Source organism: Heloderma suspectum, chromosome 1 (genome assembly GCF_057233095.1).
Source record: "Heloderma suspectum isolate Gila_16-S chromosome 1, 16-S_ref, whole genome shotgun sequence".
Classification (NCBI taxonomy): Eukaryota; Metazoa; Chordata; class Lepidosauria; order Squamata; family Helodermatidae; genus Heloderma; species Heloderma suspectum.
This window is the reverse complement of record NC_139458.1, coordinates 241,019,175-241,163,353: the sequence shown is the minus strand read 5'-3', so window position 1 is coordinate 241,163,353 and position 144,179 is coordinate 241,019,175. Positions and strand designations below refer to the sequence as shown.

At 44.5% G+C, this 144,179-nt stretch overlaps 2 protein-coding genes and 1 pseudogene across 2 annotated transcripts; 1 reads left to right on the top strand and 2 right to left on the bottom strand.

Annotated features, from left to right (window-relative positions):
- The first annotated feature begins 24,210 nt into the window (after positions 1–24,210).
- On the top strand, positions 24,211–45,831 carry TDRD6 (tudor domain containing 6). Its single transcript, XM_084821756.1, has 5 exons — positions 24,211–30,794; positions 38,675–38,793; positions 38,926–39,015; positions 41,333–41,390; positions 45,404–45,831. Exons 1-5 carry the CDS (start codon positions 24,428–24,430, stop codon positions 45,454–45,456), a joined length of 6,687 nt encoding a protein of 2,228 aa, XP_084677882.1. The 5' UTR covers positions 24,211–24,427; the 3' UTR covers positions 45,457–45,831.
- Positions 45,832–49,521: 3,690 nt separating this feature from the next.
- LOC146358859 (protein FAM200C-like) lies at positions 49,522–61,737 on the bottom strand (annotated as a pseudogene).
- Positions 61,738–66,366: 4,629 nt separating this feature from the next.
- On the bottom strand, positions 66,367–122,607 carry LOC146358858 (dual specificity calcium/calmodulin-dependent 3',5'-cyclic nucleotide phosphodiesterase 1A-like). The gene is made up of 14 exons (XM_084830299.1): positions 122,431–122,607; positions 117,552–117,618; positions 111,453–111,569; positions 108,343–108,483; positions 105,512–105,612; positions 103,577–103,702; positions 102,040–102,150; positions 101,741–101,861; positions 99,269–99,350; positions 86,805–86,928; positions 84,074–84,273; positions 73,621–73,899; positions 71,775–72,059; positions 66,367–66,843 (listed from the first exon to the last, which is right to left on the bottom strand). The coding sequence occupies exons 1-14, from the start codon at positions 122,556–122,558 to the stop codon at positions 66,482–66,484; spliced, it is 2,244 nt and encodes a 747-aa protein (XP_084686425.1). The 5' UTR covers positions 122,559–122,607; the 3' UTR covers positions 66,367–66,481.
- Between the last annotated feature and the right edge of the window lie 21,572 nt (positions 122,608–144,179).

Here is a 144,179-nt window from a genome sequence, read left to right as displayed (position 1 = left end):
TCCCGCCTCTCTAGCATGACCTCCCAAGTGGCCTCTGGTGAGTGCTCCTGGGTCTGTGCTGCCTCCAGGGGGGCTGGGCGGGAGAGGCAGCAGCTTGGAGGATTCACAGTTATTACCAATATTTTTCCAGGAGTAACCTTCTACCTCCTTTTCATGGATCACTGCCTTGTTGTGGCGAAGGGGCTTGCGTAACTCAGTGAAGCCATAAGCTATGCCGTGCAGGGCCACCCAAGACGGACAGGTCATGGCAGAGAGTTCTGACAAAATGTGGTCCACTGGAGAAGGAAATGGCAACCCACTCCAGTATCCTTGCCAAGAAAACCCCATGGAACGTATCACAAGGCTAAAAGAGATGACGCCGGAAGATGAGCCCCTCAGGTCGGAAGGTGTCCAATATACTACTGGGGAAGAGCAGAGGGCATTTCCAAGTAGCGCCAGAAAGAGTGAAGCGGCTGGGCCAAAGCCGAAAGGACACTCAGCTGTGGATGTGCCTGGTGGTGAAAAGAAAATCCGATGCTGTAAAGAACAATATTGTTTAGGAGCCTGGAATGTCAGATCAATGAATCAAGGTAAGCTAGAGGTGGTCAAACATGAGAAGGCAAGATTGAACATCGACATCTTGGGAATCAGTGAACTCAAATGGACAGGCATGGGCGAATTTAATTCAGGTGACCATCATATCTACTACTGTGGGCAAGAAACCCTTAGAAGAAATGGAGTAGCACTCATAGTCAACAAAAGGGTGGGAAAAGCAGTACTGGGGTACAATCTTAAAAACGACAGAATGATCTCAGTACGAATCCAAGGCAAACCATTCAACATCACAGTAATTCAAGTCTATGCCCCAACTACTGAGGCCGAAAAAGCCGAGGTTGATCGGTTCTATGAAGACCTACAACACCTTCTAGAACTAACACCAAAAAAAGATGTCCTCTTCATCATAGGGGATTGGAATGCTAAAGTAGGAAGTCAAGAAATCACTGGGATAACAGGCAAGCATGGCCTTGGTGCACAAAATGAAGCAGGACAAAAGCTAATAGAGTTTTGCCAGGAGAACACGCTGATCGTAGCAAACACTCTTTTCCAACAGCACAAGAGACGACTCTACACATGGACATCACCAGATGGTCAATATCGAAATCAGATTGATTATGTCCTTTGCAGCCAAAGATGGAGAAGCTCTATACAGTCAGTAAAAACAAGACCTGGAGCTGACTGTGGCTCAGATCATGAGCTTCTTCTTGCAAAATTTCGGCTTAAATTGAAGAACGTCGGGAAAACCACTAAACCATGCAGGTATGACCTAAATCATATCCCTCATGAATATACAGTGGAGGTGAGGAATAGATTTAAGGGATTAGACCTGATAGACAGAGTGCCTGAGGAACTATGGACGGAGGTCCGTAACGTTGTTCAGGAGGCAGCAACTCAATCCATCCCAAAGAAAAAGACATGCAAGAAAGCCAAGTGGCTGTCTGATGAGGCTTTACAAGTAGCTGAAGAAAGAAGGGAAGCGAAAAGCAAGGGAGAAAGGGGAAGATATATCCAACTGAATGCAGAGTTCCAGAGAATAGCAAGGAGACACAAGAAGGCCTTCTTAAATGAACAATGCAAAGAAATCAAGGAAAACAACAGAATGGGAAAGACTAGAGATCTCTTCAAGAAACTTGGAGATCTCAAGGGAACGTTTTGCGCAAAGACGGGCATGATAAAGGACAAAGAAGGCAGGGACCTAACAGAAGCAGATGAGATTAAGAAGAGGTGGCAAGAATACACAGAAGAACTATACAGGAAAGATCTGAATGTCCCTGATAGCCATGATAGTGCGGCCACTGAACTTGAGCCGGACATCCTCGAGAGTGAAGTCAAGTGGGCCTTAGGAAGCATTAGTAACAACAAAGCTAGCGGAGATGACAGTATTCCAGCTGAGCTATTCAAAATCCTAAAAGATGATGCTGTTAAAGTGCTGCACTCAATATGCCAACAAATTTGGAACATTCAACAATGGCCGCAAGACTGGAAAAGGTCAGTTTACATTCCAATTCCAAAGAAGGGCAACGCCAAAGAGTGTTCAAACTACCGTACAATTGCACTCATTTCACATGCCAGCAAGGTGATGCTCAAAATCCTACAAGCTAGGCTTCAGCAGTATGCGAACCGAGAACTACCGGAAGTACAAGCTGGGTTTCGAAGAGGCAGAGGAAGTAGAGATCAAATCGCCAACGTTCGCTGGATCATGGAGAAAGCAAGAGAATTCCAGAAAAACGTCTATTTCTGCTTCATTGACTACGCTAAAGCCTTTGATTGTGTGGATCACAACAAACTGTGGCAAATTCATAAAGTGATGGGAGTGCCAGACCACCTTACCTGTCTCCTGAGAAACCTGTACGAGGGTCAAGAAGCAACAGTAAGAACCGGACATGGAACAACCGAGTGGTTCAAAATTGGGAAAGGAGTATGACAAGGCTGCATATTGTCACCCTTCTTATTTAACTTATATGCAGGGTACATCATGAGAAATGCCGGGTTGGATGAATCACATGTCGGAATTAAGATTGCCAGGAGAATTATCAACAACCTCCGATATGCAGACGATACCACCCTAATGGCAGAAAGCGAAGAGGATCTCAAGAGCCTCTTGTTGAGGGTGAAAGAGGAGAGTGCAAAAGCTGGTTTGAAACTCAACATTAAAAAAACAAAGATCATGGCATCTGGCCCCATCACTTCCTGGCATATAGAAGGGGAAGAAATGGAAGCAGTGACAGATTTTAGTTTCTTGGGCTCCAAGATCACCACAGACGGTGACTGTAGCCATGGAATTAAAAGACGCTTGCTCCTTGGGAGGAAAGCTATGGCAAACCTAGACAGCATAGTAAGAAGCAGAGACATCACCTTGCCGACAAAGGTCCGTCTAATCAAAGCTATGGTTTTCCCAGTAGTAATGTATGGCTGTGAGAGCTGGACTATAAGGAAGGCTGAGCGCCGAAGAATTGATGCTTTCGAACTGTGGTGCTGGAGAAGACTCTTACGAGTCCCCTGGACTGCAAGGAGGTCCAATCAGTCCATCCTAAAGGAAATCAACCTGGAGTACTCATTGGAAGGACAGATACTGAAGCTGAAGCTGAAATATTTTGGCCACCTAATTCGAAGAGAAAACTCTCTGGAAAAGACCCTGATGCTGGGAAAGACTGAAGGTAAAAGGAGAAGGGGACGACAGAGGATGAGATGGCTAGATAGCATCACCGATGCAATGAAGATGAACTTGAGCACACTCCGGGAGAGAGCGCAGGACAGGAAGGCCTGGCGTGCTATGGTCCATGGGGTTACGACTGAACAACAACAACAACCTTCTACCTGCAAATTAAATGTCCATTTTCTGTTGCAAGTATAGACAGTACTATACAGAATTACAGTAACATAGAGTTAGAAGTGTTAATCTGGTACTAAAAGGGCAAAATAACATTGCTAACAAAGAGTGAAGATAAAAGGTAGGAGGACCTTAGCTCCTTCAGAGATGATAGATGGGGGAGAGACTGAGGGGATCTCTACACCTCAAGTTTATTGTGCATTCATGGTTGCTCACTCACTGAATTGTGCGGGTCCATTACATGACGTCGTTGTCCAGTCATTATTCCACTATTTCCTCCCACCTATCCCATGTTTTCCTCAAATGGAAAAAAAATGGGTATTTTTCCAGATATGCGCAAATGGAGCGCCATGTCCTCCCCGTGTATTTCTCCCCTAGCGGGAATGAAGCACTGAGTGTGGATGTTGGGGGTGTGGTCATGATCTCGAAGGTGGTGACGAAGGTCTGATGGGCGTTCAGCCTTCCCGCTCCTGCGCCATTTTGTCTCCTCACCATTTTCAGCCTGCCTGTTCAAAACAGAGCGGCAGAATGGCAGAGCAGCAGCAAGGGGGGTGGCAGAGCGGAGGAGCAGCAGAGGGGCTGAGTGGCAGGGACTGGCCAAAAGCATGGAAGAGGGAAGCGGGGCCCAGGGGGATCGGTAGGGGGGCTGTCAGCATGTCAGTCCCCATCCACCAGTAATGTGCAAGGGGAGGGAAAGGGGAAGGAACCCAGTAGCAAGCATCGCTGAACCTGGAGCGTGTGTAATGCCTCTTCACGGAAACATAACGCTATGGGAATGGCCATCTACAGAGAAGGAAGCGCGTGTAAAGGGAATCAGTTGTGATCCTGCATTTAAAATGGAAGTGGAAAGCCCTGTTTTAAATGTAGGATTTTAGGCTGGTGTAGAAATCCCCTAAGCATGATAAAGATCAGCTCTTTACACAGACACGTTCTCTGCAGCCTCGAGGCAGAGAACAAGCGGTGAATCAGTGGTTCTCCCAAGGGATTCAAGTATCTCTCTCTCTCCCTCTCTTTCCAGCGCAGGGGTGGGTGGGGTGGCTTTGTTGGTATCAGCCATTTACACGGGGAGTCGCTGTCTTCTTCTTCCTCCCTTAGCTAGCTCCACGCCTGCTTTGAGCCTCTCCTAGCCCGTCCAAGAAAACTCTCCTCCCAGCCCAGGTCAACAGGCAGACACACTGGAGGAGGGGTGGAGTGGGGAAGGGCAACTGTGATTTTCCTGCTCTACAACTCAAGTTTATTGCGCATTCATGGTTGCTCACTCACTGAATTGTATGGGTCCATTACATGATGTCGTCGTTGTCCAGTCATTATTCCACTATTTCCTCCCACCTATCCCATGTTTTCCTCAAACGGAAAAAATGGGGTGTTTTTCCAGATATGTGCAAATGGAGCGCCATGTTCTCCCCGTGTATTTCTCCCCTAGCGGGAATGAAGCACTGAGTGTGGTTGTTGGGGGCGTGGTCATGATGTCAGTGACAAAGGTCTGATGGGCGTTCAGCCTTCCCGAGCCTGAGCCATTTTGTCTCCCCGCCATTTTCAGCCTGGCTGTTCAAAACAGGGCTGCAGAACAGCAGAGCAGCAGCGCATGGTGGCAGCAGAGCGGAGGAGCAGCAGACGGGCTGAGTGGCAGGGACTGGCCAAAAGCATGGAAGAGGGAGGTGGGGCCCGGGGAGATCGTGGGGGGGGGGGGCTGTCCGCGTGTCAGTCCCCATCTACCGCTAATGTGCAAGGGGAGGGAAAGGGGCAGGAACCCAGGAGCAAGTATCGCTGAACCTCAAGTGTGTGTAATGCCTCTTCACAGAAACATAACGCTATGGGAATGGCCATCTACAGAGAAGGACATGCATGCAAAGGGAATCAGTTGTAATCCTGCATTTAAAACGGAAGCGGAAAGCCCCGTTTTAAATGCAGGATTTTAGGCCTGTGTAAAAATTCCCTGAGATGGAAGAGATGGTCAAGGAAGAAGTCATTACTCCTCAGATCGTGGTACAAGTTCCTCCAGCTCCCACTAGGAGGAAAGTCACTGAGACAGTGTCTAGGCATCTTACGGAAACAGAGAAGCAGGCTTTGGCAAAAATGCTTGGTCCCTTAGATGCTGAAAATGCTGTATAAATGGGCTGCTATGGAAATACCCTGATGCTGGGAAAGACTGAAGGCAAAAGGAGAAGGGGACGGCAGAGGATGAGATGGCTAGATAGCATCACTGATGCAATGAATATGGACTTGAGCACGCTCCGGGAGACAGCGCAGGACAGGAAGGCCTGGCGTGCTATGGTCCATGGGGTCACGAAGAGTTGGACACGATTGAACGACTGAACAAATGGTTTGGTCCAAGACACAGCTGGATGGGCAGGATATTGTAGACATGATTCCAGTTTGTGCCCCAGGTATAGGAAAACTGATGCAGGTGGAATTGGAGGATAATAGAAAGAACTCGGAAAATAGGGAACGGTTTGGACTGCAGTACGTACTGAGCTATGTCGGTAATCAGTTCATGACTCTAGCTCAGATGGGAAGACATTTTCTGACATGTACTCAACAAGATAAGGAGACAGTAGCAGAGTACCTCTTGTGATTCCAGGTTGTAGGCATAGTTTCAGGACATAAACGACTGAACAAATGGTTTGGTCCAAGACACAGTTGGATGGGCAGGATATTGTAGACATGATTCCAGTTTGTGCCCCAGGTATCTAAATGGGGATGGGAAGACTCATATGTTACCGGCTAGGTATAAAGAGGTATGGTTTGAAGGACTGAAGTACAGCATAAGGTGTTGATGGGAACAGATGACCCAATGCAAGTTCCACTTGAATGGCTGGTGGAGGGAGCCAAAAGAGCAGAACAATTGTTGGGCATGAAAGACAGGGTTGCTGTAGCAACTTATTCAAATCGGGCAGGTTATGAAGATCATGTACCAAGTGAACAGAATGCTAAGGGAAGTCAGGATAGGCCCCAACAACAGAAAAATAGAAATAATGAAGGGGAAAGGGAAGAACAAGGCCTAAGTGGGAGTGGTCAAATCTGGCTACATTTGGTAAAGGCAGGTCTGGACATGAGATCACTAGATAAGGCTCCATTACAGCAGTTAGTTAATAAGTTGGCAAGCTTAACCCAAGACAAGAACAAAATGTCTCAGCCCCCAGAGGCATCTGGAGAGTGCCAGGAAGGCATTGCCTCATTCTAATTCCCCGCAAGTTGCGGTGACAACTAGACAAATGCCAACTTCTCCCTCCTATACTGACTTGCGAGCTGAGGTTCAATGCCTGGCTGTAATTCCCAGTATAGGGGAAGAAGATGAGGAATAGGGGAGTCCGATCCCTTGTGGCCCCTGTAAACAAAAATGGACTCCACTACAGCCTCACTATACTGGTAGACCTTATGTTTATGCTAAACAGAGGGGATCAAAGAAAAGTAAGCTGCTATTAACTTTATTAGATTCAGGAGCTGAATGTACCTTAGTTAAGGAGCAGCCGGGAAATATAATTTTGGAAATGCCTGCACCATTAACTGGATTTGTGGGGGTATCCCTCAAATGACTAGGGCAGTATGGAATTTGGAGTGGGAAACTGGTTTGATAAAAACTTGTATAGATGCTGTAGTATGTCCAGCTTTGACTGATCAGGCCATAATTGGGGCAGATTTGATGACAAGGGAAAGATTGGTTCTTGATTTAGCAGGACAACAGCTGTGGCAAATGGAGAAGGTGACAGGAGGGAGGAGGGTACCTAATTGTCCTTCCAGGTATTGTTAATAGAGAAGTATCTGGCGCAGATGTAACAGGCTCATTTGCTAATACAGGGAAACTAAAGTGGTGGAAGGCATTTAATTTGGTGAGCAGTGAGTTACTAGAAGCTTTGGCCAAACTTGGCACCACTCCTTCTCTTCCTGAAGATCTCTGGGATACTTTAGAAGCCTTTGTTTCCCAACTGTACATCCCCAAAACAACAATGACTGATATAAGAGCTGTAAGGTGGTAGTTATCCACCAAAACACAATGTCACGATGATAGCCTTCCTCCAACCAAAGGAGCACTACACCCAGCACTACTAAGAGCTCAACTTCAAGCTCTCTAATATTGCTCCACCCGCAGAACTAGGATGGAGAAAAGTTGGGAATACATACGAACCAGTTGTGTGTACAATGCCCTGTGCTCCGGAGCTTATACTCAAAGTTTGTCATTGCTCCTGCACACAAAGGAAGCGTTCTCCACGGACCTGTCAGGCTAATGGTCTCAAGTGTACAGAAATGTGCAGTTGTGAAAGAGATCCTGATCAGTGTGACAATTTGGGAGAGGTTGACGATGAAGAATTAGATGACTTGAAAGGTATTTCTGATGAGAGTGATGATGATTGTGGTGATAAAGGTGATGGTAAATAAAAGTTATTGTTTGACCTCATGTAATAAACAAAACTATTTTGGATCTTAACTTGACTCTTTTTCCAACCAGAAAAGCCTTGAAGATGATTTTAAGTATGTTGTTGAGATAGCTTTCTCAAACATCTGCGCAAACTATAGCTTGTTACTTTTATCGTTTTGAAATCCTTAAGGTGCTGGACTACGTTACGTAATTTGGGTAATTTAGCCACGATTATGTTTTTATATTTTGATGTCTGCACTGTTTTGACAATATATGCCTCAATAAACAATTTACAATGCAAATAATAACAAAAATAGGCTGCAATAACTATTTTCCAGTAATGATTAATGACTTTATAAAAAATTCTGACTACGATTTTGTTTTCTCCCTGTAACTTATAACTGAAGAGGTTCTGAGCCTGTCACCATTGAAAACTTGATTGCCCATGCTCTAATGAGAAGATTGGTACCTCACTCATACTTGTATCATAAAGGAACCCATGGGCCCCAATTTTTGTACATTTGAATGCAGACTATAGCCTACTCTTCATCCTGTGAGTTCCTTTTAAAGACCTAAGTACTGTCCAAACAGTAGATTCCTACAAAATTGTGGTGAATGAAAAGATGAGAAGTATAATAGGGAGTTCCTATTTGTGTATTTATGGCTGAATCTTCACAGAGCAGTTCTACCATTATCATGCTGCAATGATAACTCTTGGTGCACATGACACCAATGGGCACCAATAGTTTATCACTGCAGTATGAAAATGTTATAATTGCTATGTGTAGATTCAGCCTTTAAGAGAATTACATAATCTGTAGTTACTGATGTATGTGGCTTTAAGGGATGTATATATATAAAAGACCTTGAGGGTAAAATGAACACACCTACCTCGATAACTCACCGCCATTGAAGCTTACTGATTAAGTTGCCTGGGATTTGAGTTTGAATAATTTGGTGGTCTTTCAAAACTGTTAGGTTTGTGGTTTAACCATATCATTAAAACTTTGTATTTGTTTCTTAGTTAAGAACATAAGAAGAGCCACGTTGGATCAGACCAAGGGTCCATCTAGTCCAGCATTCTGTTCACACAGTGGCCAACCAGCTGTTGACCAGGGACCCACAAGCAGGGCATGAGCGCAACAGCACCTTCCCACCCATATTCCCCAGCAATTGGTGTACATAGGCTCACTGCCTCTGGTACTGGAGGTAGCACACAGCCATCAAGCCTAGTAGCCATTAATAGCCTTTTCCTCCAGGAATTTGTCTAACCGCTTTTAAAGCCATCCAAACTGGCGGCCATCACCACTTCCTGCGGCAGCGAATTCCATAGTCCAACTATGTGCTGTGTAAAGAAGTACTTCCTTTCATCTGTCCTGAATCTCCCACCAATCAGTTTCATAGGATGCCCCGGGTTCTAGTACTTTGAGAGAGGGAGAAAAATGTCTCCCTATCCACATTCTCCACACCATGCATAATTTTGTAGACCTCTATCATGTCTCCCCTTACCCTCCTTTTTTCCAAGCTAAACAACCCCAGCTGTTGTAACCTTCTCTCATAGGGGAGATGCTCCAGCCCCTTGATCATTGTAGTTGCACTTTTCGTCACCTTTTCCAGCTTTACAATATCTTTTTTTAGGTGTGGTGACCAGGACTGTACACAGTATTCCAAGTGTGATCACATAGATTTGTATAGGGGCAGTATAGGGATGGTGGAGCATTCTGCCACAGACTCCAATGAGGCCAGATTCTAAAGAATCCGCCCCCCCCCCGGAGTCCGTGGCGGAACGGAACACTTACCTCCGCCTCCCCGCGGAATCCTCTTCAGCCAGATCCTCCGGCTCCGTATTGCCAGCGATATGGCCGCCATGCAGTATCGCTGACTGAAGGGGACTGCGGACACGACTGCGGATGCAAATGGCGTCCAGGACGCCATTTGCAGCCGTAAAGGTCTTAATTTAAGGTAAATGCAGCCATTTACAGCTGCATTTACCCTAAACTAAGACCTTTACGGCCGCAAATGGCGTCTTGGGTGCCATTTGCATCCGCAGTCAATACCCCTCAGCCAGCGATACGGCATGGTGGCCGTATCACTGGCGCTTTGGAGCCAGCTGGTGGCTCCGTGGAATCACCGCGAAGTGGAGCCGGCCGAAGAGGATTCCGGGGGGAGGAACGGATCGCCTACCCCTGTGGGCGGATTCCCCACAGACCAGCAGGTAGGGAATCCGCCCATCCCTAGGGCAGTATGATGTTGGCAGTTTTATTCTCAATCCCTTTTCTAATTATGCCTAACATGCAGTTTGCCTTTTTTACAGTGGCTGCACACTGGGTTGACATCTTCATTGAGCTTTCCACCACAAGCCAAAGATCTCTTTCCTGGTCAGTCACCGCTAGCTCAGATCCCATCAGGCTATACTTGAAGTTGGGATTTTTTGCCCCAAGGTGCCTCATTTTACACTTGCTTACATTGAACTGCGTTTGCCATTTAGATGGCTATTCTCCCAGTTTGGAGAGATCCTTTTGGAGCTCTTCACAGTCCCTTTTTGTTTTAATCACCCTAAATGATTTGGTGTCATCCACAAACTTGGCCACTTCACTGCTCACTCCTAATTCCAGATCATTTATGAACAGGTTGAAAAGCATTGGTCCTGTCAAGGATAATAACTTGCTTTCCGCCATAAGATTGGGTCAGGCTGTCACATCAGATGTAACCACCTGGAATTGTTTGTAATCTAGAGGCTCCTCGGCCCTTTGCCCAAGGCCAGATGCAGTTCCTGCTAATTGGAAAGTGCCAACAGCTGGAGTTGATGGGGAGTTCCAGCATCTTGGAGGCTGGGGCAGTCCACCCATGGGCTGAGCCAGTGATTGGCTGAAGGAAAATCTGCCCTGGGTTGCCAGAGCTGGGCTTTAAAAGAGGGCTGAGGTCGAGGCATGGTGTCTAGGGAGATCAGTGGTCCTGGACCTGCAGACGGCTGGTTGCTATCCAGGCAGATCCATACTTAGGTATGCAAGGATAGGCCAGGTAGATTCATTATTTTGCTTGGGTGTGCATTCATGAAGCTCTGTGTATATAGTTAAGTGATTTAGCTTTGTATCCTCTGTGTAACTTGCTACTTTCATTCCTCCCTTTCCCTCTACCCCTTTATACTGATCTTAATAAACCTGTATCCAACCTTTAGTTAGTGTGGTCTCTCTGCATAACCTGAGTGCTAATTTCAGTGCCTCTTGGCTTAAGAGGGTGGCTACTAGGTATTTTGAGGGACTGAAAGGCCGGGTTTGGCCAGTCCTGCTGCAGCCTGAGATTGTTGGGGGCCACCAGTGTTGCCATGGATGCTGGGTGTGTGGCATTCCCCCCCTTCTGCGTTGTGCTGATGCCACTTGTGTCAATGGAGTATAGATTGCTCTACCAAAGTGGCAGCCCCAATGGCAATTGAAGCACACTGCACTTCAATTTTTATATGATTTCTTTGACTTCCATAGTACAGAAAAACTGATACAAATAAGGTCACAGCACATAGACATTGATGCAGTCCTCCATGCTTGTAGATGGAGCTATAATATCCAAATGGCTACTAGTCACGATGGCTATATACTATCTCCAGGATCAAAGGCAGCATGCCTCTGAATACCAGCTGCTGGGAACAACAGTGGAAGAAGGCTATTACCCTCATGTCCTGCTTGTGGGCTTTGTGCAGGCATCTAGTTGGCCACCGTGAGAACCGAAAACTGGACTAGATAGACATTTGGTCTGACCCAGCACGGCTCTTCTTAAATTGTTAATTTATAGCCAATCTTGTGAAATACTAGATTTGTTGTAGAAAGGCTGAATGCTCACCACAGCTGAACTGAATATCTTGTTTACCTAATCAAGGTATTGTGATAAAATATGGCCTTTGGCTTTATTTACATTACAGGTCATTTAATCATTAATGAGTATATGTTAAAGTCCTGCAACTACTACTATACCAAAATCTGTCCTCCAATTCCCTGCAAGTTTTCTTCCTCACAAAAGAAGCTTCTGTTTTTCTGACTCATTATCAGGGCACTTCAGAATGTCTTTTGGTGGTATTTTTGAGGTTACTTTTTGAGCAAGGTGGTTGGGGATGCTATGCATTTTTCTCCTTTCTATTATATTTCTCTCCATCACTCTGCAGCTTCCCTAGCTGCCTGCACTTCCTGATATGAAAAAGCCCATAGTCCATGAGCCAGAAGGGGTGGTCATTACCATCTGGAATAAATAATTAAGGTCACCTTTTTTAAAATAGCCTACAATGTTAGTAAAAGTATTAACCATGATGGCCATCAGCAATGAGTAGCTTTCATCAAAAGAAATGTCGTAATTTGAAAAAAATAGCTAAAAATACACAGTACATGTTTGGGGCTATGGGTTTGACACTTTTTCCTCAATTAGGCCCAAGAGGGCTCAAAGTGGCAAAAAGATCCATAATGTATTGAAATAATTTCATAGAATCATAGAATAGTAGGGTTGGAAGGGGCTTACAAGACCATCAAGTCCAACCCCCTGCTCAATGCAGGAATCCAAGTCAAAGAATCCCTGACAAGTGGCTGTCCAGCTTCATCTTGAATGCCTCCAGTGTGGGAGAGCCCACTACCTCCCTAGGTAATTGGTTCCATTGTCATATTGCTCATCACTGAAAAGATGCAGAACAGAACATACAAAGTCTGTAAATTATGCGTGGAAAAAATCTTGTTTTTTAAATTGCACTTATGGATAAAATTGTTCATAGAGGCTGAGGTGTGGTCTTTCTTCTGCATATTAAATAGCAAAAATTTCCTCATTTAGCCTGTTATCTGACAGTGATCCTTCCAAATACACAGGTGTTTAAATGGGGTAGTTGGTACCATCCTGAGGGATTCAACTAGGTACTATTTTTTAAAACAGTTTATGACTGTCATGACCTCTCTGGAGGACTACTCTTTGAAGGATGACCTGAAGCCCCCTCACCCCCAGCCAAACATTCCAGAGGGGTTACCCATGTTGAGTGATCTTAAGACTGATCAGGGGCATCCTGGGCCCTCAGGGGAGATGGCTGTTGACCCTTCCCCACAAGATGTAGTCAGCCCCTTCTTGGATTTGGAGGCAGACACTGAGCAGCCATCTAGCACCAGGGAGCATAGGTGCATAAAGATTCAAGCTCAGCCAGCTACCAGACGCAGAAGTGCTTACTTGAGAAACAGGGACTCCTCATGAGTAGAGCTATACTCATGAGCAAGGCTCTGGTTGTGAGTAGACTGTTTCTCAGGTGGCACTGATGGCCTGCAGCTGTGTTCTGGGTGAGAGTCTGAAGGCTCAGACTTAAAAGCCTCCTGTTGTAGGCACAGAGTGCTAAAATGTCTATGTGCTAGGACTTAAGACTCCTGCTTTGTATTTCCTTGAAAACCTAGCTCTTTCCTTGGACTACCTACTGACCTTGCCTTTGGAACAGCGCCTAACTAATTTCCCGGAGCTCTGTTTTTGCACCACTAGAAGTTGAACAATTACAGTAGTAAAATTATTAGCAACTTTTACTAAAAACAAACAAACAATACACACACTTCTGTTGTGTAGAAAAAAAAGATGGAAAAACTTAATTCAAATGTGAGCCCAAGATGACAAAAGAAGTTGATAAATACAACTTATTCTAGGTGAAATAAAAGCCAGATGATGAAAATGAAAGAACATTTTTCCATGACAATATTTTGTATTATGCCAATACCATACCTGCATTCACAAATACAAAAAAACAGCAAAATTGAAGTACAAAGTTTTCTCAAACATTTGAACTAATCATAAAAGTTATTTTCATCATTATCCTTCAGAAGACAGATTCAAAGTGGTCTTCATCAGCTTGGTTGCCACAGTGTTGTACATGGCATTTTGCCACATATATCAAGTGATGCTTTATAACAACAATCGTGTGAGTATTGTATTAAGGGAGCAATCCTATGGCTGCTAGACAGCGGCTAGATGGCCACAGGATATTTGGTTTTCCGGGAACTGACCTCCCCCGACTTCTGTGCTACCTCGGAGGCAGCGTGGAACAGCCCCGTCCTCTGTGCTCACACGAGAACTGCAGAGCAGCTGAAAAGGGGTGTTCCGGGGTAGGCAGAAACGCCTGTATGACACATCCAATGTGTCGTACAGCAGCCTCTTCCCCCACTCAGCCCTCCCACGGCTAGACAGCTGCAATCGGCTCTCTAGCCGAAAATGCAGGGCAGGAGAAGCGCGGAGGGAACGATCCCCTCTGTGCTTCTCCTTCCCTGCTTCGGACAGGCGGTCACCTCCGAGTTCGGAGGTGGACGCCTATCTAAATAGGATTGTGCCCTAAACTGCTTACACCTGCACAACTGAAGAACAGAAGAGCCACGATGGATCAGACCAAAGGCGTAACTAGTCTACCATTCTCTTCACATAGTAGCCAACCAGATGCCTGTGGGAAGCCTATAACAAGACATCCTAGAATCATAGAATAGTAGGCTTGGAAAGGGCCTACAAGGCCATCAAGTCCAACCCCCTGCTCAATGCAGGAATCCAAGTCAAAGTATCCCTGACAGATGGCTGTCCAGCCTCGTCTTGAACGCCTCCAGTGTGGGAGAGCCCACCACCTCCCTAGGTAATTGGTTCCATTGTCCTATTGCTCTAACAGTCAGGAGGTTTTTCCTGATGTTCAGCTGGAATCTGGCTTCCTGTCACTTGTGCCCATTATTCCATGTCCTGCACTCTGGGATGATCGAGAAGAGATCCTGGCCTTCCTCTCTGTGACAACCTTTCAAGTACTTGAAGAGCGCTATCATATCTCCCCTCAGTCTTCTGACTCATGTTTCATGAACTGCTTGTAAAGCTTTGTTGTTGTTGTTGTTGTTGTTCAGTCGTGTCCGACTCTTCGTGACCCCATGGACCATAGCACACCAGGCCTTCCTATCCTGTGCTCTCTCCCGGAGTGTGCTCAAGTCCATATTCATTGCATCAGTGATGCCATCTAGCCATCTCATCCTCTGCCGTCCCCTTCTCCTTTTGCTTTCAGTCTTTCCCAGCATCAGGGCCTTTTCCAGAGAGTTTTCTCTTCGCATTAGGTGGCCAAATATTTGAGCTTCAGCTTCAGTATCTGTCCTTCCAATGAGCACACAGGGTTGATTTCCTTTAGGATGGACTGATTTGTCCTCCTTGCAGTCCAAGGGACTCGTAAGAGTCTTCTCCAGCACCACAGTTCGAAAGCATCGATTCTTCAGCGCTCAGCCTTCCTTATAGTCCAGCTCTCACAGCCATACATTACTATTGGGAAAACCATAGCTTTGATTAGATGGACCTTTGTCGGCAAGGTGATGTCTCTGCTTCTTACTATGCTGTCTAGGTTTGCCATAGCTTTCCTCCCAAGGAGCAAGCGTCTTTTAATTTCATGGCTACAGTCACCGTCTGCGGTGATCATGGACCCCAAGAAAATAAAATCTGTCACTGCTTCCATTTCTTCCCCTTCGATATGCCAGGAAGTGATGGGGCCAGATGCCATGATCTTCATTTTTTTAATGCTGAGTTTCAACCCAGCTTTTGCACTCTCCTCTTTCACCCTCAACAAGAGCCTCTTTAGATCCTCTTTGCTTTCTGCCATTAGGGTGGTATCGTCTGCGTATCTGAGGGTGTTGATAATTCTCCCAGCAATCTTAATTCCAACCTGTGATTCATCCAACCTGGCATTTCTCATGATGTACTCTGCATATAAATTAAATAAGCAGGGCGACAATATGCAGCCTTGTCGTACTCCTTTCCCAATTTTGAACCACTCGGTTGTTCCATGTCCAGTTCTTACTGTTGCTTCTTGACCCTCGTACAGGTTTCTCAGGAGACAGGTAAGGTGGTCTGGTACTCCCATCTCTTTAAGAATTTGCCACAGTTTGTTGTGATCCACACAATCAAAGGCTTTAGCGTAGTCAATGAAGCAGAAATAGACGTTTTTCTGGAATTCTCTTGCTTTCTCCATGATCCAGCAAATGTTGGCGATTTGATCTCTAGTTCCTCTGCCTCTTCGAAACCCAGCTTGTACTTCCGGTAGTTCTCGGTTCGCATACTGCTGAAGCCTAGCTTGTAGGATTTTGAGCATAACCTTGCTGGCATGTGAAATGAGTGCAATTGTACGGTAGTTTGAACACTCTTTGGCATTGCCCTTCTTTGGAATTGGAATGTAAACTGAACTTTTCCAGTCTTGTGGCCACTGTTGAGTGTTCCAAATTTGTTGGCATATTGAGTGCAGCACTTTAACAGCATCATCTTTTTTTTAGGATTTTGAATAGCTCAGCTGGAATACTGTCATCTCCGCTAGCTTTGTTGTTACTAATACTTCCTAAGGCCCACTTGACTTCACCCTCTAGGATGTCCGGCTCAAGTTCAGTGAGTGCACGATCATGGCTATCAGGAACATTAAGATCTTTCCTGTATAGTTCTTCTGTGTATTCTTGCCACCTCTTCTTAATCTCATCTGCTTCTGTTAGGTCTTTCCCTGCCTTCTTTGTCCTTTATCATGCCCGTCTTTGCACAAAACGTTCCCTTGAGATCTCCAATTTTCTTGAAGAGATCTCTAGTCTTTCCCATTCTGTTGTTTTCCTCGATTTCTTTGCATTGTTCATTTAAGAAGGCCTTCTTGTCTCTCCCTGCTATTCTCTGAAACTCTGCATTCAGTTGGATATATCTTCCCCTTTCTCCCTTGCTTTTCGCTTCCCTTCTTACCTCAGCTGCTTGTAAAGCCTCATCAGACAGCCACTTGGCTTTCTTGCATGTCTTTTTCTTTGGGATGGATTTCGTTGCTGCCTCCTGAACAATGTTACTGACCTCCGTCCATAGTTCCTCAGGCACTCTGTCTATCAGGTCTAATCCCTGAAATCTATTCCTCACCTCCACTGTATATTCATCAGGGATATGATTTAGGTCATACCTGAATGGTTTAGTGGTTTTCCCTACGTTCTTCAATTTCAGCTGAAATTTTGCAGCAAGAAGCTCATGATCTGAGCCACAGTCAGCTCCAGGTCTTGTTTTTACTGACTGTAAAGAGCTTCTCCATCTTGGGCTGCAAAGGACATAATCAATCTGATTTCGATATTGACCATCTGGTGATGTCCATGTGTAGAGTCGCCTCTTGTGCTGTTGGAAAAGAGTGTTTGCTATGATCAGCGTGTTCTCTTGGCAAAACTCTATTAGCCTTTGTCCTGCTTCATTTTGTACACCAAGGCCATGCTTGCCTGTTATCCCAGTTATTTCTTGACTTCCTACTTTAGCATTCCAATCCCCTATGATGAAATCATTTTATCGTTTTTGAGATTGTACCCCAGTACTGCTTTTCCCACCCTTTTGTTGACTATGAGTGCTACTCCATTTCTTCTAAGGGATTCTTGCCCACAGTAGTAGATATGATGGTCACCTGAATTAAATTCGCCCATGCTTGTCCATTTTAGTTCGCTGATTCCCAAGATGTCGATGTTCAATCTTGCCATCTTATGTTTGACCACGTCCAGTTTACCTTGATTCATTGATCTTACATTCCAGGTTCCTAAGCAATATTGTTCTTTATAGCACTGGATTTTCTTTTCACCATCAGACACATCCACAGCTGAGTGTCCTTTAGGCTTTGGCCCAGCCGCTTCACGCTTTCTGGCGCTACTTGGAAATACCCTCTGCTCTTCCCCAGTAGTATATTGGACATCTTCCGACCTGAGGGGCTCATCTTCCGGCATCATATCTTTTAGCCTTGTGATACGTTCCATGGGGTTTTCTTGGCAAGAATACTGGAGTGGGTTGCCATTTCCTTCTCCAGTGGACCACATTTTGTCAGAACTCTCCGCCATGACCTGTCCATCTTGGGTGGCCCTACACAGCATAGCTTATGGCTTGAATGAGTTATGCAAGCCCCTTCGCCACAACAAGGCAGTGATCCATGAAGGGGAGAAAGCTTTGTTAACTGCTTGTATTTAGTCTACATGATCCAGGCTAGGTCAGAAGATAAATTGTATATATATTCATTTATTCTCTTTCATCTTTCTTTTTTTCTTGCTTTTCTTTATATTTTTTATTTCAAAATAGATATGGTATGCTGTATTTAAATTTATTGTTTGAGGGTAATTGTGTACATGCATTTATATATCTAGTATAAAATATATTACTGATTGTTGAAGGTTTATTTTAAGTTTTATTATTATATAACACTATATTTCTTTTAATTATTATTATTAATAAAATAGGCTACTGGGAATGAACTGTAGACCTGTTTCTTTGATATAAGATTGATGATATGATATTGAAATGTAAGGTTGTTTATTAAACTGTAAGATTGTTAAGGTTATAGATATAGTTTTTTTAAAAAATGGCATCGGAGGCCAGGGGGTATTGGAGTTTAAACTTAATTCTTTAAAGGGGAGGGAGAGGGGGAAACAACCTTCTTTTCTTTTTCTTTACTTCCTTTCCTCCTCTCTTTTCCTTTTTTTTCTTTTTCCTTTTCTTTTTGTTATTGTGGTATCCTCATCAGAATATTGTATTGCTGGGAAATTGTAGTATTGATCAGGTTGTTGGTATTTTTGGTATTATTTCATTTATAAAGATAAAATAAATAAAAATATATTTTAAAAAAAGTCTTCTGACTCATGTTTCCGGAAAATGGCACAGACATACTGCCTCTGATACAGGAGATAATAGATAACCATTATGACTCCTTTCAGACCTTTTCACAATCCTTTTTTGTTTTAACCACACTAAATGATTTGGCATTTGGCCACCTCCATGCTCACCACTAACATCAGATCATTTATGAAGAAATTAAAAAGCACCAGTCCCAATACAGATCCTTGGGGAACTCCGCTATTTATATCCCTCCATGTGAGAACTAACCATTTATTCCTACTCTCTACTTTCTATTCTTTAACCAGTTACTGATCCATGAGAGGTCCTCTCCTCTTATCCCATGACTGCTAAGTTTGCTCAGGAATCTTTGGGGAAGACTTTATCAAAAGCCTTTTGAAAGTCCAAGCAAACAATGACTCAAAGATTAGTGAGCCTTTGCAGAAGGCTTTTTAAAGGTAAGATCCGGCACTTTATATTTTGCTCAGAAACAATGTGGACTATTGCCAGGAACGAGTACCAAAACATGGTTTCTGTGGAAGTTTTATGGCTCATTACATCCCTCCCATACAGTCATGTGTGACTGGTGAATTTGGTTGGTTTGGCTCACTTGGAAGTTGCGGTTCTGGGTCATTCTGTTCTATTCCAGATGGGTTCTGGGGATTAAAGGGTTAATAATAATATTTATTTTTTAAATACACATTTATATCTCACTTTTTTTCCTTCTTAAGGACCCCAAGGCTGCATACATAGTCATCCTTCTCCTCCATTTTATCCTCACAACAACAACCCTGTAAGATGGGTTGGGCTAAGAGTCTGTGACTGGCCCAAAGTCACCCACTGAGCTTCCCTGGCCAAGTGGAGACTAGAACCCGGATCTCCTGACACTCAGTCCAACACTCTAGCCACTACACCACACTGGCTCTAATAATATAATATTGCAAGGGTTTCAATCCTAAAATATTGTTCTCAATTTTCTCTAACACATGCCATTATTAAAAAAAAAAAAAAAAAACATGCCAAAAACAAAGGGGCTATTCTGATCAGGCTTTTACACCATCCCCATCTGAAGTTATATTTATAAGTGAACCTTCAGCCTGCAATCCTATACACACCTACCTGGGAGAAAGCAATATTGAATTCAGTAGGACTTACTTCTGAATAGAAATGCATAGGATTGCAGTGTAAATCAATGTTTACATTTCCCAATATGGTAATCCTACATTGGCACAAATGTACATTCAATTTAAAAATGGCTCTATTTCATTTTATATCACATTAACATTCACAAATAACACATTCCAGTATTCTGAATTTCAGATTAATGACCAAACTACACATGATGGGCAAGATCCATAACTGGATCTCCTGACATAATTTTCTTTACTTGAAAGCAGCCACAGGGGGCTGCTAATTTGAGCAGGGAAGTACTGCCGGTGTAAGGAAGTTAACCCCTGCACCATTTCATCACAAACTCCTTCCACACCCGCCACTGGATAGGAGGAAAAGACAAGCACAATATAAGCACATATCTTTCTTCCCCCAGTAGGTGCAATATAAAGTTATGTGACTCCACAGCAATCAGAACGTCCTTTTTCTCCTACCGACGCATGCCACATAAATAAGATTACTCTCCTGAGCCCCATGTTAATTGTTGTTGTTGTTCAGTTGTTCAGTCGTGTCCGACTCTTCGTGACCCCATGGACCATAGCACGCCAGGCCCTCCTGTCCTGCACACTCTCCTGGAGTGTGCTCAGGTTCATATTCATTGCATCGGTGATGCTATCTAGCCATCTCATCCTCTGCCGTCCCCTTCTCCTTTTGCCTTCAGTCTTTCCCAGCATCAGGGTCTTTTCCAGAGAGTTTTCTCTTCGCATTAGGTGGCCAAAATATTTCAGCTTCAGCTTCAGTATCTGTCCTTCCAATGAGCACTCAGGGTTGATTTCCTTTAGGATTGACTGATTTGACCTCCTTGCAGTCCAGGGGACTCGTAAGAGCCTTCTCCAGCACCACAGTTCGAAAGCATCCATTCTTCGGCGCTCAGCCTTCCTTATAGTCCAGCTCTCACAGCCATACATTACTACTGGGAAAACCATAGCTTTGATTAGACGGACCTTTGTTGGCAAGGTGATGTCTCTGCTTCTTACTATGCTGTCTAGGTATGCCATAGCTTTCCTCCCAAGGAGCAAGCGTCTTTTCATTTCATGGCTACAGTCACCGTCTGCGGTGATCTTGGAGCCCAAGAAAGTAAAATCTGTCACTGCTTCCATTTCTTCCCCTTCTATATGCCAGGAAGTGATAGGGCCAGATGCCATGATCTTAGTTTTTTTAATGTTGAGTTTCAACCCAGCTTTTGCACTCTCCTCTTTCACCCTCAACAAGAGGCTCTTTAGATCCTCTTCACTTTCTGCCATTAGGGTGGTATCGTCTGCATATCGGAGGTTGTTGATAATTCTCCCAGCAATCTTAATTCCGACCTGTGATTCATCCAACCCGGCATTTCTCATGATGTACTCTGCATATAAGTTAAATAAGCAGGGTGACAATATGCAGCCTTGTCGTACTCCTTTCCCAATTTGGAACCACTCGGTTGTTCCATGTCCGGTTCTTACTGTTGCTTCTTGACCCTCGTACAGGTTTCTCAGGAGACAGGTAAGGTGGTCTGGTACTCCCATCACTTTAAGAATTTGCCACATTTTGTTGTGATCCACACAATCAAAGGCTTTAGCATAGTCAATGAAGCAGAAATAGACGTTTTTCTGGAATTCTCTTGCTTTCTCCATGATGCAGCGAATGTTGGCGATCTAATCTCTAGTTCCTCTGCCTCTTCGAAACCCAGCTTGTACTTCCGGTAGTTCTTGGTTCGCATACTGCTGAAGCCTAGCTTGTAGGATTTTGAGCATCACCTTGCTGGCATGTGAAATGAGCGCAATTGTGCGGTAGTTTGAACACTCTTTGGCCTTGCCCTTCTTGGGAATTGGAATGTAAACTGACCTTTTCCAGTCTTGCGGCCATTGCTGAGTGTTCCAAATTTGTTGGCATATTGAATGCAGCACTTTAACAGCATCATCTTTTAGGATTTTAAATAGCTCGGCTGGAATACTGTCATCTCCGCTAGCTTTGTTGTTACTAATGCTTCCTAAGGCCCACTTGACTTCACTCTCGAGGATGTCCGGCTCAAGTTCAGTGACCGCACTATCATGGCTATCAAGGACATTCAGATCTTTCCTGTATAGTTCTTCTGTGTATTCTTGCCACCTCTTCTTAATCTCATCTGCTTCTCTTAGGTCCCTGCCTTCTTTGTCCTTTATCATGCCCGTCTTTGCACAAAACGTTCGCTTGAGATCTCCAAGTTTCTTGAAGAGATCTCTAGTCTTTCCCATTCTGTTGTTTTCCTCGATTTCTTTGCACTGTTCATTTAAGAAGGCCTTCTTGTGTCTCCTTGCTATTCTCTGGAACTCTGCATTCAGTTGGATATATCTTGCCCTTTCTCCCTTGCTTTTCGCTTCCCTTCTTTCCTCAGCTACTTGTAAAGCCTCATCAGACAGCCACTTGGCTTTCTTGCATGTCTTTTTCTTTGGGATGGATTTCGTTGCTGCCTCCTGAACAATGTTACGGACCTCCGTCCATAGTTCCTCAGGCACTCTGTCTATCAGGTCTAATCCCTGAAATCTATTCCTCACCTCCACTGTATATTCATCAGGGATATGATTTAGGTCATACCTGCATGGTTTAGTGGTTTTCCCTACGTTCTTCAATTTAAGCTGAAATTTTGCAAGAAGCAGCTCATGATCTGAGCCACAGTCAGCTCCAGGTCTTTTTTTGACTGACTGTATGGAGCTTCTCCATCTTTGGCTGCAAAGGACATAATCAATCTGATTTCGATATTGACAATCTGGTGATGTCCATGTGTAGAGTCGTCTCTTGTGCTGCTGGAAAAGAGTGTTTGCTATGATCAGCGTGTTCTCTTGGCAAAACTCTATTAGCTTTTGTCCTGCTTCATTTTGTACACCAAGGCCATGCTTGCCTGTTATCCCGGTGATTTCTTGACTTCCCACTTTAGCATTCCAGTCCCCTATGATGAAGAGGACATCTTTTTTTGGTGTTAGTTCTAGAAGGTGTTGGAGGTCTTCAGAGAACCAATCAACCTCGGCTTCTTCGGCCTCAGTGGTTGGGGCATAGACTTGAATTACTGTGATGTTGAATGGTTTGCCTTGGATTCCTACTGAGATCATTCTATCATTTTTAAGATTGTACCCCAGTACTGCTTTTCCCACCCTTTTGTTGACTATGAGTGCTACTCCATTTCTTCTAAGGGATTCTTGCCCACAATAGTAGATATGATGGTCACCTGAATTAAATTCGCCCATGCCTGTCCATTTTAGTTCGCTGATTCCCAAGATGTCGATGTTCAATCTTGCCATCTCATGTTTGACCACCTCCAGCTTACCTTGATTCATTGATCTGACATTCCAGGCTCCTAAACAATATTGTTCTTTACAGCATCGGATTTTCTTTTCACCACCAGGCACATCCACAGCTGAGTGTCCTTTTGGCTTTGGCCCAGCCGCTTCACTCTTTCTGGTGCTACTTGGAAATACCCTCTGCTTTTCCCCAGTAGATACGTTCCATGGGGTTTTCTTGGCAAGAATACTGGAGTGGGTTGCCATTTCCTTCTCCAGTGGACCACATTTTGTCAGAACTCTCTGCCATGACCTGTCCGTCTTGGGTGGCCCTGCACGGCATAGCTTATGGCTTCACTGAGTTATGCAAGCCCCTTCGCCACAACAAGGCAGTGATCCATGAAGGGGCCATGTTAATTAAATTATTCTTATTCTTATTTATTGCATTTCTATATTGTCCCATAGTCAAAGCCACCCCTTTCTGTACTCACAAAACAGATTAAGGGTGCAATCTTATGGCCACTAGACGGTGCCTAGATGGCCATAGGATTTTTAGTTTTCTGGGAACTGAGCTTGGAGCTAGTGCTGCGAGCTTGGTTCCCAGAAAACCACCTCCCTGCCCCCTCCCCCTTGTAGGCATCTTGGTTCATCCCTGGCTCCACTCAGAAGAGCAGCAAGGAGCAGGGGGGAAAGGGGCATTCCTGGGGGTGGGAAGGGGCCAGTGGAAGCGCTGTTACAACACTTCCTATACGCCGCCCAGCCTCCCCCCTGCCCCTGCGGTGCCCTGGCTAGACAGCCAAAATCAGCTGTCTGGCCACAAATGCAGGGTGGCTGGAGTGCAGAGAAGATCCTCTCTGCGCTCTGCCCTCCCTGCATTGGATAGCTGGTTGCCTCAGAGTTCAGAGACACCCAACTATCCCCATAGGATTGCACCCTAAAAATGTCATTTTATCCTTCAACTGTCCCGAGTATACAACTGGGGAAGGCTGGTTAGAAAACTGCTAAGAGGTAACTTAGCTGTATTAAATGACCTTTATTACATGTCCTTTGTGTCACGTTCCCTGGCGGGATCCTGTGCCTTTAACACAACGGCAACAGAGAACGCTTTGATGGGAAAACCTGAATCTTTCCCACCATCGCGGGTCGTTTCACCAGTCGAATCTGTGTCTTTCGTGTAGCTGCTAGAGAGAGGAGCCTTGCCAGGAACCCCCGTGCATGGCGACCCTCCCCACGTCCCATGCAGCTCCTTTCCCACACAAGCTGCGCGCCCCCAATCCTTCCCTGGTGGCTACATTCACACCACCCGGGGGCTGCAGCGCGGGGCGGCTCAGCGACGGGGGACTCTCCTGATCCGGCGCATCCTCAGTAATCGCGGAGAGCGCCTGACTAACGGGGGCAACGAGCACGTGACCTTGCGAGCGTGGCGCTCCGCAGGAACGGCCGCTGCTCTCGCGCTCGCTCACCTCAACGGCTCGCCTTCGCACCCCGCGCCTCTCGCGCAGCTGCCGTGGCGAAGGGGAGCTGCGACGAACGCCGCTCGGCCGGACGCCTTGGCGCTGCCGACACAGGGGCCCTCCACAGCGCGGAGGGGTCCCTGCCCCTCTGTAACGCGGCCGGCGGCCGCTCTTTGCTTACCTCGCGTGAGAGCCGAAGCGCGACGCGAGCAGCGGCGAAGGCGGCGGCGGCCCCAACGCGGCCTCCGCCATGTGCTGCGTGTTGCCCAGCCCGGGCAGCTCGATAACGCTGCGCGTCTCCTTTGTGGAGCTCCACCCTGAGGCACCCCTGGTGAGGCTGTGGGGGCTGCCCGGGGAGCGGAGGGAGGAATACTTGCGGTTGGTGGAGGAAATCCAGGCCGAGGCCGGGCCCCGCCTGGCGAGCGCCCCCGGCGGAGGCCGAGAGGGTGGCGACGGAGACGCGCTGGCGCTGGGGGACCTGTGCCTGGTGGAGCTGGGCGGGCGGTGGCACCGCTGCCGCGTGGTGAGCCGCCAGCGGGGGCCGGGCCAAGACTACCGCGTCTTCTTGCTCGACGAGGGCCGCACGGTGAGCGCTGGCGCCTACTACCTGGCGCGCGGGCCCGGCGAGCTCTTCCACCTGCCTTCCGAAGTGCTGGGTTGCATCCTTGCCGACTTGGTGCCGCCCGGGAGGATCGGGGCGACCTTGAATGCCGCCGCCGGAGGGTCAAAGGGCTTTGCCCCGCTGGGATCCGGGATGCTGAGCTTTAGCTGGACGGCTGCTGCCGTGGAGTTCTTGGGCTACCTGCATGGCAAGGAGGTGTCCGGCCTCGTCCGAGAGGTGTTGATCCCGCAGTGCCTCATAGTGCTGGAGCTGCCATGGCTACTGGCACAGATGCACCATCTGGGACTTGCCAGCCAAATCTCCCCCAGTGCCTTCTGCACCTTGCTCAACAGCTCCCTTGGAGGTACTGGTGTTCCTTCTCTCTTGCCAGAGCCATCTTTTTCTCCACCCCAGACACCCATTCTCGCATCTGCTGCTCAGTCGCAGCAGGATCATGCCCCTTTGGATTACTTTTATCCCCAGCTGGAATTGAATGTGACTGAGCCTGTGTTAGTGACTCAGATCTCTAATCCCTATAGAGTATATTGTCAGCTGCACAGCCTTTCCAAAGAGATCCAGATACTGTCTGATGCCATGTACCAAGCTTTTGAAGCATCCAAAGGAAGAGACTTACAGGAATCTTTGCCCACCCCAGGTTCCCCCTGTGCAGCCCGGGGCATAGATGGATGCTGGTATCGAGCTCTGCTACTAGAGATATACCCTGGGGGTGGTCCAGAGGATCAGCCAGGGGCAGTGGCCCAGGTGATCTGCGTGGATTATGGCAGAAAAGAATTTGTGACAAAGAGAAACCTGCGGCATTTGCCAGCTGAGTGTTTTCGCATGCCAGTAGTAACCTACCCTTGTTCATTGCACGGTATTACAGATGGAGGGTGTGGCTGGGCCCGTTCACAAATCAGTCAGCTTAAAACATTGCTGTTGGGCAAGGTGATGCAAGCCCGCATTGAAGCTTATTGTCCCTTCGAGCATCTCTATTATGTGACCCTCTATGGGGAAGAGGGTTTCAACCTTAACTGCCTCTATGGGGTGCAGGAACATTGCCTGGCCCAGAGTCTCCTGCACAGCAGTCAAGAGTATACCTCTGACATGATGACTGAACTAGAGAGCATAGGTACTCCAGCCAAGAAGGAGCCTGGCTGTCTCTTGGGAGCATTGTCCACACTTACTGCCACCCCACTTCCTGTTGTGCGTCTGAAGGCAGGTGAATGCCACAGTGCTCAAGTGTCCTTTCTGCAAGACCCTACAGAATTCTGGGTGTACCTTCAGGAGCATCGCCAGCCCCTCTGTCACCTGAAGCGGAACTTAAGTGACTTCTACTCTCAGAGTAAGAAACTGGAGGGTATTCTTCTTGAACCCAAGCCAGGATCCCTGTGTTGTGTCATGTTGAAGGAGAACTCTTATCACCGTGGCCTTGTCACCAAAGTGCAGGGAGAAGGCATTGAAGTATATCTGGTAGACAGGGGAAACACTGAAATAGTTGACTTGTATAAAGTGAAGGAGCTGCTTCTCCAATTCAGAGAACTTCCTGCTGTAGCACTCAGGTGTGCATTGGCTAATCCTTTCCTGAATCAGTCATGGAGTCCAGATGCTGTAGATTATTTCAGGAAAGGTGTGCTAAATAAGGAACTGATGATGAAGGTCCTAGGCATGCAAGGGGATATTTACATAGTAGAACTTTTTGATCATTCCCTGGTAGGAGAAAAAAACATAGGCAAAATCATGTCCCAGGGAAAATATTCTGAGTATCAGGAGGATGAAGTACTGGAGACCTTCCAGAAAATGACAGATGAGCCATTGAGGAAGGGTCCTGAAGGAGAGGGCGTGGGGCAAAAGCTTGTGAGTATAACATCAACAAAAGAGGAAGCGGACCCCCCACAAAAACATGACTGTTCAGCTTCTAAGGAAGCTTTGACAGTCCAACACCAGTCTAGTGACGGCTCTTGCTATTTGCCATCCAAAGCAGTTGCAAAAGAGGAGTCTAGCACTATCCCAAACTCTTTATCCTGTATTATGCAAAACTACTCTGAAATAAAGCCAGGATTTTCTTGTGAAGGGCAGCTGGAAGTTGGAAGTACAGTAGATGTGGTAGTATCCTATACAGAAAATCCTAGTCTCTTCTGGTGTCAGTTAGCTAAAAGCTCCCAAGATCTGAAGGTACTTATGGCTAAAATTCAAGATTACTGTATTCATTCAGCACAGCCCCATGACTGGCCAAATCCTGTATGTCTGGCTAAGTTTTCAGAGGATGATAAATGGTACAGAGCTCTTATCATTAGTAAGGTGCATTCTACAGAAGAAGTTGAAGTTGCTTATGTTGACTATGGAAATAAAGAATGTGTTTCATTAAAGAATGTCCGTGCAACTAAGGCCGAGTTCTTGCAGTTGAAAGCCCAAGCTTTCAGATGTAGTCTTTACAATTTAATTCAGCCAAAGGGTCAGAATCCTTTTGTTTGGGATGAAAAAGCCACTGAAGTTTTTCATGAATTTGTGGATTCAGCAAGCAAATTGGAACTAAAATGTACCATATTTGCTTTAGCTGCATTAAATAATGCAGATCTCCTTAATATTGTGGACTTAATTACACCTTTTGAAAGTGTTTGCCATTATTTAACAAGAAAGGGTCTAGCCAGACTTGTACAGCCACAGAAGCCCCTGATACCATCTGTTCATCTTCTCTCATACTATTATTCAACACATGACATCAAAATAGGAAGTGAAGAGGTGGTTTATGTTACACATGTTAATGATCCCTGTGTCTTTTATTGTCAACTTGCTAGACGTGCAGATGTTCTTGGACAGTTAACTAGTAACATTGGTAAGCTCAGCAAAATATGGCACAGTTTGCAAACATCTCAGGTCCCTGGAAATTTGTATCTTGCAAAGTATACTGATGGCTGCTGGTACAGGGCAATCGTGACTTCAGCAAAAGCTACCAAAGAAGTTTTCTTTGTGGATTTTGGGAATACACAGTTGTTAAAGAATGAAGACCTGATTGTAGTACCAAATGATGCTTATGAGTTATTGCTTTTGCCAATGCAAGCCATAAAATGCTCTCTTTCTGATGTTGCTGATGTACCAAAAGATGCTGCTGTGTGGTTTGAAAAAGCAGTACTAAGTAAGCCCTTAAAGGCTTTGATTGTAGCAAAAGAACCTGATGGAAAACTGATCGTTGAACTATATGATGGTAAAATGCAGATCAATGCAAAATTGAAAAAGGCTTTAGGTTTGCAGTGCAGCAGAGGAGTGGCAGAAAATGAAGCTTTGTTTTCTAGAGACGCAAACACTGAAAAAAGGTTACCTTTGGCGGGCATTGTCAAACCTTTTCCTGAGAGCAAGAGGTGGTGCACTGAAAATCTGGAAATATTGGGCTGTAGCAAGCACAGTGCTGTGTTTAGAGAAGCAAAACAATTGCAGCAGAAAACAAAAAGAGAGATGGCAAGAAAGTTTCCAGGGACAGTGGAAAGGTTTAACAGAAGTGATTCTGAGGAAGGTAAGAAGGGCAGGGACTGTGCACCCCTTCTAAAGAGAGAGAAGATGGCGGATAAAAAAACCAGAAATCTAACTGAAACTAATAGATGCTCTTCACTTAAAAATATATATGATCTTCCTCAAAAAACAATAAACCCTGGTCTTAAAACTTTGGTGTATGTTTCTCATATAAATAATCCTTTTGATTTTTATGTTCAGCTAGTAGAAGATGAACCTCTGCTTGACAGTATTTCAGAAAAACTAAACAATTCTAAAACAGTTGAGAGCCTAAATGGGCAGCAGCTTCATACAGGAGACCTAATGTGTGCAACTTTTTCAGAAGATGGTTTATGGTATCGAGCTGTAGTCATCAAAGAGCCCTCTGGTGACTTGGTGAGTGTGCAGTATATTGATTATGGCAATACTGCAGTAGTTAGCATCTGCAAAACGCGCAGACTTCTTGAAGACTGTCCATCATTCCCAGTGATGTGCATTCGTTGTACGCTGGGTGGAGTTATAACTGCAGAGCTTCCAGAATGGACACAGGAAGCAGTGCTCTATTTCTCCCAAAGGACAAGTGAGATTCAGATGAACAGCGAATTTGTGAAGAAAATTGAAGACAAATGGGAAATTCTCCTCTGTGACGAAAATGGTAATGTAACAGTGGATTTGGCTAAAAGTTACCCTGTACACAAAAAATATCTCTTGGTGGAGACAACTGACAAAAAAGATAGCAAGGCTGACCTGATAAACCTGTGTGAAGCTGTTCTCTCTAATGAGTATAGCAACCCTTCAAGTATTCCAGTTACCAAATCATTTCTCTGGAAGATACCTAAGGTAGGTCAAACTGTGAAAACCTTTTCAGTCATTGCGAAGAGCCCAGGATATTTTTGGTGTCAGTTTGCTGAAACAGATGATACTGGTTTAATTGAAAGAAAGCTTCAAGAAGCTGGAGAGCTTCCAGGAGTCAGCGTGGATGATATTACAAGTGGGTATTGTTGTTTAGCAAAGAATAATGAAGATGACACATTTTACCGGGCAGTTGTTAGCAATGTAGAGGGGAACACTTTGACAGTGATTCATATTGATTATGGAACTGAGGCACTTATCAGTACAGAGATGATCAGGCAAATTTCAGATGAGCTATTATCAATACCACCTCAAGCATTTCTGTGTTGTCTGTTTGGCTTTAATTCTGCAGAAAGTTCATGGACTGAAGGAATAAATAAGATTTTCTGTGATATGGCAGCTGATTCTCCATTAGACATTACAATCATGGACAAACAAAACAATGGTCCTTCAGAAATTCCCTTATTTGGTGTTAAACTGGAATATCAGAAGATAAGTATCAATGAGGAAATGAACCCCTTTTGGAAACATAATGCTGAAGGCAGTGGTTCCACTTTGGCAAATATTCACATCCCTGAAGGACAGAACAAAAATGCAGAGGAAGAAAGTTCAAAGGCTGTGTTGTTTGAAACTGAAGCATCTGCTTGTTCACTCATGCCTCCCAAAGATACTGGTGCTTCAGAAGATTTATTATGTTGTTCTACAGAATTACAACCAATAGGTAAGTGCTTAGTTGATGAAAGGAGCAGAATTTCATTGGAAACAATTTCTCTAACTTCACCCATAAACCAAACCAGGCATCATCAAACCACCCTTGAAGCACTTGATATAGGGGACCAACAAATTATATTTAAAACATTTAATAATGAAATAGACCATTATATATCTCAAAAAGAAAGTGATATACCAAATTCTATAGATGCGTCTGAAAAGCAGGTTCCTGTTGCTAGTGAAACTGAGGTGTTAAAACGAGATCATTTTGAAACTCAGGAAGAGACTGAAGGCCAAGCAGAAATGTTAGCACCAGATTCACCTGCAGTACAGTTACCTTTGGATGACTCAGAGGGCTTGTCAGATTTGGTGCCCTTTGAGGTGCCTCCTGCATCAGATTATACCAAGCAGCTGCTGGTGGAACTGGAGATGTTAAGAACACATTCACTTGAAGAAATGTTGGAACTGGAGATAACTGAAGTGAACCCTTCCTTGTGTGATGAACCGAGAGAGAGATCAGAATTGGATTTGAGTGACGTACCACATGTGAAAGGGGAGTTAGAACAGAGCCCTTCACTAACAAATGCAAGTGATTGTTTGCTGCTGGAACTGGTAACACCCAAAAGGCATCCTTTGGAGGCTGGTGAAACGATGGAGGATATGTTACTGTTGGAACTGCATACTGTATCCCCTTCTGCAGATAATGAAATCCAATCATCATTTTCAGAAACTGAATTAAAACAAGACTTCTCTTGCAATGAAGGTGTTGTTGAAGTGTGTGAAACAGGACAAGATGGCAAAAAGACCAATTGTGTAGAATGGCAAACTCTGCTGGAGAAGAGTTGTGTAGAAACACAGAGGAGCCATGACATGTGTGAAAGATTTAAAGATGACAATTTTGTTAGAGAGGATTCTTTGAGAAGTATACTACTGGATGGAGAACAAGTCAAAATTTCAAGTCACAATATGGGTAAGACATTAATGCTTAACTTTCTGAGTGCAGGAGTTAACCTGTATGTGCATTACTCTGGCTGAAGATAATTACCTTCAGTTGACAAGTTTAGCTAAGCAAGATTACTGTTTAAGAAGTGGTTGTTGGGAGGAGGGATTGTGGACAAAGAAATGTGTGCAATGTTTATTTCTAGGGGAATTTGCATTTTTTCCTGCAATGGAGGAGGATATCCTTATATGGGTCGCTCCTCCCATTTGCTCCAATAGGCAGGCATATGCAAATTAACCAAATTGCCCTCTCACATGGGAAGGCAACCTAATTCCAGTTTCGTTTCCTGCCTCAGGTCCGAGCAGGTTGCTGGAGTAGCTCCTCTAGCACTCCAGCCCCTTATAGCTACGGTTTGCCTCACTTTTTTTTTTCTTATTTCTTCCTCTGTGTCCTTCTTTACCTTCTCCCTTAGTTTCCAAATCAAAAACTTCTCCCCTCTTTTAAGAGTTAGGAGCTTTTATAATTACAGTTGTGACCAGGCCTGCGCCTGCAATACCGGATTTCACCTTGGAGATAGAGGGGCCTGGAATTCCAGGGGACTCTTTTCTGGAACCTCAAGAAAGGGCCACGGGGGCTCCAGGAGCAAGTCTGTCCACCTGGATAAGACACCTCCCAGCACCATCCAGCTACAGGCTGAAGCAGGACCTGTCCTCCTCAGCGCAGGTGGGCCTAGTAGGAGCAAGGCAGGCCTGGCGCGGTATCATATCCTGACCCTACCCGGGGATTGGGAATGATCCAAGGAGTGCTCAGAACAGGTAAGTCTCCCAGCAAACTGCCTCCAGTTTGCCCCCACTGCCGATCATCAAGAGCCAAGCCCTTCACCTGAAGCTCTGCTGATGGATCCAGCAGATGGTTGCAAGGGAGGGAGTCCACCAGGCTATCCACTGTAGCAACTCAGCGCTTGGGATAAGTCCTCTGGCCTTCCCTCAGCCAACTGGGTGCAAGCATTGGAGAGATACCAGGCTAGGGGAGGGAATCATTTCTCCTCCCTCTTCCCCCCAGTCAGGCATTGAGGGTGTCCCTCTGCTGGCACCCTGCTGCCATTTGCATTCCCATCTTTTTCAGTGCAGCTGCCATTGTGGGCAGACCTCATGGAATGATCAGGCTGATTCCCTCTCTCCACATGTCTCCAAGGCCAGCCTATTCTGCAAAGGGCAGCAACCACAAGCTCGCAGAATGTGGGGATCCTTCTTCACCATATGTCTTGCCTCCAGATCACTGGATTCAGAGGCAGCTATTTCTTCGTTCCTGTCTGAGGGAGATCAGGGACACCTTTTCAGCAGAGGAAGTACCTACTGAAAGCCCAGACTCGCAAAGGCCCTGTCAGACTGAGGATTCCCTAGTCTTATTAAATAATGCTGCTAATACTGTGTACTAGGACTGGTCTGAAGGCCCATGATGCAGGCAGCTTGTTGAAGCTAAGTTGGTCTTGGCCTGGATTGTGTTTGGATGGGAGACTACCTGGAACTATGTAACTGGACATGAATTCTGAGGGGGTGAGGACAGGAAAAGAAGCAGAATTCTGATCATCCGGGAGGGGTAGCAGATGTTTTTTCCTAACCACATCCCCCCCCCCCCGTTGTTCCCTTCCACAGCACCTTTATGGAATGATAAAGGCAAAATGGGTTAAACCAGGCTCATCCTGACCAAATAGCTCATTTACCAAAAAAAAAAAGTTCTGTAACTTGCCAAAAAAGGGTGATGAACAAATGACAGGTGCCCTGGTGGATGCCCCTGCACCTGCCCCACTTTTTGGTGCAGTATATTCTAAGAATGAGGACAATACCCTCAAGAACCCAGAGGACTGAAAGGGGGAACTGGGCCTCCGTAAGGCTTGTGAGGCTGCCCGGAGGGCTTCATTCACAGAACTGGTTGCGGCTAGGTCCTCCTATCCCTACGTGAAGGACATTCTAAAAGATTTTATAGGGAAAAATATCAAGCTCCACCAGGGAGTTTATACACTGGTGAAGTCAGTAGCCTTCATGGCGAATGACAGTTTGGATGCTGTCCAATTCACTACCAGAGCCCCAAGCAGCAGCCATGTCAGTCAGACACCAAATATGGCTTAAAAATTGGAATATTTCTGTGTGTTCAAATTCAATTTGATCTTGGGTCCCCTTGGGGGCAATAAGCTGTTGGAGGACTCTTTGAAGAAGTCCTTGTAGAAACAAAAGGCAAAAAAGAAGCCATGCCCTCTACCTCTGAGAAAGAGGAGTGTAAGCCCTCTTGGGGGGATGTCTTCTTATAGGAATAAAAGATCCTGGGACAGCAGAGGGTCCAGGTCCACCTGGGGCAGATGGGGATCCATACCCAGGCACCAGCAGAGGTTTTGACACCCCCCCCACCAGTACTGCCCTTAATGGGCAGCAGAGATGGCAATAAGCATAACTATTCAGCTCCCCCAGTGGGAGGGAGTTTCCAGACTCTTTATCATCAGTGGAAAATCTCCAGCTCAGGTTAAAGTGTGCTATCCACAATCAAGGAGGGCCATATATATTTGATTTTCTTCAGCTTCTTCACAACTTTTTCATCTCCTTCCCAAGGTCCAGGAAATTGGAAAAGAACCACTTAGTCCTGCAGGCCATATCTCATCTCATCAGTGTCAGAGGGATCAAGCCAGTGCCATCATTGGAAGGATTGAAAGGCTGCTACTCAATATTTTTCATTGTCCTCCCAAAAGATCAGGGACTGGAGGATAATATTGACCTGAAATGGGTGGATTAAAAAAAAATCCAGAATGCTTTGGATGGAGACACTTCTACCATTCTTGAATCTCTCCAGACAGGAGATCTTCTGTCATCTCGGGATCTCACAGAAGCATACTTGCATGTCGTGATTCACCCGGCTCACAGACAATATTGTGGTTTACCTATCAGAGAAATATTATCAATGCAGAGCTCTCTCATTCATTCTCTCCTCTGCCCCCAGGGTAGAATTGGTAGTACCCCTGAGAAGGCAGCGATTTCACCCCTATCCTCACCTCAACAGCATTCTTGTCAAGTCTCTCTCACTCCAACAGGAAATTCTGGATGTCCACAGGATGTTAGCATGCCTTCAGTCACATGTTTTCCTGGTGAATGTCAGAAAAAGACAGTTTTGCTCTTCTAGGGAACTGCAGCACCTCAAGATGGTATTGAATACTCAATTAGGTATAGTTCTTCCTTCTGCTGGAGAGATCAGAACAGCTCCAGGCCAGAGTAAGACTGATCCTTCAGAATCCCATCCCAGACCTGATGGCCCTAGCACAATTGCAGGGGTTGTGATCGCTACCATAGATGTGTCCCATGGGCCAGAAAACACTCCAGGGCCCTTCAGTGGCTTATCCTTTTTTTCCAGAAGGATATAGCTGTCAGAGACACAAACCAAGCCAATTACCTCTGGAAGTCCTTGACTTGGTTGTTCTCCCCCTCAGTCCTTAGGGGGCAGTCCCTTAGAGAGAGCCCCGCAATCCAAATTAAAACAGATGCCAGCCTTCAGGGTTCGAGGTCCCACTGCAGATCCACTGTGGCCCAGTGCAGATGGAGCCCAGAGAAAGCATTGCACAGTATCAATCCATCTGGCTCTCCTTACCTTCAGCCACCTGATACAGCCCAAGGTGGTGCTTGTATGAACAGACAACATGATGGTCAGGCACATGTATGCCAGGGAGGGAGCAGGTTGTGCTCCCTCATGGCTGAGGCAGACTGCCTCCTGCAGTGGACAGAGTCAAACCTCATATCACTATCAGCCAAGTACCTTCAAGGGGATTTAAACTCCTTTGCAGACAGGCTGAGGTGACTGGAAGTCAACTAGACAAAATGGAGTCTCAACTCGGTCTTTCATGCCATAGTATATTGTAACTGGTGAGAATGGACACAGGTTGGCAGTCCGAGTCTGGGTTGTCGAAGAGCAGGCACAAGTGTCGGAGTTCCATGGCCATAACCATGGTGTAGCCTGTGTGGCATTTTCTCCCAGTATGAAGTACCTTGTGTCGGTGGGGTATCCTTATGACATGGTTGTTAATATATGGGACTGGAAGGTAAGAAACTGCACTGCAGGTTCCATAGGCAAATAACTACTGCCACATTTGAGGGCAGGAGTGTTGTCTGGAACGTGTCTTGCTGGGAGGAGATGTGCAAGGACCTGAAAAGTACAAACTCTTCAATGGGAGATCCCAAATACGAAGCACAGGATGACTTGCACATTTATGCTATTCCAAGGGGAGAAGATTGATATAAGACACTTTTATGGGTTCTGTTCAAGGTTACTCATGCCCTTTGTACACTTAAAAATATATATTTTGTAAAATTAGGGACCATCTTCTCCCCTGTGTCCCAGTCCGCCACTTGAGGTCCTCTGAGGGCTGTTTGCTGAGGCTGCCTTATGTGAGATTGGTAGCCACACACAAGAGGACCTTTTCCTTTGCCACCCCTCAGTTGTGGAATGACCTGCCAGTTGAAATGTGCCTGCTGACGTCATTGAAGGTTTTTAAGCGGGCATTAAAGACTATTATTCCAGTGGGCCTTCCCTTTTTAGAACTCTTGTTCCTTTTGCTGACTTTTGTACTGTTTTTAAGCTGTGTTGTTTTATTTTGGGATGTTTTAAAATTTGTTTTTAGTTCAAAGTTGTTTGCTGATTTTATATACCGTCCGTATGCTTTTATGTAAATGGTTTTTAAACTTTGTATATTGTATTTTAATGTTTTAATTTTCATAAACTGCTTTATGGAAATTTAATTTTCATAAAGCATTTCAGCTATGGGGAGGTATAGAAATGTAATAAATAATAATAATAATAGTTCAATATTTCAGTACACTAGTCGTGGACTTGTTCACATCCCCCATGGACCACAAAGGACAAACAAAGTCCTTTCCAGGTATGTAGCAGAGGATGTGAAAGGCATAGATGCCATGTCTGGTGCTTGGCCTATGGGCATCCTGTATACTTTTTAGTCCATCCTCCATGGTAACTCAACCCTTGTGCAGAATCCAGCTGGAGCACATGCTGTGTGATACTGGTAGCACTAAACTGGTTGAGAAGGACCTGGTACTTGGACCTTTTGCAGCTGTTGGTAGCACGGGCTGCTACCAACAGCTCCAGGCCTTCTCTGTCAAAGTTAAATAAATAAAAATAAAATAAATCCATCCTGACTCCAGATGGTTTACAACTCTACGCTTGGCTTGTGAAAGGTTAGTACTAGAATGTACCGTTACAATACAAAAGACAAGATAGTATTTTCCTGTTTTCCCATAGAGAATCCACAAACATGATATTGAGATCTTGTACAGAGCTTTTTGCAGGTGGTGGAGGATCCAGTTAAGGCTGGCCATGATGTTTCTACAAAACAGGTTGGATCAGGGGCTCAGCCCAAAGATCATAGAATAGTAGGGTTGGAAGGGGACTATAAGACCATCGACCCCTAATCTCAAGAGGTGGTTCATGGCATTGTCTTCTGTGTTACCTGAGTCTTCCCATAGATTCCTGGCAGTTCACCCCCATGTAAAATGTTTTCTAAGGGGCGTTTCCTTACTAAAGCCACCACTTATCCACAGGTACCCTACTTGAGATCTGCATGAAGTTCTCAAAGCTCTTACCAAGCCCCATTTCTAGCCTCTATGAAGGGTCTCGCTGACCTTTTCTGGACGGTTCTTTTCTCTTGTAGCCATCACATCAGCCTGCCAGGTATTGAATAGAAAGGAATTATGCTTTTTCCAACAGAACACAGTCATACTTCACTTGGATCTGACTTTCATTCCAAATAATAATAATAAAATAACTCCATCTTCCAAGGGCAGAGGAGCTCATTCTGCCATCCTTTTGTCCTAGGCTGAGTCAGCTCCTAGAAAGAGAATGGCACGTGTTGGACGAAAAACGTGCAGTTAAGATCTATCTTAAAAGGACTACAAACTTTCATGTCTTTGACTCCGTTTCATTTCAGCCTTCCACCATGGGCAAGAAGGTCTCCAAGTCAATGTGGGCACGGTGGATTAAGGCCTGCATTTTCCTCTGTGTTGCACTTCCGGTTCTGCTTGGCCTGGGGGGATCTCCGCTCACTTTGTCCAGAGCGCAGCCACCTCTACTGCCTTTGGGACCAGTGCCCCCCTCATTGACATGGCAACTTGGGCTTCCGTGTCTTCCTTTGTGAGATGTTACAAGTCAAACATCCTCTCTTCGGCCAAGGCATCTTTCGGCTAGAGGGTGCTTCAGCAGATGGTTGAAGTTTAATTAACAGAGTTAGCAGCGACTTATCCACCCAGTTTGGGGCACTGCTATTAGACATCCCATATAAGGATATCCTCCTCCACTTCAGGAAAAAGGAACGTTGGTACTTACCGTGATACGTTGATTTTCTGCAGTGGAAGGAGGATATCCTGCCCACCCAGCAGTAATCTGTCGCTGCTGGGAGGTTTCTTCAATTAGACTTCCTTCTGATGGTATTGTTCAGTGTTTTTACTAATAAATGTACTGGTAATTTGATGAGGCTGAGACATCTTCTGGACTGGAAATAGGTTGCTCTCCCATGTGAGAGGCAATTCAGTTAATTTGCATATTCCTATCAGAGCAAGTGGGAGGAGCAACCTTTATAAGGATATCCTCCATGCACTGCAGAAAATGAGCGTATCATGGTAAGTACCAACATTCCTTTTTCCATTTTAGGATATATAATATATATAACAGTTAAATGTATTTTTGAATATATATTTTTCTTGCAAAATATGGTCAAATTGCTATCCTGTGCTAGCTTCTTGTATACTGACAAACATTCTTACTAAAAATTCTGGCTTTCTTGGATCCACTTGCTGGCATGTCCCTGGCCACAAGGTGTGCTGTCTATTTCCGGAGAACTGGTGTTCCTAACTGCCAAGCTTCCAAAATTCAGTCTCACAAGACTAGTGGCTTACTCTTTTTTCTCATCTGCTGGTGGGACTTAACTAAAGTTGTTGGATATATTGTGTGTTGGGACTCTTCCTTCCTTATTGTAGGCAGAAAGACTGTCAGCAACTTTTTCTTTACAACAGAAGTGGGGAATCTGTGGCCCTTCAGAGGTCACATCAACATCAACTAACATCAACTCCAGTTAGCGTAGACAGTGATTAGGGAGGATGGGAGTTGTACTCCAACATTTGTAGGGCTACAGGGTTCCTCACCCTGCTTCGTGAGGGGCCATGGGATTGCTCTCTAAGCTGGACAAAAATGCTCCTTGCCACAGCTGCCGCCTAAGCATCCAGTAGCAAGGCTGAGTCAAGGAGCTCACGTTTGCAATTTGGGGGGGCCCATGGATGCATTGGGAATTTTGAATGTATGTTGTGGCCATCATCATAGAAAGGCTCCTGGGTGGGTAGCATGCCAACTTGACTGCTGTGGTGGACATGACCAGTCACAAAATATCCATTTCACAAAGGCATACCAGTGAGGCTGAAGGACGAGCAACTTCCTCAAGGACCTCATTACAAGGCAGATGCCAGGTCTGAGCCCAGAACATAAAACTATTCATTCTGCAATTGAACACTCATTTCTCAGAAAGGAAACTCTCTCTCTGCCAGCCAACTCCTCCTGCCCTCTTTCCCAAGACATGCATACGGCACCCTAGAGGGAGGGAAAACACTCTTCAGATTATCATGTTTGGTATATTAAATGTAAAAGGATAGTTTAGTGTTTGTGCCCACCGGTACCATGATGTGGACTCTAGCCATATATTAGTTCAGTATATTCATTTACCAGTCTGCTTAGGCCGGGAGAAAAACCTTAAAATCTGGTAATACTGATTGGGGATTGCCAGTTTGGACTGCAGTTGCTAACCGAGTTGCCTCAACTGGCTTGTACCTTGCAGTGTCAGAATCATTAAAAATAATGTTACCTATTTTTTGCAGATAAAAAAGAAAGCATCTGCAACTTAATGGGATTTGATATTGGTTCCAAGTGCATGGTGTGGTCAGGTGTTCAGTGGTACAAGGCTCAGATTTTAGGTGTATCTGCTGAAGGCACAAAGGTAGGTTTAGATGGGTTTGCAACTTATTGCTTGATCTTCATGTTAATTTAATGGTACTTGTACAATATATGAGAGACACTAGTTGCTCTACGTAAGTTATTATGTCTGTAAACATGTTGTTTTTGCATAAAGGTCTTGAATCTTTCAAGTGGAAATGAAGAGGTAGTCAACCCTACAGATGTTTGGAATGGGATTCCTGAACTGGATTCAAATCTAACTGAGGTACAGCAACATTCTAAAATATTAGAAGTGTGTCCCTTCCCTGACTGCCCTTCCCTGCATGTATCCCTTTAAAATGGATAGAAAGCATTATTAAGACTCTTGTGTAGTGTAAGCTGGTAGTCTTTAAAATGCAAGAAGACATAGTTTACTACCACAGAAACAACAAAATTCATTGCTGCTACTCTAGAATTTATCCTTTACTCAAATTGTTAAGCATTTAAAAGAATATACGTTTGGGATGAAGACTTAACATGGCTTCTGCAATGGAACTGGAATTACATTGCAGTATATAGGAATTATTTCTCAGTACCTCTGTCATGATTTGGGAAATCTGTTTGTGTTGTAACATATTGGCAGCAGCTTAGGTGGTGTGTAAAAATAAAACAATTGTGAATCCAAATAGGATTGTAGGTTCTGACTAGTTACTTTCAATAAAGTGGGTTTGAAGCAAGATTAGCATAGGGAACTGAGAGCCAAACCAGACATTACTTCAGTGGCATGATTAGCAGCCATGTCTTGGTTTAAAAAAAATTAAATTCCCAGCACTGGGGGCTGACTTCCATGAGAACTGCAGCAGTGAGAGGTTGAACCCTTTCCTCCCCAGCTGCAATTCTGATGAAATCCCACCCCACCCAATGCTCCAGTTAGTTTAAGAGAAAGAGTTCTCAATGGCGCTAGGCAGAGCTTTTTTCTCCTAAGCATAATTGCAACACTGAGGGAATTCTGTCAGAATCACAGCTGTGGAGGAAACTCCCAATGAAGTCCTTGTGCTACAGTCCAAATGAAAATCAGGGTCCCTTTCACACCTGGTATTTAATTTTTAAACAAACCTTAGACATGGTTGCTAATCACAACATTATAATAACATATGGCAGGGGTCCCCAATGTGGCGCACATGAATGCCAGCACACCCTTGAGGACCTCCAATGGGGCCTGCAAACCTCTCCATGCTCTGCCCCCTTCAAAATAAAAACCTTGAGAAACATTAGGTTGCCAGATTCTCCTTCCTGTTCCTAAACCTGCTACTGGTCAGCTGTTTGACAGGTAGGAAGAGAAGGAAAGAGTTGCTTCCTGGCCTACACAAATTTCTTCTGCTCACACAGCCCTTTGCTTGGTTTCTCTCCACTCTAAGCCTCCCCCAAACCCCTTTACTATTTGTCCCCCATCCCTAGCCTTCTTTTTCTCCCTTCCTAGCTCCTAGCCTTGCTCTTTCTCTCCCAGTCATCCCTTGATCTGCGGTTTCTCCCCACTCCCCTCTGTAGCCTTGTTCTTTCTCGCCTCCTTACCTCACTATTTCTCTTCCTTCCCCACCCCTAGCATTCTTCTTTCCCTTCCCAGCCCCAAGTCTTGCTCTTTCCCTCTCATCCCTTTCTCTCACTCTTCCTCTCTTCTCTAGTCTCCATGGGAACTGGAGTGGCTGGGCCTGGATTTGAGATAGGGAAGACTTTTTCTTTCCTTTGTAGATCAGGGGCATTTTCCTCTTCAGGACTGAGGAAAGGTTGATGTGTGTGGATAGGATGAGCAGAGCAGTCCTCTGTAGGCCTACGCAGAAGTAAGTCCCACTGAGTCCCATGTAAGCATGCATAGGATTGCAACATTAGGGAGGGAGGGAGGGAGGGAGGGATAGATGAAGGCAGGTGTCCCTCAGCGTCACTAGTTTGCCTTCTGTAAAATGGGTATTTTGTTGTGCTTCTATGTGGATTTGCTTTACAGTTCAGACCCTTCTTCTTGCACTCAACTTCTTAGCTGAATTACTTGTCCTTTGATTAGCAAGGCCCCAACGACAGCCGTTATGTGACTAGCCACATCCTCTGTAGGAGCCACTTTGTGGTGGTGCCCATAGCAGTTTATCAAATTCCCAAATGAGAGCACAGATCCAAAAAGGTTGGGGACCCCTGATGTATGGTTTGGCTTACATTTGAAGTTAATGGAAAACATTTTTGTCTCTGGTTGTAATTTTCTACTAAGATAGTAAAATGATTGTTGTGTATGGATATGTTTTATAACATGTTTGCCCTTTTGTTTTCCTTTTATGACTTTTTTGTCCCTTTTTTTGTTTGCTATTGTTATATTTGAAAATTGTATAGATATATGCATATATCCTAACCGTCAGTTCGCTCTTGTAGCAGAAGTCTTGGCATGAAGAAGTATAAGATGAAAGGCACTCTGTATATATTGAACTCTAAATAAGTAATACATTTTAATATATACTTATCAGTACTGAATATACCATTAAGCAATCAACCTGAAATACACATCAAAATGTTTTTCTGTTGTGTAAGCTGTTTCTCTTGATAACTTCCTTTTTTCCCCTTAGACATTGAACAATAAAATGGATACACATTCTTTGGCAACAGATGATTTGGCAGTTGAAGGTAAGACTTCAAGTACTAAATCATATCTACGCTTTGAATAATCAAAGTTCAACAGGATACAGGAAGGTTATCCTGTTTTAGAGTTCATGAGGAAATGAAAAATAACTGCAATCATATATGAACAGGTTGTACAAGTTCTTATCTGCAAACAAATGATAGTGCCAGCCTCAGAAGGAGAGTGGTAAGTTCTAGCATTTGCTCCCCATGTTCATTCTGTAGCCAAGTCATGTCATTTCTCGAAAAATATAGCCCTTCTCTTTTCTTAGCAAAAGCTGTAGGCAAAAAACAACCAGGGCATAAACTAGACTACTGCAATCTTCTCTAGTCTTGCATTGCCTCATTTTGGAGCCCTCACATAGATCCAGCAGTGTGCTGTCAAGATCATTCACCACTTTAATTGCTTCTTAAAATCCCTACCCTGGCTTCGTGCCAGCTCCTGGATCCTGGTCTGTACATGCAAAGCCCTCTGTGTCTCCCCTCCTCCCCCATACCTTACCTTGCCACTCTTACATCCCAATATATTCCTGCCCATGATCTTTGCTCTGTCAGTTCCACCACCCTCATCAGAAGATCTGTTGCTCCTTCAAAAAATTCCATCCTTGCCACCCTGCATGCTTGGAACTCCATCCAAGCTTTCTAAACTTTTAGCTTTGCTGTTTTAAATTTGTATTTTAAACCCCTGCATTGCTGCTAGGTTTTATTGTGGTTGTATTGTTATATTGTGGTTTTAATGTTCTATATATTTTAAATTGTTTTATTGTGTGCTGTTTGGTTTTAATTTTTGTGAACCGCCCAGAGAGCTTCAGCTATTGGGCAGTATAGAAATGAAATAAATAAATAAAATAAAATAAATCCCAGAACACCTGCATGATGTCACCTTTCATCTTCCTTCAAATCCCTTCTCAAACCCCATCATTTCACTGATGTCTTTGTCATACCAGCCTAGTTTGGTTTGTTCTTTAAATTATTTATGGCATTTGTATACCACCTTTCTGAAACCAATCAAGGTAATTTACAAAAAAATCAAAAAAGAAAACAGTAATTAAATAAAAATATAGTAAAACGTTAAAAGCAACATGTTTTTAGTGTAGAATTGTATTGTTTTAACTGTTTTATTGTTGTACATCGCCCAGAGTGGCTGGGTGACCAGCCAGATGGGCAATTAATAAATTTAATAAATAAATGATAAATAAAAACCATAACAATCTAAATAACCAAAATTTTAAGATGTGTCTTGACCCTCTTCCCCTAACCAGAACAAGCCCAGGAACAGGACGCTATAGAACAAAACCCAGACTGTAAACAATACACATCTTCATGAATGGTGACTCTAGTCACAGCTTGAGAAACTGAGCATGACTAGGTCAATAATTTTAATAAGGAATGGCAGAAATAAAAAACACCCCACCACCACCACCACGGCTTCAAATTTTCCAGAAATTTTACATCTCTAATCTTTGAATATAAGAAATCATTTTGGGATAGTAAAGGCCAGATATGAATGCTGTGAAACATTTTATTCTTCCTTCTAAAAGAAAATATTTCATAATCCAAAATTGTTCCATTTTTCAGGGGGGAAACAAAGGTCTTTGGAAAAAAAATATTCCCAGGCCTTTACATCTCTAAAAATAGCTGCCTGAAACCCTCCTTGGTTTTGACAGTACTGGGCTAAATGGACCAATGGTCTAACTCTGCATAAGGCACCTGTGTTCCTATCATTCAGTGAGCAGTCTTGGACCGCTCTGGCTGCATGTGCCATAGAGATGAGGAGTGTCTTGTATTATATTGAACATTGGAGCCAGCAGAAGCATTGTGCTAGTTTCACATGCTGCAAACCACAGTGTGAAGTAAGAGGACTCTGAAAGGATTCATGTAGTGATTAGGTCATGGGCTATTGTCCCCAGGTGACTGACTGGATTTGTTGGAAGTGAGGTTAAGCAGCTTTCTTCAAATGGCAGATTTCAGGACACCAGTCAGCATAATTTTTTCTCCTATTTGTGACTTCCTTTTCTTTTTACAATAAAAAAGACTCGGTTCCCCTATTTGTGAATTGGACAGAGAATTCCCCTCCCCCCTCATAATGCTAGAACTCAGTTATCCAATGAAATTGATTGGCAGTAGATTCAGGACTGAGAAAAGAACATACCAGGAGGCTGCCTTACATGGACCTTTGGTTTGATCCACCAGGACCTTTGTCATGTTCTTATGAGAAACATGGCAGCCTCCCGTGGCATTCCTGTAGGGCAGGCCACCAAGTGCCAGTACTGGAGAGCAAGTTCTGCAAGCCCATTCCCTGCCCCTGAAATCATAGTAATATGCAGGGAATATATGTATATTTTGGCTTGGTTTATTAGCCAGACATTTATTGTTGTTGCCATTTACCCTGTCTTTGGGGCAAGAGGAGTGTTCCTCTATTTTTTGCTATCTATAACATGTTAAGACCCAGATTCCCTCAGGAGAAAGTGGTTGGGGACTGCATAGTAGTGGTGGGTGGGGTAAAGCTGAAAATAGCTGGCACACTTTTTCTCTCTTTCACACCCATTCATCCCTTTTCTCTCACTGCAGTCTTTCCTCTGCCTCCCTTTATCTGTCAGGTCCCTTGGTCCTCTCCCTTGGCAATCACACACTCCAGGGTACCAGGCTTCAGGCTCACTACTTTATTAGTTAATGACCAGGTTCTTTACAAATGCAAATCCTCAGAGACTCTCAGGCTACAAAGGAAAACAGCTACTCCACACAATTACGAATATCAATAGAGAAGCCAAGTGGGAATTAGATACGTTGCCAGCAGTTTGAAACAAGACCTTTCCGGCAAGAATAACTTAGTGGGGGATGCCTCTCCCTTACAGTTGTGCCCTCCTACGTAGGCTATCACGCATAGCCAACGGGGTGGAATGCCTGAGCTCCGCCTCTAACTTTTCCTGCTTTGCTCTAGCATCCTTCAAGTCACACCCCGCACTCTCCTCCTCCTCTGAGACCTGAGTTCTCATGGAGGAGGAAAGTGGGGGGCCTTCAGGTTGAGCCACCTGTGTGCTAAGGTCCTGAGAAGAATTCTTATCCATATCTGAGCTCACTAGGGTGGGAGCCTCTCCCCGTTCTGGCTGTTCCCATTCTGACTCTGAGCTGCTAACTGTCCACACACTCAGAATCATTCCTGACATCATTCTTTCACAACCAGTCACAAAGGCTGTCAGGGCAAGAACAGATTGATCTGTTTCTTTAGCGGCAGCTTTTGTGCTGGGTGGGAGAAAGAAGCTTTTACCAAGTTCTGCACTGCAAATGCTGACAGGGCAGGAAAAGAACGATCTGTTCCTCTGCTGGCAACTCACTTTACTTCCTTCTGGATGCTGAGAAGGAAACTTCCTTTTCTGTTTACAGCACAGAAATGTATGAACAGAACAATATGAATAGGGGAGTGTCTTTCAAATGCTCTTCTGGACCATTCTTGTGGCTCCTTGAAAGCTTACTGGGTTTCCTCAATGGTAAATAAGCTATGTGCATAGGCCTATAGATGTAATATATTTTATATCATCATAATCACTTCTTTGGTGCTGGAGTTTACTCAGACCATTTACTGTGTATCTTGGTCCTTTTAAAAATTAAATATTCTGGTAGTAGTAATATAATTAGTTAGATAATACAAGGCCTCGCTGCCATAGTCCATTTTATAATTTGAGAGAGGAACATATACTGAGTCAGAGCATCTAGCCCCATACTGTTGACATTGACTGGCAGTGGCTCTCCAGGGTTTCAGGAAGGAATTTTTCCAGCCCTACCTGGAAATGCTGGGGATTAAACTTGGAACCTTCTGAAGAGAGGAAAGTTTATTGGAAAGACCCTTGACATTACAGCTCTTGCTACTGGCACAAGTTCATTAATGTCACAGAGTGTAGAAATAAACTAGGATATGTTATGTTTTATTAGCTTTAATAATGTGTGTTTTAACAAATGTATGTACAAATATTTGTGGTTGTTTTCAATGTAACCTATTAACTCCCTTGTATCTCCAACAGCGGAAGAAGTGACTGGTGGTTTAGAAGACAATACTGGTCCGTATGTGTTGTGACAGCTGCACTGAAAGCACACCTGAGTGATGGAATCATCTTACACATAAGCTTTCTCCGATTTTGATGTTGATGGCAATAGTCCAAACCAGGAACAGCTTTCCACTTAGGGGTTCACTTAGGCATGTTATGCACATTCGCCCTAGTTTTGTAAAGTACTCCTTGGTAAGACTGCGATATGAAGTAGTGGACTTGCATTAGTGCATTGTTGTTTAAGCTTTGGAGTGAATTTGTGAAAGAAATATGCTTTCTTGCATATTTTCAATGCACTTCCATTAAAATAGCTTTAAAAATGCTATGGCTATTTGGAAGGCTTTGTGTTTTGTTACTTTTTTGTTAAATGTAAGAAGAATAAAGCTTGTGTTGTGGATAATATTAGTTCTTACTGTTTCATTTCCCTGCTTCATTGAAAGTTTGTGATCTCAGTAATGATAAATAAGCTACATACATGGTTGATCATACACAGAAGTGTGAAACTATTATAAAACTTTTAGTAGTACTCTTAATACTAAACATGTTTTTTATACAAAGGCAATTGTTTTGTCAATTTCATTAGGTAATGCCAAGTAAAAGGGACTTTCATGCTGCATGCACAGTTAATCCAGTCTTTTGCTTTTGCCTACACAGAGATTCCCCTTCATGGATCACTGCCTTGTTGTGGCGAAGGGGCTTGCGTAACTCAGTGAAGCCATAAGCTATGCCGTGCAGGGCCACCCAAGACGGACAGGTCATGGCAGAGAGTTCTGACAAAATGTGGTCCACTGGAGAAGGAAATGGCAACCCACACCAGTATTCTTGCCAAGAAAACCCCATGGAACATATCACAAGGCTAAAAGATATGACGCCGGAAGATGAGCCCCTCAGGTCGGAAGGTGTCCAATATACTACTGGGGAAGAGCAGAGGGTATTTCCAAGTAGCGCCAGAAAGAGTGAAGCGGCTGGGCCAAAGCCGAAAGGACACTCAGCTGTGGATGTGTCTGGTGGTGAAAAGAAAATCCGATGCTGTAAAGAACAATATTGTTTAGGAACCTGGAATGTAACATCAGTGAATCAAGGTAAGCTGGAGGTGGTCAAACATGAGATGGCAAGATTGAACATCGACATCTTGGGAATCAGTGAACTCAAATGGACAGGCATGGCCGAATTTAATTCAGGTGACCATCATATCTACTATTGTGGGCAAGAATCCCTTAGAAGAAATGGAGTAGCACTCATAGTCAACAAAAGGGTGGGAAAAGCAGTACTGGGATACAATCTTAAAAATGATAGAATGATCTCAGTACGAATCCAAGGCAAACCATTCAACATCACAGTAATTCAAGTCTATGCCCCAACCACTGATGCCGAAGAAGCTGAGGTTGATCGGTTCTATGAAGACCTACAACACCTTCTAGAACTAACACCAAAAAAAGATGTCCTCTTCATCATAGGGGATTGGAATGCTAAAGTAGGAAGTCAAGAAATCACCGGGATAACAGGCAGGCATGGCCTTGGTGTACAAAATGAAGCAGGACAAAGGCTAATAGAGTTTTGCCAAGAGAACACGCTGATCATAGCAAACACTCTTTTCCAACAGCACAAGAGGCGACTCTACACATGGACATCACCAGATGGTCAATATCGAAATCAGATTGATTATGTCCTTTGCAGCCAAAGATGGAGAAGCTCTATACAGTCAGTCAAAACAAGACCTGGAGCTGACTGTGGCTCAGATCATGAGCTTCTTGTTGCAAAATTTCAGCTTAAATTGAAGAACGTAGGGAAAACCACTAAACCATTCAGTTATGACCTAAATCATATCCCTCATGAATATACAGTGGAGGTGAGGAATAGATTTAAGGGATTAGACCTGATAGACAGAGTGCCTGAGGAACTATGGACGGAGGTCCGTAACATTGTTCAGGAGGCAGCAACTCAATCCATCCCAAAGAAAAAGAAATGCAAGAAAGCCAAGTGGCTGTCGGAAGAGGCTTTACAAGTAGCTGAGGAAAGAAGGAAAGCGAAAAGCAAGGGAGAAAGGGGAAGATATATCCAACTGAATGCAGAGTTCCAGAGAATAGCAAGGAGACACAAGAAGGCCTTCTTAAATGAACAGTGCAAAGAAATCGAGGAAAACAACAGAATGGGAAAGACTAGAAATCTCTTCAAGAAAATTGGAGATTTCAAGGGAACGTTTTGTGCAAAGACGGGCATGATAAAGGACAAAGAAGGCAGGGACCTAAGAGATGCAGATGAGATTAAGAAGAGGTGGAAAGAATACACAGAAGAACTATACAGGAAAGATCTGAATGTCCCTGATAGCCGTCATAGTGTGGTCACTGAACTTGAGCCTGACATCCTCGAGAGTGAAGTCAAGTGGGCCTTAGGAAGCATGACTAACAACAAAGCTAGCGGAGATGACAGTATTCCAGCTGAGCTCATGGCATCTGGCCCCATCACTTCCTGGCATATAGAAGGGGAAGAAATGGAAGCAGTGACAGATTTTACTTTCTTGGGCTCCAAGATCACCACAGACGGTGACTGTAGCCATGAAATTAAAAGACGCTTGCTTCTTGGGAGGAAAGCTATGGCAAACTTAGACAGCATAGTAAGAAGCAGAGACATCACCTTACCGACAAAGGTCCGTCTAATCAAAGCTATGGTTTTCCCAGTAGTAATGTATGGCTGTGAGAGCTGGACTGTAAGGAAGGCTGAGCGCCGAAGAATCGATGCTTTCGAACTGTGGTGCTGGAGAAGACTCTTGAGAGTCCCCTGGACTGCAAGGAGGTCAAATCAGTCAATCCTAAAGGAAATCAGCCCTGACTGCTCATTGGAAGGACAGATACTGAAGCTGAAGCTCAAATATTTAGGCCACCTAATGCGAAGAGAAAACTCTCTGGAAAAGACCCTGATGCTGGGAAAGACTGAAGGCAAAAGGAGAAGGGGACGACAGAGGATGAGATGGCTAGATAGCATCACCGATGCAATGAATATGAACTTGAGCACGCTCCGGGAGAGAGCGCAGGACAGGAAGGCCTGGTGTGCTCTGTTCCATGGGGTCACGAAGAGTCGGACACGACTGAACGACTGAACAACAACAACAACAGAGATTGCTGAAGAGAAATTGTTGCTTCAGGAGAACTAGTTTTACTAGAAAAGTTAAAATTCCCCAAAGAAATTGAAGGATTTTTTGCCACAGTAGGGAGAACATTGGTGATACAAGTATTTTCAGTTTCTCAGTGTCAGCCTTGCTGACATCTTTATGAGAAAGTAGTTCAGATTTTTAGATGCCAGGAACAATTTTCTAGGATCTGGATGTTCCAGCACATGACTTTTTTTCTAGCACTACATCTGAACCCACAAATCGTGATTGCTTCACAAGTATTGTGCCACTGATAACATACTGAATTAGGTATTCCAAAAACATGGTATTGAGGGAGGGATCACATTCATACATGTGGTATTACTGAAGGTACCGGTGAACTCAGTCCTGGGTAGTGATGTACGAAACTCCCCTTACCTGGCTCCGCCGGGTTCCGCTGGGGGGGGAGGCGCTCCGTCCCTCCCCCTGGAATCCTGGCCGTCCGGCTCCGCTCCGTGGGGATTCCGCAGAGCTGCCAGCCAGCTCCACCAGCAGCCGGACATCGGGCCGCTGGCTAGCAGGGATGCAAATGGCTGCGGCCATAGCCGCCGCCGTTTGCGTCCCTGTAGTCAGCCATGATAGGCTATGTCAGTGGTTCTCAACCTTCCTAATGCCACGACCCTTTAATACAGTTCCTCATGTTGTTGTGACCCCCAACCATAAAATTATTTTCATTGCTACTTCATAACTGTAATTTTGCTACTGTTATGAATCGTAATGTAAATATCTGATAGGCAGGATGTATTTTCATTGTTACAAATTGAACATAAAGCATAGTGATTAATCACAAAAACAATATGTAATTATATATTGTGAAATATTTATTTCTAATTACAAATAAATGAAATTTTGTCTTGAAGCATGGTGTAGCATGGGTAACAGTCTTAATATAACAACAGTAAACTACATTGCTACATTTTGCGACAGTATGCGTAAAAAGCCAACGTCAGTGCGAAGGTTGAGATTGCTTCTTTCTCACCAGATCAGAAATTCTCGGGGCAGTCTTTGCAAGAGCACAGCGAAGATCATCTCCCACAACAAGTCTACTTCTGTATTTAGACGTGATAACCAACAAGCTGGAAAACCCTGTTTCACAAAGATACGTTGTTGTAAATGGAAGGAGAAGGCGCAACACAGTCTCAGACAGAACAGGATATGACTGCAAACACTTGATCCAGAATTTTGTAACTGGCAATTGTAGAGAAATCAGTTCTCGCTGCATCGCTGTTAATAAGTTCAATGAACTCTTGTGCTGTCTCAGGAACATCTTCAACTTTGACTGTGAATGGGGTTCTGGCAAGTGCAAATGGGGTGTCAGGTAGATTTGGAAAGTACGATGAAATTTCGTCTGCAAGCATGTGCAAGTGTTCTTTCACAGAAATTATCGTAATCCTTTTGTCTGGTTCAATATCATGTTCCTCAAAGAAAGCAGATAAGGTAGGCAACATGTAAATTTTCATCCAATTTTTTTTGCCAAAGCTGAAGTTTCATTTGGAATGATCGGATCTTTTCAGACAAATCGAGGCATGTTGCATTTGGTCCTTGCAGTGATAAATTTAACTCATCCAAGATGGCAAAGATGTCAACCAAGTAAGCTATTTTCTGCAGTTCACTTTTATCGCTGAAAAGTGCTTCGAACTGCAGTCTTGCTTTCTGATTAAAAAACATTTTGAGTTCATCACGAAGCTCAAAAACACGTTTTAAAACTTTTCCTCTCGACAACCATCTCACTTCAGTGTGAAATAGAGCATTGTTAGGCGTATCCAACTCGTTGCACAGTTGCAAAAACAGTCGACTGTTTAAAGTGCTCGCCTTTACAAAATTGACAGAACTTATGACGCTTTTCATTACTTCTTGTAACTCTTGTGGCAGCGTCTTCGTTGCTAATATTTGCCGATGAATCATACAGTGAGTTCTGATGACTTTTGGTGATTCATTCAGTACCAAATGTTGAAATCCAGATCGACATCCTAGCATAGCTGGAGCACCATCTGTGCAAACACCACAAACCTTTTCCCAAGAGATCTTATGCTCTGTCAGAAATGAACCAACTGTGTCAAATACATCACGTGCAGTAGTTGTCGTTTCAAGAGGTTTGCAAAAAAGAAACTCATCTTTAAAGTCACCATCATTAATATACCTCACGTAAACCAGTAACTGTGAACAGTTTGCAACATCTGTAGATTCATCAAGCTGGATACTAAATATTGGAAGTGGAGCAGATTTAATTTCCTGGATTACCTGATCAAGAATATCAGCAGACATGTCATCTATTCTTCTGCAGACAGTGTCGTTAGATAAGGAAATTGCACTCAATTTCGTAACAAATTCGTCTCCGATCATGACTCGAACAATGTCTTTGACTGCTGGCAACAGTAAATCCTCAGCAATGGTGTGAGGTTTCATAGCTCTGGCGATTCTGAGTGCCACCAAATATGAAGCTTCAGCGGCTGCTACGTTTTGTTTGTGGTACTTGCCACCAGTGTCAAGTCTGGCTTTCTTGAGTCCATCAGCTTTGCTTCTAAAATAGTTGGTATCCTTGCCGGCAAAGCTTGGATGCTTGCTATCAAAATGGCGTTTTAGTTTGTTCGGCTTCATAGATTCGGCTGATAGAACTTCACAACAAATAACACATTGCAGTTTCTCAATTCCTGCTGTAATTATTGAGGTGAAACCATACTGTAAAAAATCCTCACTATATTTTCTTAACGTTCTTCTCTACACAATCCATTGTCATGGGATGGTTTGCTAATGAAAATAATATATAACAATAGCTTTAATAATACAAAAGATGATACATGGCATAGTTCAGTCAATACAGTTCATTAAAGTTTCCTATGATTTACCATTCTCTGTGTTGTTATTTTTACATACCTGTTACTATCACAAGGGGGCAGTATTCACATCAACCACAGCTGAAAGAAAAAGACCGATCAGCATCCAGATTAAGTTCCCATGGTACAGATATATTTTTTTGCAGTAGTTGATGATTTTACAGTACATGATTTTACATTTACCCAGTAATTATAATTCATGAAGTGTCGTTTTACTTCCAATACTGCTGCTTTCAACACAGTAGCTGCTTTTAACAGAGTAGCTGCTTTCAACACAGCAGCTGCTTTCTACACAGTAGCTGCTCTCTACACACATGTGTGACTGGTCCGCATAAGTACATTATGGCGCCAACCCTGTCACATACACCTGTATTTGTACAGGGTGTATGTGATGGGGTTGGCGTGATGATGTCATCACGCTGGGTACTTGTATGTGGGGGTATCTGCATGTGGGCGGACCCGCCTGGAGACGGATAGAGGAGCGGTGTCTCGGTTCCTAAGACCATCGGAAATATGTGTTTTCCGATGGTCTTAGGCGACCCCTGTGAAAGGGTCGTTCGACCCCCAAAGGGGTCGTGACCCACAGGTTGAGAACCGCTGGGCTACGTAAAGACTTACGTAGGCTATCACGTCTGGCTTTTAAAAAAAAACCACGTCTACGCAAATGGCTACGTCCGCTACGCTATTTGCATTCCTTATTTTTGGCCGTCTTAGTCTACATAAATATTTATGTAGACTAAGACGGCCAAAAATAAGAAACACAAATGGTGGCCGTAGCCGCCGCCATTTGCGTATGCATTTGTTTTTTTTTTAAGCCAGACATGATAGGCTACGTAAGTCTTTACGTAGCCTATCACGTCTTGTAAAAAAAAAAAAACCCGAGAAGACTGCAAATGGCGGCAGCCAGTCGGAAGACCAGCTGCCGGAGCCGCTGCCGCCTGGAAGATCCGCCCCAGGTAAGTCTCGTCCCAGGGGTGATCCGCGGGGGGGGGGGTGGCAGGCCGTTCCGCCACAGATTCGGCCTCACCGAGATCCATGGCAGAATTCTCTGCCATCCCTAGTCCTGGGCTCGGTGCTCTTCAACATTTTTAATTAATGACTTGGAGGAGGAGGTGCAGGGAATGCTGATCAAATTTGCAGATGACACAAAATTGGGCGGGATAGCTAATACCCTGGAAGACAAGAAACAAAATTCAAAGTGATCTTGATAGGCTGGAGCGCTGGGCAGAAAACAACAGCATGACATTTAATAGGGATATATGCCAAGTTCTGCACCTACTCACACAATTTAGTTTAGAAAAAAGGCAAGGGAAGACATGATGGAGGTGTGTGAAATTATCATGGTGTGGATCAAGTGGATAATACTTGAACCTGGAGTCATCCCATGATGCTGTTTAGTGGGAGATTCAGGACAGATAAGAGGAAGCAGTTCTTCACATAGGGCATTGTTAAACTATGGCATTTGCTGCCACAAGATTGTGCCTGTCAACTTTTGTCTCTTAGATTTTTAAAAACCCAGTCTTATTTTGATTTTTAAAAGCAAACATTGACTTCTGGGCATGTTCCACCACCACCCCCTTTTTAAGTGATATTCAAGCATTTAGTTTTTTCTTGCTTTCTAAGTTCTTAAAGGCATATTAGAGCAGCCTATGTGTGTAGTGTTTTGTCATCATCCCCCCCCCGCCCTCTAGTGCTGAAGTGAACCATCTGTGTCTTCTCTGTGTTGATCCTCCCAAAACAGAAATTAAAGGAGGTTTTTTTAAAATTATTCGCTTTCTCTTGGCTCTTATCGCCTGTGCTGTCATCCTGTATTTCTTGAAGTTACCCTGCCTTCCATAAAAGAACATGAAATATAAAACAATAAATTAAAGACACCCATCATTTGCTTAGGTAGTTCTGCTTTTCTTTAGCTCTGGTGTGTCTGTGTCCGTGTGTGTGTGTGCTAGGTTGTTCCACCAACACTATACGTCCACATTTCAAGACAGTGTTGAAAAGCACAAGACCCACAGCATTTATATTATTTTACCTCCGTATTCCAGTAACACTCCACTGTGTGGCAAAGCAATCGAGCGCAATATGAGGCATTTTCGAGGTGCTGGCTGGGGCAGAGGTGGGCGAGGTGCTGCTGTCACTAGCAACACCCTTAGCCCAGCTGTCTGTCCCCTAGTTCGGATGGTGTGTCCCGGTGCAGTAGGGCAGCAGAGCGCGGAGGCCAGTTGCAGTGCTCAGAGGTCCCTGTTCGAGGGGGCTGGCGTGGGCAGGTGCAGCGGTCGCACTCCTGCCCAAGGCTGAGCAGCATCTCCTTCTGAAGTGGAAGAGGGGAGCCCGCTGATGGACGTCAGGTCAGAGGTGCCTGGCATCTTCAGCGTGGTGGAGGGCGAGGAGGAGGAGATCTTCCAGGGCGTGTTGGAGGAGCAGCAGCAGGCAGAGGCTCCAGCACCCGACCCCACTTCCGTTCCCCCCGCTCGTGTGGTGCACCCCTAGACTGAAGGCGGGCAGTCTGCGCCTCCTCCTCCCCCGAAACGGCAGGGCAGCATCGCGTGACCACTCTTGAGTTGGGCGCGGATCCCAGCGTTGCCGCCTGCTGCCACTGCAAGGTGTCTCTGAGCGGGGGAAACAGCCAGGGCACTACACCCCAGCAGCCTGCTCCTGCACTTCAGGAGGCTGCACCAATCGGTCTTTCTTGGGGGAGAGGCCCCCAAGTCACGTCCCAGCAGGCCAGCAGCAGGGGCAAGCAGAAGGCCGGTAGTGCTGCCAGAACTCCTGCAAGCTCTCCGTCTCTCATGCCCAAGAGGCTCAGGCAGGCCACCATGGGGGAGATGGGGTGGGGGAAGCGTGGGTCCGCCAGGCGGAGGTTTCCAGCATTCAAAAATCAGTGGCCCTCTGGGCTAGGCACTGACGGTGATCATTCAAGATACATTCAAATACTCATTTAGTGTGCGCTAGAAATAAAAGCAGATAAAAAGAAATAACCTCTTCCAGCCTGCCTGCCAGTTCATGTGTGTATTCAGGCATAGAGAGGCTGAGCCAGTGATTCTTTTGAACAAGGGTTGTTTTGCACTTCAGAGAAACCTGCCGCAGAGATTAGGGATAGTGACCTCTGCTTCAACACACTTTCCCTTCTGAGTTTGGTCTGAGTTTCTGGGAATATCAAATTCAACCTGTGCACACAAGCCAGTGGGCCAGACTGCCTGGGCTTTGGGTGGTGCAATGCCCTCAAGGGGCTGGGAGAGGCCAAGGTGTCACGTGCATGTGTGAAAACACAGAGAAGTTACAGCTCTCTGCTTTGAGAGTTTCTGTGGAAAACATCGGGTTCTAACTCCACCTAGCACAAAAACCACTGGGCCAAAGTATCTGACATTTTGCAGGTGGCCTCTCCAGGGGGTGGAGAGGTCCCCAGATTTCATGCCTGTATCATAAAAACTAAGCAAGTTATGACCATTTGTGTTTTCCCATGCAAGTCAATGGGAAAATGCCAAAAACAGGAGATCCGGTTATCTGAATCTCGCTTTGGATTCGGATCCAAGTCGAGCAGAGGGGGTCTGAATTGATCTGAGGCAGATAGGGTCACTTCAGAGGATCCGAAGCAGCATCTGAAGTGGATCAGGGGCACAGCCCTAGTACAGAGTAGACAAGTGTAACACATTCTACATGGCACTGCCTTTGGAAGAAGGTCACAAACTTCAGCTAGTGCAGAATGCAGCAATCCACCTGTTAAAAGGTGAGACTGATGTATCAGTTGTGTTCCAGGCCCAATTCAAAGTGTTAATTCTGCCTTTTAAAGCCCCAAACAGCTAGGGTCCTGATTGTCTCAAGAAACATGTCCTCCAGTATGAGCCCCCATCCCGGTACTTAAGTTCTTACATTCTGCTTCAAATTCCATTTTATGGAGAGGCTACAAGGAGCTAGACCTTCCTTGTAGTGGCCCCATTGTTGTGGAATTCTCTACCAAGAGAGATCTGTATAGCTTCCTCCTTGCTAGGTTTCCAATAGTGAGCAAAAAATTGTTTCCATTGGCCTTTGAAAATTAACGACTCTCTTTCCCCATTGCTTTTATATCTATTTTGTTGCTGTTACTGTTTCCTTGTGGTTTTTATTGTTCTTTGGTTTACTTAGATTGTATCCATTTTATTTCAGTAGAGAAAAAGAAGGTACCCCTTTTCACCCTCCTCTGTGAACTCTGAACACTATTGTAAGCCATCTGTTCCAGGTTGATTGGTGCCCTGAACAAGAACACTCCTGTTAGAGCTCCTCTTGTCGGGTCATATTATATTTACTGGTTAGATGTGTATCATGCACTTCCTCTAAGGAGCCCAGAATGTAATTTTATTGGCTTTGGCTGATATACCAGCTACAACCCTATCTGGACAGAGACATCCTAGCTACAATTATCTGTGCTCTGGTAAACTCTCGTTTGGATTACTGTTATCTTCAGCAGATCCAAAATAGGTTAGCAAGCTTGTTAACAAGGACTGGTTGATATGATAATATCAGAGATGTGCACTGAGCCCCTGCTTCGACTCAGAGCCCAATTCAATGCTATGGAAAACAGCCTGCTTCTGCCTGGACCGATTCAGAACCCCCTAGAAGGGGATTATGCCTGCCCAGTGTTAGAAAAATAGGTGCAGGGGTGTTTGTGCTATATTTACATTTTCACATTTTGATTTTTTTAAGGGTACTGCTGGTAACTTTTTAATTCCTTAACATAATTGGATGAAAATTGGAGAGAAAGTTGCCCTTTCTGAGGGGATCAACCCTGCCAAATTTCAGAATGATGACCCTAGGGGTTTTTGTGCAAGAGTAGCCTTGACATTTTGAGAGTACCCCAAAGAGGATGTGCCTGTCCCCCTATGTTCCTTGTGCACTATTGTTCTGAAAATTACAGGCAGCCTAGAGGTGTTCCTAAGTAAGAAAGCTGAAAAATTTCAGAATTATAGGCAAAGCAGTTCATGTGGAACAGGAGGTCTTCAACATTGTGTGTGTGTGTGGGGAGAGTGATTCACTTCCCCTTCCCTACTCAGCCTCCTGTGGTTTTTTGGTCAATTTGAAAATGGCACATGTCACAGAGCTGTCCCCAGGCAAGAAACCTGAATCATTTCAGAAGGATAAGTGCAGGGGCTATGGATTTATGATGGCTGAAAACCAGTTTAAGTTTTTTTCATAGTGAAGAGTGGTGGTGCTGGACTTCAGGCATTTTTACACAAAGCAATTATCGTGCACTCCTGATTGTTCAGTCACAGAAGTTCACGGGTCCTTTTCATGATGTCGCCAACTTCTGGTGCTTCTCTCATCGATTGTTGGGTTTATTCCACCATTTTATAAAACACCAAAAATGCAGCAACAAATAAAGCCCGCCAAAAACCGTCATCAAAGAGGTGATGTAATTCAAGAATCTTGCAATATTGTAGAAATCTTGTGGCGTCATCTACTGTATAAATGAAACATATGAAACTTGCCCACAAAGGAACTGGGAAAAACAGGGAGGGGGAAGCGCGTGTATTGTGCCCATCATAAACCCACAAAGAATCAAAGACAAAGCCCCATTAAAGCTGTGGGATTTTTCCTTAATGTAAAGCCCTCTGTCTGAATCCAATGCACACCCCTAAATCATATTACACTGGTACTTTGTGATCTGCACTGGCTTCCAGCCCAATTCTAGCCCCTTAAACGGCTTTGGGCTAGGTTACCTATATGACCACCTTTCCCTATATATACCTACCCAGATCCTAAGGTTTAAATTTTTGTGAACCACCCAGACAGCTTTGGCTATTGGACGGTATAGAAAATAAGAAAGAAAAGAAAGAAAGAAAGAAAGAAAGAAAGAAAGAAAGAAAGAAAGAAAGAAAATCTCTGGAGGCTCTTTTACAGGTGCCCCTCCCAAATGAGGTGAGCGGGTGCCTACTAAGGAGGACCTTTCCAGTGGTGGTGGTGCCCTCCCCAGAGAGGCTCACTTGGTGCCTGTGTTGTGTTCTTTTCAGTGCCAGGTGAGGACCTTTTTATTTTCCCAGGGTTTTCAGTTTATTTGTTTTTAATGTGTTTTTTAAACCCTGGGTCTACTGTTGCTGGTTTTATTCTGGTGTTGTTTTTAATCTTATGTTTGTTTTGTGTTGTTATATTTTATGATTTCCTTTTTTGTACACAACCCTGAGAACTTATTGTTAATGGGTGGTATAAAAATGCTTTAAATAAATAAATAATCCCTCTATAGTAAAAGTCATTGTCAATTAAAATTAGCAGAGTGTTCAAGTGTCAGGTAACTCTCCAGAAGGATAGTATTTATTTTAATAGAGTTACTAAGTATATCCAGCTCTTGTCAACCCCTGTACCTCATAGTTAGAGTTATTAATATATGACATGATACCAAACCTAAGTACTTTTAAGTCCCATTAATTTCAGTGGTCTTAATGCTTCATTTTGCCTGTAGTCAAAACTCCCTTGCTTGAAGCACATTATTTAAGAGGACCGCTAATATCTAAAACGTATTTCAGAATAATCCAATTATTTGTTGCTTTCTGGGTTTTAGCAATTATTGTCTCCCAAAATGGCTCACATCAATAAAAAAGAGAGGCCGTTCCATCAGGCTTACAAGCTAAAATGACAAGACACCCCAGAAAAGGGTTTGGGGAGAAAGATGAGGGAGATGAGTTTGTCCAGGCCAGAACAAGGTGGTGAGCTCTAAGCAGGCACTTAAATGGACTTTGGGCCGGGCTGATCTTCCCTTGCTGTTGTTCTTGCATGAACAAGGCTCTTGTCCGTTTGGCTGATGGATGGGACCAGAGCGCCCTTTCCCCTCCCTTCTGCAGTCCCTTTGGCAACTGTCGGTTGGAGCCCAGTGTTCTTCCTGGCAGGGAGGGTGAAGCAAGCTCCCTGCAGCTGCCCCTTCTCTGGTCAAGGGATGGGCCAGGCTGGTCTCCTGGGAAGGAGCCTGGGAAGCAGGGGTGGGGGCACAGCTTCCCAGTGGCCCCAGGTCCTCCAGCTGATGGCCGAGGCCACCGTGTGATTTCTTCTGCTCTCCGGCCCCTGAGCAACTCGACCAGACCATCCTAGTCAGTTCAGGCAGAGAGACTTGATGGGCAGTGGGGTGGGCTGCACCAGCAGAATCCCTACCTGTCCTGGGTACTCAGCACAAGATACACCTAAGATTGGCACACAAATGGGCAGGAAGCCTAGAGATGGAATTCCTATAGGCCACAGCAACTGACCCTCCCCAGCACATGTGTTTTATGCTGGTGCTGCACTGAGTACCCAGAAGGTCACTGCTGGGAAAGATGAACTCCTCCCAGCTCTCCCACCCTGGTCTCAGTAACACACACTAAACAGGCCCTCTCAGGCTGCCCAGGAGATGAGACACATGTTGGAAATCGATCCATCAGCATTAGGGGCATTGCTTTAAAAGGGTCTATGTGAAAGAGATTCCCCTCCTTCTCTCCACTGTTTTGTAAGGACTCTTATAGGGGATTTTGTGTGTACCAGCCAACAATTCAGGAGCCTAGAGAACTCCTGAACTTTAGTCTAAAAGTAGGTCTGACAAGAAAGCAAAGTGTTTCTGTAAACTTTCCAAAGCAAAGCAGTTTTGGAGAAGCCTTGTGTCATGATGGCTCTAACATGCCTTCTTCAGCCCTCTTAGCAACTGTCTGTTTTCACCTATAGTGGGGTGTCCCCATGAGCGATTTACTCCGAGCTGGCTGCATTTGGATATCATTAGGGACATATGACGTTGTGGCCATCTAGCAGCCACCCTGGAGCTTATCACACACACACACACACACACACACACACAAAGATTTCCTGAGACTGCTTAAAGTCTGATTCTTTTCCTTAAGTCATGTTCTACCCAGTATAGTTGCTGTGTGCCCCAACCCCCACATTGGCCTCAGGTATGCTAGCCCTGCCCAGGGGTGTACCTTTCACTGTGACCAAGGGGTGTTTCCCGTCCCTGTGTTTCCCAGCACAAACCAATTAGTGTCTACTCAGAAGTAACTCCCATCATGCTTAGTGAGGCTTGTCCCCTGAATGTGCACATCAGCATTTACAGAGATCCCCTCAACTGAAATAGCAGATTTTAAAGCACTAATTCCTTAAAGGATGTAAAGTGGTTTCCCGAAGCTGTGATTCGCTGTTGTTTGGTTTATTACCATTTGGAAGTGGTAATGCACACTACCAAAGTTACTAGATTCTCATGAATCAAAATCACATTTAGGAACCTTAATGTCGAAGCTTGAAAGCTTCGACTGATCACAGCACCGGCAGATCAGGGCAGAGAGAACATTGTGTTCCTTTAGTGATTGTTCTTTAAGGGGGTAAATAATGCTGGGGGGCCGGGGAGGGGAGAAGGAGATTGTTCACAGCATCATCAGTTTCAGGGGAAGGAGACTACTGTGTTCCTTTTGTGATTGTTCTTTAATGGAGTAAATAATGCTATGGGGGGGGGAGAGAAAGAGAGGAGAGTGATTTTTTGTAGAGACACAGGAGGAAACCTGGGATTTTACTGAAGGTGAAAGGGGAGGGTAGCCTGAAAGGGGGGGAGAAGCCTCGCTTCTTGGTTAAGCAGCCCCTGCCAGTCAGATGACGTTCACTCAAATCCCCCCACCCAGAAGTATGTTCTGCTCTGGTGCACCCATTTGTGGAGCCCTGCCTGGACCAAAGCTGATTCCAAGAAAAAAATATTTATTTATTTATTTATTTATTTATTTTCATTTCATTTCTATACCGCCCAATAGCCGAAGCTCTTGGAAAATTCAGGTAAGCCACCATTCCCTTCCCCTTATGTGGTCGTGGAGACAGGGTCATAGAGTATAGGACCAAGTGAGTGAGCCAAAGATATAGGTGCTCCTGAGGAATAGTCAAATGTGACCTGAAAAGAAGGACTACACACACACACACACACACACAGACTGAGAAACACCAACAATGGTGTCCCCTGGGTTACACGCATTTTTCAATCTGCTTTTAAATTCCTGTAATAGATCCACTTCTTGTGAAACTCTGAGGCTTTTCCTTTTGCTCCTAAAGCAGGTTTATTTTTATAGTAATATGTAGCTGACAAGGACTGGTCTCCAAAGAGAGGAAAATGCTGTTCAAGCTCCTGTTTTGAGACAGCTAGCTACACTCCTTTTCCTGTAAAGGACAAGTACTCTGCCATCTGTTTTAACGGAAATCTTTACTAATTGCTGTATTAAAACCATTTCACAATTTAGCTTCGGCATATAATACTGAAGAAAACCTTTAGTAAGAATGGTACACGTTATTAACTATAACCTTAATGTTAAGAATCTCCCATATTTAGAGTACTTTCCATCACAGCCATGAAAGCAAGACAAATAGGTTGATGGGCTTCTCCAAAGAAACACATAGGAAGCTGTGGAGAGGTCTGTCATGGGTCCAGCCCCTTCTTAGTCATGTTAGAACCAGCTAACATCTCAGGTAGAGAAGATGCTTCTGGGGACAGGAGCTGAGAAAGCATTATTCCAAGTCAGCCATGAATATGTTGGCATACTATGGGGCCACGTGAGTGCCCATGGCAGTACTATCGGTATACCCTTCAAACTCAGTAGTGCAAGCAATATACTGCATTTATTTCCATCACACGCTGACATATTTAGCAGAGAAGGACTAGGAGTGCCAGCCACCTCGGGGTAAGCCACTGAGAAGGCTCTCTCTCCCTCGGAGGAAGGGGGGGCAGCTCCCATAGCCCCCGATCCAGCCCCCTTCTGCCCTGATTGCTCCGTGCAGCTCCGCCCAGCCATGAAAAGGTATAGAGCGGAGGGACGCGCTATGAGAGATGCCCGTATACAGGGCCAGTGTAAATCCCGGAAAGGATCTGGAATCACAAGGACGGGTTTGTAGTGGGATAAAGTGCCCGGTGTGAAGAGAGCTTCTAGTGGGTAGACCAAAGAAAATCGTCTGAGGAGAGGGAGGCAAACCAAATGAGAGACCTCGCCAGGAGGGAAAGCCTGATGGCCTCGCCCGCCCTTGGCTCGTGTGTGCGTGCCATTCGAGTGCCGCACCACTGGAGGAATCCCCGCTTTCCCCCGATGTAGCTCTGGGCAGATGAGGGAGCCGAGCCAGCCTCCCTGAAGAGTCATGACCTCTCTAGGGCCGGCGGCTATGCTTGGTGGACTCTCCAAATCCACCCGCTTGCTTCCTCCAGCAGCTGAGCTCGCAGCACTCTCTGGCCAGCCAAGGAAGGGGCTGCCCTTGGCAGGCCTTCCGCCCGAGTCTCCCCTGCCCCTTGAGTGCCACACTTTCGAGCCTGGAGGTTGCCAGGAATAAACGCTTAGCGGAGTGAGAAGAGTTTGGAATTTAATCCAGGGAGTCCTATGCCTCATGATTGTGATGAGCTGTGTGTGCCCTGAGGGCAGCTTCTCAGCTATGGTTGGGGTGGGGTGGGTGGGTCTGGCTAACCCCACTCAGGCTTGAAGAGGCCGGCAGGCTTGTCTCTGGCATGGATGGCCACCTGTTCTCCAGCAGCTCATAGCCCAGGGAGGGTCCCGGTGGCGACTTTTGAATGGCAGAAAATGTGGGTCATGGGGCTGGAGGAAAGGGCTGGATCCAGAAGTGGGAACACCCCCCTCCCCCATTGAGCAGGCTGGTGGGGGTGGCAACATGCCCTCTCCATAATATTTTATAGGATTTAAAAAATTTCCAGTAGAAAAATTGGAAATTTGGGGGTGGAGGAGAGAATGGAAAAGACCTATGCCCAGAAATAGAGCACCTGCTTTGCATGCAGAAAGTCACAGGTTCAATCCTGACATCTCCACCTAGAGCAAGGAAAGAATCCTGCCTGAAACCCTGGAGAGTTGTGACCAGTCAGTGTCGACAATACTGGGCTATATGGACGAATGGTCTGACTCAGTTTAAGACAGCTTCCTATTTTCCTACCTTTTCGTTTCCAGAATGATGAATGAAATCCTTCTTAAACTAGTGTTTTAAAATAATATTGTTACAGCAAATGAGGGTGGCAGACCTTCTAGAGAAAAGATTTAAAGGTAGTAATGCGAAGTCCTCTTAGGGCATTACCTCCATGCCTCTGTAATCTCATGGAGGGGGAGAGCAGCAGGCCATGCATGCTGCCCCACTGCCTGTCCCCCACCATCCAGACATGAAGGGAATGTCTGTCAAGGGGATTGTCACTTTCCCATGGCTTAGATTTTGGGAGAGGTGGTCTCTTGGAGCTTCCTGCACGTCTCTTAACACAGGTAGGGGACTTGTTCAGCCCAATAGCCAAATTCAATTTTAGAAAAGCTCTCGGTGGGGGCAAAAATACCAAAAGCAAACAACACACACACAGAGAGACAAAAGCTGTTACTGCATTTACTAGAGAGGCATTTTAAACTTTTAGAATGGGGAATCCCTAGAGAGCCAGATTGGGACCCAGGGCGTGAAGTTCCCCATCCCTGTCCTAACAAAATAACCAGGTTGCAAGGTTTATCGGTTAGGATTGTGGTGAAAATAAGGCTACCACGTCGTAATTATACTCAATCCTAGGACTGTGGGGGCTGTGAGGCAAGTGGTGAAGTACCTTCAAATCACTACTGATCAGTACTATAAGACATCACAGTGGCTGCTTGCCAGTAATATCAGAGTCAACAGAACAAACCAAAGGGATTTCTGAGGTAACTGAAGGAGGGGACTGCTGTATGAGGAATATTCTTTGCTTTCAGCCATGGTGAGAGTAGCCCATTTCTGCTGCCAGTCAAGAGTGCAGCTGATGTGGCAATGTTTCTTTTGCCAGTAGTCTGGTACTGATGAGCAGTTTGGAATTTAATCCAGGGAGTCCCAGAGAAGACAAGGGAAGAGGGAAACTGCGCAACCTATGGTTTGGGTTGTGAACTGCAAATAGCACAAACCATGGTTTGGCATGATGTCTGAATGCAGCCTATATATACTTCAGATAATTGGACCTTGATAGCTGGCAAATATATTTTCTTTTAATTCACAAAATACTGCTTTGGATGGGCTATGGTTGAACATTGGGAGTGGAAGAAAACTAGAATGGATGTTACTCAGTGGTCATCCTTATGAGGGACATCCCTCCCTTCCTGCTGAAAACTATTTATTTATTTATTTATTTATTTTACTCCACCCTTCAAACATGTTCCCATGGTGACCTACAAAGTTTCAAGATAAAATATATAATTAAAGTATACAATCACAAGCTAAAACTATCAATTAAAATGGATAGCATGACACAGGAAGCAGACTAAAATAGTTAAACTTAAACATTTGCCTAGTGCTGAAATGACATCAGTATAGGCATTGGACAGGCATTCTAAATGTGGGGTGCCACCACTGAGAAGATCAGGTAGCCGCTCAATGCACCTGATAGCAAATGAACCCAGAGGGTAGCCTCTGCTGAAGAGTTTAATGTTTGGACAGGACATGTGGGGACAGACAGTCCTGATCCCAAACTTTGAAGCTTTAAATGTGAATACCAGCTTGGAAATGGACTGAGAGTCAGTCCATTTGATGGAGGAATGGCATAATAACACCCTGTCCAAATTTTCAAACAAGCAGATGTATATTAAACTGCAGTTTCTGAAAGGTCTTCAAGGGCATTTATAGCACATTACAGTATTTTAATCTGTAGATTACCGGAGCATGGATAGCCAGGCTATCTCTGCTGTAACTGGTAAAAAGGACTTTGTACTACAGAGGCAATTTGTGTCTACTGCAAAACGGTGAGCCTGGTTCTTCAGGTGTTGCAATCATGCCTAGCACATCTGCTTACTCATTGGGACAAATGAACCACGCACCAGCAGCACCTCTATCTGGTCTCAGTTGAGCTTCACTTTATTGGCCCTCATTCTGTCCATTAGTGCATCCAAGCACTGATTTAGCATCTCTGTTGTTTCATCTGAATTGGATGAAAAAGATAAATAGAATGGGTGTCATCTGCATATTGATGACACATCATCCTAAATCTCCAAATGACCTTACTCAGCAGTTTCATGTAGATGCTGAATAGCATGGGGAACAGAACTCTGCTGAACTCCATAGATGCACAAAGGCCAAGGAGCTGAGCAGTAGTCCCACAGCACCACCTTCTGGAATTGGCCCCCAAGCAGGAATAGCACTACTGTAACATAGTTCCTCCAGTTCCTGATTCAGGCAGCCTTTCCAGCAAGATACCTTGGCAGATATTGGTAAACAATATGCTGTACAGTTAAGGCAGAATGTAAAATAATGCCAAGGGAAAAGCCACATCTCACTAGTCTTGAGAAAACGTCACTATTTGCTTCTGGGTCCAACTCAAAAGTGCCGGTGCTTATCTTTAAAGCCCTAAATGGCTTGGGACCCAAGTTTTTGAGGGAGCATCTCTTCCCATACCCAGTTGCCTGTATGCTGAGGTCATCAGTCCATGCCCTGTGCTAACTATTATCTCTATCAGAGGTGAGGTATATTTTAACTAGAGAGAGGGCTTTTTGACAGTGGTGCTCCCGAGGGGGGTTCGCCTGATGCTAACTTTTGTTGTTTTTAGGTGTTGGGCAACCAGGCATTTTAAACATCTCAACTTTGAACAGTGCTTTTATCTGCCAGTTATTGAAGGAACTGCGTTTGTTTAGCATTGAGAAGAGAAAACCGAGGGGGGATATGATAGCACTTTTCAAGTCCCTAAAGGGTTGTAATACAACCTTTCTCTAACATCTTAAACTGTAGGACATGAAATAACGAGCTTAAATTACAGGAAGGCAGATTTCAGTTGAACATCAGGAAAAAAATTCCTAATGGCCAGAGCAGTCAGACAATGGAACCAACTGCCTAGAGAGTTGGTGGGCTCTCTGTCACTGAAGGTATTCAACCAGAGACTGGATGGCCATCTGTCAGGGATGCTTTAAAATAGATTCCTGCGCTGAGCAGGAGGTTGGGTTCAATGGCCTAAATGGGCTTATCTGACTCTTAAGATTCTATTATTCTACATGCAGCAAGCTTGATGCTACAAAGCAGCAAGCTTCAGGCTTGCATGTCCTCCCCCCTATTGTACACAGAACCTTTAGTGTGAACTGCTGCTTATGTGGGTAAATGGCTCAACAAGTAGGTCATGCAAATTATCTGTCCACCTTCTTTTCCCAGTGGAGAGATAATGTATGTGAGCACGGTCTATTACCCATGTCAGAATTTATGTACATAAGCGTATTAAATGCTCCACACATACATGAAATAGTACATGAGCCCAAGGCTCGCTCCCATACCATGCTACACACACACACACACACACACACACACTATGAACTAGGGCTGTGTGTGAATTAGACCTGTGTTGGCAATAGCTTCATAAGAGCTGCTAATTTGACAATGTTTCAAATTGTTGCTTTTCTCCAGCAGTCACAGTGCTTTTGCTGGTAATTGGCTCACCTAATACCCATAAACCAGCTGTCAGCTCTGCAGATTGCTCGGTCCGAAGGTACTGGCTAGATTAGCAGAAGGGAAGCTTCATGTACCTATATTACTCTTACATTGCATTTTCTCTTCTGTCCCAAACAAGAACTTTGTAAAATCTGAATAAAAGTATTAGGGCATAATCCTATTAGGGCATAATCCTATGCATGTTTAGACAGGAAGAAGCCCTACAACTCCTAGCATCCCTCAGACAGTCATGCTGGCTGGGGAATGCTGGGAGTTGTAGGACTTTTTCCTGTCTAAACATGCATAAGATTGCGCCCTTAAGAAGATAAATATCTAACATACACTTCTTAGCATAGAATACACTGCTACTAATTCATTCATATAGTCTTGTCATTCTCCTTTTTGTGAATTGCATCTCATAGTTCCACTGTGGTGTGCAAAAAAGTTCCACAAACTCAAAATCTTTGGGATGGGGATGGGGAATAGGTGGGGGTGTTCCATTTCCACCAATAAGATGAATTTATGGATAATGATTTTAACCTACTCTGTAGTGACAAATGAATGTTTAAAAATTCTGCCAAATGATTACACAATAAGCATTTTTTCCTTAAATGCTGAACACTCAACAGCCAAAAGTTCTATGTTTATTTGTGTCAGATGGCCTTGTATTTGATATCAGTCCCTACGATGCTTGAATACAGTGTGATCTTACACTATAGGTTCAACTTACTGGGGTATTTTAAAGACCCCATAGCTCAAAGATGTGACAGATACAGCTGCAGCTCCACTTGGGTTTGTTTCATTTTGTTGACACACATTTGATGGTGTAATATTATCATTCGTTGAGACTGGAGTATTGGTGACTTCTTGCTGTCCTGGATCACAATTTGGTCCTGATTGTGTTGCACATGATACAGAAGGGGAGTCAAAAGAGATTACTTGTAGGATAAAGTTACCAGCTAAATCTCCTTCATTTCCTTGACATCCCACATTTTGCTTCCCTGGTATTGCCACTTGTAATGCTGCATCAGCTGGCATTCTGCTTTGGTCTTGTTTCTGCTGCTCAGCTGCACGTCTCATAACCTCTTCTGCGGAGGGGAAAATAAAACGTAGTTAGAGAAGAAATTGCTACATTCATACTTTGTGCTGGAAAAATGACATGCATTCCATGGAAAAATGACATGCATTTGGGAGGGACCATAGCTCAGTGGCAGAGCACATACTTTGCATGCAGTAGGTCCCAGGTTCAATCCCCAGCATCTTCAGGTAGGGCTAGGAAGGAATCCTGCCTCAAACTTTTTTTTAAAATCTATTTTTATTTTATTTTTATAAATGAAATAAACAATACCAACAACATAATCAGAATCTTCAGTTTCCAGCAATACAGTATTCTGGGGGGGGGGGGGGAGGATAGCAAAAGAAGAAGGGGAAAAAAGAGAGAATAAGAGAGAAAAAAAGGGATTACATCTAAAAGCAAACCAAATATCCAAATATAAATCCAATTACAGATTACACCTATACAGCACTCTTCCAAACATTGCAGGTATTATTAAATCTTTAATCCGCTGCACCACAAACGATGAACCTTATCTTTCAGTGTCATATCATAACCTCAGTTTTATAGCAAAGGAACGGGAGCAAACAATCCATTTCCATTGGCCATATATTACCATTCAATTAACACGTATTAATAAACATTAAAGGTTTAGCCTGCAAGGAATAGTAATAATCATAATCCCATAGTGATGTTAATAATAATAATAGAAAGATTTTCTTAAAAGAAAAAGATAAAAAACAAAAAACAAAAGCAAACCATTTGTATATTTTAAGTAATATCATATCTAACAATATATTTATATGTGTACACACACATATACACACAAACAGGGATTTTATTACAATATAACATAAAAAAGGAGAAAGAAAACAGAAATATGCAAACATTTACTCTGGCATACTGCCTAGACATCTTATCAACTATAACCCAAGCAGCGCTACAAAAGAACAGTAAAGATGGCTAAATTCCAACTCAGGAGACTGAGAGAGTTGGTTCCCTTGTTTCAGTTTTAATACCACTAAGGAATGTCTCCTGCCTCAAACCTTGAAGAGTTGCTGCCAGTCAGTGTTGACAGTACTGAGCTAGATGGACCAATGATCTGGCTCTATATAAGGTGGCTTCCTACGTTCCATCACATGAAGAAATCACAGCAAATTCAGATGTTATGAGTTTCAGAAATTATGAAAATATATGAAAGCAAGTGTGTGCAAATGGTCCTGTGTGACAATTCCACACATCCTTTTACTGTGTATATATATGTGCTGATCAAAGCATCTCTATATATACATGCAGTAAAATGATGCTGTTGTCGAATCTTCGAATCTTCGAAGATCATGCCTGAATTCAAAAAAAAAAACATCGCGGAGAAGCCCCGATTCTGCGAGGATAACGCCTTAATTTTTTAAAAAAACATCCGGAGTGAGGGATAGGAGGGGGTAAAACTTAATCTCATTTGAAGGGATAGAACAACCCCCTGCTCAGTGCAGGAAGGCTGATTCCCAGGTGGTCGCCCATCCAACTACTGACCAGGGCCGACCCCGCTTAGCTTCCAAAATCCGACAAGTGCACGCACATCCAGCCCTTTGCTTGTTGCTGAGGAAATGGGGGCTGCTGAGGAAGCTATGCGATCAGTAGCTGGAAGAAGACATGGGGCCATCGAGAGCTGTGATTGGACAGGAGGGAAATATAAACACTGCCGTATATGGACAGGCGGGGGAGGGGACTACGAACAGATACGGTAGCGAAGCCAGAAAATCAGAGCACATTAAGGGGAAATACCAGGATATTAGGGTATTGAAAGCGGGAGCACGGAAGTGGGAAATTCCGGTTCCAGTTCGAGGCGGGTACTGCACAGTGTGAAAGGCAGGCAGTGAAACCTCACTGGAAGCGAAAAAAGGGGGTAAGTGTAGATCCAGCCCTTGACAGCTGGCATGGGGAAGAAGGGCCTTGGCGGCACCCCAGCCCTCTCACCCTGGCCTCCTCCAGAGGAGAAGGACCTCCCAAGGAGGCCAGGATGAGAGTGCTTGGAGCTGGCTGCACTGAGGACTCGGCAGTCAAGCCCTCATGTGCATAAAGCACAAGGGCTTGATGGAGTCCTTGGCACAGAGAGGAGGGGCGGCTCGGGCAGCTTAGTGGGCAGAGCGAGTAGGGTGGTCCAGGCTGGGGGGAGGGAGCTTGTCAAGCTCCCCCCGCCCTGGACAGAGATGGGTCCATCTATCGCTAATCCTCAATTTCAGGACTGCACTCCATTTTTGTGCACTATATATATCTACCTATGCTACAATAGATATAACAAAACAGTTTTCAAAGTTGTATGTATACAAGCTTATACACATTTTTGACACTACATTAGTATTAGTGATGTAAACAACTATAATTTTCATATAATGACTAGTTTTGTGATTTGATGCAGGCTAAGAGACGGGCATAACATTTGTTATTTTAAAAGCTTTTGCTGATCTTTTCTTTCTAAATTCCACATCAAAGCCTAAGTGTTAAATGCAAATTCAATGCATTTACTCTCAGCTGGGACTCTCAGCTTCTCCTGAGCCTACTGCTGGGAGCAGCACTGAAAGTCTGAGGGGCAGGAAAGGCAGGAGGATTTGGAGTAGCGGAAGTGTTTTCTTCAGATTCGTGTGCACACCCCATCTAATTATCGATAAAACACTGAGTTGAGCATAAATGAAAAATGCATACTCTTGCACCATGCTTATATGTTGTTAAAAATATATCTTTTATTTTGTGAATTTGTCTGCTGTGTTGCTGGAAAAGGGGAGGGGAAGCAAGGAAACCGGTAGTGGATTTGGTTTGTGGAAGGACATGATTGTGGGGTCTTGTACTGAAAATCTTGCCTATGCTCAGAAGCAAACTGCTCCTGAATGTTAAGTGTGGGGGGGGGGCAGGAAGCTGTAGTTATTCAGTGCTGAGGGAAAGATGCCGAGACTGAAATTTTCTTTCTATATTCCAGAATTTAGTCTTGGTACTGAAACAGACTTCTAGGCTGAATTAGGTGAGGTGAGGTCTCAGCACAAATTACATCAGGCAGAGTGTGTAGGGAAAGGAGAGGCTGCAGTCACTTAGTGAGATGGGAAAGGTACTCTGCAATACTGAGAAATACTGTTTTATTACTTAATTATTTCTGCTTAAGAATTCTGTGCCATGGATTTACTATTCTTGGGCACACTTATTCTGGTGCCTTAGTGTTCTCAGCTGCAAAGTGGGATCAGTGTCCCCTGAAGATTAGAAGTGCAATATAGTATATATGTGTGTATTATATACAGGGATGAACAGGCACCCCCCATCCAGGTTCTATGGGCGTGCCGATCCCCTGCCCCTGCTTACATGCCCTCGCTTGCACACCCCTGGACCCACACTCCCCCCCCCCGCTCTCGCTGATGGGTCCTGGGTGAGTGCTCAGTGAGCAGGGTGACTCAGTGAGCAGGGGGAGGGGGCAGGTTGAGCAGGGGCTCAGTGGGCATGGCTCAGGGATGCAGGCAGGGGAAAGTCCACTGGACTCCCAGACCCAATTGGCCACCCACGTCATCCCTAATTATATATGTATTGGCTTGCTGTGTAGTGTATGGCTTACCTCACTACTTTTGATATTTGGAACCATCTGCTTGCATGCCATTTTAGTTCTGGCCTTCTATTTCTGGCACATTGTGTCTAGGGGGGGACGTTCATGACAACTGAATGAGAAGCGCGTTGCAGTATTATCCAGATTTTCATGGAATTGGCTTTGGTCCATCAGGGACACATGAAACAAGAAAAGCCTAGTGTAACATACCTTTGAAATCTGGTTTTCACAGGTCACAGAGCGCTTGAAAGGAACATACTCCAGGGTTGGCTGGGGGAAGCAGAACTGAACATTATCAACCCAACAGGGGCTGCTCAACCAATGAGAGAGGCTTGTTTCCCATCCCTGTCCAGGCTCCCCCCTACTACTACATTATTATGAATGGAGACTAACTAATTCAAAATTCTGAAGGCTCCCCCTTGCTACTACATTATTATGGAGAGTAATTCACAATTCCATTCCAGCAAACTGTCACAGAATTATCCCCCCCCCATTTCCCCAGTGTGTGCACTTTTGCATGAAGAAGCCAAAATCCCTGATTCTTGAGTGCAGCATCTGAAGGCTCCCTATGAGAGCACCCCCCCCCATTTCACCCCATTCCAGCAAAGTGCCATGGAGTTATAGCTTCCAACCCTTCTTTCTCCTTCCCTGGTCATTTCTCCCTGCTCACAATCACAGGCTTCTCTTCTCTTGTGTTCCCAAGACCATGCTAGATTGTTACAGTGATAAAGCCCTTAGCATCAGGGAAAGGACTTCACACAGGAGAAGCAACGTAACACAACTTCAGAGAAGTGAAGTAACAAACATCAGAGAAGTGCATCATCACAGAGGCTAGTTACTCCCATTGGCAAAAAGGAAGTGCAGCATGATTCTGAAAGCTCAAAACAGGCAAGCTAGTAACTTTAGTTACCTAGGTTACTGAGGGCACAGCCAGGTGAAAGACACACCCCTCAGAACGCCCCAATCACACCGAATTTAAAACAGAGGGATGGGCACACAGCAGCTGAACTGCAGGGGAGCTGAATTAAAAAAAAAACAACAGAGTAAAAGTATCCTGCAAAAATGCAGCTTCCCCACAGGTAAACTTCAGGGTGGCTGTGGACTGGCCATGGACTGGCCATGATGTCATGTGCTGCAAAGGACCTCCAAATGGTCCCAGTCTGCAGCAAATCACCCATGAAGACAGGATGTGTCTTCACAAGACTTAGATTGTGTTAGCCCCACCATTTCCACCAGGGCATGTTGCTGGGCTGCCAGACTCAGCCTGTAGCACCACTTATTAAGAGGAGTGACACTGTTTCCTTCTGTGAAATGCTGAAGGCTGAGGTTTATGCTAAAACTACCTATTAACCATTATTGAAGCTTGAGTAGAAACAGACAATTACCATTCCACAGTGAAAAAATCTCCATGTCACTTTGAGTTAAATCTGTTGTTATAAAGCCAATATTAGGTGGCTGCTCGACATCATCTTGACCAGTGATGGCAGGGGCTTCACTTGTTATTATGGGCTGAGGATCATCTGGTATAAATTCCTCAATGATGACATCATCACTTTCATTAGGACTCAGCGGTTTTGTTTTTGGAACCATGCTTCTCATCTCCTGTATGTTTGAATTTATAGTCTGTCCAGCAGCTTTCCTCCAGGAGCTTTGATTATCTACTAATTCCTCTGCAAAACAAATATCCAAAAAAATGACATTCATTATATTACCTCAGATGAAAAATAGTGCTACATCTTACATGAGAGACATAATCTAGAAGTCTACTTCTGGTAAAAATTAAAAATGTATATTTATACTGTGCATCCATAGGAACTCCCTAAGACAGTTCTTTAGAAGAGGCTAGCAACAAATCTAAAAGTCCATCTGAAAATATCTCATCAGCTAAAACTGATATTGTCTCCAGAATAAGCCATAACACCATCCCACTGTGGTCTACAGTGATGAAAAGCACTGGCTGGAACTACCCAAAATTTTGGTTTAGCTGAGGTCTATTCCATGGAGATCTAACCTCTACCCCAGACAAGCACCAGAAAAATTTGACACACACACACACAGTTCAGGAACTACATTTTTCTAGGAACTAATACTCCTCTGGAAGCCACAGATGGTAGGTCTAGATTGCTGCATCACCTCTTCTAACACATTTGTAATAAATGAAGTTACACAAATGTCTTAATTGGGTGCTGCAAAATCTGAGGTTTTGCAGAATCAGAATTAGTTGGCTGGGAGAGGTGTGGTGGTAGGGAAAAGAAGTTGGAGAACTTAGGCTGGAGTGGGAAGTCATTCATATATAAAGTTGGGACTCATAGAGCTTTTCTACATGAGGCTGTTAATCTGCTGTATCTACTTTCGGTTTTGTCGCAGAATTGAGATTTGACCACTACACAAAGAGCATTTCCTTTCCTGCTTTTCCACTACATAACCTCTAGGTGGCACTATGGTATAGCAGAATAGCGCAAATACACATGTGCAAATAGTGTTTTCTTTTGCTTTCTTTAAACAATACCACATTTCCCCTGCTCTAAAAAAAAGTCGCCGAAAGTGCTGTTTAAAAACAGACGCAAAACCAGAAGGTCCTGACATTGTGTAAAGAACACATAAAAAACCATGAGTAGGAAATGATGAGTGCAAAATAAATGCCTTGTGTAGAAAACGTCATAGTGAAAGAACAGGAAGCTCTGCAAGAAGACAGATGTCCTGATCAACAGAAACTGTCATTCGGTTTTTAATACTTTAGTAGACTCAGCCAGGCACTTTGCCTTTGCCTACAATCTGTATCTGTTTTATTATTATTTTTGTACTCTGATGTATGAAAGAAGAGACTGTGCTACATTCCATAGAATGCAATTGTGTTGCACCCATGTGGATTTCTAGAACCTGTAGCTATGGGGGTTGGACTTGATGGTCTTATTGGCCCCTTCCAACCCTACTATTCTATGATTCTATGGAAACATAGGTTTCCCCTCTAACTGGATTCATGTTGAATTATAGCAGTCTTCCCCCACCTGGTGCTCTCCAGATGTTTGGGACTACAACTCCCAGCATTCCTGACCATAGACCAAGTTGGCTGAGAATGATGGGAGTTGAAATTCAAAACATCTGAAGGGCACCAGGTTGGGGAAGACTGAGTTATAGGTACTTAAGCACAGCATGAATGTATTTTTGTGCATAATACAAAGAACGGTTCAACAAAGACAACCATTTGAATAGAAATATTATTTTCCATACCATATGATTCTGTGACATCCATGACATCATTATCCTGATGTGGCTGTGACAGTTCTGCTGCACTTGCATTGTAAACTATGAAGCTGACATCCATTGGTTCAAATGCACTGCTGTCACAAAGCTGGCAATGGCAAGTTGTGGGACTTTGTTGTGCAACACAATAACTCGTGAACTTTGGAGGATCGTGTTTGACCTTTGATGTTTTCTGGGGGGGTTCTTCCTCTGGTTTACCTTTACTTACTTGATCCATAGCCTTGTTACTTTTTGTCCCTGGTGATTCTAAAAAGGTGAATGTAAGAAATGCTGTTAAACTTAGTTTCATCTATAAAAGGATAGACTATAATAAATGTTCTTATATTTAATAGTTAAGGATGCAATCCTATGCATGTTTAGACAGAAAAAAGTCCTACAACTCCCAGCATTCCCAGCTGGCTATATAATGCTGGGAGCTGTACGACCTTTTTCTGTCTAAACACCTGAAGAAACTTTTCATAAGCTGCACTCCTTTACCCATTTACCTGGAGTAAGTTCCACTGAACCCACTGTGATGTCGTTTGGAGTAAGACATTCATAGGAGCAAGTTTCTTGCTGTTATCGTTTTAGCTTCCATCCGTCTTTTTTACACGTGGAAACTGATGCCAAGAGGAAGCATGGAGTTCTAATTCTAAAAGGGTAGCTAGGCTACAATTCTGTACACACTTACCTGGGAGTAATTCCCAGTGAATGTAACGGGACTTACTTTTGAGTAGACACATGTAGGATTAGACTGTTAGGCTTTTGTGCAAACACAACAAGAGTTATGCGGTACCTTAAAGACTAACACATTTATTGTTATGTGGGATAAAGCCCGCTTCTTCAGATGTATTGATGGATATATATGTACTAGATGGTGGATGTATGTACATAGGAAAGTGAGGAGAAAACTATTTTGCAAGGTGAGATCAAAAGATCGACCAACACATTCAGAAAGCGAAGATACCATTTGCTCAAGTGCATCCAGCAACTCTGCTCCACAGCAGAGAAGGGGACCCAGGTTTTCTAGGTTCCAATCTAATACTTCAAAGCACAGGAAAATGTCCTATCTTCATCTTGCTACAGTGTGCTTCCTTTAATACACCATACAGCTCAGGAGTGCAAGAGATGGCAAACGTTTCATGATCCTTTTGGAGAACATTCGAACAGTGAGTCTGGAGGCACATTTAAAAGTAAAGCTTGTTTGTTATTCTCTTGCGCCCAAGAATGCTATAGCACAGCCCCTTGCGGTGTAAGACAGCAATAAGTAACAGCGTCAGCTCTTGGGGTTAGGTGATGATAATGCGCTTTAGACTAAAACACCACTATCCAGCTGATGGAGCCAGTGTGCATTAGAAAAGCCTGGTGGAGTTGCTGGGGAGTGTCAGCAAGCATGTGGGTAGCAGTTATATGGTAGACAGTTTTCAGGATGATGAAAACCAGTGTAGGCTGGTTTTCATCTGGATAGGGGTGAATGCTCCTTCCTTGTTCTCCTCGACCTCTCAGCAGCTTTTGATACCGTTGACCACGGTATCCTCCTGGACTGCCTGGAGGGGTTGGGCATTGGAGACACCGTATTGCAGTGGTTCTGGTCCTTCCTCTCCGGCAGGTACCAGAGGGTAGCACTGGGAGAGGAGGTTTCGGACCCGTGGCCGCTCACTTGTGGGGTGCCACAGGGTTCCATCCTCTCCCCGGTGCTATTTAACATCTATGTGAAGCCACTGGGGGCTATCATCAGGAGGTTTGGGGTGTGGTGTCATCAGTATGCGGATGACACGCAGCTCTACCTCTCATTCAAATCTTCACCAAGGTTGGCCGTAGAACCCCTGTCCAAATGTCTGGAGATGGTGAGTGGCTGGATGGGGAGGAATAAGCTGAAGCTGAACCCTCACAAGACCGAGGTACTTTGGGTGGGAGACAAGAGGAGGCTGGGGATGTTGACCTGGTGTTGAATGGGGTACGGCTACCCTTGAAAGACCAGGTCCGCAGCCTGGGGGTCATTTTGGACTCCCAGCTGTCCATGGAGGCTCAGGTGTCAGCTGTGAGCCGGACAGGGCTGTATCAACTCCATTTGATACGGCGGCTGCATCCCTTCCTTCCTGACCATCTGCTCCCATCGGTAGTACATGCCCTGGTCTCCTCTCGTTTAGACTACTGTAATGCGCTCTACGTGGGGTTACCCTTGAAGATGGTTCGGAAGCTGCAGCTGGTACAGAACGCGGCAGCTCGCCTGATTAAAGGCAGCCACCGGCGAGATCACATCACTCCAGTGCTGAAGGAGTTGCACTGGTTACCAGTTGTTTTCCGGGCCAAATTCAAGGTGTTGGTTTTGACCTTTAAAACCCTATATGGTTCCGGCCCAGCCTATCTTAAGGAGCGCCTCCAGCAACACCAGACAGGCCGCTTAACAAGATCAGCCTCGGATGGCCTTGTCTGTGTCCCATCATCCAGGACAGCTAGACTAGTGGGGACGAGGGAGAGGGCCTTTTCTGTGGTGGCCTCCACTCTGTGGAACTCCCTCCCTAGGGAACTCCGCCATGCCCCCTCTTTAATGAGCTTCCGCCGTGCATTAAAAATGTGGTTGTTCTAGGGATGTACGAATCCCTTACCTGGCTCTGAGCAGGGGCATCCGCGGTGCGGGGGAGGCGCTCCGTCCCTCCCCCCGGAATCCTCAATGGGGGGGGAGGCGCTCCATCCCTCCCTCCGGAATCCTGCCCGGCCGGCTCCACTCCGCAGCCAAGCCGCAGAGCCGCCAGCCGGCTCCGGCCACCCACAGCCAGACATCCAGCTGCTGGGCAGCCCTGTAGGGACGCAAATGGCCACTGTCGTAGCCGCCGTAATTTGCGTCCCTGTATTGAGCCGTGACAGGCTACATAAATATTTACGTAGCCTATCATTGCAGGGGGGAAAAAAAACCCAGCGTACACAAATGGCGGTAGCCGCCGCCATCTGCGTACGCTCGGGTTTCCCCCCCCCTGCCGTGATAGGCTATGTAAATACTTATGTAGCCTATCACAGCTTCCACAGGGACACAAATGGTGTCCCTGTGTTAGCCGTGATAGGCTACGTAAGTATTTACGTAGCCTATCACGGCTAGGAAGAGGAGGAAGCGAATGGCGGCCAGGACAGCCGTCATTTGCAAAGTAGAGCGGACGGGAGGACGTAAGTGCTCCATTTCGCATGCCTTTCGTGGGTTGGAGGGGTGGGGGCTTCATTCCGCAACAGATTTTGGGGGGCCAAATGCACTGGCATTCGGCCTCACCGAGATCCGTCACGGAATTCTCTGACATCCCTAGGTTGTTCAGGCAGGCATTTGGGGTGGGTTAGGGTATTTTAGAAAACGTTTTTATTGTAGAATTTTATTGTTTTAAACTGTTTTATTATATGCTGTACATCGCCCAGAGTGGCTGGGTGACCAGCCAGATGCGCGATTAATAAATTTAATAAATAAATAAATAGGCTTCAAAGATCTCCAAAATGATCTGAATGGACAACCAAACTGCAAAAGTGGTTGAATCTTAGTAATGCGCTTCGGAGCCAAAAATCCGAACTACGCATATACATCAGTAGGATCTAAACTGCTGGTGACTAACCAGGAGAGAGATCATTTGATTATAGTGGGTAGCTCAATGAAAATGGCAACTAGCGTGTGGCAACTATGGAAAAAGTAGGGATGTACGAATCACTTACCTGTTCCGGTCGGGGCATCCGCTGGGGGGGGAGGCGCTCCGTCCCTCCCTCGGGAATCCTTGACGGGGGGGGAGGCGCTCTGTCCCTCCCCCCAGGAATCCTTGACGGCTGGCTCCGCTCCACGGGGATTCCACGGAGCTGCCGGCCAGCTCTGCCAGCAACCGGACATCCGGCCGCTGGCTAGCAGGGACGCAAATGGCAGCTGCCGTAGCTGCCACTGTTTGCATTCAGCCGTGATAGGCTACATAAAGACTTACGTAGCCTATCACGTCTGGGTTTAAAAAAACAAACACGCGTATGCAAATGGCGGCGGCTACGGCCGCCTTCCTTATTTTTGGCCGTCTTAGTCTACGTAAATATTTACGTAGACTAAGACGGCAAAAATAAGGGGGAACGCAAATAGCGTAGTGGGCGCTATTTGCATTCCCTTTATTTTCACCGTCTTAATCTACATAAATATTTACGTAGACTAAGATGGCGAAAATAAGGGGGAACGCAAATAGCGTAGTGGGCGCTATTTGCGTTCCCCTTTATTTTCACCATCTTAGTCTACATAAATATTTACGTAGACTAAGATGGCCAAAAATAAGGAACAGAAATAGTGGCGGCCATTGTTGTTGTTGTTGTTCAGTCGTTCAGTCGTGTCCGACTCTTCGTGACCCCATGGAACAGAGCACGCCAGGCCTTCCTGTCCTGCGCTCTCTCCCGGAGCGTGCTCAAGTTCATATTCATTGCATCAGTGATGCTATCTAGCCATCTCATCCTCTGCCGTCCCCTTCTCCTTTTGCCTTCAGTCTTTCCCAGCATCAGGGTCTTTTCCAGAGAGTTTTCTCTTCGCATTAGGTGGCCAAAATATTGGAGCTTCAGCTTCATTATCTGTCCTTCCAATGAGCACTCAGGGTTGATTTCCTTTAGGATTGACTGATTTGACCTCCTTGCAGTCCAGGGGACTCGTAAGAGTCTTCTCCAGCACCACAGTTCGAAAGCATCAATTCTTCGGCGCTCAGCCTTCCTTATAGTCCAGCTCTCACAGCCATACATTACTATTGGGAAAACCATAGCTTTGATTAGACGGACCTTTGTCGGCAAGGTGATGTCTCTGCTTCTTACTATGCTGTCTAGGTTGGCCATAGCTTTCCTCCCAAGGAGCAAGCGTCTTTTAATTTCATGGCTACAGTCACCGTCTGTGGTGATCTTGGAGCCCAAGAAAGTAAAATCTGTCACTGCTTCCATTTCTTCCCCTTCTATATGCCAGGAAGTGATGGGGCCAGATGCCATGATCTTCGTTTTTTTAATGTTGAGTTTCAAACCAGCTTTTGCACTCTCCTCTTTCACCCTCAACAAGAGGCTCTTGAGATCCTCTTCGCTTTCTGCCATTAGGGTGGTATCGTCTGCATATCGGAGGTTGTTGATAATTCTCCCAGCAATCTTAATTCCGACCTCTGATTCATCCAACCCGGCATTTCTCATGATGTACTCTGCATATAAGTTAAATAAGCAGGGTGACAATATGCAGCCTTGTCGTACTCCTTTCCCAATTTTGAACCAATTGGTTGTTCCATGTCTGGTTCTTACTGTTGCTTCTTGACCCTCGTACAGGTTTCTCAGGAGACAGGTAAGGTGGTCTGGTACTCCCATCACTTTAAGAATTTGCCACAGTTTGTTGTGATCCACACAATCAAAGGCTTTAGCGTAGTCAATGAAGCAGAAATAGACGTTTTTCTGGAATTCTCTTGCTTTCTCCATGATGCAGCGAATGTTGGCGATTTGATCTCTAGTTCCTCTGCCTCTTCGAAACCCAGCTTGTACTTCCGGTAGTTCTCGGTTCGCATACTGCTGAAGCCTAGCTTGTAGGATTTTGAGCATCACCTTGCTGGCATGTGAAATGAGCGCAATGGTGCGGTAGTTTGAACACTCTTTGGCGTTGCCCTTCTTTGGAATTGGAATGTAAACTGACCTTTTCCAGTCTTGTGGCCACTGTTGAGTGTTCCAGATTTGTTGGCATATTGAATGCAGCACTCTAACAGCATCATCTTTTAGGATTTTAAATAGCTCGGCTGGAATACTGTCATCTCCGCTAGCTTTGTTGTTACTAATGCTTCCTAAGGCCCACTTGACTTCACTCTCGAGGATGTCCGGCTCAAGTTCAGTGACCGCACTATCATGGCTATCAGGGACATTCAGATCTTTCCTGTAGAGTTCTTCTGTGTATTCTTGCCACCTCTTCTTAATCTCATCTGCTTCTGTTAGGTCCCTGCCTTCTTTGTCCTTTATCATGCCCGTCTTTGCACAAAACGTTCCCTTGAGATCTCCAATTTTCTTGAAGAGATCTCTAGTCTTTCCCATTCTGTTGTTTTCCTCGATTTCTTTGCATTGTTCATTTAAGAAGGCCTTCTTGTCTCTCCTTGCTATTCTCTGGAACTCTGCATTCAGTTGGGTATGTCTTCCCTTTTCTCCCTTGCTTTTCGCTTCCCTTCTTTCCTCAGCTACTTGTAAAGCCTCATCAGACAGCCACTTGGCTTTCTTGCATTTCTTTTTCTTTGGGATGGATTTCGTTGCTGCCTCCTGAACAATGTTACGGACCTCCGTCCATAGTTCCTCAGGCACTCTGTCTATCAGGTCTAATCCCTGAAATCTATTCCTCACCTCCACTGTATATTCATCAGGGATATGATTTAGGTCATACCTGAACGGTTTAGTGGTTTTCCCGACGTTCTTCAATTTAAGCCGAAATTTTGCAAGAAGCAGCTCATGATCTGAGCCACAGTCAGCTCCAGGTCTTGTTTTGACTGACTGTATGGAGCTTCTCCATCTTTGGCTGCAAAGGACATAATCAATCTGATTTCGATATTGACCATCTGGTGATGTCCATGTGTAGAGTCGCCTCTTGTGCTGTTGGAAAAGAGTGTTTGCTATGATCAGCATGTTCTCTTGGCAAAACTCTATTAGCTTTTGTCCTGCTTCATTTTGTACACCAAGGCCATGCCTGCCTGTTATCCCGGTGATTTCTTGACTTCCTACTTTAGCATTCCAATCCCCTATGATGAAGAGGACATCTTTTTTTGGTGTGAGTTCTAGAAGGTGTTGTAGGTCTTCATAGAACCGATCAACCTCAGCTTCTTCGGCCTCCGTGGTTGGGGCATAGACTTGAATTACTGTGATGTTGAATGGTTTGCCTTGGATTCGTACTGAGATCATTCTATCATTTTTAAGATTGTACCCCAGTACTGCTTTTCCCACCCTTTTGTTGACTATGAGTGCTACTCCATTTCTTCTAAGGGATTCTTGCCCACAATAGTAGATATGATAGTCACCTAAATTAAATTTGCCCATGCCTGTCCATTTTAGTTCGCTGATTCCCAAGATGTCGATGTTCAATCTTGCCATCTCATGTTTGACCACCTCCAGCTTACCTTGATTCATTGATCTGACATTCCAGGTTCCTAAACAATATTGTTCTTTACAGCATCGGATTTTCTTTTCACCACCAGACACATCCACAGCTGAGTGTCCTTTCGGGTTTGGCCCAGCCGCTTCACTCTTTCTGGCGCTACTTGGAAATACCCTCTGCTCTTCCCCAGTAGCATATTGGACACCTTCCGACCTGAGGGGCTCATCTTCCGGCGTCATATCTTTTAGCCTTGTGATACGTTCCATGGGGTTTTCTTGGCAAGAATACTGGAGTGGGTTGCCATTTCCTTCTCCAGTGGACCACATTTTGTCAGAACTCTCTGCCATGACCTGTCCGTCTTGGGTGGCCCTGCACGGCATAGCTTATGACTTCCACCGCCATTTGCATACGCGGTTTTTTTTTTTTAAAAAAACCAGACGTGATAGGCTACGTAAGTCTTTACGTAGCCTATCACATCTATGTAAAAAAAACACAGATGCGACCAGACTGCAAATGGCGGCGGTGGCAGCCAATTGGAAGACGAGCCGCTGCCGCCGAAGCCGCCGCTGTAGCCGCCGCCATCCGGAACATCCGCCCCAGGTAAGTCTCGTCCCTGGGAGGATCCGCGGGGGGCAGGGGGGTGGCAGGCCATTCCGCCATGGATTTCGGGGGGCCGAATGCACTGGCATTCGGCCTCACCGAGATCCGTGGCGGAATTCTCTGACATCCCTAGGAAAAGGGCAAATTCCATGCTTATTAGGAATGGGATTTTTAAAATACACATTGTGGCTAGTATTCCAATGCTAGACTGCTTGTGGGAGCTACATGTTTGGATCATGTTATTCCTATTCTGTATCTATTATGTATCAGGGGGGGTACTGTGGCTTGGTTGTTGTTTTGAATCTCAGCAGCTCCCGTGAAGTTGGGAGTGGCAGCAGTGGGCGGGGCTTCTGCTGGGTTCTTCACTTCTGTGTGTGATAAATAAAGAACAGTTGTGTTTGAGGCCTGATGATTCTTGCAGTCATTCCTTCTACATATCCAACAGTATCATTTGCATTGACTGCCTGATAGTTTCTGGGCCCAATTCAAGGTGATGGCTTTGGACTTTAAAATCCTAAAAGGTTCGGAGCCATGTTATCTGAAGGCCTACACCTGCAGGAGCCTGCCCCAGCATCAGAGGCCCTACGCTCTGGCCCATCCGCAAGAGCCAATAGGCTGGCATGTGCTTGAGGCAGAACTTTCCCAGTGGTGGACCTACACCTTTGGAACTCCCTTATTTGTTCCAGTCTGCATTTGGAGCTTAACATCAGTATTTTCTGCTGCTGCTATGTGTGTGTTTCATTGTAATTTGTATGTTCATGTTTTTATACTATTGTAAGCCACCTCGTGAAGGTAGTCTACCCTGAAAGGCGGGTTCAAAATCTTTTAAATGAATAATAAATGAATACTGTATGGTGCAGCCACATCGGGAATACTGTATACAATTCTGGTTACCCCATCTGAACAAGGATTTCATAGAGCTGGAAAAGGTATAGAAAAGAGCAAAAGAACAATCAGACGGTTCGAGCATTTCCCTACAAGGAAAGGCTACAACTTAAAGGCAATGGGGAGATTATAAAGAGATTTATAAAGTTATTCATGTTTTGGAGAAAGGGAATACAGATAAGTTACCTGCTTTAGTTCATAATTCAATTTATATTGCACTGTTGTGAAGTAAATTTGAATAGATTTCAGATAGATTACACTAGGGCTAGGCAACCTTTTTGGGCTGTGAGAACATCTAGCAATTTTAGAAATTGTGCTGGGCACCACCACAAAATGGCTGCCATGGGAGGCATGGCAATAGACAAGTAACATGCCCCAAAGACTGATTACAAGTCAGAGGTGGGGCCTGAGTCCCACTACACTAAACAAGTTCTCTGAACCCAGTTTTAAGCACCAACAGAAACCTATGTCATTGCATCCCAGCTGCTGGTAAGAAAATGTATTAATTAAAAAATAGGAAGGGTAAGGCACCTCGATGGGTGCCAAGTAAGGTGTCTGAGGGTGCATTGCTGCCCATGGGCACACCACATTGCCTTTCTTTTGAAAAGTTTCATTTTCTGTTGCATCCAGAATTTCAAGACAGCATCTACATAGTGCTTTTTCATGCACACTGTACCATGTCTGTCCCAGGGCCAGCCCACCCATGAAGTAGGGCGTGGCACTTGCATCAGGTGGCGGAGCAGGGAAAGTGGCAAATTGTGCTGCTCCCACCCTCTGCCAGGAGGGCCTAACTCTGCAGCTTCTAATGGGTGCTCTGGGGAGCCCTGCCAGCCGCTCTCCCACCATGGCATTTGCTGCAGTGAACAAGCAGCTGCCAGGGCTCTCTAGAACAGCCGCCCGCCTTCTTCTTCCCTCATCATGCACAGCTGGAAGAAGCAGCTGTGGAGATTTTGCGAGGGCCACACGATCCCCCACAAGGTTTCATGAAGACCATGTGAACTCTCACGAGAGCCATGCAGACTCCAGCGAGAGCCCCATGGCCACTTCTTCTGGATGCATAGTTCCCCTTAGAGCCACTGCAGCAAAGGCAAGAGACCTTGTGCTGGGCCTGGTCTGTCCACACAGTAGAAGTGATGGAGTTGGCAGTGTTTGTCCCCTTCCCTTTCCCCACCCCCTTGTTCAATCACTTCCTGAAGTTGTTGACAGGGCAATGCAGAGCACTCAAGAACCCCCATGCAAACTCTGTACTCCACCCCACTGAGCCAGTGCCTCCAGGAGCAGCACCTCAGTGTGTTGGCTCAGTCAGGAGCTGGCTTGCCTTTCCCCTTGCCTTTCCCAGTTGGGGAAAGGTGAGGGAGGCGTGGAGCAGACTGAGCTGCAGCCTCAAGGAGTGTCCCTTGAGGCCACAGCTTTGTCGGGAGCCCCTCTCCTGACTCCTCCTGCTTCTCTGAGGAGGCATGGCCTCAGGGACAGGCCTCACCTGGAGTCTTTGCAGTTCAGATGTGAACACCTGGCAAGCTGAATTCCGCCCGCAGGCCAGAGGGTTCCCATCTTTGCTATAGATGGTTCCTGATTTACAAACCACAGCGTAGAAAGGCAGCATTAATTCTCACCAGTTCTGCATGTGTACAGTTTGCAATAAACCAGAACAACCTTCTTCAGTCTGGTGTCCTCCAGATGTGGTGGAGTGCAAGTACCATCATCCTGGCTATGCTGGCTGGGAGATAATGGGGGCTGGAGGACACTGAGTTGGGAAAGGCTGAACTACAAAGTGAAGCCACCTTTAAAAACCTTATGAAAAGAAAAAGCGGAAGTTTTGATACCTTATAAAAATCTACATTAAGACCAGAAGTAATTATTTTAATGTTATCATACCTTTAGTTGTAGTCACCTGACTCTCTTTCCACTTATTTCTGTTTGTTTGAATATTCAGCATCAACTGGTCCCTAAAGCTCGGTACATTTAAGGCAGCTAAAAGCTGTCTTTCTGAGCAAGTTGTATTTTCACCTGAGAGCTTGTGCCCATTAAGATTTTCTTTCCTCTCAGTTTTGCTTACTCCTGTAGGTGGCTTCCGGCTAAAAATAAAAGAACATTGTAAGCAATGAATTAGGTTGCAGTTATTGAACTGATTTTTGAATGGTTTAGTACTGTGAAGAAGCAAATGTCAAATTTGAAATTAGCATGAAAGGCCTAAATTGATGGTAGTTGCTACAAGTAGCAATGACTTGCTCCACTATCAAAAATAAATAGAAAAACAAAAAACAAGTGGGACGCTGTAACAAAATCTTGCAGTTTGTCTTGTAGGCTCTCTACAATTTTTTTATCTATGATTTCTTCCTCCCTCCTTCTTTACTAACCACTCCACATCCTACCTAGTTTTCTGTTTTTCCACCTACCAGTCAGTCACCGTTCTACAGGCACTGAGCATGCTCAGTCCTCACTAGGCTGTTTTGGGATTCTCCAAATTGAAAAAGGCCCCCCCCCCCTAAAGATTTGTGTGTAGTTCTGCAAACTCAGGGTTCCTCTCCCCACAGGTTGGCTGATACCTCCTTCTTGTATGTGGGTGCTGCTGTTTTGGCTATGTAGGCCTGGGCCTGAAGATCAATGCCCCCTCTTTCAGGATCAGAAAATGGAGCAACTAAAAATGGCTATTTAAAGGGCAATTAAGATGCTTCACCACCAAGCCCTCAGCTCCAATTAACACGAGCAATAAAATGGGCAGTATGTATAAACAGATTTTTTAAAAGTTAACGTTGGAAAGGAGTTTGCTGAATTGGACTTACTTGTGAGTAAATATAGAACAAATTTGGCTATGGAAAGGGATAACATTAGGCTATATTAAGTATTGTGCGGAAGGACTTTACTACATCTACAGAGATGCAACTTGGACTTTCATGGTAGTTGCTTGTTTCCAGCTTAACCTAGCTCTAATCCTGATGGACCCTTGGAAAGGGAAAGGTCTCCAGTAGTGAGGAGAATTCACTTTCAGTAGCTATGGTCTAGAAGAGCTAATAGCATATATAATTGATGCTTTCTTGATGTTTTCAGCATTACGGTGAACTGCAAACTATTTTGTACATCCTTAGAGCGTTAAGAGCCATAATAAAAAAGATAAGTTGCATGCTTATGGACTTGGCACTGTAACCTTTTTTTATTTTTGTTTTTCTGCATATATCTTTTCCTTAAGCTTAGATCCCTGGTGACCATCTATTTCTCCATTGTACAGCTCCAACAGTAGATCACTCATCCATACTTTTAAAAAGTGGTTATTTATTTATTTATTACACTTATATCCTGCCTTTTTTCCTCCTTAAGGAACCCAAGGCGGTGGTTAACAGCTGCAAGGTTATTCTCAACCAAGATCTTGAATTATGAGTGAGGCAATAAAGTGTTTAAGGTGACACCTCTTATAAGGCCATGGATAGCCACAAGTCACAGAGGTAGTGAGTTTGTGGCACTCCAGGACAGGAGTAGGATGTCCTATAGATCTGGCTGTGACATAGATTGAGATCTCTCCTGTTTCTCAGTTTAATGGATTATAAGCAAAACTGCCCCCAGGGTATGGGACAACAACATGTACTGCAGCCCATGCTAAAGTAGTACTATCCCATAAACTGAACAGATTGTGGCACAGTTGCTAAAAAAAGCTTGATGGCCAATATAATAGACCAACCTTTTTTGATTAAAAAGTACTAGCCTTTGTGGCTGAAATTTGAATCTCTACGAAGTTGGAGGATGTCTCTCTCTGTGTGTGTATTAAACGCACAGTAAATAGCAAGTGTGTGTGTATGTGGGAAGCCCCCTTCCTCCACCTCCACTTTTCTCCACAAACTGCTGCAGGAAAGCTGTGGCAGCAGTTCCTCCCTCTTGAAATTGAGGCCATTTTTGCCCACAAAGCATCTGAGGAAGGATGATACGTCACAATGTAGCATCCTTCATGGTGCACTGTGTGTGGGAAAACATGGCTGACTCTAATGCCATATCATGGCTGCCTATATGTGTGCGTGTGCGTGTGCATGCGTGCGTTTTCAACATGACATGATAACAGAACAACATAACCAAAAACTTCAGTACAACACTCCATCATGACAGACATTATGATAGCTCCGCAGCAGTAAAACCTGTTTTTAAAAATAGTTTAAAAAACAAAGAAAAGCTGCTGCAACTGACTCATAGGCTGCTAAAACTGTAAGTCCCCCACCCTTGTAAGTTCCCTAAACATTTTAAGGATTTTTCAGCCCCCTGCGTTTCCTCCCCTGTTTGTTCTCTCCCCAACTCCATAAATGCGCCAAAAATGTTTATAAAAGAATGTTTGGTGCAGTCCAGGTTGAAGTGAGGTCCAGCTGCCAGTCTAGTCAGCTTCTGCATGTGGAATAGGGGGCCTGGGAAGAAGGGGTTCTTGTCCTTTGCTTCAGGCAGCAGAGTGTCTTAGGCTAGCCTTGCTCAGGCTAACCTTACTCTGCCCCTGTAACTTCTCATGGCCCAGTTTCTGTAAAGAACTGTTCTTAAAGCAAAACTAGAAAACAGTTAATATCACTGTAACTCCTTTGTCTTGCCATGATCAGGGATCAGGCTAACTTGAAGCTAATAAGAAGGATGTTCATACCGAGGTTCTCCAGAGGAGGAAACACATTGAGATTTAGCAGCTTCATGTATAAGAGGAGCAACAATTTTATCCAGAGCTTCAAGTAGAAGAACAAATATTGGTTTTACTATGACATCAATAAAGCCTGTAAATAAGAACAAATCCAAACACAAAACTCAGGTTCCCAACTGTGGATCAATAAACTTTGCTCAGTCCAGAGTTCATCTGAGTGCAGACTTTGTGGCTTAAACCACAAAGCCCTCCCCCAGAAACTGACTGCAATGTACAAACCAGTCCCTCAGAAAAAGTCTCATTAAAACTAGTGAATTCATTATTACTCCAGACTAAGAGCAGCTCTACACTTTACACAACAAGTATGATTATTGCAGGTACAGCTTCACACAGCACATACTTAAACACTGGAATTCACTATGTCAAGATGTAGTGATGGCCACCAATTTGGTTGGCTTTAAAGGGGGGTTAGATAAATACCTGGAGGAGAAGGCTATCAGTGGCTACTAGTTCTGATGGTTATGTGCTACCTCCAGTATCAGAGGCAGTAAGCTTATATATACCAGTTGCTGGGGAACATGGGCAGGAGGGTGCTCTTGCACCCGTGTCCTGCTTGTGGGTTCCCGGTCAACAGCTGCTTAGACACTGTGTGAACAGAATGCTGGACTAGATGGATCCTCAGTCTGATTCAGCAGGGCTCTTCTTATGTTCTTATATGTATATATAGGATGTTAAGGATGCAAAGTATGTTGTCCACATTTCATATGTGTGCTCCAGGAAACATTGGTTTAACACAGGGGTGGGCAAGTTGTGGCCCTCCAGATGTTTTGGCCTACAACCCCACAATCCCTCACCATTGGCTATGCCAGCTAGGGTTGATGGGAGTTGTAGGGCAAAACACCTGAAGTGCCACTGGTAGCCCACCCTTGGTTTAACAGCAGTGTACCTGCAACACTCATGTTTGTATTAGCTGCACTCTTCACACTTATCTGTGAAGACTTTACTAACTTATTTTGAGACCAGGAGGCTAAACATATTAGAAGAACAACGTAAGAAGCAGGTCCAACTGTACTTGGCTGATAGGGTGGCCAAATGCAAAAGAGAACAGGGCTCCTGCACCTTTAATAGCTGTGTAGAAGAGGAAATTTCAGCTGGTGTAGCTTGCATGAAAAGCATATTTACACCTGCTGAAATACCCTCTTCTGCACAATTGTAAAAGGTGCCCTTTTAATCTGGCCACCCTACCATAGCTGCGTGCACACAATTCACATTCTCCAGGCTCAGCAAGCAGGAAGAAGCCCCTTAAAGACAGAGTAGCACTATTTTACAAAATTGTTTTATACACCACACGTTTCTTTCTATCTTCTCTCCACACACCCCGCTCCCCTCTGTTTTGTTTCATACAGTTAGCTGATCTTCTGGTTTGTGGTTCTGCCTTAACAGAGTACATTTCAGGAGAACGTGGTATCTCTGCACAATCCTGCTGCTTCTCCTCTATCAGGGTGTGTCGCAAAGTCAGGCAGTCTCTCAGCCAGTTCCAGGAACTAATCTTCTGACCAGTAACAAATCATGGTCCTTGCCATGATCAAAGGTTTTAGGTTTCCCATGCTGCAATCCCTGTAATTTATTTTCTGACAATATCTGATCCACATGTGTCATTATTATTGCCATTTACCTCTAAAAAGTAGTTACAGAACACAATGCTTTTAAAACAAACTCTTGGTCTCGCTTCTTTCCTACTCTGTAATTTTGGACTAAAGTCTAATGACCAACATGAAAAAATGCAGTCTCCACTTTGGGCAAGGGAGATTTTGTTGTTGTTGTTGTTCAGTTGTTAAGTCATGTCCAACTCTTCGTGACCCCATGGACCATAGCATGCCAGGCCTTCCTGTCCTCCGCTCTCTCCCGGAGTGTGCTCAAGTTCATATTCATTGCATCGGTGATGCTATCTAGCCATCTCATCCTCTGCTGTCCCCTTCTCCTTTTGCCTTCAATCTTTCCCAGCATCAGGGAAAGATGCTGCGAAAGATTTTCCAGGGAGTTTTCTCTTCGCATTAGGTGGCCAAAATATTTGAGCTTCAGCTTCAGTACCTGTCCTTCCAATCAGCAGTCAGGGTTGATTTCCTTTAGGATTGACTGATTTGAGCTCCTTGCAGTCCAGGGGACTCGTAAGAGTCTTCTCCAGCACCACAGTTCGAAAGCATCAATTCTTCGGCGCTCAGCCTTCCTTATAGTCCAGCTCTCACAGCCATACGTTGCTACTGGGAAAACCATAGCTTTGATTATGCGGACCTTTGTCGGCAAGGTGATGTCTCTGCTTCTTACTATGCTGTCTAGGTTTGCCATAGCTTTCCTCCCAAGAAGCAAGCGTCTTTTAATTTCATGGCTACAGTCACCATCTGCAGTGATCTTGGAGCCCAAGAAAATAAAATCTGTCACTGCTTCCATTCCTTCCCCTTCTATATGCCAGGAAGTGATGGGGCCAGATGCCATGATCTTAGTTTTTTAATGTTGAGTTTCAAACCAGCTTTTGTACTCTCCTCTTTCACCCTCAACAAGAGGCTCTTTAGATCCTCTTCGCTTTCTGCCATTAGGGTGGTATCGTCTGCGTATCTGAGGTTGTTGATAATTCTCCCGGCAATCTTAATTCCGACCTGTAATTCATCCAACCCGGCGTTTCTCATGATGTACTCTGCATATAAATTAAATAAGCAGGGTGACAATATACAGCCTTGTCGTACTCCTTTCCCAATTTTGAACCAGTCGGTTGTTCCATGTCCGGTTCTTACTGTTGCTTCTTGTCCCTCGTACAGGTTTCTCAGGAGACAGGTAAGGTGGTCTGGTACTCCCATCTCTTTAAGAATTTGCCACAGTTTGTTGTGATCCACACAATCAAGGGCTTTAGCGTAGTCAATGAAGCAGAAATAGACGTTTTTCTGGAATTCTCTTGCTATCTCCATGATCCAACAAATGTTGGCGATTTGCTAGTTCCTCTGCCTCTTCGAAACCCAGCTTGTACTTCCGGTAGTTCTTGGTTCACATGCTGCTGAAGCCTAGCTTGTAGGATTTTGAGCATAACCTTACTGGCATGTGAAATGAGCGCAATTGTACGGTAGTTTGAACACTCTGTGGCATTGCCCTTCTTTGGAACTGGAATGTAAACTGACCTTTTCCAGTCTTGTGGCCACTGTTGAGTGTTCCAGATTTGTTGGCATATTGAGTGCCACACTTTAACAGCATCATCTTTTAGGATTTTAAATAGCCCCGCTGGAATACTGTCATCTCCGCTAGCTTTGTTGTTAGTAATGCTTCCTAAGGTCCACTTGATTGCACTCTCTAGGATGTCCGGCTCAAGTTCAGTGACCGCACTATCATGGCTATCAGGGACATTAAGATCTTTCCTGTATAGTTCTTCTGTGTATTCTTTCCACCTCTTCTTAATCTCATCTGCTTCTGTTAGGGCTTTCCCTGCCTTCTTTGTCCTTTATCATGCCTGTCTTTGCACAAAACGTTCCCTTGAGATCTCCGATTTTCTTGAAGAGATCTCTAGACTTTCCCATTCTGTTGTTTTCCTCAATTTCATTGCATTGTTCGTTTAAGAAGGCCTTCTTGTCTCTCCTTGCTATTCTCTGGAACTCTGCATTCAGTTGGATATATCTTCCCCTTTCTGCCTTGCTTTTCACTTCCCATCTTTCCTCAGCTACTTGTAAAGCCTCATCAGACAGCCACTTTGCTTTCTTACATTTCTTTTTCTTTGGGATGGATTGAGTTGCTGCCTCCTGAACAATGTTACGGACCTCCGTCCATAGTTCCTCAGGCACTCTGTCTATCAGATCTAATCCCTTAAATCTATTCATCACCTCCACTGTATATTCATAAGGGATATGATTTAGGTCATACCTGAATGGTTTAGTGGTTTTCCCTACGTTCTTCAATTTAAGCTGAAATTTTGCAAGAAGCAGCTCATGATCTGAGCCACAGTCAGCTCCAGGCCTTGTTTTTACTGACTGTATGGAGCTTCTCCATCTTTGGCTGCATAATCAATCTGATTTCGATATTGACCATCTGGTGATGTCCATGTGTAGAGTTGCCTCTTGTGCTGTTGGAAAAGAGTGTTTGCTATGATCAGCGTGTTCCCTTGGCAAAACTTTATTAGCCTTTGTCCTGCTTCATTTTGTACACCAAGGCCATGCTTGCCTGTTATCCCAGTGATTTCTTGACTTCCTACTTTAGCATTCCAATCCCCTATGATGAAGAGGACATCTTTTTTTGGTGTGAGTTCTAGAAGGTGTTGTAGGTCTTCACAGAACCGATCAACCTCAGCTTCTTCGGCCTCAGTGGTTGGGGCTTAGACTTGAATTACTGTGATGTTGAATGGTTTGCCTTGGATTCATACTGAGATCATTCTATCGTTTGTGAAGTTGTACCCCAATACTGCTTTTCCCACCCTTTTGTTGACTATGAGTGCTACTCCATTTCTTCTAAGGGATTCTTGCCCACAGTAGTAGATATAATGGTCACCTGAATTAAATTCGTCCATGCTTGTCCATTTTAGTTCACTGATTCCCAAGATGTCGATGTTCAGTCTTGCCATCTCATGTTTGACCACCTCCAGCTTACCTTGATTCATTGATCTGACATTCTAGGTTCCTAAACAATATTGTTCTTTATAGCATCGGACTTTCTTTTCACCACCAGACACATCCACAGCTGAGTGTCCTTTCAGCTTTGGCCCAGCCGCTTCACTCTTTCTGGCACTACTTGGAAATTCCCTCTGCTCTTCCCCAGTAGTATATTGGACACCTTCCGACCTGAGGGGCTCATCTTCCGGCGTCATCTCTTTTAGCCTTGTGATACGTTCCATGGGGTTTTCTTGGCAAGAATACTGGAGTGGGTTGCCATTTCCTTCTCCAGTGGACCATATTTTGTCAGAACTCTCCACCATGACCTGTTCATCTTGGGTGGCCCTGCATGGCATAGCTTATGGCTTCACTGAGTTACGCAAGCCCCTCCGCCACAACAAGGCAGTGATCCATGAAGGGGAGAAGAGAGATTGCCTGTCATTAAAGGCAGTAACCAAATATGGTCTAGGCAAATCAAATCACATGTGCAATTGGTACCTTAAAAAAAATTCCACAGGAGTTTTTAAAGCTGTAGCATGTGGGGTAGATCTATGGGAGAATTAAAAAATTGCATGGAAGTATGATAAGGTCCTACCACCCTTTTTATCCAAGGTCCTTATCATGGTCTGGACAAAATACTCTGCCATCCCATTTGAAGCCAGGTGGCAGGTGGCAGGCTTAATGTGCTTTATGACATTCCAGAGCAAAAAGACTTTAAAGTCCTCAGAGATTAATTTAGAGGCAATGGGCAGTATCCAGTGTTGCCACAGCACTAACAGAAACAAATGCTAGTGCAATGGAGAGCTGGCACCCAGAGGTGAGATATCTCAAGCTAAGACCAAACAAAGTTCTGGATCAAAATGGATCGATAAATTTGAACTGCTAAGTGCTATTTGGCTTCCATGAAACTGACTCTTCTTTCTTTGTTCAACCCCATTTTACATTTTTGGGGTAGCAAAACTGACAGGAATTCATTAAGACTGCAAAGTCTAGAATGAAGCTTCCATAATTGTTCAGCATAGCTAAGAATGCCTTCAGTTCAGAAACGTTCTGGGGCATCAGGGCATTGTCAGTGGCTTCAGTATATTTTTAATGGAATGTAGACAATACAATATCCTAATAAACTTTCTTCTGAAAAACTGCACACTTTTGTCTTTACCATAAACCCATATTTCTGTAATCTGCACATCTTTTCAATATTTCCTATATAATCCTCCATATTTTTCACAATTATCAGAATGCTGTCCAAACAGAACACCTTCCATTTAAACCTAATCGATAAGAACACAGTTGGAGCACTAGCCACTCCATATAATAGTTTTTCATACAGACCCTTACGATGAGTGTTCACTATGAGAAATCTTTTGAATCCAAATCCAGAAGAACTTGCTGGTAAGGTTGAAAGAGGTCTAATTTTGTAAACACAGACCCTGTCTGCCATTTTAATGAACAAAAACTGTGGTTTGGGAATTAACCTCCAACCAGGGATTTATGGTGACCTTATCATATCCGCTGGGAAAGCTTCTGTATTTCTCCTCTGTTGCATTTCACACCAAAGACATCAAAAGATCTCAGCTAACTTTATTAGGGACTCATCTACACGGACACTCTTTCTAATGCAATTCCATATAAAGTGGACTTTCAAGAAATTGAATTAACTCCTTCCACAGCACATGGAGCCAGTACAGTGGTGTCTACATTGACAAAAACCCTGCTTTCATGGGGCAAACAGCACCTGAAACCACAGTTGTTTGGGGCTAGGTGGGCAGAGTCCTCTGAGGAGAACAGAATGTCATCAGCTGCATAGGTGCGGTGCAGCGAATGGGCAGAGGCTTGCTCCTGGCCCCTCTCTATGCTCTGGTGCTCAGTGAAGTGCAATCGAAGGCGATGAGTTATTTCCGAGTACCCATGTTTAGGCCACTCCTTGTGTCTACCCTTTCTTGGTGGGAGTAAGTGTTACTTGGGGGCAATCACCTTTTAAACTCATTAAACTTATGCACACCTCCAGATGAGTGAAGATTTAAACCAACAGACAAAGGAATTCTCCCAACCCCTCTCTCTGCTCCCGTACTCGGTAAAATGCAATTGAAGGCAACACGTTACTTCTTTGTAGACATGTTTAGCCAACTCCTCTCCCCGTGTCCACTGTTTCATGATGCAATTTTCCCTTCCTCCTATCAGCGCTGCTGCTCCCAGTCCACACTGAAGCCAATTGAGGTCACACAGATTCCCAAACCACACTGAAGCCACTGTAAGGGGAAAATCCAGCGCAAAATGACTTTTCAAAAAAGCGGCTTTTCAGGCAGCAAAAAACCCATAATTGATGCAGAGTGAAGGTAACGTCATCTGCCTCATCTGTGAGGCACAGTTAGGGATGTCAGAGAATTCCGCCACGGATCTCGGTGAGGCCGAATGCCAGTACATTCGGCCCCCCGAACTCCGTGGTGGAACAGCCTGCCCCCCCCACCCCCCCGCGGATCCCCCCCGGGACGAGACTTACCTGGGGCGGATGTTCCGGACAGCGGCGGCTCCAGCGGTGGCTTCGGCGGCGGCAGCTGGTCTTCCGACCGGCTGCTGCCGCCGCCACCATTTGCAGTCTGTTTCCCGCCCCTCCCATTCGTGATAGGCTACGTAAAGACTTATGTAGCTTATCACACCTGGGTTAAAAAACAAACAACACGTACGCAAATGGCAGCGGCTACGGCCACCGCCATTTGCATTCCTTATTTTTGGCCGTCTTAGTCTATGTAAATATTTACATAGAGTAAGATGGCCAAAAATAAGGAACACAAATGGCGGCAGCCATAGTCGCCGCCATTTGCGTATGCGTTTTTTTTTTTAAACCCAGATGTGATAGGCTACATATCTTCTACTGCCTTTACATAGCCTATCACGGCTGAATTCAGGGACGCAAATGGCGGCGGCTATGGCTGCCGCCATTTGCGTCCCTGCTAGCCAGCGGCCGGATGTCTGGTTGCTGGCAGAGCCGGCCGGCGGCTCTGCGGAATCCCCGCGGAGTGGAGCCGGCCGGCCAGGATTCCGAGAGGAGGCGCGGAGCACCTCCCCCCAGTGGCACAGTAGAAGCAGAGTAAATCTCACATGTAGATGGGGCCTTGGAGATCAAATGACAGATGTAGAAGAAGAACAAACACAAGCAGGCCCAGCAGCATTCTGAGAATGTAGAAGAACAAACACACAACCCACATTCTCTTAAACACTGAAAGAGTAACAGTATTTTACATAACTTTTGCATCCACCAGAGTTTCCTGCATAAAGTGTGAAGCTGCCCTTGATGTAATTTTTAATATATGCATTTGGGGGAAGGGGTGTATCAAACTGTTTTGTAATGGGGGTTTTTCTACTTGAAATAAGTATGGTTGCAATTCTATGCATATTTACCTGAGAGTAAGTCCACTTGAACTCAGTGAGGATTACTTCTGAGTAGGGATGTTGGAGAAATCCACGACGGAACCAAATGAGCTCAGACTTTCATGAATCCAACCCATAGATGCTGCAGTGGACAGGCTTTCCCCGTGTTGGGTGGATTCCAACATTGGATTCCACATTGGATTCCACATTGGGTGGTGCTGTTTCCCGCCTCCCAGCTGAGCAGAGCAGAGGAAGCTGCTCCAGCTGGTCCAGGGACTACAGAAGCAAGCAAGCAAGCTCCCAGAGAGCAAGCAACCAGAGTGAGCGAACAGGGGGAGCGAACAGGAATTCAGCAGGGGAGGTCAAGGGGGAGGCCTCTAACATTTTATTATTATTATTAATTATTATTATTTAATTATTTTTCTTGTAACACACACTTCCACACCAGTGGGACTCTGCTTTTAACCTCTACTGAGTAGAGGAACAGGCACAGGCTAGTATAGAACAATCACAAAGCTAGACACAAAAAGGGAAAAGAGGCTATGGAAGGACAAGACTCTCCAGTGGTGGTGACCTGCAAGGTGTGTGCAGTGTTTGTTTTCTTGCCTGAGAACAACATGGCCTACACCTGCAACAAGTGCAAGTTGATCACGCTGCTGGAAGAAAAAGGAAGAGGACTGGAGTGGCGACTGTCGACCCCCCAGGGAATAAGAGAACACAAAGAGTTCTTGGACAGAACAGTGGAACTACAGCAGCAAAGTGAAGAACAGAAGCTTGAAGAGCAACAGCAAGCTGAGGCAGAAGAGGGAAATGCTGAGGTGAGGAAAAATGCAGTAGAGGATACTGCTTGGAAAAGGGTGACAGTTAGGAGAAGAAGCACTAGATGCTACTCTGCACCAATAGAAGCAGTGGAGCTGTGGAACCGATTGCAGGTACTTGAGGATGAGACTGGAGGACAGCCTGCAGAGGAAGAATTACAGAGGAACCTGCATGAGAGTGAGCAAGAGGCTGAAGGTCAGTCAGCAGAGGCAATGAACCCCAGGCCTACAACAAGAAGAAGAGAAGAGTAGTAGTAGTGGGAGACTCCTTGCTGCGTGGGATCGAAACCCAAGTATCTCATGAAGACCCATGGACTCTCCAGGTATGCTGTCTCCTGGGAGGACAGATTAGGGACGTGACTGAAAGGTTGCCTGCACTCATAAAGCCCACTGACAGGTATCCCTTTCTTCTCATCCATGTGGAAACAAATGATACTGTCAAGCGGAGCTACGAAGAAATCACATCAGACTTTGAAGCTTTGGGAAGGAAACTCAAGAACTTTGGGGCCCAGTTAGTTTTCTCATCCATCCTTCCAGTAGTTAGAAGAGGGATAGAAAGGGAAAGAAAAATACTCCGGGTAAACGACTGGCTATGAAGGTGGTGCCAGCGAGAGAGATTTGGATTCTGGGACAATGGGCTATACTTCCTGGAAGATAGGCTGTTGGCAAGGGACGGGCTGCACCTCACAAAGCCTGGGAAGAATGTGTCTGGCCACAGCAATACGAACTTCATCAGGAGGGCTTTAAACTGAATCCTACAGGGGAGGGAGACGTAAAGTTGGGGGTAACAATGGATGAAGGCTCATGCACCGCAACTGAGAGAACAGCTCTAATAGCACCCAATAGTAGCCTTCAGAAACATGTAGGAAGAACACCAGACTATGAAGCACATGGTCTTCGATATCTATATACAAATGTCCAGAGTATGGGAAACAAACAGAACTTGAACTCTTAATATGGGAGGGTAATTATGACTTGATAGGAGTAACTGAGTCTTGGTGGGATGACTCCCATGACTGGAATACAGCAATTGAAGGATATAACTTGTTCAAAAAGAACAGGAGGAACAGAAAGGGAGGTGGGGTTGCACTATACGTGAAAAATACATATTTCTGCATAGAAATACAGGAGGATGAGCTTGGGAGCCCCATCGAGAGCATCTGGATCAAAATAAATGGAGCAAAGAATAAAAGGAACCTGGTGGTTGGAGTCTACTACCGACCACCCAATCAAGGAGAAGACGAGGATGAAACTTTTGAAAAGCAAATAGCCAATGTTTCAAGGAAGCATGATGTAGTAGTAATGGGGGACTTCAATTTCCCGGATATTTGTTGGGAGACAAATTCTGCAAAACATGGCCCTCCAGGAAATTCCTGACTTGTGTGGAGGATAACTTCCTCCTACAGAAAGTACAGGAAGGAACTAGAGGATTGGCTATACTTGACTTGATCCTAACCAACAGAGATGACTTAGTGGATCAAGTAGCAGTTACAGGAACTCTGGGGGAAAGTGACCATGTTATCCTTGAGTTCTTGGTTCTAAGGGAAGCAAAAGCCGAGTGTAGTCAAATGTGTACCCTGGATTTTAGGAAAGCTGATTTTGGTAAACTCAGAACAATGATAAGTAAGGTCCCATGGCAAGCGACTCTAACGAGAAAAGGAGTCCAAGATGGGTGGGAGCTTTTAAAAAGGGAAATTCTCAAGGCACAATTACAAACAATTCCAACAAGAAGAAAAGGTGGAAGACAACAGAAGAAGCCAATGTGGCTTCACAAAAAGCTTAGAGATGACCTGAAAACAAAAAAGCACACATATAGGAAGTGGAAAGAAGGCCAAGCAACCAAAGGAAGAGTACAGGCAGGTAGCACAGAACTGCAGGGATGGCGTCAGGAAGGCTAAAGCTGAGAAAGAGTTGCGGTTAGGGAGGGATGCTAAAAGCAACAAAAAGGCTTTCTTCAGCTATCTGCATAGTAAAAGACAGAGGAAAGAAATGGTGGATCAACTATTCAATGAGGATGGCAAAACGATAACAGATGACAAAGAAAAGGCACAAGTGCTCAATTCCTACTTCAGCTCAGTCTTCTCCCCAAAGAGGATCTATGACCCCCCTGGCAAAGGCGAAGTACAGGCTGAAGGGGCAGGATTGCAGCTTGAGATCGATAGGCATATGGTCAAGGAACACCTAATTACTTTGAATGAGTTCAAATCTCCAGGGCCAGATGAACTGCATCCTAGAGTAATAAAGGAACTGGCAGAAGAACTCTCAGAACCACTGAGAGCTCTACTGCAAAAAAGGCCAATGCTATTTTGGGCTGCATTAATAGAAGCATAGCTTCCAAATCCCGGGAAGTATTAGTTCCCCTCTACTCAGCACTGGTTAGGCCTCATCTGGAGTACTGTGTCCAGTTCTGGGCACCACACTTTAAGAAAGATGCAGACAAACTGGAGAGGGTACAGAGGAGGGCAACAAGGATGATCAGGGCCTGGGAACAAAGCCCTATGAGGAGAGACTGAAAGAACTGGGCATGTTTAGCCTTGAGAAGAGAAGACTAGGGGGAGATGTGATAGCGCTCTTCAAGTACTTGAAAGGTTGTCACAGAGTGGAAGGCCAGGATTTCTTCTCGATCATCCCAGAGTGCAGGACACGGAATACTGGGCTCAAGTTACCGGAAGCCAGATTCCAGCTGAACATCAGGAAAACCTTCCTGACTGATGGAGCAATACGACAATGGAACCAATCACCTAGGGAGGTGGTGGGCTCTTCACACACTGGAGGCATTCATGACGAGGCTGGGCGGCCATCTGTCAGGGATGCTCTGACTTGGATTCCTGCATCGAGCAGGGGGTTGGACTCGATGGCCTTGTCGGCGCCTTCCAACCCTACTATTCTATGATTCCACGGACTGCAGACCATTTTCTAACTTTCCTGAATTTCATCGTAGAAAAATGTGCATTTTTTTTAAATGGCCAAAAATGCACATTTCCCCCATAGGCTAAAGCATGAAAATCTGCTTTTGGGGGGAATTTGTGCATCTTCATACCTGCACATTTCTGCCAATCCAGAAACAAAATAAATCCAATTCCATGGATAGGCGGACAATGGAGCAAAAGGCACCTGACAATCCATGAAACACAGACAGAATGGATTTTACACAATCCTTACATCCCTGCTTCTGAGTAGACATGTATAAGACGGTATTGTTAAAGAGCTATCCTAGCCTTTGTCAACGGTTGGCTGAGCAGGGTTAGGAAAGGGTCAGAGTGCTGCTCCATCGGCAGGGAGGAACTCCACTGGCTGGGTAGCATGTCTGCTGTGGAATCCCCCAGTATGCCCACACAAAGTTCGATGGGTGTAGATCTACCACCTGCCATGTTTCCAGCAGCAGCAGGCTCTGAAATGAGGTGTTTTGGGGGTGGTCATAGATTCATACATTAATGTGGAGCTACCTAAAGTGATTTGTCAGCTGCTAGCAAGACTCTGTGACAATGACAATACTTCAATATTTTGCACTGAGGACATTTTTAGCACCTTTGGGACATCCCCTTTTGTTTTTTGGGTGGTGAGAAAGAAGGGCACACATCTGGTTTTCAGAGAAAAAAGGACTGTGAGAAGGCACATCTAAAGACTGGCTCCTCTGCTCACACTACTCTTAAATGAACATCACCTATTTGAGATTCAGCAATATTGGTAGTCTTGCGATCACAGAGTGAAGAAATTGGCAATCCTAATGCAGCCTCCTTGTCTCCCTGGGGAAGAATGCAGAGATATATCAAACTAGTGTAAACAATAATTGATACATTCATTTCTAGTCTCACACAACACTAATTTAAAAGAAAATAGCATTTGTCTCCAAATTCTCCCCCTAAAACAGAAAAAACCTGTCCCAAATTTTAGAATGTAAAAATTAATAGCAAGACACACATGGTGTTAGAATGTGAAAATACAGTGTTTTCAAGAGGACTTGAAGAGAATGATTTGATTTGATTTGATCTGATCCTGGTTTCAGATTAGGGTGGCAATATCACCAAAGAAAGAGAAACTGTGTTGCCAAAAAAAAAGGACAAAAAAGGATACAGATTTGCATAAAATGTGCACATGCTAATTTATATGTATAGATGCAAATTTAGAAACAAATTGTTATAATTTAAATAGAAATACAATGGATGGAATCTAAATAAGAAATCCCACTGACAGAACAATTTCCATCAGTAGAACAAAGAGGAGATTCCCTCTCTGCCCCACAGGCCCCCCCCCCCCGCACCATGCCCTCAAAATCTGCTCAATCCCCCTCCCCTGAGCAGATTTGGGGACAGCACTGGAGGGAGTACAGGGGGAAGGGGAGCAGGAGAAAGTTGCATTTTGCCCAATACATCTCACCATATTGGGGAGAACTGTGACCAGGTGACCTGTGTCCTGCTCAGTTTGCTGCCCAGGTGCTAACTCTTAACGGGCTAGCTTCAAGGAAACCGCCAAATACAGTAGGGCACATGGCCACCCTATTTCAGATCCTAGTTAATACGCCAACATAAAATCATAGCTCCCTGTTTTAGACATAATGGGTGACTGGTTTAGGGAAACCATGACCTAAGCATTGAAACAGGCATGTAAAGAGAGGAGCAAGGGGAAGTGTGTGGGCCTGACACTTGTCTAGCATGTTAAACCAGGATTGTTACATCCAAATCCTTCCTTAGGCTGTGAAAATGTTTACAATATAGAAGGCTAATTATTCTCTGTTTTATAATGATAAGAACACAATACATGTGAGACTGCATCCTGACCATTATTTGGGAACTTTAAAGATTCTACCAAGTTTATGAAAGGCCCAACAAGAAATATCAGATTTTTTATTTTATTTTAAAAGGCTTTCCTTATTTAAACACATCACAGTCTGTGAACATAATGGATGTTTCTGTTTTCAGATACTTATTGAGATGTTGATCAGGGACCATTGGCTGCCTGTGCAGATTCCACCTCTAAGGAGAGAGATAATGTATATGGGGGGGGGGGTTAGCTCAAAAAGACATAAAGGGCTAACTAATATGATCAGACCACTGAATCTCCATATATGAGGTGAGAGATTACTTCCTGTAAAGCCATGGATGCCATGATAGAGCCAGTGGCGAAATGTATTTCATCCAGCATTGTCCAGATAATTGCTTAGAGATGCAGGTGGGCCACATGGATATGTGATCTTGAGAATCATGCAACCACTGCAATGGTATATTGTTATGTTTACCCAGTCACTGTTATAATGGAATCACTGCAACCATTATACCAGGCTCATCCAAGCTTACCCCCAAAACCTTAACGTGAACATCATAAGGAAAGTTTGGTTTTCTTGTTGTAACTGTTGTTTAAAACACAAGCATAGGGGTCAGCTATTCTTTTCCTCATCTGAAAGAACAATATTTTCAAACTCTCACACAGTTTGTGTTAATCTTCATGCCAAACTGTTAATGATAGAATGTATAGATTTAGGAGATGTATATAAATATTCAGGTGTTGTGACTCTTTTAGTCACAACAGAATGCAGTATATAGCAGGAGAGACCTGTCCCATGTGCTGTGCTTACTGTAGCAATATAACAACTATAATTGTCTATACTATGTAGCTATGTAAAATGTAATATAGGTGTGGATTCAAATCCCACTGTGCTCCTCTTTGTGGAGAAATGCCACTTGTTCCTTAGAAAATGTTTTTGAGAAGCAGTATGGTATAGCAGTTAGCATGTTGGACTTGGACCAGGGAGGCTGCAGTTCAAATTCCTATTCGGACATGAAACTCAACAACTCTGGGCCGTGAACTTTGGGTCACTCACTCTGTCACACACATTTGTTTGTGAGGATAACATTTGGCAGGGGTGGGGGCAGGTGGTACTTGGAGTTCGATTTTTATGAATATGGTGAGCATTTTGGGGTTTCAAATGGGATACAAATCTACTAAATAAATAAAATAGCAAACTAGCAATCAAGCCAACACACATGCCTCAGGGATTCTTGCACATGTCTGTTTCACTCATACTTTTTGCTTAAACTATTGATATAAATTTATGTAAAAGACAAAACAGCAGTCAAAGAAGTAGAATGACCGAAATTTGGATTTATAAGATATATTTACTAATTTTTGAAAATGGCACCTGTTTAAAGAATTCTTCCATTAATGTTTTCGCCCATTTTTGGTGTAATCCCCAAGGCTTTGCTGGATGACTTATGTCAGCTGCATGTACAATCATAGACATGATTTTATCTTTGTGTTCCCTGTCAAATAAAAACGACATTTTCTGAGGACCTCAGCAGAAAATTAGCAGTTTTTCTTAAGCCAGATATACTTTTGAACTCTACACACACACACACACACACACACACATACACACACAGCCCAAATCAGAACATGGACAACCTTCCCCACCCCCACGTCTGCCCCAATACAACCAACCTTTCCATTTGCCGCAGACATCGCAGACAATTCTTCATGGTATTCATTTGCTGGAAATGATGTGACATATCCGTAGATAAAACCATCTCAATGACCAGCCGGCGCAGTTCTCTGAAGGCAAATGATGCATAATTTGTTTTGTGATTTACGTAAAACAAGGATTTGCAAACGTTTTGCCCTCCCTCAGAGTCCTAGGTCCCCTTTGTGCTACCTGCTACCCTGGGAAAGAAATTCCACCATCATGTGCTTCTCTTTGACCTACTGATTCCATCCATGGGGCTGTCTCCACCAGAGATTTGCTCTGAGCTGGCTGCATGTTGAGGTCATTAGGGATACACGACGTCGTGGCCATCCAGCAGCCACTCTGGAGCTTATCATGGAAAAAACCGGATTTCCTGAGACTGCTTAAAGTCCAATTCTTCTCCTCAAGTCAGGTTCTCCCCTTGCCGTGTGCCCCAACCCCTGCATTGACCTCGGGTATGCTAGCCCTGCCCAGGGGTATGCCTTTCACCATAACCCTGGGCAAGGGGTGTTTCCTGTCCCTGTGTTTCCCAGCACAAACCAATTAGTGTCTACTCAGAAATAACTCCCACTGTGCTCAATGAGGCTTGTCCCCTGAATGCACACACCAGAGATCCCCCTCAACTGAAATAACACATTTTAAAGCACTAATTCCCTTCCAGTGGTGCTTCCAGATTAGGCTTTTATCCAACAAGGCCCTAAACAGCTGCTGCGGTACTTGGTGACGTTCCTTTCATTGTAAAGAAATACTACAGCTGTACATCCCTCCGAAGTCAAGAGAATACTGCTGGTGGCTTTTGGGGAGATTGAGCAATTAGCTTTAGTTAAAAGTGCACAGAATCAATAAACTAGCCAAGCAAGCTATGGAAAGGGCCACTCAAAATGAAAGAAAGCAGAACATAAAGCTGATAGAATGAGATGCAACTATCACTCCGCTTTGCTCCAGCATCCCCCCCCCCCATTTATATTGTACCTTCTGAAGAATTAAATTTTAAGCCAGTTTGGAAGCCAATCTGGGCTGAAAAGTAGGATATAATTATAAGATACATAAATAAATAACCTTATGGCCATATAGCTGGAGTACAGTTATTCTAAAGATGGTTGCTGAACATATGTTTGTCAACTTACTATTAATAAGCAACAGTGTGTTGCTTATTAAAGTAGTACATTGATTTCAATCTATAAATAAAGCTCCTTTTCTTAAAGGCATTCACCTTGCATGCCTATTAATCATAGTCTATAGGAAGAATGGTGGAAGCATCCTATCAGTCTTGCACATAAGACTACAACTTACCAGCCCACAAAAGTTTCTTGTCTTCCTGCCCTGCACATAGTGATATTTGTCATTTAAGGCCTAAAAGCAGGTTGGGAGGGGGGAACTTTAGTAAATCCTCCCAGTGTAGTCTCCTGTAGACAATTTTTACTTGCCACAGGCATCCATGTGAGTGACTACTGAGAAGTGTGTAATTAAATATACATTAATGGTGCTTATTTACCTGCCTCTGTATTGTCTCACCTCCATTCATCTTTGGTTAAATTGGCTAGGATGTTCATCTCTTCACTCTCCATAAGATGGTAAGCAGCACTCACATGATGGTTTTCAAGAACAGATTTATCATTATATAAAAGTGCAGTTTCTGACCTAGTATAAATGTAAACCAAAATGGTCATGTTAACCCCACAGACATAAAGGCTGTATGGTCATGGACTGCGCACTTCATTTTTCTTTATAGGGTCTCAGTGACAGGATACCCAGAGATGAAAATATACAATTCTTTAGATCATTGCCTTTTTAGGTTAGTGATTTTCAAACTGTGTTTGGAGAACTGTTATCTAGCAGCAGCCTTTCCACCTGGTCCCAGCAGAAGGAGAGATGGAAACAGGGCCCACTCGTTCGCTCTGCTCAATGTGTCTCCACAGTTCCCTGAACTGTTTCCCTCCAAGCTGGTCATTTTAAGAACTCGTGCCTGAATTTGCTTGTTTTCCTCATCTTTCTCGCCCAGTCTCTTTTTCCTTTTGTGCCATGTCTTTTCAATAGTAAGCATGCAGATAGAAACGGTCTGGTTTGCTGATCTGACATAAGCTCTTCTAGGAGCCTTTTAAATGTATTTTTGGCTGAAGTTTGGGGTAAAAAAGCACAACACAAATAATCCCTGGGATTTTTTGGAAGCTTATTGAGGTTCCTCAATAAGATCAGTAATTGCAGAAAGGCATTGCTGAACTATTGGTCTTCTCTTGCAATGTACAGTCACAGGAGAGTGTTGGATGTGTTCAATGTATATCAGGGAGGCCACATCAGGCCTGGCCAGTGTGTTAAGTGGGTGGAGCATGTGTCCAAAACCACTCCAGAATTCTCTGCAGTGTGCAGGGATTTCATGGCAGGCAAGTCAATGTGGAACAGATTCCCTGATGGTGAAAAACCAGCTTCTCGTCATGTCAGATACTCTACAGCAACCTTTTTCGCCCTGAGGGCTGCATGTGCTACTACATGTTGGGGTTGGGTGGTGGGTCAGGGGCTCTGCACACGTGCGCATACACATATAATTCTGCCCACCCACATCTCAGCACGTAGAGATGAGGAAATTTAAATTTCTCCTCCTTGAGTACTGAGATGGGATCGCTGGAGAGCTTAAAGCCTCTCCCGCCCATCATCCCCAATGATCCTGTCTGAGTCAGCTATTTCTGCAGTGATCTTGGCAGCATCAGGATCACTGGGAGTGGGGTGGGAGAAGACTGCAAAAGGAGGGAAACACCAATCTCAGCAGTGCTGGGATCACTTGGGGGTAGAGAGGATAAAGCTCACTCAGTGATCACCCCCAACACCTTCCCCACTGCCATTAGCAGCGGGGAAATAGCAATCCAGGCTGCATTGGGGTTGCATGAGTGTGTGGGGAGAATACAGACTCTTACTGTAGCGACCCCAGCACTGCTATAAGCAGCCCAGATGAGTGGGGCATCTTGGGGTTTGTGGGCCACACAGTCAGTGGCAGAGGGCTGCATGCAGGCCACGGGCTGCTCACCCATGTTCTATAGGAAAGGGGAGGAGGCTAAGCTTAATGAAATCTCCAAGTGACTGAGGACTAGAAGATACCCAGTCTCTCCCCCTGACCCCCTTGTTATCAGTTCAGTTTCCCCAACAAACTGACATAATTCTCACATCTTCATTCTTTCTTCTCTTGCTTCAGCAGTCCCTCTCCCTGTGGCCTGTCCCTGATTCTCCTTCCTCACAGGCCCAACATTAAACCAGTGCCTCATTACCAGCAATTTCTCTTTTACTTGATGCTGAACTTAAAAGCTACGTAAAATTAATAAGCAAGACATTCCTATACATGTTTACTCAGAGGTAAATACTAAGGAGTTACTCCTAGGTGCAGGATGGCAGCCTACACCACTCCATTCTACCTTTCCATTTCAGATGGTGCATAGGATCTGGCTAAGACAGAAGACTTACCTTGTCTCGACATGGAAATGGTTTGTGGTCCCAGTATGTTCATAATCATGGATTGAGGTGCTGAAAAAAATTGCTAGTATCTCCAGGTCAGTGAATGAGTGCTAGTGAAAAGAATTAAAAGCCAGTCATGTTTTCTATACAGCTAGCCTTTGGGTGCAATTAGACAGGATAGGAGATCTGTGAATAGGATCTGCTGTGGTTTTAGAAAATGTTAATAGCTGCAGAGGGTGGTAGGGATTTGGATTTGGATTCCATTATACATTTTGTCCTGCAGAACAAACAGCAGCTTCAAGGAAGAAACTTCCATTGGATCAAGTCCCCCGCCCCTGCCCCCCACGTCATGGTCCATGGGAAGTCCTCATAGAATCATAGAACAGTAGGGTTGGAAGGGGCATATAAGACCATTGAGTCCAATCCTATTCATGGATTTCCTGAGTCATATAAAAAAACTCTCAGCTAAACCTTATACTAATGACAGTAAGCAGTTTATTCTCCTCCTGCTCAGAAAGTGCATCTTGACCACTTTAGAAAGGCTGCATTTTACTATTTTCATTGGGAGCAACAGTGACTATTCACAATGAAAGGCAAATGAAAAGACACTAGTGAGAAGCTTCTGATTCAATATTAATTTCAAACCAATTAATATTTATTAATTGGTTTGAAATTAAAGGGTCTCATCCTCCCATGATTTAGTTTTTGTTTGTCAAATTAAGTGTATGCATCAACTTTGTCTTAAGGATGCATTGTAATTCCTTTAGCAAATGGCTTGATTCTTAGGTTGATAACCCCAAACAATAATGAACCCCCAACAGGCAATTTTTAAATGGCCTCTGCCAGCTGTCTCAGGTGCTGTTTGTTTGTTTCAATGTATATCTCTCCTTTCTGCACAGAGCACTCAAGGCAGCTCATGAGATTAAAGCCCAGGGTACAAGAGCAGAGGCAGATGGAAGAGGTATGGGGTCTGGAGAAACAGCCTGGGCTGTGGGCAATTGGAGTGAGGTATGCAGTAGCTGCTGGGGCTGAGACTTTAAATACAGACATGGAAATCTCGACATGGAAATGGTTTGTGGTCCCTGTGGGAAGGCACAAAGAAGGAAAACTGAGAAAACTGAGGGCAGAAGCTAACAGCTGATAATGGAGCAAGGCACTAGCAAAGAAGACACTGGGAAGACTGGGCAGTCTCTGTAAGAGAGAGAAAAAACCATACCATCAAGGAAAGGTGAGGCTCCTTGTCCTAGGCTATAAGGACACCCTACCTCTTTGTCAGAGCAGAAAAGGGGAGGAAAAATACCTGAGATGAACAGAAGCAGCAAAGATGAGGAGGAAAGAGTCCCATGAAAAAACTGGGGACCAAGGCCAAAGCTTATCTTCAGTTGCCTCCTGGAATACATGTTATTTAACTTACGACAAGTTATCTGAGACTGAGGTGGATGGAGCATGTAGGTCCTGTCCCAGTGACAAGTGGCCTCAGGAGTAGAGGATCGGTGCAGGTGAGGGAGTATTTAATCCTTTCCCCACTGGCCATTTTCCCATTTGCAATATCTTCAGAAGCTATTCATCCCCCACCCCTCCAGGAAAAAGCTGCTGGCAAGGGGGATTTAGACCAGAAAAATGGCTAGTGGGAAATAGCTAAGGACAGTCAGACTGTTGTGCCTCTATGAAAGATGGAGACAAGCAGCCTCCCCAAGCTGCTTTTCTTAACAACACCCAAAAACCGATTGGGGCTTCATCATATACATTTGCCTGCATGTATAGTTCAGCCTTAAGAATTGCTCCCATTATTTTTCTGTAGTTATAATCTTACTGGTCCTTGTCCCGGTGAGCATAGAATCTAAATTTTGACACGGGAGACAACAGAGGAAGAGGATGATAATGGAGAGGAGAGAGGTAGTAAAGGTAAGAAGAAATGAATGTGAACAAATGCAGTTCCATATACTTTGGCTTCATTTTGACTGGGCACAAGGAATACAGGATTAGGTGAAAGTCTTCATGGGAAAGGTGGGTTTGGAGAAGAGATTTTAAGGAAGAGAGATATGGATGTTTAAATGTGAATTCCAGATATAAGGAACAGGTAGAACAACTTTTTCTTGCATTCTACTCCCAACATAATTGGCAACAAAGCCAAGGTTCAAAATATATGGCTGTTCTCAGAAACAATACTGAAATGATTGTTTTTCACTTTCCACCTATGTAAAGCAAATTAAAAAGCTATATGAATCCAAATTGTACATTTCACTTCAAAATAAATGCTCTGTTTCTACTTTGTATCTTGCTTGTGTAAATGTTATAAAAGCCAGATAACTCACTCATAGAAAGCCCTATGTATTTTCTACAAACATGAGTGAAATGTAACTCCTGGTCAATGTCAATCTCTTCTGGGTCTGTACCATACAGGACCTGGGTTACATTCTGTGCAGTTTTGGTTTGCCCCACTTATTGGATCACCTTTGTCTTGCATTCTCTGCTCCTTCTTGTCCTCCCATTCCCATATCTAATGGCCACAATAACATACAGCCTTCTGCACCCATGCCCCAGTGTTGGCATTGGGGGGCAGGGCAAATGCCCTATGAACCAACATGACTTTATCTGCCGTAACATTTCACTGGGAATCTGATGAATAAATACATATGGCAACTCCATGTACATCACTGGTTTCTAGGTTATGTTTCCATTGCAGTTCACTGTATCTTTCAGATGAACTCATCCTTGATATATTAGGAAACAATTATCACAACTCTGGCATATCTCAGAAGCTATGAAATTATTCTGTCTTGAGGAAGAGTATATGTGTCCTAAAATGGTTTGAGTGTGTGGCTTGGGGCACTTCTTACCATGATTCCAGTATGAAGCATGATGCTGTGCACAGTCTGAGTAACATCTGTGGCATGGACTGAATTGTGATATGGATTTTGGTATTTGTTGTAACCAAACTCCAGAGCTTTTGCAAATGTAATTAGGCAGGTAACAGGGATCTGTGAGAGGCAAGAAATAGTTATAAACATTTATATAGCAACCATTAACAAGACGAAGTGTGCCGTACTCTGTATGACAAATATTGTTCTGAATGTATCATTCAGATATATCAGCTAGGCAAATGAAATCCAAGACTGGGGTTCAGACATTCAATGATGAAGGGATATTTACTTTACGTTTTTTACATGAATATGTACACAGAAGCAAGTGGAACGTCAGGGTAATGTGGAATGGACCCTCAAAAGGCCCCTGGAATGGCTAAATGTCCCATCTGTTCAAGAATCCATTAGCTATTTCATTTGAGTCATAAGGGTATATACAGCAGGGGGAGACCACCTTTTTGGGTCTGCGAGTTCATTTTACACTTTGAAATGTGTTCAAGGGCACCACCAAAAATTGTTGTCCAGGTGGGTAGGCCTTTTTTCTTCTTCCTCCCCTCCCCCCACCATGCTTGCTTTATACTATAAATTATAGAATCATACTTTTGTTTTTATTTATTTTGCTTCTGGCAGACTCTGAGCCTCATCACATCAGGGTTGTTTTTTTTATTTCGCATTGTACCAGAGCTGCTGTTTCTGCATTCTAAGTGAGATAAAGATCAGCTCTTTACTCAGGCAAGTTCTCTGTAGCCTCGGGGAGGAGAGCGAGCCATGAATCAGTAGGTCTCCCAAGGGATTCAAGTCTCTCTGCAAAGCAGCACCGGGGTGTGTGTGTGTGTGTGTGTGTGTGTGGCTTCATTGCTGTCAGCTGTTTACATGGGGGTGGGGTCACCATCTTCTTCTTCCTCCCTGGCCAGCTCCGCACTCGCTTAGAGCCTCTCCCAACTTGGCCAGGAAAACTCCTCCCAGCCCAGGTCAACAAGCAGACATGCGGGGGGGGGGGAGGGGGGAACGGCAATTGTGATTTTCCTGCTCCACTCAAAGACTTCTTCTTCCCAGGCTGTGGTTATAGCAGAACTGAACATTTACACACAGCCATTAAAGTGTATTTACATTTAAATAGTGGAGTACTTGGTGGGGGTAATGAGGGATATAGATAAAAAACAGCTGGATGTGCCCTGGGGGTTGACGGCATCATGTAAATGACCCGCAAACTTCTGTGGCGCAAGATAAATGCTTCATGTAAAGACAGCACCTACTTCTATAAAGACTAAGCAAAATTGCTTACTAGCACCATTTCTATTCAACTTTTATGTAAATGACATCGCCAGATTGCTGTAAGGGCTCATTACTTCAATCATTATGTATAAGTGACATGATCTTGAACTCCTTGAAGGAGGAGAAAATAGGTGCTTCGTGGTTCTTAAGTCTTGACTCCTGACATCTTGGCAGACATGTTTACAGCAGAAAATGCAGCAGGAGGTGTGAAGTGCAGGTTAATGTGGCAAAGCTTGTGGGGGGCTTGCCGAGGAGCAAAAAAAGCTAGGCCCCCTCAGTGTGCTCTAATGATTAAGGCTGGCCCTAAAGACAGATGCAAAATATTCCAGTCACTCAGAGAAGCACAGTGAAGGCTTCCTGTTCCAAAAAACAAGCCCACATCTAAAACAACCCAAAAAACCAAAGTTGGGGTTTTCTTCCTAAAAACTAGTTTATTACACACACACACACACACACACACACACACACATATATCAGATGTTTCCAGACATACTCAACTATAGATTAATCAATATTTTTTAAATCTACTATGATTTATTTAAACAGGTGGCAACCCTAGTTTTATGGAAGTCAGACAAAGGTTAGCAGGGAATGCTTTAATGTTAAAGCAGCTAAGGCTTAACATGATCCTGCTTTAGGATCATGTGGCGTCTTGATGTAGGATGCACATGACTGGCGGTGTTGGAGCAGTATGGTGAGGTAGAGGCGTGGGGCGAAGAGAGGGGAGGGGAGGTGCTGCCCTGGGAGCAGAGCTTGGCTGACACCGGCGTGAAGTGGCAGCGGCCACCAGCCCTGTTAGATTTCGAGTGTGCCCTTCACGGACTTCTGCACCGCGCTCCTGCACAGCCAGGCCAGAGTAGCGCGTGGGTGGAAACGCCGCCTGGGACTGCACCAAGCGGGCCGTCCGCCATCTCGGCCAGTCGGAATGGAGCTCAGTGGAGGCCAGAAGCCTCGGAATCAGCGTGCTCCCAAGCACCCGGGCGAGCGCAGCTGCAGGCTGACACCCAGTCAACCCACCTGCTGCTGGCTGAAGGGAGGCCACCCTCCCAAACCCAGTGTGGCAAACAGCAAGCCACCCACCATGTGGCACTTATAATTTGATTTCTGCCATTTATTTTTATTTTTACTTTGCTGTAATTGTGGATTAACCACCCACTGGAAGTGTACCACCGGGGAGTGCTGGAACTGGACACTGGACATAGGCATTGCAAATATTTACAGCAATATAGCTTTGTAGTGGGACATATATATTTACACCATTTTTGCTGGACTTTTGCTTCTCTACTTCATGTGTTTTTGCAGCTGAGCTCCTACCTGGGCCTATGTGTCCTAATATGTATTGTAAATACTTTAGTTAATTTTGTTTATTTTTCACATTTTGTTGCACATATTTACATACTGTTACTCATAAATGACAACAATGTGTGTTATTATCTTACAAATCATATATTTTTTTATGAATATGAATGAAAGGTTTTCATGAGATATGTTCTATCCCCATACATTTCATTATTACAATTTATGTATGTGTCTGTATCTCTTATAACGGGTTAGTTTAACCTCAGGTTTGCTAGTAAAACTGAATTACCGTGTCACGAAATGATGCATGTCTAAAAAGTGTGTCACCGACATGAAAAGTTTGGAAAGCTCTGCTCTAGATGTTCTGTGATTATAATTTAGCATTTAGTCAAGAATATGGACTTTGAAACATACTCTAACCCTGTTAATAAATCAGACTGGTCATACTTCTACTACTTGCCATACTTAAAAAAACAAACAAAAGAGATATGAACGTTTGTTAAGTTCCTGACCTTGAAATGGCTCAGAAGATCATATTTGCTGAACACCTCACACATTATAAATGTCAGGCCATGCCCTTCACTGGTTTCATTTAAGGTGAATGCATTAAAATCCCAATTATCGACATCCTGTTGGTAATGACAAACATATACAAGTAAGCACGTCTATTTCATAAACTGTGTCCCTAGACAACAGGAAGAGAAATATGAATGCAAATACTTTTGTTTCCGAAACTTAGGCCAGTAATAAATTTCATACTAATGAATGTAGTTATGGCAGACTATTACAAGGATGTGTATAATAAACTGTTCCTCATCCAACAACTTTCATAAGAGTAATTTGAACAAAGTCAACGGTACTACTCTACTGTACATGGTTACACAGTCATGGGTCACAACAGTGCTTAAGTTTGAAAACAGAACAAGTCCAAAACTAGTAAAGAAATTGTCTTTATATAATATGAAAATCTAATAAATTAAAGGCCATTTCATACACCCATTCTGGACTTGTTTTCAGATTGGCTAGAACTTTTCATATCAACCCAATTTGCAATTCCTTATGTTACACAGAGGTTGCCATCTTATGAACACTTGCCTGGAAGTAAATCCCATCGAACCTATTGGGACTTTCTTCCAAGTAAACATGAACTGGCTTGGACTGGTGTCACTCCAGAGCAACACTATGTCAACCTCAGAGGCACTGTGGGGAAATTAAAATGGCTAGCAGCAGAACTTGCCAGCTAGCCTGGCTTTTTTGCTGCACCCACCTGACATTAGCAAAATAAGGGAGGGATGGAGGGGGCCTACCACGCTTGATGGGGGTGCCACCATGGGGGCAGGGGACAAAGGCCCTGCCAGACCTGTCATTGGCCATGTCACTGCATATACTGGACTATATGTGAAAATTAAGCTAAGGCACTGAGTACCCTGAAATATGGACTCACACAGAATTCAACCATTCATGTGCATCATCCTTTGTCAAAGGGGGAACAAACAAATCTCTGTGGTATGAAAAATAAAGCGGATACATGCAAGCAAGTTTTACTGGAAGTCCTGCTCACAATTTGCTGGATCCTAAGTTGGGTTTAGAGTGAATGAATTGGGGGTTCATACAGATGACATGTAATTTTAGGTCTAGCAGCTGTGTAAATTAACACCTTTTTCCAGAGTCAAGTATAGGGAAAGACATTTTTGCTGGTGTGCAGTTGAAACCAGCAGTGCAGAGTGCTCATTAACCCTGACATTATGAAACACACCCCTTGCAGTTTCTCAACTTCTAAAAAAATGAGGTTAAAAAAATAAGGCAACAAATGAGCATTTAAGTGTGTAAATGTTCAACCACCACTTTCAACCATAGAAGGTGTACAGACAACCTGATGCATGGTGTGGTGTGGTGTGGGCGAGGGGAGTGACAACTAATGGTGAAACCCTATGCGTGTTTAGACAGAAAAACGTCCTGCAACTCCCCGCATCCCCCAGACAGCATGGCTGGCTAGGGGATGCTGGGAGTTGGAGGACTTTTTTCTGTCAAAACCTGCATAAGGATTGCACCCTAAATCAGTGCTTGAATCTCTGGTGAATACGTCTGTCAACTGGATTGTGAAAGCAGGGAGAAGTCAGGCTTGCTATGCAGGAGAAGAAGAAAAAACCATGGAGATTTTTATTTCTAGGTACATTTGTGTATAGCAGATGAGAACCAGAAACAAGTTTTTTTTTATGGAGCCTTTAGAGCCACCTGTTGTTGCATATTCCTTGTCCCATATTCTTCAGTAAAGGAAGAAGCGGGGGGAATGATGTGGTTGATCTCCTGTAAAGAAGGTAAATGGCCAGGACAGGTCTTTCACCACTTTGGGCTCCTTCACGGGGATTCCTGTGATTGAGATTGCTCCTTCATGGAGGTTTGCGGGTTCTTTACATGATGCCATGGCCCTGCTGTGACCCTCTCGGGCATCTCCTGCACTAATTGTCCTCTGTCCGGTTTTTAAATCGATCGCAGATAATGAGCTACCAAATTACCCTGTTGTGTTCCCCTTGAGTTCCCTCTGTGAAAAGAGGAAAAGCAGCAAGAAGAGGAGCGAGATCAATGAAGGGGAGGGGGGAAAGGAAGCACATGTAAAGGCAGTTAGTGGTTATCCTGCATTTAAAATGGAAGCAGAAAGATCTGCTTTAAATGCAGGACTTTAGGCTGGTGTAGAGATGCCCTTTGTATCCTGTCCAGGGGCCTGCTTTCATGGGTGATTTGCTGTGGATCTGGATTGTTTGCCAGTCCTTTGCAGTACATGATGGCGGGGCCAGTCTGCAGCCACGCTAGAGTTTACCTGTGGGGAAGCCGCATTTTTGCAGAGTACTTTTACTCCATTTTTCCCTTTAATTTGGCTCTCCTGTGGTTCAGTTGCTGTGTGCCCATCCCTCCACTTTAAATTCGGTATGATCGGGTGTTCCTAGGGGTGTGTCTTTCACCGGGCTGTGACTTCTAGGTAACCTAGGTAACTAGAGTAACTAGACTGCCTTTCCAACTCATGAAAGCACAGGAGCTCTTTTCCATGCTTTCAGAATCGTGCTGGACTTCCTTTTCTCCCGTGGGAGTGACTAGCCTCCGTTTCCCAACCCGTCCCCCTTGAGGCCCGTGATTATGAGCATCTGATGCTTGGGTTACTTTGCTGCTTCTCTGCATGGAGGGAAAGGGCTGGCTGGAATTGCCTCCCTTTGCTAGTGCTTCTGTTGCTGCCTCTGCTGACCACCTCCTCTTCTCCCTCTCCTGCATTCTTTAGTTTTCACTCTATCACTACAGCGAAATACCGAGGCTGCAGGCTCCCAATCCTCTGGCCACCTCCTCTCACTAGATAGCTAGGACTTGAAATAGCACAGCTCCAGTTTTTTCAATGGGAAAACCATTTTTCAATGGGAAAAAGGTGCTACAGATTCTAAACGGGGGGAAAGCAGGCAACAGAAGCTGCAGACTGTCAATGGGTGAAGCGGCCAGTCCCTGTATTTACTCCCTGGAAAAGGAGAAAGGTGGTGGGAGATCTAACACCCTGATGGTTGGCTGGAGGGCAGCAAAATTGCACAGATGGGGTGTTCTCATGGGGAGCCTTCAGATGCTATTGGGGATGATAAAATGGTAGCCAGGGGGAGCCTGGACAGGGGCAGAAAACAAGCCTCTCTCATTGGTTGGGCAGCACCTGCTCAGTTGATGATGCTCAGTTCTACTCCTCCTACCCAACTCGGAAGTATGCTGCTTTCAAGCGCTGTGTGACCCATGAAAAGCAGATGTTAAACTTGGCTTTTCTTGCTTCATGTGTCCCTAACAGACCAAAGCCCGATTCCATGAAAATCCAGGTAACTCCAATGCGCTTCTCATTCCCTTGTCATGAAGATCCCCCCATAGAGATGAGGGCTGAGATCCTGCCCATCCTGGCGATGACTACGAAGGATGGTGCTTTCGATGACGGGATCAGTTATATATCAGAAAAGTTTTAATTGTAGCTTTTCCCTCTCATGAGCAAAATATTTTCCAGTGTTTTCTTATCTTTTCTTATAAACATAATAATTTCAGCAAAGGTATCTTCATGTCACGATTACAAATCATATAGGATGAGTTCAATCAAAGCATTTGCCATGAGAGATCTACAAGCTATCTGAAAGCTTTGTTTGTTGATGAGGACATTTGTTTCAGTTCTGGGAATCTTAACTACCTATGTGCAAAGCCTCTGCTGTAACTACTGAGCTGTCCCCACTGTCAGATATCTCCTTCCCCTTTGGATTGTTAACAGTTGTTTGGTTGGAAATAGAAATGGGGACTGTCAGGGAGGACTGTGTCCTGCTCTAGACTGATTCAAGATTGGGTGAAGCCTTTTGAACAAAGTCTATGAGTTTTGTATTCTGAATCCGCCACCCTCCATCCTCACCCCCCATGCCCCATCTGACATTTGTCTCATTACTGTCTGGGAATGGAATGTTACTGCAGTTCGGAGGGTGTGCATTGCCCAGGGGGAAGGGTGAGCATCTCTGACAGCCTTGCATGGCATTTGAGTGACTGTGAGCTGCTTTTCCTTGCCAAAGATTTTTGGTTTGCTCTTGGCCAGATTCAGCTGTAATTTTCACGTTCAATTTTTACAAGCAAGGACTCAGGCCTCAAAATGCTGTTGATGAACTGGTACCTTTCTTCCTTGTGTTTTATGTTGAAGGTCAGGGGTACTAACTGCATTACCTCCAATATTTCACAGTACATGCCACCTTTTATTTATCTGAGCACCTAATCAGATGAGATGGCAGGTGCTTTAGATTACCACAGTGCATTGTATATGGGGCTGCCCTTAAAGAGAGTCTGGAAGTTCAGTTAGTACAAAATATAGCAGCTTGGGTACTGACTAGAAGTGGGTGTCATATTATGTAATAGTATTGTACTCTTCACTGGCTCCCAGCCCATTTCTGGTTCTGGTGGTAACCTACTGTAGAGGAAATTCCGCTCTGCCTTTGTATATTGAGGAGATAGTGTGGCATGCTACAAGTTCAAGTGCTTTTTTTATGCCTGAACCTCCTGTGAGACCTTAAATACCAGGCCTCTTAGGCCTCTTTAAGAGCCTTCTGGCTTCGTGGCCTAACTCCTTGTTGTTCCAACAAGTTAGGATGCTACGGCCTTGGAAGGCAGGGAGGGTCCCTTTGGCTGCAGTCCACCTGCTAATTTAACTTATCTTTAGGGTAAGATGAAAAAATGCCCAAACATCAGGAGACCATCACAACAGGTGTGATGGATTAGGGAGCTGTGAAAGACAGCACGTAGCCACAGGAAATTTTGGGTATATAAGTCCCTCCAGAGCGTCACTCAGTGGAGCTTCGGCACAGACCGGGACTGTGTGGAGGTGCTGTGAATTGGCCTAAGGAGTCTCTCTGCTGTCGTTATCTGGGGCTCCTGACAGCAGAACGGAGGAGTACGGTATCTTGCTCAGCTTTGATTTATGACATCCTGTGTTTAGTTATAATATTCTGCCTGCTAGTTAAATAAATCTTTGACTGTTACACACATGTGTGTCATTACGTCTGAGTCCTAAAAGAACCTCTTTGCTTTTGGTAAAACACCTACCAAGCCATTGACATCTTGGGGCTACAGTCTCTTCCCCTTTATTCCAATCGGAGCCCTGAGATCGTAATTGGAGGCCCTGCTCTGAGTGTCCTCGCATGCTGAGGTGCAGTGGGTGGCTATTTGGGAGCGACTAATAGTCGTAGCCCCTGCAGTTATGGAATACCATCTCCAGACAAGTCCACCTGGCACCTACTTTCCAGCACCAGGCAAAACCCTTTTTATTCTCTCAGGCCAGAATGTAATTGTTGGTTGCTTTTAATTGTTTTATTATGCTGTTGTTCTTTTAATACGGATTTTGGATTTTAATTGTGTTTTTATTGCACATCCCCTTGAAAGTTATAAGCTTCAGGGCAGCTTGCCCCAACCTGGTGCCCTCCAGATGTTTTGGGCCTCATGATTAAATCTCTTTCAGTTTGACCATATAGCAGATGAAGGGAGGGACGGGGGGTTTAGATTGGGATTCCAGCAGTGGGGAGAGAGATGCACCCTTTCCTCTGTGCCATTTTCTTGCTGAGATTTGCCCCCCTGAAGTTGCTATTTGCTGCACGTAGGTTTCCTCTAATGGTAGGGTTTCCAGGTGTCTTACTTTACAGAGGACAAGCCCCTATTTTGGGGAGGTGGCAGAGGACACTCCCCTATCTGGAGGTGTCTTCTGTTTAAAGACCTCTCCAGTCCAAGTCTGATTTAAAGTAAAAGAAGGAGATTTAAAGTCAAAGATGGAGGAGAAAGCAGGGGCCCTGGAGTTCATCATCAGTTAGCATCTGGACAACAGACAGGTCACCTAGGTATTTTGGTAGTACCATGACTTTTTCAGTTTTATGACATCTAGATAAGCAATAGATATGGTATATATAATCAGTGACAATATATTTCTTTTTCTAGCTAGGATAAACTTCTCAGCTATTTTTCTCCATATTGAAATAGAATATTTTGAATTTCCATGTAGTTTAGCCCTCTAAAAATCTTTGAAATGATCCTATTTAGAATACCATTCTATTATTTTATTTTTTGAAAATCAAAGATTTCACCTTAAATGTTTCAACTACGTCCACTGGATAAGCCATGCCAACTGAACTAGTGGCTGTACGGAACCTCCTAGAAAACAAATGAAATATATGTAAGTCACCATCTTTTCTAAGGCTATGCACACTTAAAGTGGGTCAAGTCAAATTAAGCCACTAGATAGCCCATGTCATATAGTGGTTCAGCTGTTGCACTAGGACTGGATGGAGAGACTCAGGTTCAAAACCCCACTCAGCAACAAAGCTCATAGGGTGACCTTGGGCCAGTCACTGTCTCTCAGCCTAAATTACCTCACAGGGTGGTTGTGAGGATAAAATAGGGGGAAGAATCATGTGTGCCCCCATGCTCCTTGGAGTTTGGGTAGGATATACATAATTAGACGTAGGCAGTTACAGTGAGACACTGACCCTTCCTAAGAGTGTGTGTAAGAGGGGAGATAATTTCATTCAATGCACAGTGAAACATCAATACCAAGCTCATTCAAAACATTTGTCCCCACACCACCCCTCCCCAAGTGCGCCACTCTGTGATATATATATCACACACACATGCGCGCACGTTATATGTGAGAACAAATGCTACAAATAATATTAGATGTAGATGAACCTACAAAGAGTAGGCCAAAAAATCAATTTTGGCCTATTATATAGAGGACACTGAAGCACCTAGTGCACAACATTGTTTACTCAGGCAGTGCCACAAACACAAAATTTAGGTCATGAGAATTGGTCAGTATATTTCATTCAGGTATGTGGTGGACATGGATTGAAATCTAAACTCCTTTAAAGCCCACCTGAGGGGAAAGAATGGGAATTTAAGTTCCCATAAATATTGTCCTAGTATGTTCCTTTTAAAATAAACTGTATTATCTAAAAATGTGTGACTTTAATCAAATCCATATCTACAACCTATCTGTATACCAAGTCACAAATGTTAAGCCGGATCCCCAGAAAACTGGCTCCTCTGGGAATATGTCTGCATCAATCCTTGACATTTCAGCTGCTTATTTCAAGTTGTTCTAAAAAAAAAACCACCACCACCTCTTGGGCAGATAATCTCATCAAATGTCTTCCAAAATATAAACATTGATCCTGTTAGCCATAGATAGAAATCCAAACTCTCTTCTAAGAAGCGGAAAGGTCAATAAACAACTTAAAAATTATTCTGAAGTACCTTCACCACAGCATAATTTTCCACAGCCCAGCTCTCTGAACCATGTAACATATGAATGATGGGTTTGCCCACAAAAATCTTGAGGATTGGACCCACCAAATAACCACTCCTAGAGTGATAACATTTTAAAAATGGCTGGGTGGATTTTCATTGCAATTTTATGGTACAACTACATTGGCTGGAAAGCCTTAGGATAGCAACTAAGTCCCCCGCACTGGTGATGTTATAGTGATGCCACACTCCTCAACCACTGTAACATCAGGGTTACACCAGTGTCACTGTGACACTGCTACCACACTGCCAGTGCAGGAGCTGAAAATGAGTAGTGCCAGGGCCATGTCAGAGGAGTCGTGAAACTTAATCAGCATCCTAAGGTCCCTCAGATCTCAGTCTTGTGCCCAACAGTTGAGTAACATTTAGAGATGTGAAGAACCTGAAAAAAACTGGAAAAAATTGGAGGGGGACGGACAGGTTTTTCCCCATTTTTTTCAAAGCACTGGAAAATATTCCTAGATCGGATGTAAAAAAGCAATGGGATGGAGAAACTCCCATGCCAAATAACCCTACAGATATTAAGTCCTACATCTTGAAGACTCTCAGTAGGACCGTATGGCCTCAGTTAGCGTACAGTAACAATTTTGTAGTGGTTCATAAGGGTATGAAGAGAGGCCAGTGTAGCTGTCCTACACATCTCAAGAGTGTCTCTTTCCCCAAAGGCGTTGAAGGTAGCTGTAGCCCTTACTAGAATACAGGACCTGCAAATTGGAGGAGAGTAAGCAAGGGCAACATGCTCCTTTAACCAATCAGAAAGAGTAGCAGTGGGAACTTTGTTTTAACAAGGAAGGAAGGATTAAAGGGGCACTAAGAGATGCTTGTGTTCACATTCTAGTTCAGTCCATGTAGAACTTCAGAGCACAACAGACATCCAAGAAGAGCAACTCTCACTCTTCATACTGTAAGCGGATAGATAAGAAATGAAGGTTAACAGGACTTCCTGGACCCTATGGAATTAATCTTAGGAATAAAGGAGGAGTCAGGATGGAGCATCAGTTTGAAAGATACAGAGTTCAGGTTCTACAGAGAGGGCTTGGAAAATGTATGTGCTAATGTGGCTGCCAACAGAAAAAAGGTTTTAAGGGTGAGTATATTCAGGAAAGAAGCTCCCAGAGGTTCAAACATGCATAGCTGTGCTAACTTGGCTCACAGAGGGATAAAGCCTGTTGCTGTCAAATGAACCACCGAGCTGAGGACGAGGGAGCTGGAGAAAGATGGGTGGAGGGCACTGTGAAGAGCAGCTGGGTTTTTTGCCACTCTTGCCAAGTGGTTTTAGTAGCTCTTTCTGACAAAGCCTGCAAAATCCACTCTGCCGAGTCCGGGTGTCACGACAAGCCACCCTGAACAACCCAACAAGCCATGGGTTCTCAGGGTAGCTTGTGCGTGGTTAACAAACCACGCTGAGGAAACTGTGCTGGGTTCGAACATCATGACAAGCCACTCTGAAACAAACAAGGGTGACAACCCACCATGGGTTGTTGTGTTGTGTGAACCAGGTCAAAAGGTGTTGGCTTAGGACCAGATCAGAATATCTAAAGGAATGTCTCCTCCCACATGTACCAGCTCAGACCCTTAGGTCATCTTCAGAGGCCCTTCTCTAGGTACTCCTGCCAAAGGAAGCTAGATGCGTGGTTACAAGACAAAGGATCTTCTCAGTTGTGGCACCCCACCTGTGGAATTAACTCCCCAAAGAGGTTTGCCTGGTGCCTACATTGTTATCTTTTCAGTGCCAGACAAAGACCTTTCTTTTCTCCCAGGCATTTTAGATCTAGATTTTTATGGCTGTTTATCTAGTCCTGTTTAGATCTATTTATCTATAATCAACCCTGAGTGTTCATTGGAAGGACAGATAATGAAGCTGAAGCTCCAATATTTTGGCCACCTAATGCGAAGAGAAAACTCCCTGGAAAAGACCCTGATGCTGGGAAAGACTGAAGGCAAAAGGAGAAGGGGACGGCAGAGGATGAGATGGCTAGATAGCATCACGGATGCAATGAATATGAACTTGAGCACGCTCCGGGAGAGAGCGCAGGACAGGAAGGCCTGGCGTGCTATGGTCCATGGGGTCACGAAGAGTCGGACACGACTGAACGACTGAACAACAACAACAACATCTATTCCTGTGCTTTTTGTTGTTTTGCATTGTATTTTATTTTATCTTTTAAATATTTGTATTGTATTTTATATTTTTAACTATTCAATGGCATTTTAGTCTTTTAACTGGTTGTAATCCACCCAGAGAACATTAGTTATTGGGTGGATTAGGAATGTAATAAATACATAAATGTAAAAAGACTGGGATTCTCACTCATCCACCACAGGAATAGGATGAGAGACTGGGACAACCTTTTCTAGGCAGAGTAGATTGACTCCACACTCCAGACATCTAGTTTGGGAAAAGAAGTATGTGGGTTTTTGTTTTATGTGTGTCTGGACTTTGAACGGATCTGCTCAAGGGCCTGGTGTGAAACTGCCTACTGGGTAATCCCAGTGTGGCTTGGTCTACAGGTTCAGGGCCTAGCAAACGTCTCTGTTCTTTGCTTTTGCTCCCTCCCAGAAATCCCCCAGGAGAAGGAAGAACCCATATCACAGCGACATACTGGAGAGGTGGGGCTGAGGGAGAAAAAAAGAGAGAGAAGTCTTGAGAATTAAGTAGCTTCTACGAACAGTTTCCAGTCTGACCTGGAGCAAATTCTCCTCAGTTTTCCCCTTCAGCCTCAGCCTCCAGAGTTCTTCCTTCACAAACATTTCTTCAGCCTCATCCAGGACCTCTCTTTGGCTCACTTCACTTCCTTCACCTCAGTCTAGGTCACTAATTCTCTCTTGCTTTTTCTGAAAGCTTTGCTCCCTTTTGGAAGGTTCACACCAGACAGAGAGCTTTTCTACACAAGGCATTTATTGTGCGCTCGTGAGTCCTTACTCATGGTTGTTTACAAGGTCTTTGGATGATGTCATGATCCTCCAGTTTTGCTTCTGTTTTTTGAGAGCACTTTCCCATTTTGTTCTTTTGTTTTGTTTTAGAATGGAGAAAATGGAACTTATATCAGAAAGAAAAAGAAAAAGTAGTTTCCTACTTGTGTATTTGTACTATTCTGCTGTAGTGCAGTGCCACCTAGAGATTATGTAGCAGAAAAGCAGGAAAGGAAAAGCTCTTTGTGTAGAGCTTGGATCTCAATTCTGCAGTGGAACTGAAGGTAGATACAGCGATTAATGGCCTCGTGTAGAAAAGCTCTAAGACAGTGTGTGGATCCACCATGTGGTTACCCTGCTGATGCTTCCTGGCAGTGGGGGGAAGCACTGCTCACCTGGGGAATCTGGGAGGACTTGGGCCCTACCATAGAACAGTAGGGTTGGAAGGGGCTTATAAGACCGTCTCCTGCAGTGAGAAGGGGGTTGGACTTGATGGTCTTATAGGCCCCTTCCAGCCCTACTATTCTATGAATCTATGATATCCCTTGCTTTATGCTCCTATATTGCACATATGTGAGTGGAGGTTGGGAACTGACAGAGATACAAAATTTATCTGAGATACGGGTTGGGTTTTAATTTTAATTTTATGAATCATCACTTTTAATTTTTTCAATCATCAGCTGTATAATTTACACTATATCCTAGTAACAGCCCAGGCTTATAATTTCTTAACAATTCTATGCTGACCTTTCTACCAAAACACCAGACTGGACAGCATATGAAATAGTCCGTATGGTTGCTGTTTCCTCAAGATTCTTCCTGTATGGCTCTTTTTTCCGTGCAAAGGTACCAGTCAACCACTCCCGTACATCCATAGGCACAGAATCCCATTGGATATTACAGAGTTCATCCTCAGTGTCCAAAAGGCTCCTGCAAGAAATAGGGATTATCTTTCTTTCAACATTCATTCATTTAAATCATTTCCATCCTGCTTTTCAAATTAGTTTCCAAAGTGGGTAATGGAAAGATTAAAATTAAAAAGAAATAGAAAATTAAAGTATACCAAAGTACAAAACACAGCAGCATTAAACAAGAAAAACAAACATTTAAAACAGAAGTCAATTTTAAAATGCCTTGTAGAATAAAACAAAAACTTTTGAACACCCATCTAAAAGTAGGAAGGGAAGGAGATTGTTAGACCTCATGGAAGATAAGGCTATCAATGGCTACTAGTCATGATAGCTATCCATTACCTCCGGTATCAGAGTATGCCTCTGCATAGCAGTTGCTGGCAAACACAAGTGGGAGGGTGTTGTTGCAGTCATATCCTATTTGTGGGTTTCCCACAGGCAGCTAGTTGGCTACTTGGTGAACAGAATGTTGGACTAGATAGGCTTTGGTCTGATTCAGCCTGGCTTTTTTATGTTCTTATGACCTCCCCAGAGAAAGAAAATTCCACAGTTGTGGTGTCACCACCAAAAAAAGCCCTGTCCCTGGTACCCACCGCATATGTGATAGTAATGGGCCAGGAAGCCCAAATAGACGATTAACAAAGAACTAGAAAACCTGAAACTGGTAACAAAATCTTATCCCTAAATCTCTACATTGAGTTGATTCTGTGTGCATTAAAGGGAAAGGCATCATCCCCAAACTATTACAGACCAATACCTTACTCCATAAATCCCTAAACATTTGTTACACAAATACTTACGAGTTTGATATAATGAATCTGCAACCAAATGTGTAATACTATCAAAAATATTAATGCGATTTGGGTTTTGACTGCCATGCTGTGAGAGCGCATTTTTCTGATGAAGGTCTTCTCTTTCAAAGCTGATGTTTGCCCACGTTCTGGCAGTGGGGACCTGAGCAGAACTCTGGCTGCTGGCATGTCCCCCACCCCACCCCACCCCACCCCACTCCACCCCGCCCAATGTCCCTGGAGTTATGGTAGTGGCCTGACGTAACATAATGAATTGCTGGCTTTGTCATGTAGCCTGAGGTGGTAACTGTTTTATAGGATTGAGTAAATGCTCAAAATCCTACAAACTAGGCTTCAGCAGTATGTGAACCGAGAACTACCCGAAGTACAAGCTGGGTTTGTACTCTGGGAAAATAACAGATTTAGAATGGGTAGATGATCCCTTTTTACATGTTAGTTTAAAAATTTGGAAAAAAATTGAAAAATAAATTAATCCCAGATATTTCCCCATTGCTTCCAATCATGTTATATCCTGGCTTCTCATATTTAGACAATGCCAAAGAGTGCTCAAAGTACCGTACAATTGCGCTCATTTCACATGCCGAAAAGGTTGTGCTCAAAATCCTACAAGCTAGGCTTCAGCAGCATGTGAACTGAGAACTACCAGAAGTACAAGCTGGGGCTTTCGAAGAGGCAGAGGAACTAGAGATCAAATCGCCAACATTCGCTGGATCATGGAGAAAGCAAGAGAATTCCAGAAAAACGTCTATTTCTGCTTCATTGACTACGCTAAAGCCTTTGATTGTGTGGATCACAACAAACTCTGGCAAATTCTTAAAGAGATGGGGGTACCAGACCACTTTATCTGTCACCTGAGAAACCTGTACGAGGGTCAAGAAGCAACAGTAAGAACTGGACATGAACAACCGATTGGTTCAAAATTGGGAAAGGAGTACGACAAGGCTGCATATTGTCGCTAGGGATGGCGGAGAATTTCTCCACAAATCTTCAGGAGGCCGAGTGCCAACGCATTTGGCCCCTCGAAAATGTTGGGGAAATTCTCGGCAGGTCCCTCCCCCTGGGATGGGACTTACCGTGGCCGAATGTCCCTCTCGGCGGTGGGTGCCGGCGGCGGTTCGGCGGCATTTCGTCGGGGGCGGTGGCGGTGGCCGGTCTCCCAACCGGCTGCCGCCGCCGCCATTACAAAATAAAAAAGTAAAAACAAAACAAAACACAAACACCCGTCATAGGCTACGTGACGATTTACGTAGCCTATCACGGCTAGATTTCCAAAGTCAGCCATGATAGGCTACGTAAATCGTCACGTAGCCTATCACGGATGACTTTGGAAAAAAAAAAAAGCGCGTATGCAAATGGCGGCGGCCCATGGGCGCCGCCATTTGCGTTCCTTATTTTGGCACATCTAGTCTACGTAAAGATTTACGTAGACTACGGCGAAAATAAGGGCAACGCAAATAGCGTTCCCTTGGTGTACAAAATGAAGCAGGACAAAAGCTAATAGAGTTTTGCCAAGAGAACATGCTGATCATAGCAAACACTCTTTTCCAACAGCACAAGAGGTGACTCTACACATGGACATCACCAGATGGTCAATATCGAAATCAGATGGATTATGTCCTTTTCAGCCAAAGATGGAGAAGCTCTATACAGTCAGTAAAAACAAGACCTGGAGCTGACTGTGGCTCAGATCATGAGCTTCTTGTTGCAAAATTTCAGCTTAAATTGAAGAACGTAGGGAAAACCACTAAACCATTCAGGTATGACCTAAATCATATCCCTTATGAATATACAGTGGAGGTGAGGAATAGATTTCAGGGATTAGACTTGATAGACAGAGTGCCTGAGGAACTATGGATGGAGGTCCGTAACATTGTTCAGGAGGAAGCAACTAAATCCATCCCAAAGAAAAATAAATGCAAGAAAGCCAAGTGGCTGTCTGATGAGGCTTTACAAGTAGCTGAGGAAAGAAGGGAAGCGAAAAACAAGGGAGAAAGGGGAAGATATATCCAACTGAATGCAGAGTTCCAGAGAATAGCAAGGAGAGACAAGAAGGCCTTCTTAAATGAACAATGCAAAGAAATCGAGGAAAACAACAGAATGGGAAAGACTAGAGATCTCTTCAAGAAAATCGGAGATCTCAAGGGAACGTTTTGTGCAAAGACGGGCATGATAAAGGACCAAGAAGGCAGGGACCTAACAGAAGCAGATGAGATTAAGAAGAGGTGGAAAGAATACACAGAAGAACTATACAGGAAAGATCTGAATGTCCCTGATAACCATGATAGTGCGGTCACTGAACCTGAGCCAGACATCCTCGAGAGTGAAGTCAAGTGGGCCTTAGGAAGCATTAGTAACAACAAAGCTAGCGGAGATGACAGTATTCCAGCTGAGCTATTTAAAATCCTAAAAGATGATGCTGTTAGAGTGCTGCATTCAATATGCCAACAAATTTGGAACACTCAACAATAGCCACAAGACTGGAAAAGGTCAGTTTACAATCCAATTCCAAAGAAGGGCAACGCCAAAGAGTGTTCAAACTACCGCACAATTGCGCTCATTTCACATGCCAGCAAGGTGATGCTCAAAATCCTACAAGCTACGCTTCAGCAGTATGCGAACCGAGAAGTACCGGAAGTACAAGCTGGGTTTCGAAGAGGCAGAGGAACTAGAGATCAAATCGCCAACGTTCGCTGGATCATGGAGAAAGCAAGAGAATTCCAGAAAAACGTCTTTTTCTGCTTCATTGACTACGCTAAAGCCTTTGATTGTGTGGATCACAACAAACTGTGGCAAATTCTTAAAGTGATGGGAGTACCAGACCACCGTATCTGTCTCCTGAGAAACCTGTACGAGGGTCAAGAAGCAACAGTAAAAACCAGACATGGAACAACCAATTGGTTCAAAATTGGGAAAGGAGTACGACAAGGCTCCATATTGTCACCCTGCTTATTTAACTTATATGCAGAGTATATCATGAGAAACGCCGGGTTGGATGAATCACAGGTTGGAATTAAGATTGCCGGGAAAATTATCAACAACCTCCGATATGCAGATGATACCACCCTAATGGCAGAAAGTGAAGAGGATCTAAAGAGGCTCTTGTTGAGGGTGAAAGAGGAGAGTGCAAAAGCTGGTTTGAAACTCAACATTAAAAAAACTAAGATCATGGCATCTGGCCCCATCACTTCCTGGCATATAGAAGGGGAAGAAATGGAAGCAGTGACAGATTTTACTTTCTTGGGCTCCAAGATCACCGCAGACAGTGACTGTAGCCATGAAATTAAAAGACGCTTGCTCCTTGGGAGGAAAGCTATGGCCAACCTAGACAGCATAGTAAGAAGCAGAGACATCACCTTGCCGACAAAGGTCCGTCTAATCAAAGCTATGGTTTTCCCAGTAGTAATGTATGGCTGTGAGAGCTGGACTATAAGGAAGGCTGAGCGCCGAAGAATGGATGCTTTCGAACTGTGGTGCTGGAGAAGACTCTTACGAGTCCCCTGGACTGCAAGGAGGTCAAATCAGTCAATCCTAAAGGAAATCAACCCTGAGTGCTCATTGGAAGGACAGATACTGAAGCTGAAGCTGAAATATTTAGGCCACCTAATGCAAAGAGAAAATTCTCTGGAAAAGACCCTGATGCTGGGAAAGACTGAAGGCAAAAGGAGAAGGGGACGACAGAGGATGAGATGGCTAGATAGCATCACCGATGCAATGAAGATGAACTTGAGCACACTCCGGGAGAGAGCGCAGGACAGGAAGGCCTGGCGTGCTATGGTCCATGGGGTCATGAAGAGTCGGACACGACTGAACGACTGAACAACAACAACAATTGTATATGAGTAAAACATTGGTAAAAAAAAAATACTTCTGAAGCACGAAGCATATGCATATGATGCGCACCTGTGTTATAGCAGAGATCATCTTACAGAGGCATTTCTCGTGTGTATGAAAGCCAAACTATACATGATGCTAAGGACATCGCTTTAAGTTGCGTGAATGTTTTTCCAATTGGAAATAGCACCCAGAGAGAGGGAACCAGGATCAAAACCACAGGGAAAGGGATGCTTAATAGTTTAAACCTTCCCCCCTGTCATGGTCTCAGCAAAATTGTCTTCCCAAGCTGCTATTTGCATTGGGAGCTTTCCTCCTGATGCAAACAGCAGCTGGGGAGGATTTTTTCTTTGATCAGGTCTACAGCATGGGAGGAAAGGGTTAAACTTCATCCTCCATGTGTTGTGGGCCTGATCCTCCCTCCACTATGACTACTATTTGCAGTTGTAAAAACAAGCAAGTTAAAACAACATGCTTGACATCACATGTACTGGGGGTGGGGAACAGTTATTTTAACATGCCATTTTAAATTAAGTGTGTGTGTGGTTGTGTAAAAAATCTGCTACCAATTAATTGCAAGCATGCTCTTGGTTGATCAAAAAAATTAAAAATTGATTAATCTAGCCAATTAATTGATTAAACATTGCAGTCCTGAATTGGACACCCTTCAAGTCTAGATGATGTGATGGCAGTCCTCAGATCCAAACGAAAGAGGGGCACGCTTCTTATCAGACAGTGTTCCTGAGTCAGACGCAGCACCCCAACAGCTGCAGTGGCTGGGAAACTGATTTCTAGCAATGACTGGTTACCCTTCCCTGTCCTCTGCTCAGAAATAATGAAGTTGTACTTACAACAGCGTGGCAGAAAGTTTCTTTTTGGCCCTTTGGTCACAGGTTTTTGATTTTGCTGAGTTACAATTTGTTCTGATACCAATCTTCTCTCTTTTATCCTGTGTCATATTTGCAGCTGTCTTTTGTCTACTAACCTTACTGCAGTAAGTTGCTACATTTAAAACTAAGTATGTTAGAAGTAGCTCCCTATTCCTATGGGCGTGCCATTCTTATGAGTTCCTTGTCGATGTCAGTTCAACAGAAAAAGTCAAGCCCTTCCAGAAGCATTGTGATGTCATCCTGGTGTAACTACTAACATCCTTTGAGTAATCATTAGTCTGAGTTTATACCACAGGACTGCTTCCCCTCCCCTCCCCTCCCCTCCCCTCCCCTCCCCCGCCCTTATCTCTTATCAAAAGGCCTCCTAGTGGTCATGAGAGCCAGGGCCAGTGTGAGGGGTTGGTGCTGTGGGGCACCTGCCGAGGCCCACACCCTAGCAGAAGACCCATTGCCAGCCCCTGGAGCCCCCGGTCCTGCTTTTCCTCTTCCTTGCTGCCACTGCCTGTGCAATTGCCCCCCCCCCCCCCGCCGCGCAGGTGAGAAATGGCAGGAGTGAGGAGAGGAGCGACAGCCTCCACTCTTCTGGCTTTCTCCCTCTCAGGGGCTGTGGCTTGAGACGGGGCACAAAGGGAGGAGGCAGCAGGGACTGCAGTGAAGAAGGGTGGGCCACTGAGTGCATCTTGCCCAAGCTTAAGCTGGTGCTGCTGACAGCAGATACAAGGACTGTTAAAACTACCTCTTCATTCGAAATGGAGGGGAGTGTAGTAATCACGAGATAAATACTGGTACTTTTACTGTTTGCGATATTTCTGAAGTACACTAATATTTCCTTTCAAACCCTAGAATACTATTTCTCAGTGAATGCTGAGATTTTTACATAATGCCATAGCAAACCTTTTAGACTGAGGAATCCCCCAATATTGTTAAATTCATGACAATATAATGAAAGTTTTCAAAAGGGTGTAGGTGGCAGTGGAGAAACTGTCCCTGGCCAAGGACCCTCCTACAATTTAACTCCCCAAAGGAAACCACCTATATTTCCTAGAGCAGCTGGTCTTCATTTTCTTGGGGGAGCATGAAGTAGAGGCATCCCCCCCCCCCGATGAAAAGGAAACATACAGCATATCATCACATGTATTAGCTGGGGGGGGGGGCAGTGTCTCCACGGGTGATTTGCTGTGACCTGGCTGTGTTTGGAAGTCATTCAGGCCACATGACATTGTGGCCATCCAGCAGCCACCCCGGAGCTTTCTGCAGAAAAACTGGTTTTCCTGGGGCTACGTTAAGTCCAGTTGTTTTCCTTAAGTCAGGTTCTCCGTGCTTTTGTTGTTGTGTGCTCCAACCGCCACATTGACCTCAGGTATGCTAGCCCTGCCCAGGGGTGTGCCTTTCACCATGACCCCAGTCAGGGGGTGTTTCCCATCCCTGTGTTTCCCAGCACAAACCAATTAGTGTCTACTTAGAAGTAACTCCCATTGTGGCCAATGAGGCTTGTTCCCTAAATGCACACTCCCTAAATCAAGTATTGATAGAGTTAAAGGCTGACTGGAATAACTCCCCTAAAGGCTGTGAAGTGCTGTCTCAAAGCTGTGTTCCTTCGATGTTTGGTTTATTGCTGTTAGGAAGTTATTAATGTGCGGCTTCGATCATATAACGGGAGCTTCAGGAGAAGGAGAAAGGGGCCAAAGCCTGGATGGAGGGGGAAGCCTCTGTCATTGCTTGAGTCTAATGGCATTCTAATGGCATTCAGTTCCAATCTCCCCACCCCACCCGGAAGTATGTTCCTCTCAAGCGAATTATAAAGGTACGGTGCACTCATTCGTAGGTCCCTGCGCGAAGCTGATTCCTTGAAAAATCTGGGTAATCCTCCATTCACTTCTCCTCCCGTTGTCATGGAGATCCCCCCCCCCACACTGAATAACTGATAGGTTTTCTAAGGCAAAGTGATTCTGTTCTTTGTCATGGGCAAAGCCTTCAGTTTTCATTACATCTTTTTCTTCTTCTGAATTTTCCAGAAGCTGTGTTTAATGGATACTAGCTGTCCTCGTGGATTTGCTCCCCAAAGGCTCACTTCTTGATACCTGAGTACTAAAATACTTGTGCGTCAGGTCAGTTAGGAAGGGCAAACATAACCACACAACAGACTTCAGTTACAGGTAAGCAATCTGCCTTTATAACTCATGGCCTTTCCTTTCAAAATATTTGCAAGTGGCTACCAGAAAGGGATCAGGTCAGAATGTACTGTGAAAAGCTGCTTTCAACAATGTGAGATTTCTTCAGCTGCTTTCTCCTCTGGGATCAAGGGGCAGGCTACATGTGTGTTACAGAGAGACACACAAGGCAAAAGTGATGTCTGCAGAAACTTCTTCATGGTGCAAGTTGTCGGCTCTGTTTCCAATACAAAACATCTTGTCGTTTAAAAGGATGTTCTACTCTTCCAGGTGAGGCTTTTATTGTGCAGACACCCCACCTCATTCACAGAATTTTATGGGGGGTCCAGACAATGTCCTCTTCCATTTGTAACCCTCCCGTGTTTTGCACTGTTTCTTCTGTCTTTTTTCTTATCAGAAAAAATATATTAAGGAGGAAAAGGTGGAATAGCTGCACAATGCCTTTCAGTTAGTGGCACTAGTAGAAACACACTTCCTCTCAGAGAATTGCAGACCTTGAGATAGTTCAGATGATCCCTTTCCTTTTGGTAGTGCATGGCTATTAGGAAAGATACCTTACCTCAAAATTTCTGTTTAATACAATGTATAGCTTCATAAAACCATAAAGAACTCATATAAAATCCCAGCACTTCAAAAGTTATTTTTTCACAGAATATTGATTATTTTCATTATTTATAGGCAGTCTTTCTATATATATATATATATATATACACACACACACACACGCACACGCACGCACCCTTTGTGACATCTGCTGAATGCATTTCTTTAAAGATTTTGCCATTATAACTCTGCAGCTTTAACAAGGGAGGAGCCAGTTTCCATAGAAAGTAAGTCACAACAGACTTCTGGAGGTTGTTGTCAACAAGCAGACCTCCCTTTATTGCAGGGGCAAAATTTGGTGTCATATTCTTCTAAATCTTGATGTCAGTGGGACTTATTCTAAATAGTATTGCAGCTCGAGCATTACTGGTAGGCAAACAATTCATTTGCATCTATTATTATCATCACCATCATCACCATCACCATCATCTCTGTCCTGCCTTATAGCTGAAGCTCTCTGGGCGGTTTATAACAATTCATAAAAAATACAACAATAACATGAAAACAACATTGGCAATTCATTTGCAGATTTCTCTCTCTCTCTCTCCCTTCCTTCCTTCCACTCTTAATCACTAAGAGTGATTAATCACTCTTAATCCTCTCTTTTTGAAAAAAGTACTTTGTACAAAATCATGCTGAGGGATGGGGGCGGGGAGGTTGGTCTTCTTTAGTGTATTAGTAGAATACAGAATGACGGAGCTTCATGAAGCTGTTGTTGTTGTTCAGTCGTTCAGTCGTGTCCGACTCTTCGTGACCTCATAGACCATAGAACACCAGGCCTTCTTGTGCGCTCTCTCCCGGAGCGTGATCATCATGAAGCTGTAGCTTTGGACAACTATGACATAGTGGGCAATATCCTCAAGAGGGGGCCATGTGACCTGAATTGCAAAGATGAATGGGGTGAAAGAACGCCGCTCCACTGGGTGGCAGCAAAAGGTAAATAGGAAGTCTATTCTCTTGTCTTCACTGAGAGTGATGTGGTAGGTGTGGAAGCACAAGAAGTGGACAGGGGAAAGGGGCAGGAGAACGGGAATGGGAAAGGGAAGCTGGAGCCATTCTTTTCTCCCTAATATCCCACTGATGACATTTCATGGCTTTTGCTTGGTGTTAAAATGACTGCACTAAACTACTGTTACATGCTTTCCATTTCCACAAGCAGTGAAAAGCCCAGGGTTACGCTACAGAGTTCGGATGGAAGAGAGCACTATGTACTTGTGGTCTTTACCACTGTTCAGCATATGAATACACTTAGAGGAAGGAGCAGGGCCTTATCCTCAGACCTCAACCCCACATGCATTCAGCAGAATATATGAAAGAGTCTACATATGCATGTAGGCTCTGGCCATGTGATCAGGGACCCCTGACTATAAGACTTCTCTTCCAGGCCCTGAACTGGAGCACTCCTGTTATGAGCTGGGAATATACCAAAACATTTTTTTTCTGGTCTCTGTTGTTGTTGTTGTTCAGTCGTTCAGTCGTGTCCGACTCTTCGTGACCCCATGGACCATAGCATGCCGGGCCTTCCTGTCCTGCGCTCTCTCCCGGAGTGTGCTCAAGTCCAATATCAAGTGCAATATTCATTGCATCGGTGATGCTATCCAGCCATCTCATCCTCTGCCGTCCCCTTCTCCTTTTGCCTTCAATCTCTGTATTTGTATCTACATCTTATTCTAATACTGATTCAAGGCTTCCTGTGCTTGCAGAGCTGGATCCTTGGCAGTAGGCTCAGGAAAGCCCCAGTGTGTGTGTGTGTGTGTGTGTGTGTGTATGGAAAAACCTAAGGGGGCAATCCTCCTCCAAAAACAGCCCCATAATAACTCAGTGGCACAGAATATTGAGCGAATGAGTGAGAGTGGGAAAACTGACAACTGGATGGAAGGGGGAACAGAATGGAATGGAGAGGCTGAAAAGGGGGAGGAGGAGGGCTCATAAATACAGAAAAAACAGTAGGAAAAAAATCCTACCGGTTAGGTCATTTCCTGGTTCACACACTTGAGACGTTTTTAAAATGTCCCTAGGAATGGAAGCTCATACACATCAATGGAGAAATTAAAGATTTTAATGTAGCAGGGGTTGAGCATCACTGTGTTCTTACACACTCCAACAAAGATCCCCAATGGAGAAAAAAAAAATAGGACAATGAGGGCTGAGCATGTTCAGTGGGCACAAAATGCTGCTGACTCTTAACAAGAAAAAAAGGAAAATGGGAGTGGGGGGTGAGATGGGGAATGGAATGAAGTGACTTGCAGGGTCCCAACTGTCATTCCTTCTAATACTGATTCAAGCGTTCCCATGTTTGTGTGAACGTAGCCCAAACCTCACTACCCACGCACAAAAGGGAGGTACTGGCAGACTCAGGGTCCTGAGGTTTTCAAGGTCCCTAAATTCTTAAGGGAAAAGTCCTAATGGGAGGGGAAATTCTCCAAACAGCCCAATGATAACTCTGTGGTACAGAACATTGACAGACTGGGGGGGAGGGGGAACCTTGACCACTTGGTGGAAAGAGTAATGAATGGAGTTGCTGGGGGGGAAATGAAAAGCAGGTGGGAGGAGGAACAGAATGCAGAGGAAGAGGGAGGAAGAGGCACATAGAAATAAAAACCTGTCTAAAAAAATTAGAACCATCTCATTATCTGGGCAGGTATTTTCCTGGTCATATTGAGAAGGTTTTTTTTTTTAAAGGCCCCAGGGACAGAAGTGAGAGCTGTCCATGGACATCAGTGGAGAAATCAAAAGATTTTAATGTAGCTGGGACTGGGCACAAGTGTGTCCTCTTTCCAGGAAAAAACTAATATGGAGGTGGGGGAACTCAAAATGGAGTGGCAGGAACCCTGAATAGAAGCACTTCATACTGCAGCATTTTGTTGCAGAGCCTGAATTATTCTTTCCAACATTGATATGAGTCTTGATATGAGTGCTCATTGATATGAGTGCTCATTGAGCTGAAGTCAGACTCCACCACCCACTCAGAAGGAGAGTTATCAGTAGATCTGGAAGTTTCAGTCTGTTTCCGGTCTCCTAGCTGTGCAGAGTAGAGGAAGCTGCTCCAGCTGGTCTAGGGGATATACAAGGAAGCAAGCTCCCAGACAGCGAGTGATCAGGGTGAGCAAACAGGAGTTGGCCAGGGGAGTTGCAGTGGAAGAGGAGACAAAGGTAAAGTGGTGAGTGGGCTGGAGTAAGCCCAGGGGGCTGGCCTTTCCATTCTGAGTTGCCGTGTGCTCACCATGTGCTCCTGAGAGCTCCAATTGAATTGAGGGGGTGTGGTCTGAGTAATCCCAGCAGCTGCGTGGGCAGGAAGTTTCAGTCTGTTTCCTGTCTCCTAGCTGAGCAGAGCAGAGGATGCTGCTCCAGCTGGTCTAGGGGCTAACAAGCAAGCAAGCTCCCAGAGAGCAAGCAATCAGAGCGAGCAAACAGGGAGAGCAAACAGGAGTTCAGCAGGGAGGTCAAGGGGGTGGTCCCTAACAATTTTTTAAAATTTCTTTTTCTTGTAACACCCACTTCCATACCAGTGGGACTCTGTTTTTAACTCCCAGTGAATAGAGGACAGAGCACAGGCTATCCCAGTACAATCAGAAAGCTAGCAACAAAGGGAATAGAGACTATGGAAGGACAAGACTCTCCAGCGGTGGTGACCTGCAAGGTCTGTGCAATGTTTGTTTTTCTGCCAAGGATCAACATTGCCTACATGTGCAACAAGTGCAAATTGATCATGCTGCTGGAAGAAAAAGTAAGAGGACTGAAGTGGCGAGTGTCAACCCTCCAGGGAATAAGAGAAGATGAAGAGTTCTTGGACAGAACGGTCGAACTACAGCAACAAAGTGAAGATCTCACAAAGACCCATGGACTCTCCGGGTATGCTCTCTCCTGGGAGGACGGATTAGAGATGTGACTGAAGGGCCTACACTCATAAAGCCCACTGACAGGTATCCCTTTCTTCTCATCCATGTCGGAACAAATGATACCGAACTGATAACTCAGAACAATGATAAGTAAGGTCCCATGGCAAGCGACTGTAATGAGAAAAGGAGTCCAAGATGGGTGGGAGTTTTTAAAAAAGGAAATTCTAAAGGCACAATTACAATCAATTCCAACAAGAAAAAATGGTGGAAGACAACAGAAGAAGCCAATGTGGCTTCACAAAAAGCTTAGAGATGACATGAAAACAAAAAAGGACACATATAGGAAGTGACAAAGGAAGGCCAAGCTACAAAGGAAGAGTACAGGCAGGTAGCACAGAATTGCAGGGATGCGTCAGGAAGGCTAAAGCTGAGAGTGAGCTGGGATTAGCGAGGGAAGCTAAAAGCAACAAAAACACTTTCTTCAGATATGTGCACAGTAAAAGACAAAGGGAAGAGATGGTTGTTCAGCTATTAAATAAGGATGGCAAAATGATAACAGATGACAAAGAAAAGGCAGAAGTGCTCAATTCCTACTTTGGCTCAGTCTTCTCAGTCTATGACCCCCCTGGCAAAGGCAAAGCACAGGCTGAAGGGGCAGGATTGCAGCTTGAGATCAATAGGCATATGGTCAAAGAACACCTACTTACTTTGAATGAGTTCACATCTCCAGGGCCAGATGAACTGCATCCTGGAGTAATAAAGGAACTGGCAGAAGAACTCTCAGAACCACTGTCTATTATCTTTGAGAAATCATGGAGGACAGGTGAAGTGCCAGATGACTGGAGGAGGGCTAATGTTGTCCCTATCTTCAAAAAAGGTAAAAAGGAGGAACCTGGGAACTACAGACCAGTCAGTCTGACATCAATCCCTGGGAAAATTCTGGAGCAGATGATAAAGCAATCCATCTGGAAGCACCTTGAAAACAATGCAGTGATTACTTGAAGCCAACATGGATGTGTCAAAAACACGTCCTGCCAGATGAATCTGATCTCATTTTTTGATCAAGTAACCTCCCTTGTCCCAGAGAGGAAGGCCAGGATCTCTTCTCAATCATCCCAGAGTGCAGGACACGGAATAATGGGCTCAAGTGACAGGAAGCCAGATTCCGGCTGAACATCAGGAAAAACTTCCTGACTGTTAGAGCAATATGACAATGGAACCAGTTCCCTAGGGAGGTGGTGGGCTCTCCCATACTGGAGGCCTTCAAGACGAGGCTGGACAGCCATCTGTCAGGGATGCTCTGACCTGGATTCCTGCATTGAGCAGGGGGTTGGACTCGATGGCCTTGTAGGCCCCTTCCAACCCTACTATTCTATGATTCTATGAAACATTTTCCTGAGTGGGCTGCTTTTTTCTTTAGCCATGATTGCTCTGCTAACATTTTGCACTTGGTGATGTGGCTGTTTCAAGGTCTCACCATAGGTTCAAACCTATGCAACTATCAAAAAGGAGCTGAATGATAATGGTTATTTTAGCCCACAAGTAAAATGCAGAGAAATTGCAATACAGGCCTACAACATGCAGGGAGTAGTTAGTCTCTCCCAGTTGTGTCCACCGGGGTACTTGCTTCAGCAGTAAGGTAGACTTGAGGGCCAGGATGGGGGTTGCCATGGTCTATAAGAATTTTCTCTCTCTCTCCAGGCTCCCTGTTCATCTGACTGCTAATCTGAAGTGTTTGCATCTTGTGTCAGGACAGCAGGACAGAGTGGGGATTCTGCTGGTGTACGTCCCACTCCTCTACCCAGCAGTTTCCCTGCATGACCTGACAGAGGTGGTCTTGGAGGTGATGCTGAGGTCCCCCAGGCTGCTGGTGTGGGGGGATGCCAACATTCATGCCAAAGGCACCTCATCTGGGGCAGCTCAGGATTTCATGGTCTCTGTGACAAGTGTGGGACTGTCCCAACGTGGCATCAGCCCAACACTTGTAGCAGAGCACACTCTAGACTTGGTCTTTTCAGCTGGCCATGGAGATGGTGAAGTGAAGGTGGGGGATTTGGAGCTGGTTTCTTTGTCATGGTCAGATCAACTCCTGCTGAGGTTTAGACTTATGGCAGCTTTTCCCTCAGCAAGGATGGGGGACCTATTAAGCTGGTCTTCCCCTGGATGCCAATGGGTCAGGATTGTTTCCAGAGGGCTCATGGGGTGGGGGGCTGGCTAATATGGCTTTCTCTCCTGTCAAAGCCTTGGTTGATCTGTGGAATACAGAAATGACCCCGGCAGTTACTTCTTTAGGCTGGTGTCAAATGTTCCCTTCCTGGGCAAGATCCCTGAGCAATGGAGGCCGACCAGCTCCAGACATTTTTGGCTGAGATTGCTTACCTTGATCTATTTCAGTCAGGATTCAGGCTGCGTTTGGGCATGGAAATAGCCTTGGTTGCCCTGTATGATTGCCTATATCAGGAGAGGAACAGGGGGATTGTGACCCTGTTGATTCTCCTTGATCTCTCAGTGGCTTTTGATACCTTCAACCATGGTATCCTTTTGGAATGACTATCTGAGCTGGGCATGGGGGGTAATGCATTACAGTGGTTCTACCCCTACTTGGGTGGATGGCTCCAGAAGGTGGTGCTTGGTGGATATTGCTCAGCCCCATGGATTCTCCAACATGGCGTTCCACAGTGGTCGGTTTTGTCCCCCATGTTATTGGACATCTACATTAAAACATTGAGCAGAGTTATCTGGAGTTTTGGAGTGTGTTGCCATTGGCATATTGATTATATGCAGCTCTACTTCTCCTTTTCATATTCATCAGGTGAGGTGATGGAAGTACAAATCAGTGCCTGACTGCAAAATGGACTGGATGAGGGTTTATAAACTGAAACTCAATCCAGATGAGACTGAGATGCTTGTTCAGTGGATGGTTGTTCTGACTGGATGGAGGGTGTTCAGCCTGTTCTGGAGTCATCATTGTCACTTAAGGCTCAAGTGGTCTTAGTGGCACGGAGTGCCTTCTAACAGCTTTGGCTGGTGGCCCAGCTACATCCCTACCTGTACAGGGATAATCTGGTTTCTATGCTCTGATAATTTCCAAGCTAGAATACTGTGATGTGCTCTATGTGGGGATACTCTTGAAGGTGGTTTGGAAATTGCAGCTTGTATAAAATGTGGCAGCCGGATTAATAACAGGGACCAAAATGTCTGAGCATATAATATTCTAGCCCACTTGCTCTGGCTGCCTATGTATTTCCAAGCCCAATTCAATGTGCTGGTCTTGACCTATAAAACCTTACACAGCTCAGGACTGCAATACCTAATGGAGCGCCTATCCTGGTATGAACCTACCAAGACACTTTGATCAACCTCTGAGGCCCTCCCCCAATATTCTGCTCTGAAGGAGGCTCAGAGGATGGCAAAAAGAGAGAGGTCTTTCTCAGTGGTGGCCCCCCAGTGTTGGGATGCTCTCCCCAGTGAGATTCACCTAGCACCAACATTGTCATCTTTTCAGCACCAGGTTAAGATTTTTCTTTACCCCCAGGCGTTTGACACTATATGATGGGACATTTTAGTTTTTATCAGGTCCTAGTAGTTTTATTGTTTATTGTTTTTAACTTGTTTACATGTTTTAACACTAAAAGTTTTATCATATGTTTTATCATGCTATGAACTACAGAGAGAGCTTTGGGTGCAGAAATATAATGAATGAATGAATGAATGAATGAATGAATGAATGAATGAATAAAAATGGTCATATTCAGCAGCAAGCCACTAGAGAGTCTTAGAGAGGTCAAATTCACTTTCAGGGTTTTTTTTGCCAGCAATGTAGGGCGGCTGGGTTGGGGTGGAAAGTGCCCCCAGCCCCCCAAAGATACCCACCCCTGTTCTAAATTAATGTCCCTCACTTTCAACCAGGTGGTGTCACTCTAAAGCAGCTCCTCCCTGCACAATTCTAAGGGCTGGGGCATTACACCTCCAGGCCATTACCTTTCACTTTGGCTAATGAGGGTAGGAATAGGTGAATCATTCTATTTCTAGTCTATGTCACTTCCACATGTGTTCACCCATAGATCTAGCCTGTCCTGTTTCTGTTTTAATCTGCATTTTTTTAAAAATACTATTACCTCCTACTACCCCAATTCAGTTATCAATACTAACTACTTTCAGAATTATTACCTGACCAAATAGTATAGGTCATATTCAGTTACACTAGGTGTGGGCAACTTGTGACCCTCCAGATGTTTTGGCCTACAACTCCCACTATCCCTCACCATTAACTATGCTGTCTACGGCTGATGGGAGTTGTCGGCCAAAACATCTGGAGGGCCACAAGTAGCCCACCCCTGAGTTACACCTGTTTGCTTGTTCATGTGAGCCTTGAGTTTCACAGTATTACTTCCTTCCCTCCTCACCCCCCACGCCTGGAAGATGTCCTCTGCTGTCAACACTGCATAGTTGGGACTGTCTTCCCAGTTTTCCCATAGCAGCAAGGGCAGAGATACACAATCCTTTCATAAATAAATACAAATATACATATTCAAACACTATAATAAAAAGGGATTGAAACAGTAGAAAAGACACTAAGAAAACTTTACTTTAAAAGATACCCACAAATATATAAAAGTTAAAACTAGTGATACATTAAAACCATCGAGTTAAATTACATCATTACAGTTCACAATATTAACCTCAACAAATCTTCTCAGCTTTTGGGCTGCCACTGCAAATCTTGCAACTCTATTTGTCACAAATTTGTCAACATCACAGAGCACATACACATCTTTAGCTTGATCATCACTATCAGATATATCCTGTAAGAGATTCAGAATAAACTTTATTCTAGGTTCAGAATACCGAGAGCAATATAATAATGATAGAGATCCTCTATAACTAGAGCACCACATATACAAAACCTCTGTTCTACAGGTATTTTACAGTATCGACCCACTAAATATTGCGAAGGAATAGTTTGGAAACACAATGCCAGAAATGCCTTTCTAAATGAAGTAACTGATAACTCATATAGATAATTCTCAAATCCATGAGTTATTTTAGAAAATGCAGCTGTGGGGAAAATAATGATTTCTGAATTACCTGTAGATCTTGTTGGGAATTTTAAAAACCCACTTTATTCTTTATATGTCTCTGAATCTGATCTCAGGTCCATTCCTTGAGAACTTGGATTATTAAATCAAAAGCTAACATTTGCTGTTCATAATTTGCTATCCAAGTAGTCTCTCTGTGAGATTTCAACTGTTCCAAAAAAAATTTAGGTATCCTAAAATCATCCATATTAAGGAGGTTAAAATAATACATAAAGCTATAAAAATATAAAATTGTATTGACATAGTCATAGAATCATAGAATAGTAGGGCTGGAAGGGGCCTATAAGACCATCGAGTCCAACCCCCTGCCCAATGCAGGAATCCAGGTCAGAGCATCCCCGACAGATGGCTGTCCAGCTTCATCTTGAATGCCTCCAGTGCGGAAGAGCCCACCACCTCCCTGAGTAATAGGTTCCATTGTCGTATTGCTCTAACAGTCAGGAAGTTTTTCCTGATGTTCAGCTGGAATCTGGCTTCCTGTCACCTGAGCCCATTATTCCATGTCCTGCACTCTGGGATGATCGAGAAGAGATCCTGGCCTTCCTCTCTGTGACAGCCTTTCAAGTACTTGAAGAGCACTATCCTATCTCCCCTCAGTCTTCTCTTCTCAAGGCGAAACATGCCCAGTTCTTTCAGTCTCTCCTCATAGGGCTTTGTTTCCTATTAGGGCAGAGTGTCAGTCTCTGCCCTAATACTACCTGCTGGAGTAGAAGTGGGTAGATCAAATAGTGTTCTAAGGAATTTGTTTTGGGTAATTTCCAAATGATGTATTTTTGCCAAGCCCCAAATTTCTTCACAATAGATCAACTATGGGAATGCTTTACCTATATATACTCTCAAGGCAGGAGCAACCATATTACCACCTTCAGTTCTAGTAGAGCACAAAACAACTTGCGAGGATCTTGACACCTTCAGAGATGAGGCCATCTTATGATGGCACCAGTTACTAGGGATAGAGGAGAATTCCGCCACAGACTCCAGTGAGTCCGTGGTGGAACGAAAGACGCACCTCCGCCACCCGGGGGAATCCGTGCCGGCCAGATCCTACCTGCCACCATCCGTCCGCTGCCGTCCTCTGCTGCCTGTCTTCGGATGCAAATGGCGTCCAGCGTATGGATGCCATTTGCATCCCTGCCTTTTGCTGTGATAGGTTACGTAAAGATTTACATAGCCTATCATGGCAAAAGGCAGGGACACAAATGGCGTCTGCTACGCTGGACGCCATTTGCGTGGCAGCAGCTGGATATCTGGCTGCGGATGGGCCTAGTGGACTCGCTGCGGAGCAGAGCCAGCTGGGGAGGATTCCAGGGGGAGGGACGGATCGCCTCCCCTCCTCGCGGACCACTTCAGCTGACTGGTAGGTGTGTTTCATACACCCCTACCAGTCACTCCTGTCAGTAACCCAAATCTTAAGGTAATTAAAATGTCTCACTTGATCAATTATTTGTCCATCCAAGTACCATTTATGCTTAAAGGGGCATGCCCCAAACACTACAACTTTTGTCTTGGTATAATTTACACTAAGATGCTCATTACAACAAATTGTCTCAAAATCTTTTAATAAACACCTCATACCACCCGAAGTATATGATAGCAAAACTATATCCTCTGCATATAGCAGGATGGATAACTTATAGGGCAGAGCCATAACTGGGTAATAATCTGTTTGTTTAAGCTCCAGTATTACATCATTTACATATCAGTTAAACAAAAGAGGCGCTAATAAACAGCCCTGGAACACTCCCTTTGATGTTGAAATTAAGTTAGATAGCTGGCTGTTCAGTCCTACTCTCACTCTCGTATATGTTCAGGATGAGGCTGCACAGCCATCTGTCAGGGATGCTCTGACTTGGATTCCTGCATTGAGCAGGGGGTTAGACTCGATGGTCTTGTAGGCCCCTTCCAACCCTACTGTTCTATGATTCTATGAATCAGAATGTAATATTCTGATAAGTGTAAATAATAATTGATCAGTATTTGAATTCCAAAATTTTATCCACAGACTTTCACAATTTATTCTATCAAAGGCTGCTGTAAGATCTACAAATGTTGCATATAGGTATTTCTTAGTCCCCTTCGCATACTTATCAATAAGATGATCTAGAATGTAACATTGATCAATCGTACTCCTTCCCTGCCTAAAGCCACCTGCTCTTCTGCAATAATATTATTGGATTCAACCCAGTTGGATGTCAATATGGATGTCACATCCACTGAACATATAGGTCTATAATTACTTGGATCACTTTTTCCCCTTTCTTATAAATCAGTACTATTTTACTCATCTCTCAACCTTTAGGAAGCTTGCCATTTATATTTATATATGAGAACAACTTAGCAAGAATGGGGTGGTTGTTGTTGTTCAGTCGTTAAGTCATGTCCGACTCTTCGTGACCCCACGGACCATAGCACGCCAGGCCTTCCTATCCTCCGCTCTTTCCCGGAGTATACTCAAATTAATATTCATTGCATCAGTGATACTATCTAGCCATCTCATCCTCTGCCGTCCCCTTCTCCTTTTGCCTTCAATCTTTCCCAGCATCAGGGTCTTCTCCCGGGAGTTTTCTCTTTGCATTAGGTGGCCAAAATATTGGAGCTTCAGCTTCAGTATCTGTCCTTCCAATGAGCAGTCAGAGTTGATTTCCTTTAGGATTGACTGATTTGACCTCCTTGCAGTCCAGGGGACTCGTAAGAGTCTTCTCCAGCACCACAGTTCGAAAGCATCAATTCTTCGGCGCTCGGCCTTCATTATAGTCCAGCTCTCACAGCCATACATTGCTACTGGGAAAACCATAGCTTTGATTATACGAACCTTTCTCGGCAAGGTGATGTCTCTGCTTCTTACTATGCTGTCTAGGTTTGCCACAGCTTTCCTCCCAAGGAGCAAGCGTCTTTTAATTTCATGGCTACAGTCACCGTCTGCGGTGATCTTGGAGCCCAAGAAAATAAAATCTGTCACTGCTTCCATTTCTTCCCCTTCCATATGCCAGGAAGTGATGGGGCCAGATGCCATGATCTTCGTTTTTTTAATTTTGAGTTTCAAATCAGCTTTTGCACTCTCCACTTTCACCCTCAACAAGAGGCTCTTGAGATCCTCTTTGCTTTCTGCCATTAGGGTGGTATCGTCTGCGTATCTGAGGTTGTTGATAATTCTCCCGGCAATCTTAATTCCAACCTGTGATTCAACCAACCTGGCGTTTCTCATGATGTACTCTGCATATAAATTAAATAAGCAGGGCGACTCCTTTGCCAATTTTGAACCAATTGGTTGTTCCATGTCTGGTTCTTACTGTTGCTTCTTGACCCTCGTACAGGTTTCTCAGGAGACAGGTAGGGTTGGCGGAGAATTTCTCCCCGAAACTTCGGGGGGCTGAGCACCAACGTGTTCGGCCCCCCGAACAAGTTTTGGGGAGAAATCCTCCACACACACCCCGCACCCCCCCCCGGGACGGGACTTACCTTCGCCGAATGTCCCTCCCGGCGGCGTGTCCGGCCGGCGGTTCGGCGGGTGTTTGAGCGGGGCGAGAGCGGCAGCCGGTCTTTTGACCGGCTGCCACCGCCGGCATTGCAATAAAAGAAAAAAAAAACACCCCCTGATAGGCTACGTGACGATTAACGTAGCCTATCACGGCTAGATCTGCAAAGTCAGCCGTGATAGGCTACGTCAATCGTCACGTAGCCTATCACGGGTGACTTAAAAAAAAAAAGCGCGTACGCTAATGGCGGCCCCCATAGGGAGCCGCCATTCGCGTTCCTTATTTAGTCGCTGTAGTCTACGTAAATGTTTACGTAGACTACAGCGACCAAATAAGGAACGGGAATGGCGGCTCCCTATGGGGACCGCCATTATCCATACACACATTTTTTTTTTTTTTAAGTCACCCGTGATAGGCTACGTGACGATTGACGTAGCTTATCACGGCTGACTTTGCAGATCTAGCCGTGATAGGCTACGTTAATCGTCACGTAGCCTATCAGGGGGCGTTTTTTTTTCTTTTAAAAACTTTCGCGTTCGCGGCCGGGCGAGGTGGGAAGCCTCCTCCCCGGCCTGAATTTCGGCCGGGGCGAGGTGGGAAGCCTCCCCCCCCTGGCCTGAACTTCGCGGGGGGAGCAGCGAAGCGCCTCCCCCCCACCGCGAACGTCCTTCGAGGACAGGTAAGGGACTTTCGTCCACCCCTAGAGACAGGTAAGGTGGTCTGGTACTCCCATCTCTTTAAGAATTTGCCAGAGTTTGTTGTGATCCACACAATCAAAGGCTTTAGTGTAGACAATGAAGCAGAAATAGACATTTTTCTGGAATTCTCTTGCTTTCTCCATGATCCAGCGAATGTTGGTGATTT

Bases quoted from the DNA above. Each gene is read 5' to 3' on its own strand.
- TDRD6 (XM_084821756.1), top strand. From the start codon at position 24,428: ATGTGCTGCGTGTTGCCCAGCCCGGGCAGCTCGATAACGCTGCGCGTC. The intron at 38,794-38,925 runs GTAGGTTTAGAT...TTTTGCATAAAG, and splicing joins TATCTGCTGAAGGCACAAAG to GTCTTGAATCTTTCAAGTGG. The intron at 39,016-41,332 runs GTACAGCAACAT...TTTTCCCCTTAG, and splicing joins TGGATTCAAATCTAACTGAG to ACATTGAACAATAAAATGGA.
- LOC146358858 (XM_084830299.1), bottom strand. From the start codon at position 122,558: ATGGATGTACGGGAGTGGTTGACTGGTACCTTTGCACGGAAAAAAGAG. The intron at 101,862-102,039 runs GTTGGTTGTATT...TTTATTTGACAG, and splicing joins TGTCTGCGGCAAATGGAAAG to GGAACACAAAGATAAAATCA. The intron at 84,274-86,804 runs GTATGAACATCC...TTTTATTTTTAG, and splicing joins TCCTCCTCTGGAGAACCTCG to CCGGAAGCCACCTACAGGAG.